Genomic DNA, 139,629 nt, shown 5'->3' with positions numbered 1-139,629 from the left:
CCTGGTTTGTACTTATCCAACGTGCTAATGTCCGGCTTCAAGCAGGTCCCTAATCGCTCAAAGGGGAATGCCACCACATGCTAAAACAACTATTCCCTGTGGCCTGTAGGGGGCATTCTTCTCTCCTGAGTCGTGTGGGTGTGTTTATTCGTTTATTTATTTGTTTATTTGGATCCCATTAGCTTTTGCAGAAGCATTAACTATTCCTGGGGTCAACAAAAAACACAAAACATGACAAGTAACAAAACACTGATACACTAATAGACAAGGACAGTCTCACAAATGTAAAATACACCTGCAATATATACAAACAATACAACAACAAAAACAATGTGTGTGTTACAGTGTGTCTCTTTGTGTGTGTGTCCACATCAGAGTATGTGAGCGGAGTTGAGTGGTTGGAAATCCTGTTCATTGCTCATGGAGCGGTGGTCGCGCTCTGCTCCGACGCGCCACATCCTTTCCAACTGCTCTGACCGCTCCCTGCTCACAGGAAAAAACTGCCGCTCCAAATTCGCTCCATTCATTAAAACCCACATTTAACCAACACCCATTTGATTTTGTGACTACTTGGACCTACCATTTGGTTTTGAGATATTGGAACCAAACCATATGATTTGAATGAAAAGTATTTGAATAAACATGAAAAGGTGAATGTAAGAAGCACATATCATTTCAAGTAGGCTACTTGTCATATTAAACAGCATAAATAGGTCAAGAACCAGACAGGGAGTCTAAGAAGGAGCAAAAATGTGTTATTTAGTGTAACACAACAGGCTGGAAGGGACATAAAGTGCTCAGCATTTAAACATTTCATTGTATCTCATCATTATAGTCTATATATAAATTGTGCATATAGGCTGTGACTTACTTAAAATGAAATACAAATTAAATGAAAAATGTGTTATTAGTGCAATTGAATTCATTTTTAGAATCATGAGTTTGGCCAGTCTGTGGCTTCAGGCTCACGCGATGGTGCCTGGAGAGCCGGTCAGCAGCAGAGAATATCCTCTCCACACTTGCAGTGCCACTGGGGATGGTAAACACCCTTTTGGCCAGGCTGGGCAGAGATGCAGAGTTGTTTTTTTTTACAATTTTCTATAGGTAGTCCTAAAGGTTTTTAGGCAAAATTACCCAATTTAAATGGAAAGCTCCATGAATGTGGGAGTTTCCACAACTGGGCCAAAATCTATTATGGCCTATTATATAGATAATAGAACAAAAATCAATGTAACGTTTAAGAGATTCGATTTTTTGTTCATAAATACTTTGCTACAATGACAACCTTAGTTATCTACCCACCTCGTTCCTTTCTTTTAGCATGTGCACGTAGTAAGTGCATCATCATGCTTTTGGGATACATGTATTTTCAGATTCCACAATGATTCCTTAGTTGTGGACACTACATCAGTTGTGGACACTTCAGTTGTGGAAACTACAAATTAGGCACACTGCTCCTCGCTCCGCTCCAGCTCCAGCTCCACTAACATACTCTAGTCCACATAGTCCCCACCATTCCATGAAATGTTTTTTAAATGTAATTTTGCTGTTTGCTTAAGTAATTGGAAATGGAAGGGAGTCCCATGCGAATATGGCTCTGTATAATACTGTGCATTGCCGGGAATTCGTTTTGGACTTGGGGACTGTAAGGAGAACCCTGGTGGCATGTCTTGTGGAGTATGTATGGGTGTCTGAGCTGAATTTAAAATTATTATGCAGACAATCTGAAATTGTCATCACAGTAATATTTCTCATGAAAACTAGAAGAAAAGCAGTTAATCTCTCATCAACCAGGAAAGACTGGCCTGCATGTTGTTGATGTTAGTTCTGTATGTGCAGTTAAAGGCAAGGCGCGCTCCTCTGTTCTGAGCCAGCTGCAGCTTTGCTAGGTCTTTCTTTGCAGCACTTGACCATATTACAGACAGTAATCAAAATGGGACAAGACCAGAGCCTTAACTAGTACAGTTGATTTTTATCTCATAAACGATGAGCATCTTTTTATAACAGACATACCCCTCCCCATCTTCATAACAACTTTGTCAATATGACTTGAACATGATGTAACGGCTTTCTTCCTGGGATGAAGGAGAGGAGGACCAAACTGCAGCGCGGCTAGTGTTCAACATGTTTAATAACAAAAAGACGATAACGTGAACACTATACAAAATACAAAATAACAAACGTGAAAACCGAGACAGTCCTATCTGGTGCAGAACACAAAGACAGGAAACAATCACCCACAAACAAACAGTGAAAACAGGCAACCTTAATATGGTTCCCAATCAGAGACAATGACAAACACCTGCCTCTGATTGAGAACCATATTAGGCCAAACAACAAACCCAACATAGAAACACAAAACATAGAATGCCCACCCAGCTCACGTCCTGACCAACTAAACAAAGACTAAACAAAGGAAATAAGGTCAGGAACGTGACACATGATAATTGACTATCCAATGTTATACCTAGTAGTTTAGCTTCCTCAGCTTGATCAATGGTCACACCCTATATACACAACTCCAGTTGAGGTTTAGGTCTTAGAGAATGTTTTGAACCAAATATAATGTTTTTAGTTGTAGATGTATTTAAGACCAGTTTATTATTAATCACCCTTTGTGATACTGACTGTATCTCCTTATTTAGAATCTCAGCTAGCTCACTGGCTTTGGGTGCTGACATGTAGAGTGTGGAATCATCCACATACATAGTCATTCTAGATTTGTGTAAGACCAGTGGCAATTCATTTTGTAAAAATTTTGAAAAGTAACTGTCCAAGGCAACTGCCATGAGGGACACCATACTGTACATGTCTGATGTTAGAGGTTATATTGAAGAACACTCTCTGGGTTCTATTGGATAAATAACACTCCAGCCATGTGATGGCAGGTGATGTAAAACCATAGCAAGTGAGTTTATTCAATAATGATGTATGATCAATAACATCAAAGGCTGCACTGAAATCTAACAATACAGCTCCAACTATCATCTTGTTATCCATTTGTTTTAACTCATCATCTGTCATCTGAGTCAGTGCAATACAAGTTGAGTGCCCTTCTCTACATGCATACTGAAAGTCAGTAGTTAACTTGTTCTCTGAAAATAGCATTGTATTTGGTCAAACATGGTTAGGCGGTTGATTAGGCTCGTTGATTAGGTTCGTCAACCATCAACCATCCTGACAAGAGATATCTTTAGACAGTGGAATTACTTTAGCTTCCTTCCACACCTGTGGACACATACTCCTTTAGGCTTTGGTTAAATATCTAGCAAATAGGGGTGTTAATACAGTCTGCTAGCATTCTCAATAATTTCCCATCGTGGTTGTCTATAACTGGTGGCTTATCATTATTGATGGATATAAATAGTTTCCCCACTTCTCCCACACTCTTGACCAAAATTCAAAAACAGCAATCCTTCTCTTTCATTATTAGATATTTTATACCAAAATATGATGGTTCACTGTTCAATGATGTCATTTCACTACTAGTGAAATAGTCATTGTAATGATTGGCAATATCGGAAGGTTTTGCTATAAATGACCCATCAACGTCAATGAAGGATGGAGATTAATTGGGTTTTCTGCCCATGATATCATTTAAGGTACTCCAAAGTATTTTTCTATTGTATTTTATGTAATTTATCTTGTTTTGGTAATATAATTTATTATTATTTTTGTTAAGATTAGTCACAACATTTCTCAATTTACAGTATGTCTATCAATCAGCTGAGCAGCCTGACTGTGTTTGAACCAAACCATTTTTTAATTCATCATCAATCCAGGGGGCTCCAACAGTTCTCAACAGTTAATTCCTTAACAGGTGCAAACTCCTCCAGTGCTGCATCTGGATTCACTTCCTCATACATCAGACCAACAAAAGAGTCCTGAGAAAACATTTTGTATGCTCTCTTATACATTACTTTAGAACCAACCTATGGCACTTTTGCTTCCCTTGTTATTGCCACAATGTTTTAGTCACTACAGCCAATGGGAACTGATATTGCTTTGTAGAAAAGCTCTGCAGCGTTAGTAAAGATTTGATCAATACAAGTGGATGTCACAGATCCAACACTATTGGTATGCACTCTAGTTGGTTGAGTGATAACCTGGGACATATTACAGACATGAATCACAGTTAGAAGCTTCTTCTTGAGAGGACTGCGAGTTGCTAACCAGTCAATGTTCAGGTCACCCAGAAAATAGACCTCTCTGTTAACATCACACACACTGTCAAGTATTGCACACATATTATCCAAATAGTGACTGTTCTTACTTGGTGGCCCATAGCAGCACCCCAACAGAAGAGGCTTTAGATGAGGCAGGTGAACTTGCAACCACAACACTTCAACATCATTTGACATGAGAATATTCTGTAAATGTTATATCCTTGTATTGCTAATGCTGTATCATCAAAGTAATTATCTGAGTTTCAGAGATGGACAGTATATGAATGTTATCCGATGTTAGCAAGTTATTGATTTCATTAACCTTATTTCTAAGGCTACATACAGCATATTAATATGGGCTATTCTTAGCCCTTTCCTGGGTAGCTTAACAGAGATAGGAATAATATGGAGAATTTTTTACATTTATAATGATAATAAATACATTGTTTAGCTAATAGAGTCAGTAAATCAGACACTTGTGATTGTCAATTACTGACCTGGGAGCTTGGTTCTCTCGCTCCTACCAGGCTTTTGGGAGTGTGTGTGTGTGTGTCTGTGGACGTGTTTAACTATTCTGGTCGGGACCAGAATCCCTCACAAGAATACTAAACAAACAAAAATTTGACCAACTGGGGACATTTTGTTGGTCCCCACAAGGTCAAATGCTATTTCTAGAGGGTTTAGTGTTAAGGTTAGAATTAGTTTTACAGTTACAGTACCACTCAAAAGTTTGGACACACCTACTCATTCCAGGGATTTTCTTTATTTTTACTATTTTCTTCATTGTAGAATAAAAGTGAAGACATCAAAACTATGAAATATCACATATGGAATCATGTAGGAATCAAAAAATTGTTCAACAAATCAAAATATATGTTATATTTCAGATTCTTCAAAGTAGTCACCTGGAATGGATTTCAATTAAAACTTCTTTGGGACTGGGGGGCAGTATTGAGTAGCTTGGATAATAAGGTGCCCAGAGTAAACTGCCTGCTACTCAGGCCCAGAAGCTAGAATATGCATATAATTAGTAGATTTGGATAGAAAACACTCTGAAGTTTCTAAAACTGTTTGAATGATGTCTGTGAGTATAACATAACTCATATGGCAGGCGAAAACCTGAGAAAAAATCAAACCAGGAAGTGGGAAATCTGAGGTTTGTAGTTTTTCAAGTCATTGCCTATCGAATATACAGTGTCTATGGGGTCATATTGCACTTCCTAAGGCTTCCACTAGATGTCAACAGTCTTTAGAGCAGAACCTTGTTTCAGGCTTCTACTGTGAAGGGGGAGAGAATAAGAGCTGTTTCAATCAGGTGTCTGGCAGAATGCCATGAGCTCAGTCAGGCGTGCGCCCGTGAGAGGTAGCCGCATTCCTTTTCCTTTCTAAAGACAAAGGAATTGTCCGGTTGAAATATTATTCAAGATTTATGTTAAAAACATCCTAAAGATTGATTCTGTACATCGTTTGACATTTTTCTATGAACTGTAATGTAACTTTTTTGACTTTTCGTCTGAACTAAGCGATCGCGCATTCAGCATTTGGATTACTGGGCTAAACGCGCGAACAAAAAGGAGGTATTTGGACATAAATGATGGAATTTATCGAACAAAACAAACATTTATTGTTGAACTGGGATTCCTGGGAGTGCATTCCGATGAAGATCATCAAAGGTAAATTAATATTTATAACGCTATTTCTGAGTTTTGTGACACCTCTCCTTCTTTGGAAAAAGGCTGTATGTTTTTCTGTGACTTGGCACTGACCAAACATAATCACAAGTTGTGCTTTCGCCGTAAAGCCTTTTTGAAATCTGACACAGCGGTTGCATTAAGGAGAAGTTTATCTATAATTCCATGCATAACACTTGTATCTTTTATCAATGTTTATTATGAGTATTTCTGTAATTTGATGTGGCTCTCTGCACTTTCACCGGATGTTTGTTTGAGACAATGCATTTCTGAACATAAAACACCAATTTCAAATGAGGTTTTTGGACATAAAGATTAACTTTATCGAACAAAACACACATTTGTGTAACCTGAAGTCCTGTGAGTGCCATCTGATGAAGATCATCAAAGGTTAGTGATTCATTTAATCGCTATTTCTGACATTTGTGAGCCCTCTCCTTGGCTGGAAAATGGCTGTATGGTTTTCTGTGACTAGGTGCTAACCTAACAATCGTTTGGGGTGCTTTCGCCGTAAAGCCTATTTGAAATTGGACACTGTGACTGGATTTACAAGAAGTTTATCTTTAAAATGGTGTATAATACTTGTATGTTTGAGGAATTTTAATTATGGGATTTCTGATGTTTTGAATTTGGCGCCCTGCAATTTCACTGGCTGTTGGCGAGGTGGGACGCTATATCCCAGAGAGGTTTTAACAGGAGTGCTTTGTTAAAAGTTAATTTGTGGAATTTCTTTCCTTCTTAATGCGTTTGAGACAATCAGTTGTGTTGTGACAAGGTAGGGGTGGTATACAGAAGATAGTTCTATTTGGTAAAAGACCAAGTCCATATTATGTGAAAAACAGCTCAAATAAGCAAAGAGAAACAACAGTCTATCATTATTTTTTTAACTAGGCAAGTCAGTTAAGAAAAAAATATTATTTACAATGACGGCCTAGGAACAGTGGGTTAACTGCCTTGCTCAGGAGCAGAATGACAGATTTTTACCTTGTCAGCTCGGGGATTCGATATAGCAACCTTTCGGTTACTGGCCCAACGCTCTAACCACTAGGCTACCTGCTGCCCCAATTACTTTAAGACATGAAGGTCAGTCAATCTGGAAAATTTCAAGAACTTTAAAGTTTCTTCAAGTGCAGTCGCAAAAACCATCAAGCACAATGATGAAACTGGCTCTCATGAGGACCGCCACAGGAAAGGAAGAGCCAGAGTTACCTCTGTTGCAGAGGAAAAGTTCATTAGAATTACCAGACTCAGAAATTGCAGCCCAAATAAATGCTTCACAGAGTTCAAGTAACATACACATCTCAACATCAACTGTTCAGTGGAGACTGCGTGATGCAGGCCTTCATGGTTGAATTGCTGCAAAGGACACCAATTACTACTAAAGGACACCAATAAGAAGAGACTTGCTTGGGCCAAGAACCACGAGCAATGGACATTAGACCGGTGGAAATTTGTCCTTTGGTCTGATGAGTTCAAATTTGAGATTTGTGATTCTAATTGCCGTGTCTTTGTGAGACTCAGAGTAGGTGAACGGGTGATCTTCGCCTGTGTGGTTCCCACTGTGAAGCATGGAGGTGCTTTGCTGGTGACACTATCAGTGATAAGGCACACTTAACCACCTACCACAGCATTCTGCAGCGATACGCCGTCCCATCTGGTTTGCAGTTAAATTTGTATTTATTTATTTAACCTTCATTTAACTAGGCAAGTCAGTTAAGAACAAATTCTTATTTACAATGACAGCCTACCAGGGAACAGCGGGTTAACTGCCTTGTTCAGGGGCAGAACAACAGATTTTTACATTTGTATCACAAACCATTTTGTTTTAAATCATGAGGAAAATTGACCTATACATTAGTGATGGGGAGGAAATCTATATAGTTACATATCGGATATTTTTTTTAGCGATATATCGTATCGTTTTGACAATATCGCAATATTATTTTTGCACTAGTTGGCTGTACCTGCAACAAAACGCCACTATTTTTCCTTCATAGCTGGTTCTATATCTTCTTTTTAAATAGGGAGCCCATTTGTTTTCAGCGCTTTTATTTCCATGTTTTCTCATGTCTCCCTCTTGTCCCTCTGCAGCAGACATACTGTATGGTGAGCAAGGTTTTGACCATGGAATTGCAATAAAATTGCAATATTGAATCGCTATACATATAGAATCGTGAGAATAGCAATACATATCGTATCAGCACCTAAGCTTTGTGATAATATCGTATTGTGAGGTCCCTGGCAATTCCCAGCCCTGCTATACATGCCTCCTGTCAGACCCTATAATATGTGACCTGTACATGATACAGACAACAGCTTGGTGTCATTATACTCCTTATAGTGTACTCTAACATATGGAGTATGTCTAGATTCTGAAATATACATTTTCACATTGATTTATTCAACATTCAAAATGTGAATATCTCAAACTCCCGCTGGTGTAGAACCGCCCTATAGTGCCACTGTGCCACATAGACAAGAGAATGTGATGCCAGTTGTCATACTCCTATCCAGAATAGATCAAAAGGAAAAATAACCCTGTGTGTTTGGTTGTTTTCAGTGCCAGTAAAGGCAATATTCTGCTTTCAATACTCCCTTTCTCTCTCTCCCTCCCCCTCTGCCATTATCTGCGGTGTATAAACTTGGGTCCAACAATTTCATGGTTTGGCCCAAAAAGATAGGTACACTCCCCCCACTGTTATTATAAAGTAGCAGAGGACACCGTCTGATTGTGTACATGAATATGTGTGTGTGTGTGTGTGTGCAAACACTGCGTACGTGTTTGCATGTGTGTGTATACTTTTTGTAGACATTCTTCCATGATAACTCCTGGAGCAACGCACATGTTCCACCCTGTTCATTCATCCTCTGAAATTACACAGTTCAGGACTTTGTCAGGTCCTTATTCTCAGTATTGTCAGATTTAGGAAACACGTGTAGGTATAGATACAGTATATAGATCATCCGAGGATCTCATTTGAAGAGACTGACAGATCCTAGTGATCTTATTGAAGAGATCTTTTTTTTATAATGTCGACTGGGCTATTTGCATAGTACTCAATTCTATAGTGTTTTACGCCAACATTTTATATATCACAATCTATTGCATCGTGTATCATATGACCATAAAATGGCATAAATGAAGATGACAGGTTCTTGGACATAGAAAGAACAAAACTGTCTGCGGTGTTTGACCATTACTCCCATACTGGAGAATAGAGGGAGAAAACCCCCAAGGAATTTTCCACAAAACACAGATCAATCCTTTCTGTTGGCATGAACACTTGACCCTCTGCTTTTGAACTCAGCCTGTTCTGTTCTCCTGGATTTAACATACAGCTTGGTGTGCCCATCTTGTTCTCCATATGTCCATGAGTTATTTATGAAGCTTTGGATCAAAGTTGTGGCAACTTTGTTCTTCTCCTCGCTATGTATTTGAAACATGTGCACGACACACACACGCACGCACGCACATTCCAGGCCCACATAGCTTCTCTTGGTGGAGTGAAGATCTTGACTTTGGGTCACTTCAACATATTTGCATTGAAGTGATTTTATGGTAGAGCCAGGAGAGTGAGTGTGTTTTCTTTGTTCTGTCAAAACACACACACACTGCAGGACTATTTTATTTGTTCTGTCTAAATGTTTATGTTACCTCGGCCAGATTGACAAACGCTGCACAATACGTGTGTGTGCACGTGCATACATACATGTGTGTCCTGATTACTGGAGATTGATATAAATCTGAATTGCATGATAAACCAGCTTTCGGCTGGATCAGTGACATGGACTCCATAGTCTGACTCTAAAGGGCCTTCATCTCTCTCTCTCTGTGTGTGTGTGTGTGTGTGTGTGTGTGTGTGTGTGTGTGTGTGTGTGTGTGTGTGTGTGTGTGTGTGTGTGTGTGTGTGAGAGAGAGAGAGAGAGAGAGAGAGAGAGAGAGAGAGAGAGAGAGAGAGAGAGAGAGAGAGAGAGAGAGAGAGAGAGAGAGAGCTCGGGACAACTGCGCACCAAATGCCCCTCTCTTCCACAACCAAAACATTTCATTGATTCAGTCGAAGCGTAAAATACATAATCAAATCCATCAATCTTAAAACTGAACGCTAAATTCAGTTCCTCTACGTCCTTTTTTAAGATCATATGCACTTGCCTCCTATGAGACACGACATGTTTCAGCAACGGAGATTTGCATCCAAAAAGAACCTTCTTTATTGTAGATACGATTTGACCATGACGCGCTAACTCTCGCTCCAGCACTTCATCTCTAACAAAAGGTGGCACGTTAGAAAGTATCACTTTTTTCGCCGGATTCATAAGCGGAAATACCTGCGTCTGTGTTTCCCGCAACACCACACCCGTCTCGACTATTTTATTCACCTTTTCAATAGAATCTAAGAATATCACTACAGCGCTATTCATCCTTGAGGCTGATTTGATGCTATCATACCCAATGATAGCACCCACCGCAAGACTACATTCTTCTACTGAACAGCCAGCAGAGAGAGAGAGAGAGAGAGAGAGAGAGAGAGAGAGAGAGAGAGAGAGAGAGAGAGAGAGAGAGAGAGAGAGAGAGAGAGAGAGAGAGAGAGAGAGAGAGAGAGAGAGATCTCCCTGAATATCTCATAAATCTCCCTGAATATTTTGGTTGTGTTTTCTTCATCAGTTGGAGAGTAAACTGAAGAGCAGCACTGGGGATGTTTGGTTCAAACTCTCCCTACTATGAGCGACAGAGTCAAGATTTACATGTATGCCTCGAATAAAGACAACTACAGTATGTGTGTTTTATTGCCCACCCATTATCCTATAACACCGTGACCCTACACACACACATGGATATTCTGATCTCCTAATGCTGCCATCCAAGCAGGGTTCAGGGATAGATACTGATTCGATAAGGAGCTGTGATAGAACCGGTTCCCCTCTCTCCACTGGGATTCTCTGCCTCTAATCCTATTATGCCGTCCCTAGGAGGGGTGCGTCACTTGAGTGGGTTGAGTCACTGACGTGATCAGTCACTGACCCCCCTTGGGTTGTGCCGTGGCGAAGATCTTTGTGGGTTATACTCGGCCTTGTCTCAGGATGGTAAGTTGGTGGTTGAAGTTATCCCTCTAGTGGTGTGGGGGCTGTGCTTTGGCAAAGTGGTTGGTGTTATATCCTTCCTGTTTGGCCCTGTCCGGGAGTATCATCGGATGGGGCCACAGTGTCTCCCCTCCTGTCTCAGCCTCCAGTATTTATGCTGCAGTAGTTTATGTGTCGGGGGGCTAGGGTCAGTTAGTTATATCTGGAGTACTTCTCCTGTCTTTTCCGGTGTCCTGTGTGAATTTAAGTATGCTCTCTCTAATTCTCTCTTTCTCTCTCTCTCGGAGGACCTGAGCCCTAGGACCATGCCTCAGTACTACCTGGCATAATCACTCCTTGCTGTTCCCAGTCCACCTGGCAGTGCTGCTGCTCCAGTTTCAACTGTTCTGCCTGCGGCTATGGAACCCTGACCTGTTCACCGGACGTGCTACCTGTCCCAGACCTGCTGTTTTCAACTCTCTAGAGACAGCAGGAGCGGTAGAGATACTCTCAATGATCGGCTATGAAAAGCCAACTGACATTTACTCCTGAGGTGCTGACTTGCTGCACCCTCGACAACTACTGTGATTATTATTATTTGACCATGCTGGTCATTTATGAACATTTGAACATCTTGGCCATGTTCTGTTATAATCTCCACCCGGCACAGCCAGAAGAGGACTGGCCACCCCTCATAGCCTGGTTCCTCTCTAGGTTTCTTCCTAGGTTTTGGCCTTTCATGGGAGTTTTTCCTAGCCACCGTGCTTCTACACCTGCATTGCTTGCTGTTTGTGGTTTTAGGCTGGGTTTCTGTACAGCACTTTGAGATATCAGCTGATGTAAGAAGGGCTATACACATTGATTTGATTTGATTTGATAGCACACTGTTTTCCAAACATCAGGGCTGTATTTATTACGGAAATCGTTTACCGTTTAAGAACCCAACGTAAGCAAACAGAACAAAATGAGAGTTTCTATAGTACAAATTCAGGTAGGTATAGAGGGACAGATGTAGAGGTGTAAAGGGACAGATGTATGGAGGGACAGATGTATAGAGGGACAGATGTATAGGGGTATTGAGGGATAGGGGTATAGAGGGACAGAGGTATAGAGTTATAGAGATATAGATGTATAGAGGGACATATGTATAGAGGGTTAGAGGGACAGATGCATAGGTGTATAGAGGGATAGAGGGACAGATGTATAGAAGGACATATATATATAGAGGGATAGAGAAACAGATGTATAGAGGGACAGATATATAGAAGTATAGAGGGACAGATGTATAGAGGGACAGATGTATAGAGGGACAGATGTATACAGGGACAGATGTATACAGGGACAGAGTTATAGAGGGACAGATATATAGAGGGACAGATGCATAGAGGGATAGAGAAACAGAGGTATAGAGACACAGAGGTATAGAGGACCAGAGGTATTGAGGTGTAGAGGTACAGAGGTGTAGATGTACAGAGGTGTAGAGGGACAGATGTATAGAGGGACAGATGTATAGAGGGACAGAGAAACAGATGTATAGAGGAACAGAGGTATAGTGGTATAGAGAAACAGATGTATAGAGGGACAGATATATAGAGGGACATATGTATACAGGGACAGATATATAGAGGGCTAGAGGGACAGAGTTATAGAGAGACAGATATATAGAGGGGCAGAGGGGCAGATGTGTAGAGGAACAGATTTATAGAGGGATAGATCTATAGGGGTATAGAGGGACAGATATATAGAGGGACAGATGTAAAGAGGTGTAGAGGGACAGATGTGTAGAGGTATAGATTTATAGAAGGATAGATCTATAGGGGTATAGAGGGACATATGTATAGAGGGACAGATGTGTAGATGTATAGAGGGACAGAGGGATAGAGGGACAGATGTATAGAGGGATAGGTATACAGGGAAATATCTATAGGGGTATAGAGGTACAGAGGTATAGAGGAACAGAGGGACAGATGTGTAGAGGTATAGAGGGACAGATGTGTAGAGGTATGGAGGGACAGATGTGTAGAGGGACAGATGTGTAGCGGTATAGAGGGACAGATGTGTAGGAGTATAGAGGGACAGATGTGTAGAGGGACAGATGTATAGAGGGACAGAGGTGTAGAGGGACAGAGGTGTAGAGGGACAGAGGTGTAGGAGTATAGAGGGACAGATGTGTAGAGGGACAGATGTATAGAGGGACAGAGGTGTAGAGGGACAGAGGTATAGAGGGACAGAGGTGTAGAGGGACAGAGGTGTAGAGGTAGAGGGACAGATGTGTAGATGTATGGAGGGACAGATGTGTAGATGTATAGAGGGACAGATGTGTAGATGTATAGAGGGACAGATGTGTAGAGGGACATATGTGTAGATGTATGGAGGGACAGATGTGTAGATGTATAGAGGGACAGATGTGTAGATGTATAGAGGGACAGATGTGTAGATGTATAGAGGGACAGATGTGTAGAGGTATAGAGGGACAGATGTGTAGAGGTGTAGAGGGACTGTAGAGGTATAGAGGGACAGAGGTATAGAGGGCTAGAGGGACAGATGTATAGAGGGACAGATGTGTAGAGGTGTAGAGGGACAGATGTGTAGAGGGACAGATGTGTAGAGGTGTAGAGGGACAGATGTGTCGATGTATAGAGGGACAGATGTGTAGAGGTGTAGAGGGACAGATGTGTAGAGGTGTAGAGGGACAGATGTGTAGAGGGACAGATGTGTAGAGGTGTAGAGGGACAGATGTGTCGATGTATAGAGGGACAGATGTGTAAATGTAGAGAGACAGATGTGTAGAGGGACAGATGTGTAGAGGTGTAGAGGGACAGATGTGTAGAGGGACAGCTGTGTAGAGGTATAGAGGGACAGAGGTATAGAGGGCTAGAGGGACAGATGTGTAGAGGGACAGATGTGTAGAGGGACAGCTGTGTAGAGGTGTATAGGGACAGCTGTGTAGAGGGACAGCTGTGTATAGGGACAGCTGTGTAGAGGTATAGAGGGACAGATGTGTAGAGGTATAGAGGGACAGATGTGTAGAGGTATAGAGGGACAGATGTGTAGAGGTATAGAGGGACAGATGTGTAGAGGGACAGATGTGTAGAGGTGTAGAGGGACCGATGTGTAAATCTATAGAGGAACAGATGTGTAGAAGGACAGCTGTGTAGAGGTATAGAGGGACAGATGTGTAGAGGGACAGCTGTGTAGAGGGACAGCTGTGTAGAGGGACAGATGTGTAGAGGGACAGATGTGTAGATGTGTAGAGGGACAGATGTATAGAGGGACAGATGTGCAGATGTGTAGAGGGACAGATGTCTAGAGGTGTAGAGGGACAGATGTGTAGAGGTATAGATGTGTAGAGATATAGATGTGTAGATGTGTAGAGGTATAGATGTGTAGAGGTATAGATGTGTAGATGTGTAGAGGTGTAGATGTGTAGAGGTATAGATGTGTAGATGTGTAGAGGTATAGAGGTATAGATGTGTAGAGGTATAGATGTGTAGAGGTATAGAGGTATAGATGTGTAGAGGTATAGATGTGTAGAGGTATAGATGTGTAGATGTGTAGAGGTATAGATGTGTAGATGTGTAGAGGGACATATGTGTAGATCAAATCAAATGTATTTATATAGATGTGTAGAGGGACAGCTGTGTAGATGTGTAGAGAGACAGCGTGTAGATGTGTAGAGGTATAGAGTTATAGATGTGTAGAGGGACAGATGTGTAGATCAAATCAAATGAAATGTATTTATATAGATGTGTAGAGGGACAGTGTGTAGATGTGTAGAGGTATAGATGTGTAGAGCTGTAGATGTGTAGAGGGACAGATATGTAGAGGTGTAGAGGGACAAATGTGTAGATGTGTAGATGTATAGATGTGTAGAGGTATAGATGTGTAGATGTGTAGAGGTATAGATGTGTAGAGGTATAGATGTGTAGATGTGTAGAGGTATAGATGTGTAGATGTGTAGATGTGTAGAGGTATAGATGTGTAGATGTCTAGAGGTGTAGAGGGACAGATGTGTAGAGGTATAGATGTATAGATGTGTAGAGGTATAGATGTGTAGAGGTATAGATGTGTAGATGTGTAGAGGTATAGATGTGTAGATGTGTAGAGGTATAGATGTGTAGAGGTATAGATGTGTAGATGTGTAGAGGTATAGATGTGTAGATGTGTAGAGGTATAGATGTGTAGATGTGTAGAGGTATAGATGTGTAGACGTATAGATGTGTAGATGTGTAGAGGGACAGATGTGTAGATCAAATCAAATTTATTTATATAGATGTGTAGAGGGACAGCTGTGTAGATGTGTAGAGAGACAGCGTGTAGATGTGTAGAGGTATAGATGTGTAGAGGGACAGATCAAATCAAATCAAATGTATTTATATAGATGTGTAGAGGGACAGCGTGTAGATGTGTAGAGGTATAGATGTGTAGAGCTGTAGATGTGTAGAGGGACAGATATGTAGAGGTGTAGAGGGACAAATGTGTAGATGTGTAGATGTATAGATGTGTAGAGGTATAGATGTGTAGATGTGTAGAGGTATAGATGTGTAGATGTGTAGAGGGACAGATTGTCTTTTTTTTCTTTATTTAAACTAGTCAGTTCAGAACAAATTCTTATTTACAATGACGGCCTACCGGTGAACAGTGGGTTAACTGCCTTGTTCAGGGACAGAATGACAGATTTTAACCTTGTCAGCTCGGGGATTCGATGCAGCAACCTTTCAGTTACTTGCCCAACGCTCTAACCACTAGGTTACCAGCCGTCTTTCACTCGTAATGTAACATGCGTGACACTGCATTGGCCCGTAGGGACATTCCCAAGTCAAATCAGTGTGTGTGTGTGTGTGTGTGTGTGTGTGTGTGTGTGTGTGTGTGTGTGTGTGTGTGTGTGTGTGTGTGTGTGTGTGTGTGTGTGTGTGTGTGTGTGTGTGTGTGTGTGTGTGTGTGTGTGTGTGTGTGAGAGAATGTCTCACATGATGGGTGCCTTTGTTCACACTCAGTTCTGAGAGAGGGCAGGGAAACAGCTTGTAGAAAGGGGTGTAGAATAAAACCATTTAAAAAAATCATCCTTCACAGTGTTGAAGAGTATTGCAGTTCACCAGAACTAAGTCAAATATATAATTGTAATATATATGCTGGCTCAGTATATCTGCAGGCTCTGGTTTAGTACAGTCCTTATCAGACAGTTGACTGTAGTGATACAGTAGATTCAATTATGTCTGATTCTAGAGGTCTTAAAAATACAATTTAAACGTAAATCTTTTTATTTTGTAACATTTTTGGGAAAATATAAACCACACAACCTTTGACAGGCACATCATCACAACCATACACTCACAGGACAGCTACTGTATGTACAGGATCTACAACTATACCAATACAGGGCTCCATACTCAATAACACACCATCAGATCCCTTAAAAACCACAAGGCATATGGAGAGAAACTTCAAATATATCCTCTCCCTCTCATCCGACTCCCCAATAAGCGGCGAAAGCCCTTTTGGCTTGTCATGATCGCTATTAAAGCATAATAAAATCAATCAGTTTTTACAATTGGGTGGCAGTCCACAAAGCTACAGAATACGAAAATGATCATATTTGAGACAAACACTGAACTGTTTTGGAAACACATTTAGAAAATAAAGCCAAAAAGTTATTGCGAGAACTTTAGGAATGTGCTGCCGTTTATGATTTATTCACATGAAGTCCAACCCAATTAGATCAGTAGTTGAATGAGAAACAGCTGAACGCCTACCAAACACAGAACACACATTCAAACATGCTATAGCTAACTATCCAGCTAAAATCACATACAAAGCTAAATGGTAACAATCATAGGAGGTTGGTGGCACCTTAATTGGAGAGGACGGGCTCGTGGTAAGGGCTGGAGAAGATTTGTTGGAATGGTATCAAATACATCAAACACATGGATCTAGGTGTTTGATGCCATTCCATTTGCTCCGTTCCGGCCATTATTATGAGCCGTCCTCCCCTCAGCAGCCTCCACTGGTAACAATATCAAACAGTGTAAAAGCAATTTAACAAAGGTATAAAAATGAATTAACTCTAAAGTATATGGGATATGTTCAGATATTATACTGTATAACTAACAACGTTTTTACAACCTACTTGCAATGTTCATATAATGTTCCGGATGTCTCAAATCAGGCATTTGCACTATGACGCCTCATTGGGTTTGGCTTATGTCATGTATCTTATGAACATTCATATAGAGGTTCTAATCAGGAACAGCCACACCCGGCAATGTCATTTCTCTACAATATGATCACACTATGTTGTGCCATTCATTATCAATAATACTGACATTTGATTGTCTAAACATCCATCCACTCCTCCTTCCCCCAATTATCCTCTTTTCCATCAACCCTCTCCCAGCTACACATCCCAGACCATTCACTTTCATAGGCAACACTCAAAGTGTACTTGAGTACTTCACCCTCCAGTCAGAGGAGACTTTACTGAATTAGGGCACTTATTTTCTCCAAGTGGTTTAAAACTACATCAACTATACCTGAATAAGGGCACTTCATATAACCTTGTCATAATGGTTTAAGTCAGAATCAGGTTATATGACTGATCTTCAATTAGTCCTTTAAGGTAGATCATAGGTTACTTCGTTGAGTACTTCTCTGCACTGCGCAGGGCCCCTCTCATGCTGAAGTGTACTTGTTAGTAGCGCGTGAGTTGCTCTGGTCGGAGGCCCGGTCTGAGACTTTGAGCTTCATACAGGACTGTTTCTCATCCATCAACATCTCAGCTGGCAGACACCAGCAACACAGACATGACTAGAGCGAGAGAGCGAGAGAGCGAGAGAGCGAGAGAGCGAGAGAGAGAGAGAGCGAGAGCGAGAGCGAGAGAGAGAGAGAACATTAGTTATTTGGACATTTAACACCATTTGGCACGCTGTTAGATGCAGTATGTGTATGTGCCCGTGCGTGGGTGGGTGGGTGGGTGGGTGCACACATATGTCTTACCCTGAAGCAGATCTTGAAACGCTTGCTGACCATGTAGAGAGCGATGGGGTTGATGCAGGAGTTAAGAGACGCCATGTTGATCCCGATGTAGTCCAGAACCAGGAAGAAACTGGAGAAACACACCGTCCTATTTCATCTCTCTCCTTTTTACAATATTACGGTCAATGTAGCGAGGGTGGGGCACATAGACATCTTAAGGAAAACAGTTTGAAGTGTGTGAGAGTATGTGGTCCTCACCTGAGCAGTTCACAGCGGTTAGGGTCTTTCTCATCATAGATGGTGAGCTTGAGGATACGGCTGAGATGGAGAGGCAACCAGCACAGGGCAAACACCAACACCAGGCAGAACACTGTCTTAGCCACCTCACGCCTCTACACACACAGAGACAGGGAGAGGAATCAACCAACCAATCAATCTAGCTACAGTGCCCTTCATAAATATAGGGACATTACAATATATTTTTTTAAGCTTTATTTAACTAGGCAAGTCAGTTAAGAACAAATTGTTATTTACAATGACGGCCTACGAACAGTGGGTTAACTGCTTGTTCAGGGGCAGAACGACAGATGTTTACCTTGTCAGGTCGGGGATTTGATCTAGCAACCTTTCAGTTACTGGCCCAACACTCTAACCACTAGGCTACCTGCCAACCCTAAATATTAAAGATGAAATAAAGGCTGGAGAGAGAGGTTACCTGTTTGAGATGGTCACTCAGGGCGATCTGGACTCCGTTCTTCTTCCTCAGCATCTCACAAGTCATCAGGGTGTAGAAGACGGCGGTAACGGCCAGAGGCAGGCAGAAATACACACTGAACAGCCACCAGTCCTTAGCTGACTTATAGAACTGGAAGGACACAAAGAAAATACACATACATATAGGACACACCACATAATGCACCAACTCATTGACCTTGTGGTTAAAGTGTCCACCCTGAGATTTGAAGGTTGGGAGTTCGATCCCCGGCCGAGTTGTACCAAAGACTGTAAAAATGGGACCCGACGCGTCTCTGATTGGGGGTAAGGCCCTGCGATAGACTAGCGTCCTGTCCAGGGGGTTTACTTGTACATCAAGCTGCCTCACGCTACAGAAACAGGAGATAGACTAGCGTCCTGTCCAGGGGGTGTACTTGTACATCAAGCTGCCTCACGCTACAGAAACAGGAGATAGAATAGCGTCCTTTCCAGGGGGCGTACTTGTACATCAAGCTGCCTCACGCTACAGAAACAGGAGATAGGCTCCTGCTCCTATGAGCCATTCCAGCTCGCATACACCAAGGCTCACGCAAGGATACATACACCAGATAAATGGACACTCCGTTTAAAGGGATACTCCGGGATTTTGGCATTGAGGCCTTTATCTACTTCACCAGAGTCAGGTGAACTCGTGGATACCATTTTTACGTCTCTATGAAGGAAGTCAGAGGTAGTTTTGTGAGACAATGTTATCTGACATTAGCACAATGACTGGAAATGAGTTAGCAATTGCGCTAGCGCTACTTAGCAACTTCCTTCAAACTGCATGCAGAGACATAAAAATAGTATCCACGAGTTCATCTGACTCTGAGGAAGTAGATAAAGGGCCTCATTGGCAAAATCCCGAAGTATCTCTTTAAGTGTATTGCAATTCACAATGCAAAAAACCCATCAGAAAGATCCACGGACAGTAGAGGAAATATGACTCTGACTGGTCCTATTGCCTTGGGAGTTAGTTGGGAGCCAAACCCTAATGCTGAAGTATGAGGGAGTGAAGAAGAATGAGGAGAAGTAACCTCAAGCAGACCTCAAGGGTCTCTCTAACTCAGAGTTCAGTCTTGGTAAAACGTCAACTAGCACTCCATCTAAAACCTCTCTGGGACGACAACTACACAAGTTCAAGCTATCATCTATCGGTCACTCTGAGACACACACACCGCACAAACACACACACACCACACACACAGATGTACTCGAACCTGTGAAAACACACAAACACACTAAAACTACCTTATCCAGACAAACAGGGGCCTCATAAATCATATGATTTATCTTTTCCAGAGTGACCACTAGGGGAGAGTCAGCACACAGCTGCAGCTTTCCCACATCAGACCCCAGCCAGGGACACTCCATATAGTCTAGTGTGTGTGTGTGTGTGTGTGTGTGTGTGTGTGTGTGTGTGTGTGTGTGTGTGTGTGTGTGTGTGTGTGTGTGTGTGTGTGTGTGTGTGTGTGTACATACCCTCATAAAGTCTGAATTCTGCATGGGGTGTAGTAGACAGATGCGGAGGTGCTCTCCTTTGTAGTCCATGGCGATCATGTCGAAGGCTATAGCTTCAGGGACAGCCAGCAGGATGGACAGCAGCCAGATGAGTGCGATCTCTATAGCCGTCCACTTGGGAACACCGATCCCCTTGATACGGTTCCACGACGCTACTGCTCGGTACCTGGAAGAGGATGAGATGGGGAGGAACATTATGGGGATATCCTCTGTGTGTGTGTGTGTGTGTGTGTGTGTGTGTGTGTGTGTGTGTGTGTGTGTGTGTGTGTGTGTGTGTGTGTGTGTGTGTGTGTACCTGTCGATGCTCAGAGCACACAGGCTCAGCACAGTAATGCCCACTGAAGCTTTCTGGACAAAAGGCACCAGTTTACACAGAGCCACACCAAATGGCCAGTCCTCCGCTAGGAGCTAGGGGAAGAGGGATAAAGAGTTCAGGGTTATTCACACAGGAATGATCGGAGTTTGGAGGAACGTGATTAAAATGCTATCGTGTCATTTCTACTTGGTATATACTAGGTAAGTAGGATAGCATAACCCGGAATTTCACTCTATACACATTTCAACTAATCTACTTAATGATATGGACTAAAAGAACACCCATGGCAAATGATAAGCAGTCATGAGTAAAATATGAGAATCTATATAGGCTGAACCCTGGCTAACCTGTATTGGGGTTTATGGTTTTCATGCCTGCTTATGAGGCCTATTGGAATCACATGTGGAGGTAAACACCAAACTGACCATAGATCAGCATGTGGAGGCAATCTCACCCTACTGTATTGGAATCACATGTGGAGGTAAACACCAAACTGACCATAGATCAGCATGTGGAGGCAATCTCACCCTACTGTATTGGAATCACATGTGGTCTTATCTCCATAGAACACAGGTAGATTCTTCTGGTATGCAGTTAATCATTTAAACATGTTTGGCTTCCCATAACGCCAATATCTATAATACTCTCTCTCTCTGTTTTCCTGTCTGTATGTGTATCTATCTCTCTCACACACGTTCTCTCTCTCTCTCTCACACACACACACACACACACACACACACAAACAGGCCTCTAATAGTCCAAATATACAGAATATTCAAGCATAACAGAGAGAGAAAGTCATGTGGAATGTGTTATGGCTCAGACAAAGGAAAACGTGCTGCAGAGACGGTGCTACTGTAATACAATGTGGTCTGAGAAGAAAGTATTTGGCTTGCAGACCAGTGTCTGAGCTTGATATGATTCTGGCCTGCCTGGAGGGATTTTTTTTTAAATATCAAAACAAGTTTAATGGGGACAGAGAATATATTTTTGGCCCAGTATTCCAGTACAGCCTGTTTCTCAGCTTGTAAACTACCCCATAACTACCTCTGTGTGTGCGCTCCCGCAGCCTACATGTATGCCGAGCCTATGTTGGTGTGTGTTTGATTGTTCTCACCTTGTACACGTTAATGGGAATATCAATCACAATGTGCAGCAGGTCTCCCAGCGCCAGGCTGCCTATGAGAATATTGGGCCCGTTGCGCATGCACTTGTTCCGGTAAATGATTCTGAGTAGCGTGGAGTTCCCGATAATACCGACAACAAACACGAGACATGATACTACCGTGTTGATGTACTTAAATGTGTCTCTGATCTCGGTGGGTCCCGAGCACATCGGTGGTAAAGGTCGCATACGCCGAGCAGTGGAGACATTGGCGTTGAACCTGTCCTCTCTACCAGAGATGACTGGTTTCTGGGTGGCGGACGGATGGACGTCTGGGCGCGCGTCTTGCGAAACCGGTGTTCGGGTGGCTTGTCCGGTAACCACGAGTAGATGTCCCGCCAGGAGAACCAGTGGGAAACAGATGAACAAGGTCTTCGCCATAATCGACAGGAGTCCTGTCTGCTCATAAACACATGAAAACTTTAGGCTACAACATTTATAACGGACACTTTTTCCAATAGCCCATCAGTTAGAAAACCTGCTAGCTTAAAATATCCCCCCATGTGCAGCTAAATTCAATGTAAAGAGGCATGAGCAGGTGAATGTCAGTAAAACCCTTTTCTTACCTGCAAGGTGTAAATAAGATTCTCTAAGGATCCTTTGAGTAACACGTCAGAAAATGTTTGTTTTGATAGGCCTTCTCTCCCAGTTGAGAATTAAAGGTTTGAAAACAACTTCCCCAACTGTCATAGATTGGCATTAAGTGGTTCCATAAAAAAAACAGAAGATTATTATTCCAACTATGTCATGGGTATCTTGTCCAAACTGTCCTCATCACTTCTCTTCTCACGTCCGCATGAAGTTTGATACTGATCTTTGTCTGGTAAATGCTGGTTTATGTGTGCTCTGTGACTATTTTTTTTAAATCAAGTTTAATTGGTCAAATAGCTCCAAAAAGTTACAAATGAATCAAAATGTCCTTGGTCGGTGCTCCGGTTTGACTGAACAGCATTCTGTCCTTCTCTGGTCACGTTACCCTACTGGTTCCGCACGCTGACGGTGGTCTAACTTGAAATCCTCGAGCACTGTTATCCGTTACAGAGGTTACTGCCTCTGCTCGACCCCTCCCTTCTTCTGAGAGAGAGAGGGTGACAGAGAGCGAGAATGAATGAACAATGCAGTGAATATAATTGATTGTAAGCCAGCGGGATAGCTGATTAAAAGTTAATTATTGTTCAATAACGCGAGGGGGAGTAGAGAAGGGTGTTATGTTTATGACCGTGCAACATTGTACGCTATGACTGGGCTGTGTCTTGTCACCGTGGGACAGGAGTCAGGATCAGAGCGCTATAGACTTCAGACATTTTTTCAGGAATTCTTTCATCCAAGTGAACTGGATTTACCTGATTAGCGAGTTGTGGAGTTAAAAATCATGTATTGTTCGGCTTAACCATTGTTTGGGAGATAATAATCTATACAATTCTGTAGGATCTATATTCTATCCACACCTGCGGCTGTTTTCTAAGGACTGAATTGCTGGCTGCCAGAATACCGTTAGTACCAGTGATTGATCACCGTCCCAGAGGTAGAGAGACAGGGAGGGATGGAGGGAGAGAGAGGGAGAGCATGGCATGGATCCTGATCGTGGAAATTACTTCGAAGTAGTCTCCTGAGACCTCTTTTATAACCGTTGCTACATTTAATTGCGCCATTTCTGAAAAGACTACGCACGCACAGAAATATTGAGACGTATAATCTTGGCGCACGCCATACATACGCATGTTTCCCGTTATAAATCAGACCTGTTGTGAAATTGCTCTCCTGAAAAACGCCCGTCATTCACCTTATATGGTGACAATAACGCCCTTATTTTCTGTATTGGCCCTACTTAGAAGTATTGGAATTAGGCCAAGACAGTATCTAAGGAAATAGCAATGCATGGCGAACTTGGTCAAATGTCTTTGGAGGGGTTGGCAGAATGTTTTCTTTTGCAGTGACATTTGCTGTAGGCTATCTGACCGTGTCTGAAAGACAAAAACAATTGCACATTGTTGTAGACCTGTAAACAGATCGTTGGAATGTAATCATGTTTTGCAATGACTTTTTCTGAACCTAATATGCTGCACTGCCTGTGAATTCTGTAACATTGTCTACTCGAAAAAAAAAACTAAAAGCTAGTAGGCCTAGGCTACTTAGAGTGGTAACCTACACACTTCAATGCAAAATACCAACTGTGTTCACCTGTTAAATTGTAGTGTGTTATAAACTGCTCTCCCCTTTCAAATGCAAACAATTACAATTATAATAGGCTATCTAATAGGCACAGTGAAAAATGCACATGGTCAATTGTTGTATGGCTACACCATGGCCAGGAAAGGTGAGGAATTTAGTCTGCAATGGTTATGATATATGTAGTATGCATTAGGCCTATGTTGATAAATTAAATATTGTCTACTCGAGAAATTTGACATTACAGTATTCAGAGGTAGACCTAGCAGCCTACAAACATCAATGGGAAAGGTGAACCGACTGTTCTACCTTAAACTGCGCTTCAGATCGGATCAAATGGAGAAAAAATACTTAATCATAACGAAAAAAACTGGTGGCTAAATATAATAACAAGGTGCAATAATTTGCTGTTAGTGAGAAGAGCGAAAATTGATGTATTTATCTTTGCATTAGAGACATCTACAGTGCCTTCAGAAAGTATTCACATCCCTGGACTTTTCCCACATTTTGTGTTACAGTCTGAATTTAAAATGGATACAATTTAGAATTTTTTGTCACTTGCCTACACACAATACCACATAATGTCAACATGTTTACATATCTTGTCTTGTGTCAATAAGTATTCAACCCATTTGTTATGGCAAGCCTCAATAAGTTCATGAGTAAAAATGTGCTTAACAAGTCACATAATAAGTTGCATAGACTCACTGTGTGTAATAATAGTGTTTAACATGATTTTTGAATGACTACCTCATCTCTGTACCCATACATACAATTATCTGTAAGGTCCCTCAGTTGAGTAGTGCATTTCAAACAGATTCTACCACAAAGACATGGGAGGTTTTTCCAATGCCTTGCAAAGAAGGACACCTTATCACGGCTCAGGAAAAGACCTAGATGCAGACAGTTAAAATAATGGACGTTTATTATATAAACAGGGGGCATGCAAAGGACAGGTCAAGGGCAGGCAGGGGTCGGTAGTCCAGGACAGACAATAGGCTGTGAGACATAGTTTTAATCCTAGACACATGAAAAGTGAGGTGTATACGGAGGGTACGGGGCAACAGAAGTCTAACAGCAGAGGTGCTAAGAATCTTGGAGATGGGGAAAGGGCCGATAAAACGGGGGTAAAGTTTGCGGGACTCCACCCAGAGGGGCAGATCCCGAGTGGACAGCCATACCCTCTGCCTGAGACAAAACCAGGGAGCCGGGGTCCAGTGGCGGTCCGCTTGTCATCGATACCTGAAGATGGTCTTGAGAAGAGCCGACCGGGCTCTCTTCTGGTTATGGCGACAGCAGCGGACGAACATCTGGGCTGAGGGTATGTCGACCTTTTCCTCTTGCTCCGGGAAGAGCGGAGGCCGATATCCCAGGGAACACTCAAAAGGCTAGGGACCAGTGGCAGAGCAGGGGAGGGTGTTGCGGGCGTTCTCAACCCACACAAGTTGCTGGCTCCAGGTGGTGGGGTTGGCGGAGACAAGGCAGCGAAGAGTCGTCTCCAGGTCCTCATTGGCTCTCTCCGACTGGCTGTTAGACTGGGGGTGGAACCCGGAGAACAGGCTGGCCGACGACACAATGAGCGTGCAGAACACCTTCCAGAACCTGGACGAGAACTGAGGACCCCGGTCGGAGACCATGTCGACCGGGAGCCCATAGATCCGGAAGACGCGCTGCACCATGAGCTGGGCCGTCTCTATGGCAGAGGATAACTTGGGGAGAGGAATGAAATGGGTGGCTTTGGAAAACCGGTCCACTACTGTAAGGATGACAGTGTTGCCATCAGACGGGGGGAGACCAGTGACAAAGTCCAGGGATATGTGTAACCAGGGATTGTAAGGGAAAGGAAGTGGTTGAAGGAGGCCAGCCGGAGCTTGCCGAGGAGTCTTATTCTGCGCACAGATCGTGCAGGCGGTGACGAACGCAGAGACGTCAGGGACCATGGTAGGCAACCAAAAGCGTTGTCGCACAAAGGCCACGGTCCAACGGGAGCCCGAGTGGCCTGGAGGAGTGGGCCCACTCCAGGTCTGAGGGGTGGACAGCGTCAGGAACAAACATCTGATTATCTGCCCCACCCCCCGGGGTTCGGCTGGGAACGCTGCGCCTCACGGACCTGATTCTCTATTCCCCAGCTGAGTGCCGTCGCCAGACACGAGGTGGGAAGGATGGTCTCGGGGTCTGAGGGTGTTTCACGCCGGGCTATAGTTGCATGAAAGCACATCCGGCTTGACATTCTTGGATCCCAGGCAATAGGAGATGGTGAAAAGCAGGGCCCTCCTAGCCTGGTTGGAATTGAGAGGCTTGGCGGTGCGGAGATATTCCAGGTTGTTGTGATCTGTCCACACAATGAAAGGATGTTCCGCACCCTCCAACCAGTGCCTCCATTCCTCCAATGCGATCTTTACCGCTAGAAGCTCACGATTCCCCACATCGTAATTCCTCTCTGTGGCGTTAAGACGATGGGAGAAGGCGGCGCAGGGATGCAGCTTGAGGTCCAGGGCAGAACGCTGGGACAGGACAGTCCCCACTCTGACATCCGAAGCGTCGACCTCCACCACAAACTGACGGGACGGGTCATGATGAACTAATATGGGAGTTGTGGTGAAGCACCTGGGGACCACGTGAACAGAACCTTGGGAGAGGTGAGTGCAGACAGGGGGGAAGCCAGGGTGCTGTAACCCCGGATAAAGCGGAAAATCCCAGGAAGCGTTGCATCTTCACTCTAGACGTAGGTTGGGGCAAATCCACCACCGCTCTCACCTTTCTGGGATCCATCTGTACATTCCACGCAGCGATGATGTAACCAAGGAAGGGGATGGTGGATCGATGGAATTTGCACTTTTCCGCTTTCACAAAAAGCTGGTTCTCCAGGAGGCGCTGGAGGACCTGTCAGACATGGAGCATGTGTTCTTGGGCTGAGCGGGAGAAAACGAGGATGTCATCGAGGTAGATGAAGACGAACCGGTTCAACATGTCGCAGAGAACATTAACCAGGGCCTGGACCACAGCTGGAGCGTTGGTTAGACCAAATGGCATGACCTGATATTCGTAGTGACTGCTGGCCATGTTGAAGGCAGTCTTCCACTCATCCCCTTCCCATATCCACACCAGATGGTAGGCGTTCCGCAGGTCCAACTTGGAGAAAACAGTGGCCCCCTGGAATGGCTTGAAGGCCGAGGCGATGAATGGTAGCGGATAGCGGTTCTTAAGACCGTCATCATATATTGTTGCACAAGGTTACTACTAGGCTACTTTTGCCTACTTACAATGCAATACTTCAACCACTAGAAACTGTGCATACACATGGTTTGCGGGAGGATAAGCACGTTCTCACGTCAAGTTCCGGTTTTATAAATTATTTTGCGTGAAAACTGGCGCACCCATGTTTTGGGGCATATTTTGTGGGTACACAATGTTTATAAATAAGTCCCCAGCTCATGATCTGCTCTCTCTCACCTCTCTGCAAGAGACGCACACATCTTCTAGTAAGTCCCACCACAGGGTGTGTTTTTGTGTGTGTTCAGAGAAAATCAGACATGTTGTTATGCTGGTGAATGAGGACCCAAAAGCGACGTAATAGTAACAGAGTCTTTATTCCAGTATTAAACAAATAATGATTCTCCTGGATATTATCAATGGTAAATCCAAAACAGGAAACTGAAATCCTCTCGTCAATAGAGAGGAACGACTGGAGACGCGACCACAGACTGCAGGTCGCTTCAGGAAGGCACTGGCCGTAGCTGACATAGACACCTGCTCACACGCAGCATCTGAAGAAGGCAAAGAACACGACAGGGCGGAACAAGGACACAGGACAGCAAACATCAAACAAGAATCCGACAAGGACAGAAGCGGAAAACAGAGGGAGAAATAGGGACTCTAATCAGAGGGCAAAATAGGGGACAGGTGTGAAAGAGTAAATGAGGTCGTTAGGAGAATGAGAAACAGCTGGGAGCAGGAACGGAACGATAGAGAGAGAGAGCGGGAGAGGGAGAGAGGGAGGAGGAGAGAGAGAGAGAGAAAGAGGGAAAGAACCTAATAAGACCAGCAGAGGGAAGCACAGGGACAAGACATGATGATCAAAGACAAAACATGACAGTACCCCCCCACTCACCGAGCGCCTCCTGGCGCACTCGAGGAGGAACCCTGGCGGCAACGAAGGAAATCATCAATCAACGAACGGTCCAGCACGTCCCGAGATGGAACCCAACTCCTCTCCTCAGGACCGTAACCCTCCCAATCCACTAAGTACTGGTGACCACGTCCCCGAGAACGCATGTCCATGATCTTCCGTACCTTGTAAATAGGAGCGCCCTCGACAAGGACGGGGGGGGGGGAGGGAAGACGAACGGGAGCGCGAAGAAAAGGCTTGACACAAGAGACATGGAAGACAGGGTGGACGCGACGAAGATGTTGCGGAAGAAGCAGTCGCACAGCGACAGGATTGACGACCTGAGAGACACGGAACGGACCAATGAACCGCGGAGTCAACTTGCGAGAAGCTGTCGTAAGGGGAAGGTTACGAGTGGAAAGCCACACTCTCTGACCGCGACAATACCTAGGACTCTTAATCCTACGTTTATTGGCGGCTCTCACAGTCTGCGCCCTGTAACGGCAAAGTGCAGACCTGACCCTCCTCCAGGTGCGCTCACAACGTTGGACAAAAGCCTGAGCGGAGGGAACGCTGGACTCGGCGAGCTGGGACGAGAACAGAGGAGGCTGGTACCCAAGACTACTCTGAAACGGAGATAGACCGGTAGCAGACGAAGGAAGCGAGTTGTGAGCGTACTCAGCCCAGGGGAGCTGTTCTGCCCAAGACGCAGGGTTTCGAAACGAAAGGCTGCGTAATATGCGACCAATCGACTGATTGGCCCTTTCTGCTTGACCGTTAGACTGGGGATGAAACCCGGAAGAGAGACTGACGGAAGCACCAATCAAACGACAGAACTCCCTCCAAAACTGTGACGTGAATTGCGGACCTCTGTCTGAAACGGCGTCTAACGGGAGGCCATGAATTCTGAACACATTCTCAATGATGATTTGTGCCGTCTCCTTAGCGGAAGGAAGCTTAGCGAGGGGAATGAAATGTGCCGCCTTAGAGAACCTATCGATAACCGTAAGAATCACAGTCTTCCCCGCAGACGAAGGCAGACCGGTAATAAAGTCTAAGGCGATGTGAGACCATGGTCGAGAAGGAATGGGAAGCGGTCTGAGACGACCGGCAGGAGGAGAGTTACCTGACTTAGTCTGCGCGCAGTCCGAACAAGCAGCCACGAAACGACGCGTGTCCCGCTCCTGAGTAGGCCACCAAAACCGCTGGCGAATAGAAGCAAGCGTACCCCGAACGCCGGGGTGGCCAGCTAACTTGGCAGAGTGAGCCCACTGAAGAACAGCCAGACGAGTAGAGACAGGAACGAACAGAAGGTTACTAGGACAAGCGCGCAGCGACGCAGTGTGAGTGAGTGCTTGCTTTACCTGTCTCTCAATTCCCCAGACAGTCAACCCGACAACACGCCCTTCAGGGAGAATCCCCTCGGGGTCGGTAGAAGCCACAGAAGAACTAAAGAGACGGGATAAGGCATCAGGCTTGGTGTTCTTATTTCCCGGGCGATAGGAAATCACGAACTCGAAACGAGCGAAAAACAACGCCCAACGAGCTTGACGTGCATTAAGTCGTTTGGCAGAACGGATGTACTCAAGGTTCTTATGGTCAGTCCAAACGACAAAAGGGACGGTCGCCCCCTCCAACCACTGTCGCCATTCGCCTATGGCTAAGCGGATGGCGAGCAGTTCGCGGTTACCCACATCATAGTTGCGCTCCGATGGCGACAGGCGATGAGAAAAGTAAGCGCAAGGATGGACCTTATCGTCAGAATGGAAGCGCTGAGACAGAATGGCTCCCACGCCCACCTCTGAAGCGTCAACCTCGACAATGAATTGTTTAGTGACGTCAAGAGTAACAAGGATAGGGGCGGATGTAAAACGCTTCTTGAGGAGATCAAAAGCTCCCTGGGCGGAACCGGACCACTTAAAGCAAGTCTTGACAGAAGTCAGAGCTGTGAGAGGGGCAGCCACTTGACCGAAATTACGAATGAAACGCCGATAGAAATTAGCGAAACCGAGAAAGCGCTGCAACTCGACACGTGACTTAGGGACGGGCCAATCGTTGACAGCCTGGACCTTAGCGGGATCCATCTGAATGCCTTCAGCGGAAATAACAGAACCGAGAAATGTGACAGAGGAGACATGAAAGGCGCACTTCTCAGCCTTCACGTAGAGACAATTCTCTAAAAGGCGCTGGAGTACACGTCGAACGTGCTGAACATGAATCTCGAGTGACGGTGAAAAAATCAGGATATCGTCAAGGTAAACGAAAACAAAAATGTTCAGCATGTCTCTCAGTACATCATTAACTAATGCCTGAAAGACAGCTGGAGCATTAGCGAGACCGAACGGCAGAACCCGGTATTCAAAATGCCCTAACGGAGTGTTAAACGCCGTTTTCCACTCGTCCCCCTCTCTGATGCGTACGAGATGGTAAGCGTTACGAAGGTCCAACTTAGTAAAGCACCTGGCTCCCTGCAAAATCTCGAAGGCTGACGACATAAGGGGAAGCGGATAACGATTCTTAACCGTTATGTCATTCAGCCCTCGATAATCCACGCAGGGGCGCAGAGTACCGTCCTTCTTCTTAACAAAGAAAAATCCCGCTCCGGCGGGAGAGGAAGAAGGCACCACGGTACCGGCGTCGAGAGAAACAGACAGATAATCCTCGAGAGCCTTACGTTCGGGAGCCGACAGAGAGTATAGTCTACCCCGAGGGGGAGTGGTCCCCGGAAGGAGATCAATACAACAATCATACGACCGGTGAGGAGGAAGGGAGCTGGCTCTGGACCGACTGAAGACCGTGCGCAGATCATGATATTCCTCCGGCACTCCTGTCAAATCACCAGGTTCCTCCTGAGTAGAGGGGACAGAAGACACAGGAGGGATAGCAGACATTAAACACTTCACATGACAAGAAACGTTCCAGGATAGGATAGAATTACTAGACCAATTAATAGAAGGATTATGACATACTAGCCAGGGATGACCCAAAACAACAGGTGTAAAAGGTGAACGAAAAATCAAAAAGGAAATGGTCTCACTGTGGTTACCAGATACTGTGAGGGTTAAAGGTAGTGTCTCACATCTGATACTGGGGAGAAGACTACCATCTAAGGCGAACATGGGCGTGGGCTTCCCTAACTGTCTGAGAGGAATGTCATGTTTCCGAGCCCATGCTTCGTCCATAAAACAACCCTCAGCCCCAGAGTCTATCAAGGCACTGCAGGAAGCAGCCGAACCGGTCCAGCGTAGATGGACCGACAAGGTAGTACAGGATCTTGATGGAGAGACCTGAGTAGTAGCGCTCACCAGTAGCCCTCCGCTTACTGATGAGCTCTGGCTTTTACTGGACAAGACATGACAAAATGTCCAGCAGAACCGCAATAGAGGCAAAGGCGGTTGGTGATTCTCCGTTCCCTCTCCTTAGTCGAGATGCGAATACCTCCCAGCTGCATGGGCTCAGTCTCTGAGCCGGTGGGAGGAGATGGTTGAGATGCGGAGAGGGGAAACACCGTTAACGCGAGCTCTCTTCCACGAGCTCGGTGACGAAGATCTACCCGTCGTTCTATGCGGATGGCGAGTGCAATCAAAGAGTCCACGCTGGAAGGAACCTCCCGGGAGAGAATCTCATCCTTAACCTTAGCGTGGAGTCCCTCCAGAAAACGAGCGAGCAACGCCGGCTCGTTCCAGTCACTGGATGCAGCAAGAGTGCGAAACTCTATAGAGTAATCCGTTATGGATCGATCACCTTGACATAGGGAAGCCAGGGCCCTGGAAGCCTCCTTCCCAAAAACTGAACGATCAAAAACCCGTATCATCTCCTCTTTAAAGTTCTGATAATCGTTAGAACACTCAGCCCTTGCCTCCCAGATAGCTGTGCCCCACTCCCGAGCCCGACCAGTAAGGAGTGATATGACGAAAGCGATCCGAGCTCTCTCACTTGAGTACGTGTTGGGCTGGAGAGAGAACACAATATCACACTGGGTGAGAAAAGAGCGACACTCAGTGGGCTGCCCAGAGTAACATGGTGGGTTATTAACCCTAGGTTCCGGAGACTCGGAAGACCAGGAAGTAGCTGGTGGCACGAGACGAAGACTCTGAAACTGTCCAGAGAGATCGGAGACCTGAGCGGCCAGGGTCTCAACGGCATGACGAGCAGCAAACAATTCCTGCTCGTGTCTGCCGAGCATTGCTCCCTGGAACTCGACGGCAGTGTTGAGAGAATCCATAGTCGCTGGGTCCATCTTGGTCGGATTCTTCTGTTATGCTGGTGAATGAGGACCCAAAAGCGACGTAATAGTAACAGAGTCTTTATTCCAGTATTAAACAAATAATGATTCTCCTGGATATTATCAATGGTAAATCCAAAACAGGAAACTGAAATCCTCTCGTCAATAGAGAGGAACGACTGGAGACGCGACCACAGACTGCAGGTCGCTTCAGGAAGGCACTGGCCGTAGCTGACATAGACACCTGCTCACACGCAGCATCTGAAGAAGGCAAAGAACACGACAGGGCGGAACAAGGACACAGGACAGCAAACATCAAACAAGAATCCGACAAGGACAGAAGCGGAAAACAGAGGGAGAAATAGGGACTCTAATCAGAGGGCAAAATAGGGGACAGGTGTGAAAGAGTAAATGAGGTCGTTAGGAGAATGAGAAACAGCTGGGAGCAGGAACGGAACGATAGAGAGAGAGAGCGGGAGAGGGAGAGAGGGAGGAGGAGAGAGAGAGAGAGAAAGAGGGAAAGAACCTAATAAGACCAGCAGAGGGAAGCACAGGGACAAGACATGATGATCAAAGACAAAACATGACACATGTTCCTCTTCTCCCGTACCCTCCCCAGGCTTCACCATTCTACTTCTTATTTTCTATCACCCCTTATTAGAACAGATTGGAAGTTGGAGAATTCATAGGCAATATACTAGGGGCATGTAAGTATAGCGTTGGTTTATTTGTAATCATTTTTTAAAATAGACTTTTAGTTGACAACGTTTGCAGCCCTCTTGATTTTTGCCTTTAAAGAAATGTCCCAGTTGGCAAAATGACTGATACCTCTGCGTTAGGTCAGAGAGTGTTGTGAGCATGTTGTCTGTAACAAGTGATGATTCTTCATTTGAGGGATATTAATACAGTCTCAACTAGGACCCTTCCTTGGCATCCAACAGAGAGCCTGATCTTTAACCCCAATAGCTCTAAGCCATGTCCTCAATCCTGCTGAGTAAAGTCTGGTGTGACCCAGCCACCTAGCCCAAGGCCACACACGCATACACTCAGGGCTCAATACAGGACAGCTTGATGCCCCTTGTTGAAAGGGAGCAGAAGAAGCATCACTTGTTTCACTCAACACCCTCCTTTGTCTTCAGAGAGTTTTCCTGTATATCATTTGGTGCAGAAAGGGTAAAAATTAGTCTGAGTTACTGTAGGTTATGTTGAGGAAATAGGCAACAATCTCTCACAGTCTCAATGCAGAATCAGACGTTTGTTAATAAAAGTCACATTTCTAAGGTTAAGTCAAGGCATTCATTCCGAATGGTTAAGGTAAGGGTTAATGTTTGGGATAGGGTTAAACATTTTTTTTTAATGAGTGACCAGCACTGGGACTTAACACGTGACCCTTGGAGCCGAGCTTGTCTACTTGATGGTAATAGCACTCACCATGGCCCTTAGTGGCCGGTTTTGAAGTCATCTTCCAATGTCCTGCTTATTTGGACGGACGTGGAATTTCACAGTTGATCTTGAGCAACCTGGCTGAAATAGGAGAATATGTGACAACCCAATGAGCATGGGGCCCTTTTTTATCAAGGTTCCGCCGCCCCCCATAGTGACGAATAACATTGTTTTGATGTGTCTACGTGCGTGGCTACGCTACGTAGCTATGCTGGCATGATCATATCTTGTGCACCAGCTTGATAATGGCTAACGTTAGCTAGCTAACTGATAGCCAGCTAAGCTACATAACTGAGAAGCTAGCTAACTGTTAGCCAGCTAAGCTACATACCTGAGAAGCTAGCTAACTGTTAGCCAGCTAAGCTACATGCCTGAGAAGCTAGCTAACTGTTAGCCAGCTAAGCTACATAACTGAGAAGCTAGCTAACTGTTATGTATGATCCTTGAACAATGATAAACCAAATCGTATTCGTCACACGCGCCGAATTCAACAAGTGTAGACCTTACCGTGACATGCTTACTTACAAGCCCTTAACCAACAATGCAGAGTGAAAAAATAAAACAAGTCTACAAAAATAATCTATAAAAATACAGATAAACTAAAGTAACACAATAAAATAACAATAACGAGGCTATATACAGGGAGTACCGGTGCCGAGCCAATGTGAGGGGGTACAGGTTAGTTTAGGTAATTGAGGTAATATGTAATATGTAGGTAGGGGTAAAGCGACTATGCATAGATAACGGCGAGTAGCAGCAGCGTACAAAAGGGGGTCAATAAAATAGTCAGTGTAGCCATTTGATTGACTGTTTAGCAGTCTTATGGCTTGGGTGTAGAAGCTGTTAAGGAGCCTTTAGGACCTAGACTTGGCACTCCAGTATCGCTTGCAGTGCGGTAGCAGAGAGAACAGTCCATGATTTGGGTGGCTGGAGTCTTTGAACATGACACTGCCTGGTATAGAAGTCCTGCATGGCAGGAAGCTTGGCTCCAGTGATGTACTGGGCCATACGCACTACCCTCTGTAGCGCCTTGCAGTCGGATGCTGAGCAGTTACCATACCAACCGGTGATGCAACCAGTTAGGATTGTCTTGATGGTGCAGCTGTAGAACTTTTTGAGGATCTGGGGACCCATGCCAAATCTTTTCAGTCTCCTGAGGGGGAATAGGCGCTGTCGTGTTTTGGTGACCTGGCTTCCACGCTGTAAACAGGGTGAAGCGAACCCGTGCACATGCGCTGATACTGTGTGTAATTGTGTGAGAGGGAAGTCTTGCATCTCGCTCATCTCAATATCTGTGGCGTTGCTCGTGGCAACGTAATTTCATTGAGTCTACATCTAACTACTTTTAATAACTAAATACTTCCGCTAGCAATACAACGGTGTGTAGTCATGCAAGGCATTCTATCAACATCCACTGCTTGGGTGGTGCATTGCATTATGGGTAGCATAGTCTATGTTATTAACACATAACACGCTAACTAGCCTGTTTTTCTAGCTAGCCATATACTTAGGTTGTTGTTTATATAATTTATTTAAACTGGCTAACTTGCTATCCAAAATTAAAATGTGTTAACAAGCTAGTTAAAGTCTATACAATATAAAACGTGGTCGTTGTATCTTTCTCGTCCATGTCAATATAGCCACGTAGAGAAACATACAGTAGCTATTAAAACAACCTCATTCGTCACTAAAGGGGTGAAGGAACCTTGTTAACAAAGTACCCCATCTGAAAAGGGTAGGTATTGTACATCTCAAAAGCACCAATAGGGAGAGGGGTGGGGTCGTGGGGACGTACTTTTTTATACTCTTTTGATAAACTTCAACCTGCATTTCACCAGTCTCAAATTAAATGCAACAGTTTGATGCAAAGAGGTGGGTTGACGCACATGCAGATCGAGAGAGAGAAGGGTGAATAGGGACATTGGAGAATGGAGAGAGAGAAAGCGAGAGAATGGAGAGAGAGAAAGATACATTAGATTAAGAGGGGGGGATTAAGAGGGGGCAGGGTTTAGGTATGGCCAGAGGGTTAGAGGGTAGATCAGTGGTATTCAAAGTCGGGGTGGGGGTCGCCAAAATGTAAGGAAAAATGTACTTTTTGGGCGAGGGGGGGACAAAAAATTAAGAGTACAGATTATTGTATGGGACAATATACATTTTTAAAAAAGATCATTTCAAAAATAACATTTTATTGCGTAAATGTGTTTATTGATTTCTTTTCATTTAGAAAATATATGAAAATGTAATGAATTGAAGACTATTTGTTTATGTAAACATTTTAATTTACTGATTTAAGGTTGTGTCATTAGATTTGGGGTGGGTTAGTGAGAAATTCTTCAGGGAAAAAAATGGGGTCTCCAGGAACTCTGGCTGAAAAAATGGCTTCCCCGCTGAACAAGTTTGAATACCACTGGGGTAGATCATAGCAAAAGAGGATCATGTGGATATGATGAATGCTAGGCGTGAACAACCTCCTTTTGTTCTGTATCACAGAAAAATTCGCCCCTGAAGAAAAGAGAGTCTGTACTCTCCGCAGGTGCTGGAGTCTTTAGTCGTGAATTAATATGTAACTGTGAAACAGACCCAATCTTTATTCTCTTTCATAAATACCTGTGTTTGTGCGTGTGTGTAAATGTGTGTGTAGTCCCCCTCAGGCCTCTCTCTGTGGTGTGACTGCTGTGATAGTCTTTTAGCACTGGGATCCAGCTGACTGCAACACAATACAACACTGTGACAGAGAAAAAGATAGAGACATTTTAAGTGTCCGTTAGAAAGCTGTTGACCAGATTGATGGACAGCCTGCATGTTGTAACTCCAGTCAGTAAGGGTGGTTAGTTAGTGGTAAACGCTTGGAGCTTGAAGCAGAAACCCTGGGGGTTTCCCAGGCAATGAGTGTGAATGGCTGTTGTGTGTGAGGATAGGACACCTTAACCAGAAGATATGGAACGATACATTTTCCTGTACTGAGCGTTTCCCAAACAGTGTGTGTGTGTGTGTTTGTCCATCCTCCAGTAACTCCTCGTGATCCTATCAATGGAGTCTTCTGTATTCAAAGTTAAGAGACTCTGAGTGTCTATCCGTCTTCCTTACCCCCCTCCATTACCATCCCTTCTCTCTATCTCCAATCTCCAGACTGACTCACTCTTTTATCTCCCGACCACCATCCTCTCTATATATACTTTTTCCCTTCTTTCTTTTTTCAAATCCCTCCTTTTTCTTTTCTTTCATTCTATCAGTCAGTCCCTACCTCCTTTATTTCCCATCACACCTCTGAGATAAAACACCCCTATATATATATATATATATAATATATATATATATATACATACATACACACCCCTATTACAGGGGCTGAGTCACTGGCTTACTGGTGATCTTCCATGCCGTCCCTAGGAGGGGTGCGTCACTTGAGTGGGTTGAGTCACTGACGTGGTCTTCCTGTCTGGGTTGGCGCCCCCCCCTTGGGTTGTGCCGTGACTGAGATCTTTGTGGGCTATACCCGGCCTTGTCTCAGGATGGTAAGTTGGTGGTTGAAGATATCCCTAGTGGTGTGGGGGCTGTGCTTTGGCAAAGTGGGTGGGGTTATATCCTGCAAGTTTGGCCCTGTCCGGGGGTATCATCGGATGGGGCCACAGTATCTCCTGACCCCTCCTGTCTCAGCCTCCAGTATTTATGCTGCAGTAGTTTGTGTCGGGGGGCTAGGGTCAGTCTGTTATATCTGGAGTATTTCTCCTGTCTTATCCGGTGTCCTGTGTGAATTTAAGTATGCTCTCTCTAATTCTCTCTTTCTCGGAGGACCTGAGCCCTAAGACCATGCCTCAGGACAACCTGGCATGATGACTCCTTGCTGTCCCCAGTCCACCTGGCCGTGCTGCTGCTCCAGTTTCAACTGTTCTGCCTGTGGCTATGGAACCCTGACCTGTTCACCGGACGTGCTACCTGTCCCAGACCTGCTGTTTTCAACTCTCTAGAGACAGCAGGAGCGGTAGAGATACTCTCAATGATCGGCTATGAAAAGCCAACTGACACTTACTCCTGAGGTGCTGACTCGTTGCACTCTCGACAACTACTGTGATTATTATTATTTGACCATGCTGGTCATTTATGAACATTTTGGCCATGTTCTGTTATAATCTCCACCCGGCACAGCCAGAAGAGGACTGGCCACCCCTCATAGCCTGGTTCCTCTAGGTTTCTTCCTAGGTTTTGGCCTTTCTAGGGAGTTTTTCCTAGCCACCGTGCTTCTACACCTGCATTGCTTGCTGTTTGGGGTTTTAGGCTGGGTTTCTGTACAGCACTTCGAGATATTAGCTGATGTAAGAATGGCTTTATAAATACATTTGATATCATCTATAGTTCTAATCTTCTACTGATTTGAGTATTTAGTTGATGTGGGTACATTACATTCACACACGCTATTCACTGAGCTCTTCGGTTAATACTTAGTCATCATAAAGTGAATGCATTGAAGATCAATGAGAAGAAAATTACCAATGAGATTATTCAGGTTTCTGTGTTAGTGTTTGTTGGAATAGGAACTCTAGAACAATGGATGTGGATGGATAATTCATGAAGTTGTTCACTGGCTCCTGTGGGACATACACACATGCACATACACAACGTAGGCCCAGTGTGTTTAAGGCACTGAAAGAACGTTCTAGTGAGTGTGGTTTATCTGTAAATTCAGAGAGACGTCTGCTGGTGTACAGCTGTTATTCAGCCGTCGTCGTGGTCACCTCTTCTTTATATAGTTGAGGTGGGCATTAGGATATGTGTTGTCATTTGTATGTGTTGTCAAAGTCCACTTCACCACAACAGCATGTGCCCATCTGTTCCCTGGATATGGTTGATAACAGCGGAACAGATTAACGCGGCAAACACTCAATCATAGACTGTATCAAACCAAACCACTCCAAAAGTAATTACTACACTCATCATCCTTCCAGTGCAATACTTAATGCATGACAAGTTCCACATGGTAAACTACTAGTGTGTGTGTGTGTGTCCTGCACTAATTATTGGGTGTGCATGAGTGTGACGGTTACAGTGCCCAAGGTAACTCTGCTATTCAAGGTCTATGATCATCTGAGACAGGGGCCTGTCTAGCAGACACACGGTGTCAGAGACTACATAACTGAACCAGGCCGGCTTTATACATACATGTACATTTACAGTGGAAACAGTTGAGAAAACAAATACACTTCTATGGTGGGACGGCTAACTTAAATTTTCCCATGAAAATTGACGAGGAACTGACGTGGTAAGTTGCATGTTAATTGATTATTGAACTTTCAGCCTCACTAGAAAACGAGTAGATCTTCAAATCAGATAAAAGGTAACATGACCCTGACCCCACACACTGACCCTTCTATGGCTGCATCTTAACACGCCAAAGTGGACTACTATCCTTGTCCCCTCCTCTTTCATCAGCACTTATCTGAGAAGATGGTACGAGTGAAGGCAATAGGACAGAGGCCTATCAGGGGGCTTTGCTTTTCACCTGCTCTTCCTGCTATTTTACATCTGAGCAGAAGAGGGAACAGGGAGCCATCATGGCTGACATTTGCATTGTAACACAGATGAGCTACATTTTATCCCCGCTAAAAACCACTGAAGTTTCACAGGAGAAGGACTGTGTTTGTCATAATATTTTGGGGTTGGACACTTTAAATTTGCATAAATTCAGTTAACACACAACATTAAGACGAACCAACTAGCTGCAACACCAAATAATTAACATTACCACACACACACACACTGAGTGGACAAAACATTAGGAACACCTGCTCTTTCCATGACAGACTGAGCAGGTGAAAGCTAGGATCCCTTATTGATGTCATGTGTTAAATCCACTTCAATGGGTGAGGATGAAGGGGACGGGACAGGTTAAAGAAGGATTTTTAAGCCTTGAGACAACTGAAACATGGATTGTGTATGTGTGCCATTCAGAGGGTGAATGGGTAAGACAAAATACAAGTGTCTTTGAACAATGTATGGTAGTAGGTGCCAGGCGCACCAGTGAGCGTGTCAAGAACTGCAACGCTGCTGGGTTTTTCACGCTCAACAGTTTCCTGTGTGTATAAAGAATGGTCCACCACCCAAAGGACATCCAGCCAACTTGACAACTGTGGGAAGCATTGGAGTCAACATGGGCCAGCATCCCTGTGGAATGCTTTCGACACCTTGTAGAGTCCATGCCTGACAGAATGAGGCTGTTCTGAGGGCAAAACGGGGTGCAACTAAATATTAGGAAAGTGTTCACACACTCACACAGTGTGTTTCTGGTGAGTCCAGATGTATAAGTAATGACATTAGGAAGCAGCAGTGCAGCGGTCTGACTCTTGTTCTCCAACTTCACACTCTCTCTCTTCCACTATCTCCTCGACCCCTCCCCCCCATGCATTACCAATCTCTGTGCATTAAATCTTCATTCCTGCCCTAACCTACAAAACTACAGAGTTATGCCTCTTCCCTCCTCTCGGCTCTCTTTTATTTTGGCAGTAGACACAGATGAATGTGTTGTTTTGACAGTACTGTATACAGCCTGTGTCTGAGCGACAAGCGGCCATCTTGGAGAAGTTATGGAACCTAATATGGAGGACAGCGAAAGGCCACAGTGTCTGCTGCCGACTCTCGACCTCGGTCTCATTCTTACACATTGATACACAGATAACAGAGAAACCGAGGGGCAGTGGGATAGGGGAGGATAGGAAAATAAGAGAAAGGAGAGAAAAAGAGGGGAGCGCGAGAGAGATGGATACGCTGAATTTGGTTATTGAATTTGATACACTTTTTATAAAGTGTTCTATAAGAAACAGAGGGCAAATAGTTAAGTCGGCCCACTAATAATGAATTTGCCCTCTGGCTGTCTGTCTGATCTAACTCAAAGCCTTGCATCCCCTTGTCTCTTTCTCCAAGCTTTTATTTTTCACTGTGGTCATTTCACAGTATCCCTGGGGTCGTGTGTATTGGCCCTTTGTCCTGTCAAACACTGACCCATGCTATTACTGGAAGGCTAAATATAGAAACTCACATATTGAATACTTTATTAGGGTTCACAGTGGAGCAATACAATACTAAGGACCCAAATGATCAAAGGTCATACAGATGCCTGAACTTATGAACACACACACACACTACTGTACAATGAATGCCTGAGGCAGAGGTTTCTGGGTCTTAATCGAAGCAGCCTTCCAAATATGGGTGTCTTACACACATTCAACACATACATGTTGTCTGCAGAATGTCTGCATTTGGCACCATGAAAGAACACACACACAGCAGATCGCCTGTTCTAATTGAGGTTTAACGACTCGTTAATGGCTGTATGGTAGGGGGGTCAGCTGGGTAAACTCTGAGGTCACATTGTATGAGACTGGGTCCCCATAACACAGTTAACACTGCTATTTACAGAACTAGGCTATTAGTTATCTAATGTGTGGGTGGATATGTACTGAGCTGTGTGTGAGCGTGTATGTGTTGAATGAATGACCACAGTGTTAAAAGCACTGTAACCAGCAGCTGCATTTAGAGCCCCAGTGACACTACAATGAGAGAGTCACATCTTTTGTTCAAAGGTATTTAAAGGGTCATTATTTTATGTCTAAAAAAAGGTTGCTAATGATTTCGTCCCAGTAAATGAACTGCAGGCAAATAGTTTTGTTCCCACGTGGGCCACTTGTACAAAGGGAAACACACACAAACCCACGCTGTGAGAGTATGTATGTGCGTGTAACCAGGTCGAGAGAGATAGATCATGTAGGTTATGTTATAAAATGTGTCTCCTGCTCTTTCCCTCCTCCCACCCTCTTCTCACCTCTTGTACAACTCTAACAGTATTGTGTAGCTGTGGAGAATATGAAGTGATACAGAGTCTCATGCCTTCATGTGATACTAATCTTGTGACAAAGGTGAAAGTGGATTACTCAGACTCTTCTTCACTTTCCATTTGTGATGGATTCGTTTAGCATTCCACATGCGGTACTGGTGGGAAACAGCGGGTCAGCTAACCCAGGTCCTCTGTGTGTGTGTGTGTGTCTGTTTATTTTCGCTGCATGGAGACCAATTGTCCACTTCTAAAAAAAATTGTGAGGATGTATTGAATTGAGTAAATGTAATATATGTGAGGAGTTGAGGCTGCATCTTCCATCACATGCTCAGTCCCCACCCCCGTCTCGCTCTCTGCCCACATCACCAGTCTACTCTGATCTCCTCTGACGACACATTTACAACCATGTTTGAGAGCACTGCTGAAATGACCTTACTGTGTGACTCCCTCTCCTCTCTCGTTCTCTCCATCGCTACAGTGAGGTTTCCCAGCATCCTGTGCTCCTGAAGGAAAGCTGATGGGATCACAGCTGGACACCAGAAATCCTGCACTTTTCTAGTGTGTGTATATGTCCCAGGGCAGGTAATTTTAAAATCAGGCATCAGTGGCAAACTGATAGCTATATTTTCTAAATATTTATTCCTTATCTGGAGCAGCAATACAGGATGTAAGCTGTGACAGAGGTTTAGAGAAAGCGAGAAGGAAAAAGGTTTTAGGGACTTATTTAGTGGGGACCAACCCCACACATAGGACACAGCTACAAAGCCAGAGCTCCATCTAGTGTTCCTTCTAGGTAATTACACTGACCTCCTCAATCACCGACCAGACTATAGACATCAACTGTGTGATCTGAGCCATGGCACCAATGCAACCGACCCGGTATTGAACCCGGGTCATCCACGCTCTTTCAGACCTGGTTAGTCCACAAAGCGAAACAAATTACTTAGAACTGATGATGTATGTGTTAGCGTTTTACAAGCTTATCCACATGATCCTCTGTCCCGTGTCCCATGCTCTACTACTTAAACGATGAAATGTAGGTCATGAATGCTGTTGATTTGAGGGTTTCGTGTTTGTTTGGCTCATGGGTGGCGGAGTGTAAGGTTTAGATCCTCTCTGGTGAAACCGTCAGATAAATTAACTAGCAGGCTGTTAGCGCACTTACGGGTGGAACCCTCAAACATGAGGCACTTCCTCGAATACATCATGAAAGCATTGTGTGTGTGTGTATCAACTCTCTCAAAAACATCTAAATCAAATAACATTGAGGAATGAAACCCAAAAGCCCAGAATCTGTAAATATGCTAATTGACTGATTAGATTATAGGCTACAGGCCATGATTAAGCATTCCTAAATTAAGTTAGCCTAAATGAGTCAATCTTTTGGCAACTGTTCTAGAGAACTGTATTTTTGTTGAATGTACTCATCGTGTTAATGTACTCAATGAATTATTCACAAAAAGCAAGTATATCAGAGGCCATATGGCATAGTAAAGTATATTGAGAGATTAAGGGGAGGGTAGATTAAGAGTCACAAAACAGGGGCAGTAGTTTGGACTGAAACCTGTGCTCAGCGCCAGAGGCCCACAGGGCCTGGTTCCATTTCTGGCTAGAGTTCCTCACATCTCATCTCCTCCTGTTCTTCTCCCAAAGGGCTACATTCCAAACCAAACATTTTCTGCCTATCCTCTGCCCACGACACCCCTGGTAGATCTGAATTCTGACAGATGCACTACAGAAGGTAACAATAGGCGATGATCCCATAATAGTGAATGGAGCTTCTACCATGTCTTTCTGTACTTTCATGATTTAAAAAAATGTTCTTGTATTTCTGAAAATATATTTAAGGGGTGGGTCAGCTTAATATTGCGGAAAGAATGTTGCTTCCATCAATGTAATTGTCTGCACCATTTCCAATCCCCCATATATTTTTTGGGGTAAATATATATATCCATATACCTATATAGATACTTTTTTAAAGAATATACCTTTATTATTCCCCGCAAACCCTACCACCCCCCCTCCCCCAATTGGAATAAACAATAACACTTTGGCTTCTACCTTCAGTTTATACATCTTATACACATTTTACAATAGTTGTTTTGTTTATTTTTAGTCCTTCGTCCATTTCTGATGTTCATCCATTCTATTTGTAACTGTGCCATTTCACATTTCTGACCTACAGTGGGGAGAACAAGTATTTGATACACTGCCGATTTTGCAGGTTTTCCTACTTACAAAGCATGTAGAGGTCTGTCATTTTTATCATAGGTACACTTCAACTGTGAGAGACGGAATCTAAAACAAAAATCCAGAAAATCACATTGTATGATTTTTAAGTAATTAATTTGCATTTTATTGCATGACATAAGTATTTGATCACCTACCAACCAGTAAGAATTCCGGCTCTCACAGACCTGTTAGTTTTTCTTTAAGAAGCCCTCCTGTTCTCCACTCATTACCTGTATTAACTGCACCTGTTTGAACTCGTTACCTGTATAAAAGACACCTGTCCACACACTCAATCAAACAGACTCCAACCTCTCCACAATGGCCAAGACCAGAGAGCTGTGTAAGGACATCAGGGATAAATTGTAGACCTGTACAAGGCTGGGATGGGCTACAGGACAATAGCCAAGCAGCTTGGTTAGAAGGCAACAACTTTTGGCACAATTATTAGAAAATGGAAGAAGTTCAAGATGACGGTCAATCACCCTCGGTCTGGGGCTCCATGCAAGATCTCACCTCGTGGGGCATCAATGATCATGAGGAATGTGAGGGATCAGCCCAGAACTACACGGCAGGACCTGGTCAATGACCTGAAGAGAGCTGGGACCACAGTCTCAAAGAAAACCATTAGTAACACACTACGCCGTCATGGATTAAAATCCTGCAGCGCACGCAAGGTCCCCCTGCTCAAGCCAGCGCATGTCCAGGCCCGTCTGAAGTTTGCCAATGACCATCTGGATGATCCAGAGGAGGAATGGGAGAAGGTCATGTGGTCTGATGAGACAAAAATAGAGCTTTTTGCTCTAAACTCCACTCGCCGTGTTTGGAGGAATAGAAGGATGAGTACAACCCCAAGAACACCATCCCAACCGTGAAGCATGGAGGTGGAAACATCATTCTTTGGGGATGCTTTTCTGCAAAGGGGACAGGACGACTGCACCGTATTGAGGGGAGGATGGATGGGGCCATGTATCGCGAGATCTTGACCAACAACCTCCTTCCCTCAGTAAGAGCATTGAAGATGGGTCGTGGCTGGGTCTTCCAGCATGACAACGACCCGAAACACACAGCCAGGGCAACTAAGGAGTGGCTCCGTAAGAAGCATCTCAAGGTCCTGGAGTGGCCTAGCCAGTCTCCAGACCTGAACCCAATAGAAAATCTTTGGAGGGAGCCGAAAGTCCGTATTGCCCAGCGACAGCCCCGAAACCTGAAGGATCTGGAGAAGGTCTGTATGGAGGAGTGGGCCAAAATCCCTGCTGCAGTGTGTGCAAACCTGGTCAAGAACTACAGGAAACGTATGATCTCTGTAATTGCAAACTAAGGTTTCTGTACCAAATATTCAGTTCTGCTTTTCTGATGTATCAAATACTTATGTCATGCAATAAAATGCAAATTAATTACTTAAAAATCATACAATGTGATTTTCTGGATTTTTGTTTTAGATTCCTTCTCTCACAGTTGAAGTGTACCTATGATAAAAATTACAGACCTCTACATGCTTTGTAAGTAGGAAAACCTGCAAAATTGTCAGTGTATCAAATACTTGTTCTCCCCACTGTATATACATTTTACAGAACCCGTATGTTTTACATTGTTATTAGTCCCACCCTTCAGCTAGATTCAACCCCTCAACACCATCCATTTTGGATTTCTATTTGCCATATATTTTTCAACTGCGCTGTAATGCTTGACAAAAGTACTGAACCTTTCTATTCTCAGTTTCTACAGATTGTAAATTAAGAATAAACATTTTTGCTATAATAATTATATTATTGATTGACTATGACTTTTCAAATTACCCAGCATTGCCATCTGCAGCGTTAGTTCTAAGTACATGTTGCAACTCTTCAGCCATTCCTGGACCTGTTAACAAAAACAAGCTACATATGGACAACACCAAAATAAATGATCTAATGACTGCCTCCTCACAGCAAAATCTGCAGAGCTGGGAAGATTGTATCCCCCACACACATATATAACATTCTATTGGTTGCAATAATTTTGTATAGTAATTTAGATGGAAAAATGTGAAGTTTTGAATCCGGCGTTGGTTTGCGTATCAATTCATAAACCATGGAATGGGTACATCGAAAATCTCTTCCCAACTATTTTGCAATTTATATGACACAGCTGTCAGTTTTTTGGTCCTTAAATGAAGTTGGTATAGGTTTCTATTCATCACACTTTTCTTTAACCATTTATGGTCTTTAATGCAGGGCTGACAAAAGTAAGAAACTTGTTTCCCCTTCTACTTGCCTCTTCCATTTTTGTGGTAATGCTGCAATTAGTTGGTTGTAATTTTGGGTAGAGCAGACATTTCCATATGTCTGTGTTAGCTGCATGTATGACATAACTCCACCAGTCCTATTTATGATATCATTCACTAAAATTATACCTTAAAAAAAATAAAGAATCTTAGAAAAATAAGTATTTTTTTGAATCAATTAGTATATTTGAGTTTAACCACAATATTTGTTGTATTATTTGTTCTGTCTTTTCAGGTGGATTAAACTGAAATTGCAACCAACTTTCTAAGATTAAAAAAAGAAGAGGATATTTGAGATTTCAGGGTTGGTATATGTTTGAGATTATTTGAACTGCAACGCTGCTGGGTTTTTCACGCTCAACAGTTTCCTGTGTGTATCAAGAATGGTCCACCACCCAAAGGACATCCAGCCAACTTGACAACTGTGGGAAGCATTGGAGTCAACATGTGCCAGCATCCCTGTGGAATGCTTTCGACACCTTGTAGAGTCCATGCCTGACAAAATGAGGCTGTTCTGAGGGCAAAACGGGGTGCAACTAAATATATATATATATATACACACATACACACACACACTTTAAAAATCCTGTTTCTTATTTTCCATAATTAGCTATTAATATTTGTAGTAATGTAGGCAATTTATGCAAAGGATTTTACCTCTCACCAGTCTCGCCATTACCAAAATTACATGATTGCAAGCAATTATATTATTGTCCTTTCATTATTGGGTGAGCAAATCAAGGAGACTTTGGAATGCAGCCCAGAACCTAATTCCTCTAACACATACAGATCCCTCCAACACAATAAGCCAACCCCTGTACCCCAGGAGCAAAAAGGGAATGAATACTACCCACAATGCACCATGGTGATTGGAACCACCCATGGCCATTGGCTCTTGGAGAAGCCCTGTGTGTGTGTGTGTGTGGTAAGCTTTGAGTTATGCATTTGGACTGTTCTTGGTTAGATTGCCTCCATATGTCAGATAGTTTGCTACACTGTGAAATTACTGAAAACACCAGCATTTTTTTTTTTAAAGAAGTAAAGCTTTGCATACCAAATTATAAGAGTAAAAATACACCCTCATGGCTCAGATTCAGAAGTTAGAATAACAGCCATCTATACACATCTAATGAGTCCATCCCATGGTGTCTCTGTCAATAAAATAACGCATTCATACACAGTCAGGGTTCATGGCAATCTCTCCCCAGCAGTCCCATCTCTTCAAACACTGGTGAGAAACTGGGATATTTATCCACTGAAATAAAGAACAATTAGATCAGAGCCTTTGAATTATTCATGAATCATTGTGAGTGAGTGAGAGAGTGAGATGTTATTTTAAAACAAGGCGGTGCTAGATTTAGGGTCCTGAGTGTAAAAATGTGTCTGCAATAGAGAGCTTATGCATAGACATGGTACACAGCGGCACCCTGTGGACGAATGTGTAACTGTCTAGTGGGACTTCCATGTAGGAAATTACAGGTATGACAAATCCATAGCTGATATGAAAGAATAGGACAGCAAGCAATATTGCCTTGATAGTCCAAGGACTCGATTCTATACTGATCATGGACGTTCAGCGCTATTGAAATGTAAAGGCCATGTTCCCCTGGTCACGGAAAGTGCATTCAGTGAATGCTTCATATGTCGTTTCAAATCGTAAACTAACTTCATATTTCAATCCCGCTATAGCACTGAACTTCTGCAAAACGGATTGAATCGAGCCATAAACTGAATTTTCACCATATGATTTCACATGTTCCTAGAGACTAGGTGTCAATACAGGATTGGTCAATAGACTGGGACGGAGTCTATATGCTCATTACATTCCTGGTCAGATCACAAGTTCACGGTCGTTTTCATTAGCGCACCCAAGAAGCCAACATTTTTGGAATGGAAAAACAAGCGTTTCTTAACGTCAGGTAGTCCATCCCCCTTTTGTCCCGTTTGCTTTCGTTTCATCCTAGTGAATAGACTGGTCATTACTCCCAGTTGAAGTAAAACATGAGACCAGTCAGAAGTTTGTATTCCTTGCTTTAAATCAGGATAACATAACTATTTACAGGGCTATGACAGTGACACATTGGAATTAAGGCTTTGGGGGCTATAAACAAACCATATACAAGAACCATATTGTCACATGAACACACTACACACAAATAATTAGCAAGCTCACCTCCAAACGATCTAACTGATAACAGACTGATAAATGGTGAAGAACAAAGTAGAAGAAGTGAAGGGTAATAGAGGATTAACAGTTACAGAACAAATGTACATGTCAGCTGTCTTGGGATCATAAAATGGCAAGTCAACAACACCAGCACACAGAACGGCATTGGTAGTCAGGTGCAATGGCTAAACATACAACAGCTACCTCTCTTGACATTCACTTCCCTGTTACTGCATAGGCCGGGTCAGACTACAGGCAGGTCTCTCTGGAAGTTTAATAGATGTCCTGTAAATTAAAGGTTAAATTGGACACCTCGACCTGAACAGGGATAGAATATGGAGTCTCTGCTGCTGTGACATAGTAAGAACTGGGGCTCCGCGTGTGTGTCAGAGATAGGGGTCCTGAAATGACGTAAGGGGCAGCTTGCCAATCAGGCTGTCCAGAGTGTATTTATAATACGAACCCAGAATAGTCCGTACACACCGTCCCCATTAACTGTGTGTAGGTCATTCATACACTGTGCCAGGTCACCCTGAAATGAAGAAAGTTTGTTCTAAGGGTGCCCACATGACTGAGTGAGTCCATACACTAAGACAATTCACCCTGGCACTAATAACCTATGTGCCCTTGTGTGTGTGTGTGTGAGAGAGTTAGTGGTCACCTGACCTCTGATCTTTAATCTGGTTATATAACTAGCCCCATTAAAAGTCCTACCAACCCAGTTCTGTAATTAGAGAATACTCTGACATAAAATCCAAACCCACAGCCAACCATCGTAACAAATATAAGCTTTCCAGTGGCTGTACAGACATCTAGGGTTTCAGAAAGTGGCCAGTCCTTGAGTAAATGGCATCATATGCTGCCCACTAGTGATTGGCAGATAACTTTCTACAGAAAGTTTAGCAGTCTTTTCCACAGCTTCTTTTGGCAGTTCCTCTGGCAACCAGAGAACGCACACCAACGCATCTGAAATCCATACAATCTGAGGTAAGTAGTGACTGCTGTTAACATTATTTGAGATCCTGTACATCAGGGGATACTCACGTACTATTTTAGAAGGTTCGGTCATACAAATTTCCTAGGTAGCAAAGGTCCGGAAAAATAGGAATTTATCAACGTAGTAACAAACCCCCCACCTCACAACCCACATTTTTCCATGTCTTGTGTTTATATGATACCAGCGGTTGAGGCTCGACTGAGTTCCAAAACATAATAATAAATACATAATTTAGGGCCATAGTTTCAAAATTATGGTCTTCGCATCACCTTGCTTTCTGATGGTGCAATTGACCTCAACTTTCACTTCCTCTTTCCCAGCCAACCAGAGCTCCATCAAGAAAGCAGCCAAACAGAAAGGAGAAATGAGTCTGAGGGGCGTGGTCGACACCACCCAGACAAGTGGGAGGCTAGACAGGATACGTCCACCCCTCTTAGTCCATTCCTTCCCCTCTCTGGCTGAGTTCTTTCCTCTTCTCCACAGTGCTACATTTCCTTCTCTCCATCAGACCTCCATCTTCTTCAGCTGTTCGTAGGTAACAAAGAACTAAGGAGAAATTAAGGACAAGGCACAGAAAGAGAGAAAAATAAAATAAAAACATCCTTCTCCGTGCAGGAGCTTTGCTAGGAACATAATGCATCCCAAACACACCACATCCACTCCACCCTGTAGACTTCCATTCTTGTTCCTAGCTCACCTCAGTGATCCCCTGGTTACCGGTTCCTAGCTCCCTTCTGTGATCCCCTGGTTACTAGCTCCCTTCTGTGATCCCCTGGTTACTAGCTCCCTTCTGTGATCCCCTGGTTACCGGTTCCTAGCTCCCTTCTGTGATCCCCTGGTTACCGGTTCCTAGCTCCCTTCTGTGATCCCCTGGTTACCGGTTCCTAGCTCCCTTCTGTGATCCCCTGGTTACCTCAATGTAATAATCCCATTACATGGCTGAGGTTTAGTTACAGCTGCTACCTCTTCCCAATCTATAGGCCCCCTCTCCTAAAGGGCGGTTATACTTGTTCTAACGCCATATCTGTAGATAATTAAATGTAACAAGTGTCGCTGGTCAAAACATTTAATTTATACTCTGATGGAATGTCTGTAGACCGTCGGTTCCCTTGTTGCATAGACATGACAAAAGTTGCAACATCCGTTGTGGTTACTGGGCTGCTACAGCAACAAGACCAAATCCACCTGTGACAAGACGGTGCATGAGTTGTAAAATTCTCAGATGACAATTTACTTTTATTCCGTGACTCACAACCGTAAGCGATTTTAAATAGTAAATAATGTTGTGGTGGATAACAAAGACATTTTTTTTTATTTTTTTTAAATAATAAAAGTAGGCTATTTGGAGCACCAGGCTGCTGATGTCATGCAGAGGCTGTCATTTTGGGTTTATACTTGTTCATGATGTCACTGCGACATCTGTCTACAGACCAACTGTAAACCAGCCTTATCATGCCACAGGGAACAGATTTCTCTCCCCCTATTGTTCTCCCTCAAATCTTCTTTCCCTTTCCCTCTCCCTTAATGCACAAAAGGGACCCGGCCACTCTGCAAATTTAAACCCTTCCCGTTTATTTCTCCCCCCCCAGCCCCTTCTTCCTCCCCTTCCCCCTCTCCTTACCCTCCATCTTCCTCACCACCATTCTCGCTCCCAGATCCCTCTGTTACCCTAGGTGAAACTGGGTTGCTATTACAGCAGCTGTAATTTGTGTGCAACTGCATTACATAATTGTGTTAGCTGGCATTAGATTCACCCTCTTGCGCCATTGGAATGTCCAAACTAAGGTTGGGATCAATTCCATCAAAATTCCAGTCAATTTAGAATTCCCAAATTGACTGGAATTTTGATGGAATTGATCCCATTCCTATAAAGAAATTCCATGACCAACTCTACAGATGGATATTAAACTGGAATTGACCTCGACTCTGGTGCAAACCGTCAGTGGTAGATAAACATACACAAATGAAAACAAACACACACTTCTGTGAGTAGGTGAAAGGATACGATGATGTTCCATGGGCCGAGACGGAGCCAGTTGGGGAAAAAGCCTTTGTAGAGTGCCATGAAGCCCTCAGACCGTGACGTCTAAAGAGACAAAACGTTACACACACACACAAAGCCCTGTACCCATCATTGCCCCGCATCTATGGGCTGTATTCATAATGCCGATTCTGTTGCAAAACGCTTCTTAAACAAAACGGAGAGGGACCTACCTGAATTTCTCCAATATATATTCTGTTTTGTAGGTGTTTGGCCTAATGATTACACCCCTGGTTCATGTGGTGTGTGCTCGTCAGGGTTTCCGTCAGGAAAATTGTCTTTCAGCATTTTCATTTACCGGACATTTGAGAAATACCAACATTAGCGGAGTAACGAACAGCAAAATCACTAGTCTATGTCAATCTACTATCCCCCATAGTAGAAAAGTTCACCTATTGTATTGGTCAGCATGTTGTTCTGTGCGAGAAATAAATAGCCTATTACAAAACAGACTCTGGGACAGTTATGGGACAATAGATCCCAAACTTTACAACCAGTAGGCCTAGGTTACACAAAAAATAAATCAATTCAAAAGCAATGAGACTGATGCAACAGATCAGAACTATTAGCTTAACATTTTGATATAATGTGAAGAAATAATAATTTAAGCACAGCAATGCGCACAAATCAGTAGCCTACGCGCGAATGCTGGTTCCATAATGCAATTAGCAGAGAAACCCATGTGCCAAAAGCGCACCGCACATGCGAGTGGTTTCATGTGAAAGAGCTTAAAATATCTTTAGAAATAGGGGAGATGTAAAGATGCAACTAGCATGGGTTGCTAATATGACTAGGAATGAAGTTTGGCTATTTGACAATAAAATAAAGTTGATTTGAAAACCAATAGAACATGAGAGAAATAGGCTGGTTTCAATGGCATATGGAAGTCTTTATAAAATTATTTTGGCTAGGCAAGACAGGCCTCATAATAAATAAGATACAAACTAACGAAAATAGACATGAACCCAGAGCTCTATGCAACAAGATATGTTGCTGTTCATCCAGGAATTTTGGGAGCACGGTGCGAATAGAAGGAAAATCTCCCAGATAATAACTGTTGTAATAAGGCTTCGCTGTACCATTGAGTGCCGTAGAGAAAAAGTGAGTGCAGATTCGATAGCGTAATGGCTGCACCATTACTACAGTGAAAATGGCTTGCTTCTAGCCCAACCAGGTCAAATGATCTGATCCATATTACCAGAGCAACATTTATCTTTCTATAGCAGATCACATTTCCCATTCATAAACCATGTTTTGGGCCTTTATAAAACTATTTGCGGGCCGTTAACATTACTTTAAAAAGTGTAAACAAATGGTTACATCATTGGCTAGCTAGCTACCAACCTAGTAACTTTACCTGCATATCCAAACATTTGGGGACACAGAAAGGAAAAGGGATAGCTTCTTCAGGAGATCAATCATAGCATTGAATGAACGCACATCGTCATCACAAACCTGACGTTTTTAAAGAGATAGAGTACAATTTTCTATGTAATGCATCTCATTAGGGAAATAGGTTTTTATATTGTGTAAAAACACTAATATTCCACAATTGACGTTCTAATTTCAATGACATGGAGTCATATCACATCTTAGCTTTTACAATAAATGAATGTCTATACAATGTTACATATTAGTTTCTAGTGCACAACATGTGCCTCAAAAGTAGACAGTCAGAATTCATATATATGCCCAATAAAATCTCAATATTTTATTAACTTTAAGTTGGGCGCACTGAAAAATGTACATTTAGAGTTCTATACGCACCAATTTAATTCCACTAAAATAGGCAGATTAACCTATAGACCGTTTTTTTTATTTAACTAGGCAAGTCAGTTAATAACAAATTCTTATTTACAATGACGGCCTACCCCTCCCCTAACCCGGACGACACTGGGCCAATTGTGTGCCGCCCTATTGGGACTCCCGTCCACGGCCAGTTGTGAGACAGCCCGGGATCGAACCAGGGCCTGTAGTGATGCCTCTAGCACTGAGATGCAGTGCCTTAGAACGCTGCAATAAGCATGACCATTCAAATGTATTTCCATCGACTGATATTTCCAGTCTAAAAGCATTAGTTTGTAATGGGATCCCCCCCTTCTCCTTGACAATTAGTCGGCGCTAATTTATTTGATCTTTGTGCCAAAAAGCCAGCCATAACCGGCTAACAGAAACCCTGGTGTGCCTACCTACCTGAAGTAAGCAGTCCAGTGTTCCCTGGTAGGTGACAGCTCCGCATGTCTGGTTCATCATGCGTGTGCGGACCACGTCTATGGGATTAGAGGCCAGAGCCCCCGCCAGACCACACGCAAAACTGGACCTGGGAACCAGAGGGAAAGGGTCAGAAGTTCCCTAGTCTTACGCAGCCATATGTTGCTCTCTTGTGGAGAGTTAACGGCGTCGTGGGTGAGCATTGATGATGTCACTCACAAGAAGTGTGTGTAAATGTTGTCACCCATGTGACAATCCAGAATCAGGTGTTTCTTAGCGAGGTCATAGGCAGGAAGCTCCACCCCCACTACGATGGCTGCTCTCTGCGCTGTCAGAGACACACCCTGAGAGAGCGAGAGAGAGTGAGGGGGGTTAAAAGTGTGTGTGTGTGTGTGTGTGTGTGTGTGTGTGTGTGTGTGTGTGTGTGTGTGTGTGTGTCCATATGCCTACCTTCCACAGCCCCCTGGTTCCTTCCTGTTGGTAGATGTTGATGAAGTTCCCCACCATGCTTCCCTGGATCACACTGCCCTGAGCCTGCATACGGATCTGGGAAAACCAGGAAGGAAAAACTGTTAGGATAAAAGTCAACTCAAATTAACAGAAAACCAGTATGCAGATGACAGGAGAGACTAGTGAAAGCGTTATCAGCACTGGATGACAATGTAACATGGCCTTAGGCGATCTGCCACAAAGAGTTAAGCTTAGGGGGGGAAACACTGCTGAGGTGTGTGTGTAGAGCCACAATGTTCAGGTGCCAAGGGTTCACCAGCTGTCCCCATCTGCATTCTGACCCACTGTTCTGCATTCTGGCCTACTTAAAGCCTTGCCAATGCTCTTAAGACCAAACAAACGATAACAATAACATACAGGCTGGCTGTATGTGTTGAATGCAGATCAGTCTCATCCAACTTAAAGGGAAATATAAACCTGCCTGCATAGCTGGTTGAGTGGTGTGTGTGTGTCCAGAGGGCTATTTAAGTGTGTGAATAGAGCTAAGCACTTGACCAACGAACCCCCCCCCCCCCCCCGACACAGCGCAAAAGGGAACACACTACCTTTGAAAACACACTGTTCTAACTTTCAGCCAACCCAATTAAATCCTAAAGACACACATACACTCACATAAATCATATTCACTTGGCATAGTAATGATATGGCTATTTCTGGTGGGCAGGAGTCTAGAAATATCACAGTTAGTGGCATCTCAGTGACCCCCCCTCCCATACACACTTCAACCCCCACCCCCCAGACACACCCCTGTACCCATAGAATTAATGTAGGAACCTTATTTAGAAACTACAAGTACTTTCACCCCCTCACACACCCGCCCATCCATTAATATGGATCTGACCCTTTTTTCATTTTCCGCTTAAAATGGACATACCCAAATCTAACTGCCTGTAGCCCAGGACCTGAAGGATATGCATATTCTTGATATCGTTTGAAAGAAAACACTTTGAAGTTTGTGGAAATGTTAAATGAATGTAGGAGAATATAACACATTAGATCTGTTAAAATATATATATTTTTTTAAACATTAGTTTTTTTTTGTACCATCATCTTTGAAACGCAAGAGAAAGTATTTGTACAAGTACTTGGGAGTATGGCTAGACGGTACACTGTCCTTCTCTCAGCACATATCAAAGCTGCAGGCTAAAGTTAATTCTAGACATGGTTTCCTCTATCGTAATCGCTCCTCTTTCATCCCAGCTGCCAAACTAACCCTGATTCAGATGACCATCCTACCCATGATAGAATACGAAGACATAATTTATAGATTGGCAGGTAAGGGTGCTCTCGAGCGGCTAGATGTTCTTTACCATTTGGCCATCAGATTTGCCACCAATGCTCCTTAATGGACACATCACTGCACTCTATACTACTCTGCAAAACTGGTCATCTCTGTATACCTGTCGCAAGACCCACTGGTTGATGCTTATTTATAAAACCCTCTTAGGCCTCACTCCACCTATCTGAGATATCTACTGCAGCCCTCATCCTCCACATACAACACCCATTCTGCCAGTCACATTCTGTTTAAGGTCTCCAAAGCACACACATCCCTGGGTCGCTCCTCTTTTCAGTTCGCTGCAGCTAGCAACGAACGTGCTGCAACAAAGACTCAAACTGGACAGTTTTATCTCAATCTCTTCATTCAAAGACTCAATAATGGACACTCTTATTGACAGTTGTGGCTGCTTTGTGTCATGTACTGTTGTCTCTACCTGCTTGCGGTTGTCTGTGCCCAATAATGTTTGTACCATGTTTTGTGCTGCTACCATGTTGTGTTGCTACCATGCTGTGTTGTTGTCTTAGGTCTCTATGTAGTGTTGTGTTGTCTCTTGTCGTGATGTGTGTTTTGTACTATAATTTATATAAAAGAAAATAATAATAATAATCCCAGCCCCCATCCCCACAGGAGGCCTTTTGGTAGGCCGTCCTTGTAAATAAGAATTTGTTCTTAACTGACTTTCCTAGTAAAAAAATAAAATAAAGTATTATTCCAGCCCAGGCACAATTTAGATTTTGGCCACTAGATGGCAGCGCGCAAATGTTTTGACTGATCCAATGAACCATTGCATAACTGTTCAAAATGTTGTATCAAGACTGCCCAAATGTGCCTAATTGGTTTATTAATACATTTAAGTTCATAACTGTGCACCCTCAAACAATAGAATGGTATTATTTCACTAATTCCTACTGTAAATTGGACAGTGCCGTTAGATTAACAAGAATTTAAGCTTTCTGCCCATATCAGATATGCCCCGATATTTTTTTAGTTACTTACAACCCCATGCTAATCACATTAGCCTATGTTAGCTCAACCATCCTGCGGGAGGGGGAAACACCGATCCCATATTAATGTATAAAACCCCTAGCATTCAGGCTGAGCTGGATTAGGCAGGCCCAGAAAGAATCACTGCTTATGCTCTGAGACAAAGAAACAGAGCCAAAATGCTGTATTTTGTTCAGATCAACCCTGCCGGTTTCTGTTGGCTTCTAATACCCAAGAAACTACTGACAACGTTTACAAATGTGTGTGTCTCATTACCTTCAGCACGTCCGTGGGGTTGGCGATGGACGAGGAGATGACTCCAGACAGAACACCACACAGCACGTTGGTCAACAACGTCTCATCTGAGAAAGAGAGGAGAAATTAAATTCAGGCTAGTCTTTGTACATTGAATTATAGTTCCTCTAAGTCTCACCCACACACTACCTCTATGACGTGTGTGTGTCCATGTTACAATAGCGTATAATGGAGATATTATTCTCAGCAGAAACTGGGTCAGACACATTAACTTGACTTACAACCTTCACTCAGCATGGGGTAGGTACGCACATAGCATGTTCTGGGCCTAGCACATAAGGAGCTTTGCTGTCCTGTGGAATATATGGCCCAGAAGGCATCTCATAGCGCCTACATAGTCTTCTTTTCTCTTACCTAGTCTTAGGGCTGGGTGATATATCAAATGAATTCGATTTATTAAAATGTATGTTTTTGCGCGTTATTCCAAATGCCTGTATAGCAGAATCAAGTAACTTTTCTGAACGTTTATGTCTGCTTGTTCTCATGTTGTATGTTTAATCTCGTCTCCTTCGCGCCTTCTGTGCACCTTCCCATTTACACCAGAGATCTGTATAGAATGACGAGATGCACATCTCCGCCCTAACAATGGGAGTCGTTGTCCCAAAGACAGGAGAGGCAGTTGAAAAAAAACGTAGGTCCAAAATAAGCCCATATTAAGACATCGGCCTCTTCCTCTGTTTACACACACTAAGCCCCTCCCCATGTCTCTCACGCCAACAAAGTTGAGAGATCACATCTTCCTCTGACAAGTGGTTTCAACTCGCTATTTAGTTCAACAGAAAAAAAATGGTCAAATGGACACCAAAACATATTAATAAAATAATGTCTCAGGGGAGAAGGTGACTTTTCTAAAGATATCCTTTTCAAATGTCTCAAATTACGCGCAGAGCAGAACCTACTGAAACGCGAGTACCAATGAACATTGATTCTGGAAAATGTATTTCCAGTTTGTCACTCACGACATTGCGGTACCACTAGCAGCAATTTAGCCAAAGACTTAAACTAGCTGTCTAGTCTGTGTTTTATAAATGTGCAATAAGCATAAAACACAATTATTATTTATATGGCAACTCGTCCTTCTGAGAAATAAGATGGGCCACGATTTCAACATCTGAACAAAGTGGACAGGCGAACATGCTTTTCAAAGAACGGTGTGTTCATAACAATTCAACTGTTCAACCTTGTTAGTTAGCAAATAGATCCAAGTTGGCTAAACTTGAATACAGTATAAAGATTAGCTGGCTAATCACTAGCACGTGGCCTTGAGAGATTGATGAGATGTGTTAATTTTCTATAGCCTAATACAAGAAGGTAGTTATTATTAGTGGATATCCATTATGCCTGGGTTCTAGTTACATTTAACAAAAAAGGGCATTTTCATAGACTTGAAAGCCAGATCAGTGATTAGTGCCCCTTCCCCCAAAATGGAGGTTAAAGTGTTTTTATAAAATAATTAGCGGTTCTTATGGTTGTGTAAGGCTTATATTTATCCTAATTCACACGCCCAGGATTCATTAGATTATTGCTGTTTGAAATGCAGTTTGTACTTTAATTGTACAACACACATATATATTATATATATATATACACATGGCTACATTGAAGAATCTAAAATATATTTTGATTTGTTGAACACTTATTTGGTTACTGCATGATTCCATGTGTTATTTCATAGTTTTGATGTCTTCACTATTATTCTACAATGTAGAAAATAGTTAAAATAAAGAAACACCCTTGAATGAGCAGGTGTGTCCAAACTTTTGACTAGTACTACATGTTAAGTTTCCCTATATTTCTGTTGTTAGTGAGCCTGCGCAGGAATCTCACTTTGATGGACCTGGCCTGAGCGTAAAGGCAATGATGTACTGTGGTAGTAAACGTTGTTAAACTGGAACCTAGCCGTTGTGTCATTTTGAGTTAACACTGTGTGTGAGAGATATAGATATATCCAAGTCAGTGTTCATTGCAATGCACACACACCCTACAGACAGATTTAGAACACATGTAACAAGGTGAACAAATAGCTATGAGATCTAAAACCCTGATGTGTGTGCGTTGTTCTCATACCTTCTGGCCTGTCCACCAGTAGGCTTTTGAAGCTCTGGTATGTGCCAATCTTTATGGTCCCATAGGATGCCTGGCGCAACATTGCAGGGGCGAGACTGCAACACAGAAACACACAACGCGTGAGTATGACGTAAATAAAACAGGCTTAACAGTTACAATCAAAGGAGGACTTCCACTTATTGCTGCAGTTTTCAAACTAGGGGTCGTGACCCCATGTGGTGTCTCCTAATATGAAAATGGGGTCAAGGGAAAATTAAAATCCTGAAAAAAATAAACAGTACAAGTCAAAAGTTTGGACACACCCACTCATTCCAGTGGAATAATAGTGAAGACATCAAAACTATGAAATAACATATGGAATCATGTAGTAACCAAAAAAAAAGTGTTAATCAAATAAAGATATATTTTATATTTGAGATTCTTCAAAGTAGCCACCCTTTGCCTTGATGACAGCTTTGCACACATGGCATTCTCTCAACTAGCTTCACCTGGAATGCTTTTCCAATAGTCTTGAAGGAGTTCACACATATGCTGAGCAGTTATATTTGAAGAATATAAAATGATTTTTGATTGAACTTTTCTGGTAACTACATGATTCCATACATGCTTTTCCTTCACTCTGCGGTCTGACTCATCCCAAACCATCTCAATTGTGTTTATGTCCAGTGATTGTGGAGGCCAGGTCATCTTGATGCAACGGCACAGGGGATGTTCAGTTTGCTGCGTGGCTATATTGACTTGAAACCAATTCCATTGGATCGAATGGTGGAGGCTTTTTGCACAGATGGGGCTCCATCTATGGCGGGATGGCCTCTGCACTCTAGTTATGAATGTGTTTCTCTCTGCCATATGGACGCATTGTATGATACACCGAGAGCAACTGGCGGCAAAAGAGCTGAGCACAGAACTCAGAGCTATACTGCAGCAGGTAACTAAGACTGTAAACTACATCAAACCACATTCCCTGCACACACGCCTGTTCACAAAACTAAGTGGAGATATGGAATCAGAGCAGGACAATGTTCTATTTCACTCTGAGGCGATGTATTTGAAATATTTTCTCACATTCAGAGAGGAACTGTTCACAATGAATGTAAAAAAATAAATGTTAAAGTTGACTTTCTGTGTAATGAAAATAAATTTGTCTTGCATATGTAACATACATACTTGGGAAACTGAACGTAAGCACGCAGGGGAAATACAAAAACATTCTACAGATGAGTGACCGAATCAGTGGATTCAGAGGATAGAGTTCTTCATGGAGAGTCTTTCAAAGGCGAACCATGCCCCCTTCCCTCAGCTGTGCATGTTTCAAACAGAAAACAGCATCAGTAAGTGTCACACACACACACACACGTGATGACTGCTCACCTCCAACGCTTAGAAGAACACTTTGGGACCTACTTCCCAATCCGTTTCATTTTTATCCTGGATCTGTTGATTGAGCTGTCATGTTACCAAATGCATTCACAGGTCACTAAGGAGGACTTTTGGTTCTGACTCAAAGGGAATACCAAAGATCTTTAGAACTAAACCAAGATAAACCACAGCCCGTCATTTCAAATGGGAACAAATTAGTCATAGTGAACAAAACAAGCAAGGAGGTAGGCAGTGCCAGCACGAGCTAGCGCAATCCTATTGGCACATTCATTTGCATATTTCCTTTAGGGAACGCCTCCTCTGAAGTGCACAATAACTCAATATACATTTGCACTCCTAAACACAATAAAAAAACAACTTTGGCAGAAAGTGGTCTACAAAAATTTGGCCACTATGTCTGTAAAATATTATAGTTTGGGAACAAAAAAATTGTATTGATAGCAAATGTTTCACCGATGAGAAATGTAGCAGAATGTGGGCCAAAATCCATGTTGTTCATATTTGGAAGTGAGTGGAAACACCATGCAGCTGCTTCACATTTATACAACCAGTGAAATGTCTGCCTCATTGTTCCATCTGTGGAAATATGTTGCCATCTCCCTCTGAGCATTAATGCTGCATTTAAGAAAACTGGGAACCTGTAAAAAATTTGCTCCAACTGGGAAAAATCTTTTGACCGGTCATCCAACTTGGAATTCCAACTCGGGAACCTTTCTAGAGCTCTGACTTTCCGACCTGAAAGGTCACGGTCGTCCTGATTTCACCTCATATTTTCCCCCCAGCATCATCAGTGCTATTGTCTTCTTTAAAATAGTGATTCAGGTTGGATGTGGCAGCTAGGATGAGGTATGCACTGTCGACCAAATCCCCCGACTTTGAGAAGCTCCCTCAACATGCATCAAGCACACCCATCTCATTAGTGATGGTGAGATAAAACAGACTAATTTGCAATTGACAGTCATAGTCCCAGATTCAAACTATGTGATGGTGAGTTGAGAAAACAAATCAGAAATAGTGTTAGAATGTTTAATTGACTGCCATAGCACCAAATAAAAAAGTAAACATTGGCTGTTAATTACAATTTTTTTCACATGGTTGGGGTCATGAGAATTTCCAGATATCAAAATGGGGTCGTGGGCCAAAAAAGTTTAGGAACGCCTAATTTATTAGAAACGTCGCTGGCATGTATAGCAACACACTGATGATCAAATAGCTCGGTATTTATTGAGTAGCCGTTTGATGGAGACAAATACTTTACGAAGAACAAATTGCAATGGTGAATCTGAATTGAACATGCATTTTATTCTTGAACTAGGCTTAATCTGTGCTAATTTTGTCCAAAACGCAGAAAAGGACTTCAATAAAAATGGAACCATCATCATAAAACTGGTCAATACTCACCCTGAATAAAGTGCACTTATTCCCTCCTCTCTGCATATTCTGCCGATGGCGTGCAACATTCCCCGGTATCGAATCTCTCTGTACTTGCTGTCGCCCACTTGGCCTTGAACTTGCAGCCGCGTCTTGGTCAAATCTATAGGAAATGTACCTACACAACCGATAGAAAGACATCAATTGAGAAATAATGACAGTAAATTAATGTTAGTCCACCTCACACACCTATGTGTAGTAAAATTTAAAAACGTAATAAATAAAAACTCACCGCATTCTGCAGTGACGGATGCCAGACCGCCAAAAACGAACGGTTTCCAGTTCAAGTTGGACATTTGGATACACGATGTAGTTATTCCGTTATACAGAAAGTATATGGTGTGTGGTGGTTGCAATATCACACTATTAGCGACAGCCGGAGAGTATAACGAATAAACCGGTAAAAAGGTTGCTGTCGCACACTTATTCAGTATCCCCCTCTCTCTTTTCAGTCGTGTAGCACATTGCGTCGCCACTCCCACCTGCTCTTTCTATATCCCCTCCCACAGCTGTTGCCATAGCAGCAGTGGATCAGGGTTGCGCGCGCCGCCACGATCACAGTTTGCTCACTGATCCAGATACAGTTTTAGTTGTTGTTGTTGCCGCTTTAAGGCTAATATCCTGCAATTCTACGCATTTTGCCATGAGGCAGAGAGAAAACGTGTTTGGGTATGATGGAGTTTGGGCCTGCCTGGTGACATCACCAGGTGGAAAATGAATTAATAGACCAATAAGAAAGTTCAACTAGATCCTACACTTACTAAATGAACAGTTGATAAGGCTGTGATAAACACTCATCTTACATTTAAGTAGCTAAAAGCAACACAAGAAAGATATAATAATAAAAGGCATATAGTGTTTGTTTTATCCTCTCTTTTTTTAGGACAGAGTGACTGGCTCCCCCTACTGCTAGCAACAGGATTTAAGGTGCTGCCTAAAAAAGTTGTGCATGCACAGCCCTCACTCCATTAGAGCAGAGTTTCACCAAACTCGGTCCAGGCACCCCTCCCCATGATTCAAATAATCAAAGCTTGATGATGAGTTGGTTATACCTACATGTACCCTACGGTCACAAGATGCAGGCCTCCTAACTGTCCCTAGAATTTCTAAGCAAATAGCTGGAGGCAGTGCTTTCTCCTATAGAGCTCAATTTTTATGGACTGGTCTGCCTACCCATGTGAAAGACGCAGACTCGGTCTCAACCTTTAAGTCTTTATTGAAGACTCATCTCTTCAGTAGGTCCTATGCTTGAGTGTAGTCTGGCCCAGGAGTGTGAAGGTGAACGGACAGGCACTGGAGCAACGAACCGCCCTTGCTGTCTCTGCCTGGCCGGTTCCCCTCTCTCCACTGGGATTCTCTGCCTCTAACCCTATTACAGGGGCCGAGTCACTGGCTTACTGGTGCTCTTCCATGCCGTCCCTAGGATCACTGATGTGATCTTCCTGTCTGAGTTGGCGCCCCCCCCTTGGGTTGTGCCGTGGCAGAGATCTTTGTGGGCTATACTCGGCCTTGTCTCAGGATGGTAAGTTGGTGGTTGAAGTTATCCCTCTAGTGGTGTGGGGGCTGTGCTTGGGAAAGTGGGTGGGGTACCACAGGGTTCAATTCTCGGGCCGACTCTTTTCTCTGTATATATCAATGATGTCTCTCTTGCTGCGGGCGATTCCCTGATCCACCTCTACGCAGACGACACCATTCTGTATACGTCTGGCCTTTCCTTGGACACTGTGCTAACTAACCTCCAAACGAGCTTCAATGCCATACAACACTCCTTCCGTGACCTCCAACTGCTCTTAAACGCTAGTAAAACCAAATGCATGCTTTTCAACCGTTCACTGCCCGCACCCGCCCGCCCGACTAGCATCACCACCCTGGACGGTTCCGACCTAGAATATGTGGACAACTATAAATACCTAGGTGTCTGGTTAGACTGTAAACTCTCCTTCCAGACTCATATTAAACATCTCCAATCCAAAATCAAATCTAGAATCGGCTTCCTATTTCGCAACAAAGCCTCCTTCACTCACGCCGCCAAACTTACCCTAGTAAAACTGACTATCCTACCGATCCTCGACTTCGGCGATGTCATCTACAAAATAGCTTCAATACTCTACTCAGCAAACTGGATGCAGTCTATCACAGTGCCATCCGTTTTGTTACCAAATCACCTTATACCACCCACCACTGCGACCTGTATGCTCTAGTCGGCTGGCCCTCGCTACATATTCGTCGCCAGACCCACTGGCTCCAGGTCATCTATAAGTCTATGCTAGGTAAAGCTCCGCCTTATCTCAGCTCACTGGTCACGATAACAACACCCACCCGTAGCACACGTTCCAGCAGGTATATCTCACTGATCATCCCCAAAGCCAACACCTCATTTGGCCACCTTTCCTTCCAGTTCTCTGCTGCCAGTGACTGGAACGAATTGCAAAAATCGCTGAAGTTGGAGACTTTTATTTCCCTCACCAACTTTAAACATCAGCTATCTGAGCAGCTAACCGATCGCTGCAGCTGTACATAGTCCATCTGTAAATAGCCCACCCAGTCTACCTACCTCATTCCCATACTGTTTTTATTTACTTTTCTGCTCTTTTGCACACCAGTAGCTCTACTTGCACATCATCTGCTCATTTATCACTCCAATGTTAATCAGCAAAATTGTAATTATTCGCTCCTATGGCCTATATATTGCCTACCTCCTCATGCCTTTTGCACACCATATATATATAGACTTTATTTTTTTCTACTGTGTCATTGACTTGCTTATTGTGTTATTGGCTTGTTTATTGTTTATTCCATGTGTAACTCTATGTTGTTGTCTGTGTCACACTGCTTTGCTTTATCTTGGCCAGGTCGCAGTTGTAAATAGCCTACCTGGTTAAATAAAGGTGAAATAAAATATCCTGCCTGTTTTGCCCTGTCCAGGGGTATCGTCGGATGGGGCCAGTGTCTCCCGACACCTCCTGTCTCAGCCTCCAGTATTTATGCTGCAGTTTTCTTTTTCTCTCTCTCCAATTTCAATTAAATTTACTTTATTGACATGGCAAGTTCATTATTACTTACATTGTTAAAGTATACATATCGAAAAAATAAAAAAATATATTTATATATAAATAAATAAATGGTGGGACCAACAGCAATAATAATAGTAGTAGTGGACATGGGATTACCATTAACAACAACTACAACAACAATATTAATCAGAACAACAATACATTAAAGCAATGGTAGTAGACCAGTGTCAACATGACTGAGAAGACACATGACATGGTATGAAAGACAAAACAAAACGGGAAATATTATCGACATTACTTTGCACTTTTCACTGGCTGTCCCTCAGGTTGGCTTTTCACCCAATAAATATTCGATTTTTTTCTTCATCTTTTATAGTTTCAAATTCTTTGGATTTAATTATAATTTTGGGAAATAAATATTCTCTTAGGTCTGAGTATTTGTCACAGTGTAATTGGAAATGCAGCTCTGTCCCTACCTCTCCCCTGGAGCAGAGTAAGCAGAGCCTGTCCTCTCTCTCTAACTGCACTGACCGCCACTGGAGTTCACCTGCTAGTCGGAACTAGGAAACTTGGATATATCCAACTTGCGTAATTGTTGAACGTGTTCCAACTAACACGTGAATGCAGCATCAATACAATAGTATGTATTTAGGGGAAATTGTCAAATTTTCAACACAGATGGACATTTTTACCAGAAAAAAGATAAGGACTCTCACCATCTGAGCAAAGGGGAGACATTTGCTCTTGCAGGTTCTTTCTTCTCTTTCCCTCTCCTCCTTTACTCTTGCAGGATTTCTGTGAATAAAACATACCAAACAATGTAGCCTTAATGCTGTCCGCCTGTTACATTACATTTGGACAGCTGATCAGAGTAAAATAAAGGTCTTCACCTTCTTATCTTTCTTTGCATCTCCTGTTTTCAAGAGTCCTGCCTCAACAGCCTCCTCCTTTATCTTCTTGGTTTGAGAACGAAAGCAGCAAGAAACAAAACAGATATGAGTCACTGTCTCGGCTAGCTCAACCGTCCCGCCGGGGACCCACCGATCCTGAAGAAGATGGGACGGTTGAGCTAGCCGAGACAGTGACTCATATATATATATATATATATATATATATATGAGTCAATGTCTCACAATAAAACACATTCCCAATAACTACAGTGCCTTGTGAAAGTCATGCACACCACAAGTGCCTTGCGAAAGTCATGTACAGATCTACACAATCAACTCCACATTTTCAAAGGGAAAGAAAATTATAGACCAAAAAAAGAACATGTCTTGATTGCATATTTCTTCTCACCCCAGAATTAATATTTGGTGGAAGCACCTTTGTCTCCTGCTCCCTCCCTCCGGAGCTCAACCTCACCGGTTTACTAACCACCAGCTCTGGCAACTATGATTACGCACACCTGCTCCCCATCATTATGCACACCTGGTCATCATTATCTCCGCGCTTACTCACCCTTTATTTAGCCCTCAGTTGACATCAGTCATTAGATAGTATTGTTTTCTCTCACGTTCTGTACGCTTCTCATGTTTGTTCATCTGCATCTATTCATTATTAAACTTACCTTCTGCACCTGCTTCCTGACTCCCGGCGTATTACGTTACAACCTTTGGCAGCCATTACAGCTATGAATCTTGTTGAATAAGATTCTACCAACTTATCCATTGTTTTTGTTAAAATTGGTCAAGCTCTGTAAATTAAGTGGGGAATAACTGATGGACAGCAATATTCAAACCTTGTCTCTGATCAGTCAGGACTGAGACTGTACCACTCAGGAACACTCAACACCTCTTGGAAAGCCATTTTTGTGTCTCTTTGGCATCCATTATTTTGTAAATGTCCAGCTGAAAAATAAAACTTTATCCCAGGGTTAGGTTTTCAGAAGACTGTGGCAGGTTTTCCTCTAACTGTTTACCTGGAAATTGGTCCTTTCATATTTCTTTTGATCCTTACAAACTCCCAGTTCCTGTTGGTGACAAGCATACCCATAACATGATGCTGCCAACACAATACTTTAAAATATGTGTGTTGCATTGGATTTCATCCAAACCAAATTTTTTATTTAGGCCAAAAAAGTACATTTCTTTGCAGTGTTGTCTTGCAGTATTACTTAACAGCATTGTTGCAAACAGAATATAATGATTTGGAGTGGATCTTTTAGCACAGGCTTCCTTTTTTTCACTTTGAATTACAGGCCAGTAATGTGGAGATAACGCAATGTTGATGATCCTTTTGTATATCTATGTCTCTGTGCACGTTCCCTGTCTTGGCTAACCGACTATCTAGCCACAGACAAATCCCACTGGGCACACACTGTTTGAATCAATGTTTACACGTAATTTCAATAAAATTACGTTGAACGAACTACTAGATGGTGCTAGAACAAAAATAAATCATAATGAAGTTTGCCTGAAAATAATCTCGCGCTCTCATTGAGGTGCGTGGGCTGAGTCTGAGATTAGAGTGTCATAAAAGAGACCGATAATTTAATGATATTAATTCCATGAAGTACAGTAGGCACACACGGAAGTTCCATTCACTGGGTTGAGTTCCATTTGGCTTCCAATGCTCAAACACTTGAGATACTGTATAATACTGTCTTCTACATTTGCCAACATTTCAATGTGTTAGTTTATATCTGGATGAGGAGAGCTAAAATGTCTTCATGTCACTCACTATGTCACTCCTGTATTCAAATTAAACTCAAGTTTATGAGAATCATTGTCAAAATGTCAAGGCCTATGTGTGGTATAAACCATCATTATATTAAGCAATAAGGCCCGAGGAGGTGTGGTATATGGCCAATATACCATTGCTAAACGATGTTCTTATTCCCGACGCAGCGCAGAGTGCCTGGATACAGCCCTTAGCTGTGGTATATTGGCCATATACCACAAACCCCTGAGGTAGCTTTTGCTAAACTGGTTACAAATGTAGTTAGAACAGTAAAAATAAATGTTTTGTCATACCGTGGTATACGGTCTCATATACCACGCCTTTCAGCTAATCAGCATTCAGGGCTCAAACCGCCCAGTTTATAATAGCAAATAAACCATTTATTACAAAAAGCTGTAATCATATCATGACGAAACATTACTTCGTACATGATCTAATATGGTTAATGTAATGTGCAGTTGTGGGTCTAGTTATGAAACCAATCAAATAGGTATTTTGATTAGTTGGCACTGGCACCAAAATTGGACACAATAGCCATTGTTGGCACCATCTTTAGGGTGAGAAATCATTAAATATGTACCCCTGCAGGTGTCAGTATGGCCATGCAGTTCAGTGGTCTACAGGCGTAGTGTGGACTGACCCCATCTACTAGCTACAGCCAGGAAGAAAGATAACGGGACAACCACAGAGTTCGGTACAGCCAGCCAAGCAATCAATCCAAGCAGCACAAGGGGATTTGTAGAAGCGACGTTTGGAGCAAACTTCAATCTCAATGGAGTGAAATCTATATTAAAATAGATAGGATGCTATTTGAAAATGTTCTATAGAAAGAAAAAGGAATTAAATAAAACTTCAGTTTCAAAGAAGAGTCTTGGGGGAAACTTTGGGTCACACAACTCATCAGTAAGTAACGTTAACTCGCTAGCTAAACTAGCCTAGCTTTATGAAGACTATTTGCATCTCAGTCCTGGGTAGTTTGCTGAGTTTGCGCGTTTTAATAATTTCGTAATTTATATCACTGCTTGTAAAGCCCCGCGAGTTTGCGTTGGTATATACATAATTTAGCTACTAGCTAAATCTACTTGAAGTTGCATCAGGCATTGGTAGTGTAGGATAAAATAGAACGAATGTCCCTGAGGGGGAAACTGTCTTACGTTACATGTGTATAGCTTGCTAATGCCAACTTTAAGGGATTTCTGTTTTGCAATGCCGCCAGGTGTGGGCGTGGCTTCCAGTCTGACACACCTGTCACCTGGCAATGATAAGTCAACTTGTCAGTGTTTGGGAATTTTCCAGTGTTGGTCATCCTCATTGAATCATCTTTCTCTTTCTGTGTTTTTCCCATATGCTTTTGCATTGTGACTCGTGGCCTTTCAAATTGTTTTAGAGGCACAGGTTTCTCAACAACAGTTGTCTTCATCATCAGCATCATCATCCTCTAGTCGTAACATCTGTGTCATCACTCATCACCACCATTCTAATTCTTCCCCAACTCTTTCCTCTCCTTCCTCTCTTTCTACCTACCCGGCTCTCACTCTCCCATTCCCCACCCTACCTCCCCCTTGTCCTCTGGTGTGTCTCAACACCAGCTATCTGTCCTCCAGGAACAACCCACTAGAGATGGTGGCTTGGATGTCCCCCTCCCTTTCCCTGCATCCCTCCAGGACCCCCAGGCTCCTCCCTGCCCCACTACCACCTGTCTGCTGCACCCCAGGCTGGCCACGGCCGCCAGCCCTCCCCCTGTCCTTGGAGCCTGCCTTAGACGGCCCACAGCCCTGAGTCGACATGCCAGTGCGGCTGGCTTCCCCCTACAGGCGGCTGGAGCCTGGGCCTTCAGTAAGACCCAGGGGAAAGGAGCGAGCCTTACCTCCAGCCCCACCACAGAGGCCTCGGAGGTGGGCATCGAAGTGGAGGACATCCCCGCTTTGCTCCGGGACGTGGCTTGCTTCGCTGAGGCTGTGGAGAAACTGAAAGAAATGGTGCTGGGGGAAGGTGAGCGAGGCATTATAATGGCCAGGAGTTTTTGACCAGTAAAAATTCAAATTTTTAGCCTATAACTAGAGTTCTGAGTTTTCTTAGTCAGGTCATATGGAAAGGAAAAAACCCTGGCCCTTAGTTATGTTGTAACATTGTGTGTGTCCCAGCCAGGGTGTGTGTGTGTGTGTGTGTATGCCTTGCGAAACTGAGGAAGGAAGAGGGAGTATGTCACACAAGGTACGCAGCACTATAGTATTTGTCTGGTGTGTAAACACAGCTCACAGGCTTTCCTATAACCCAGAACCCTTACATTACGAGGACCAGGGGTCGATTTGGAATTTAGCAAGCCGGGTCGTTCCACCTATTCGGTGCCTTTTCAGATGTGTAACTTGGTGCATTTTTTTTTTCCGATTTCACCTAATTCTAAAATTCTGTCATAAAGAGCAAATGTTCAACTTAATAAAAATAAAAATCCCATCTCAAAAAAGTACTATAGTAAGTGCCAAATAAAGTAACAGGGTTCACGATTTCATCTTAAATCAGCCATAAATCTCCATGTGACAGGGGAAATAGAAGCTTGTTGTGTACAACAGGGAGGGGCAATTGAATGCAAGCTTAAAACATTTCTAGCCTGTCTATCTATGGGTAACATGGTTGACCTGTTATGCTCGACCCACTCAGTTTTGCACCACAAAACACCAGAAAATATCCCAAAATAGTAAAACCAGCTCATTTGCTTTTAAACTATGCTTTGACTATTAGATGTTGAATGTTTATTTTTGAAAACATTATTTAAAAAGGAATAGTTTCACTAAATTAAAATGAGAGTTCAGTTCACGTAACAGGGTTGACCTTAAAATGAGGAACGTTTTTCACATTAATCACATTAAATAAATAAAAATCTTCAGAAATGCCTTTGTCAAAGCAACAAAAATAACTAGGGATTTACAATGATGGTGAAAACTTGGAGACATTTTGTAGTTAAGTGGTATAAATATTCCTGGAAGTCACAGAGGGTCACAGAGGGTCACAGAGGGACACAGAGGGTCACAGAGGGACACAGAGGGTCACAGAGGGTCACATAGGGACACAGAGGGTCACAGAGGGTCACAGAGGGACACAGAGGGTCACAGAGGGACACAGAGGGTCACAGAGGGTCACAGAGGGACACAGAGGGTCACAGAGGGACACAGAGGGTCACAGAGGGACACAGAGGGTCACAGAGGGTCACAGAGGGACAAAATGCTGAATTTTGGCACTTTAGCAAGTCTTTATTCCAGCGGAGGCTGCTGCGAAGAGGACCGCTCATTGTCATTTTTATTTAATTTTTATTTATTTTACCTTTGTTTAACCAGGTAGGCAAGTTGAGAACAAGTTCTCATTTACAACTGCGACCTGGCCAAGATAAAGCAAAGCAGTTCGACACATACAACAACACAGAGTTACACATGGAGTAAAACAAACATACAGTCAATAATATGGTACAAAAACAAGTCTATATACAATGTGAGCAAATTAGGTGAGATAAGGGAGGTAAAGGCAATAAAAAGGCCACTGTGGCGAAGTAAATACAATATAGCAATTAAAAACACTGGAATTGTAGATTTGCAGCAGGTGAATGTGCAAAGTAGAAATACTGGGGTGCAAGGGAGCAAAATAAATAAATAAATACAGTAGGGGATGAGGTAATTGTTTGGGCTATTTATAAATGGGCTATGTACAGGTGCAGTGATCTGTGAGCTGCTCTGACAGCTGGTGCTTAAAGCTGGTGAGGGAGATAAGTGTTTCCAGTTTCAGAGATGTTTGTAGTTCGTTCCAGTCATTGGCAGCAGAGAACTGGAAGGAGAGGCGGCCAAAGGAGGAATTGGCCCTGGGGGTGACCAGTGAAATACACCTGCTGGAGCGCGTGCTATGGGTGGGTGCTGCTATGGTGACCAGCGAGCTGAGATAAGGCGGGACTTTACCTAGCAGGGTCTTGTAGATGACCTGGAACCAGTGGGTTTGGCGACGAGTATGAAGCGAGGGCCAGCCAACAGGGAGCGTACAGGTCGCAGTGGTGGGTAGTATATGGGCCTTTGGTGACAAAACGGATGGCACTGTGATAGACTGCATCCAATTTGTTGAGTAGGGTGTTGGAGGCTATTTTGTAAATGACATTGCCAAAGTCAGTTTTACGAGGGTATGTTTGGCAGCATGAGTGAAGGATGCATTGTTGCGAAATAGGAAGCCAATTCTAGATTTAACTTTGGATTTGAGATGTTTAATATGAGTCTGGAAGGAGAGTTTACAGTCTAACCAGACACCTAGGTATTTGTAGTTGTCCACATATTCTAAGTCAGAACCGTCCAGAGTAGTGGGACACAGAGGGTCACAGAGGGACACAGAGGGTCACAGAGGGACACAGAGGGTCACAGAGGGTCACAGAGGGACAAAATGCTGAATTTTGGCACTTTAGCAAGTCTTTATTCCAGCGGAGGCTGCTGCGAAGAGGACCGCTCATTGTCATTTTTATTTAATTTTTATTTATTTTACCTTATACTTCCGGCGCCGGAAAGAGATGGCTGCCTCGCTTCGTGTCCCTTGGAAAATATGCAGTATTTTGTTTTTTTACGTGTTATTTCTTACATCGGTACCCCGGGTAATCTTAGGTTTCATTACATACAGTCGGGAGGAACTACTGAATATACGATTAACGTCAACTCATCATCGTTCCTACCAGGAATATGACTTTCCCGAAACGGATCCAGTGTCTTGCCTTCCACACAATACAATGGATCTGATCCCAGCCGGCGACCCTGTGCGACGCCGAAAAAGGGGAAAACGTGGCGGTCTCGTGGTCAGGCTTCGGAGACGGGCACATCGCGCTCCACTCCCTAGCATACTACTCGCCAATGTCCAGTCTCTTGACAATAAGGTTGATGAAATCCGAGCACGGGTAGCATTCCAGAGAGACATCAGGGATTGCAACGTGCTCTGCTTCACGGAAACATGGCTAACTCAAGGGACGCTAACGGAGTCGGTGCAGCCAGCTGGTTTCTCCATGCATCGCGCCGACAGAAACAAACATCTTTCCGGTAAGAAGAGGGGCGGGGGGGTATGCCTTATGATTAACGAGAAGTGGTGTGATCATCATAACAACACACAAGAACTCAAGTCGTTCTGTTCACCTGATCTAGAACTCCTCACAATCAAATGTCGACCGCATTATCTACCAAGGGAATTCTCGTCAATCATAATCACAGCCGTATACATTCCCCCACAAGCAGACACATCGATGGCCCTGAACGAACTTTATCTGACTCTTTGTAAACTGGAAACCACACACCCTGAGGCTGCATTCATCGTAGCTGGGGATTTTAACAAGGCTAATCTAAAAACAAAACTCCCTAAATTCTATCAGCATATCGATTGTGCTACCAGGGCTGGAAAAACACTAGACCATTGTTACACTAATTTCCGCGACGCTTATAAGGCCCTCCCCCGCCCCCCTTTCGGAAAAGCTGACCACGACTCCATTTTGTTGATTCCAGCCTACAAACAAAAACTCAAACAACAAGCTCCCGCGCTCAGGTCTGTTCAACGCTGGTCCGACCAATCTGAATCCACGCTTCAAGACTGCTTCGATCACGCAGATTGGAATATGTTCCGCATCGCGTCCAACAACAATATTGACGAATATGCTGATTCGGTGAGCGAGTTCATTAGGAAGTGCATTGACGATGTCGTACCCACAGCAACGATAAAAACATTCCCAAACCAGAAACCGTGGATTGACGGCAGCATTCGCGTGAAACTGAAAGCGCGAACCACTGCTTTTAACCAGGGCAAGGTGACCGGAAGCATGACCGAATACAAACAGTGTAGCTATTCTCTCCGCAAGGCAATCAAACAGGCCAAGTCTCAGTACAGAGACAAAATCGAGTCGAAATTCAACAGCTCAGACACAAGAGGTATGTGGCAGGGTCTACAGTCAATCACGGATTACAAAAAGAAAACCAGCCCCGTCGAGGACCAGGATGTCTTGCTCCCAGACAGGCTAAACAACTTTTTTGCCCGCTTTGAGGACAATACAGTGCCACTGACACGGCCCCCTACCAAAACCTGCGGGCTCTCCTTCACTGCAGCCGAGGTGAGTAAAACATTTAAACGTGTTAACCCTCGCAAGGCTGCAGGCCCAGACGGCATTCCCAGCCGCGTCCTCAGAGCATGCGCAGACCAGCTGGCTGGTGTGTTTACGGACATATTCAATCAATCCTTATCCCAGTCTGCTGTTCCCACATGCTTCAAGAGGGCCACCATTGTTCCTGTTCCCAAGAAAGCTAAGGTAACTGAGCTAAACGACTACCGCCCCGTAGCACTCACTTCCGTCATCATGAAGTGCTTTGAGAGACTAGTCAAGGACCATATCACCTCCACCCTACCGGACACCCTAGACCCACTCCAATTTGCTTACCGACCCAATAGGTCCACAGACGACGCAATCGCAACCACACTGCACACTGCCCTAACCCATCTGGACAAGAGGAATACCCATGTGAGAATGCTGTTCATCGATTACAGCTCAGCATTTAACACCATAGTACCCTCCAAACTCGTCATCAAGCTCGAGACCCTGGGTCTCGACCCCGCCCTGTGCAACTGGGTCCTGGACTTCCTGACGGGCCGCCCCCAGGTGGTGAGGGTAGGTAACAACATCTCCACCCCGCTGATCCTCAACACTGGGGCCCCACAAGGGTGCGTTCTGAGCCCTCTCCTGTACTCCCTGTTCACCCACGACTGCGTGGCCATGCACGCCTCCAACTCAATCATCAAGTTTGCGGATGACACTACAGTGGTAGGCTTGATCACCAACAACGACGAGACGGCCTACAGGGAGGAGGTGAGGGCCCTCGGAGTGTGGTGTCAGGAAAATAACCTCATACTCAACGTCAACAAAACAAAGGAGATGATTGTGGACTTCAGGAAACAGCAGAGGGAGCACCCCCCTATCCACATCGACGGGTCAGTAGTGGAGAAGGTGGAAAGTTTTAAGTTCCTCGGTGTACACATCACGGACAAACTGAACTGGTCCACCCACACAGACAGCGTTGTGAAGAAGGCGCAGCAGCGCCTCTTCAACCTCAGGAGGCTGAAGAAATTCGGCTTGTCACCAAAAGCACTCACAAACTTCTACAGATGCACAATCGAGAGCATCCTGTCGGGCTGTATCACCGCCTGGTACGGCAACTGCTCCGCCCACAACCGTAAGGCTCTCCAGAGGGTAGTGAGGTCTGCAGAACGCATCACCAGGGGCAAACTACCTGCCCTCCAGGACACCTACACCACCCGATGTCACAGGAAGGCCATAAAGATCATCAAGGACAACAACCACCCAAGCCACTGCCTGTTCACCCCGCTATCATCCAGAAGGCGAGGTCAGTACAGGTGCATCAAAGCAGGGACCGAGAGACTGAAAAACAGCTTCTATCTCAAGGCCATCAGACTGTTAAACAGCCACCACTAACATTTAGCGGCCGCTGCCAACATACTGACTCAACTCCAGCCACTTTAAAAATGGGAATTGATGGAAATTATGTAAAAATGTACCACTAGCCACTTTAAGCAATGCCACTTAATACAATGTTTACATACCCTACATTACCCATCTCATATGTATATATACTGTACTCTATATCATCTACTGCATCTTGCCATCTTTATGCAATACATGTACCACTAGCCACTTTAAACTATGTCACTTTATGTTTACATACCCTACAGTACTCATCTCATATGTATATACCGTACTCTATACCATCTACTGCATCTGCCATGCCGTTCTGTACCACCACTCATCCATATATCTTTATGTACATATTCTTTATCCCTTTACACTTGTGTGTGTGTGTAAGGTAGTAGTGTGGAATTGTTAGGTTAGATTACTGTTGGTTATTACTGCATTGTCGGAACTAGAAGCACAAGCATTTCGCTACACTCGCATTAACATCTGCTAACCATGTGTATGTGACTAATAAAATTTGATTTGATTTGATTTGATATTTAGTGATGCTGGGCGGGCGGGCAGGTGTAGGCAGCGATCAGTTGAAGAGCATGCATTTAGTTTTACTTGTATTTAAGAGCAGTTGGAGGCTACGGAAGGAGAGTTGTATGGCATTGAAGCTCGTCTGGAGGGTAGTTAACACAGTGTCCAAAGAAGGGCCAGACGTATACAGAATGGTGTCGTCTGCGTAGAGGTGGATCAGAGAATAACCAGCAGCAAGAGCGACATCACAACAGGCCCTCCGATTTGACACACTGAACTCTATCGGAAAAGTAGTTGGTGAACCAGGCGAGGCAATCATTTGAGAAACCGAGGCTGTTGAGTCTGCTGATGAGGATGTGGTGATTGACAGAGTCGAAAGCCCAGGTCAATGAATATGGCTGCACAGTATTGTTTCTTATCGATGGCGGTTAAGATATCGTTTAGGACCTTGAGCGTGGCTCAGGTGCACCCATGACCAGCTCTGAAACCAGATTGCATAGTGGAGAAGGTATGAGGGGATTCGAAATGGTCGGTAATCTGTTTGTTAACTTGGCTTTCGATGACCTTAGAAAGGCAGGGTAGGATAGATATAGGTCTGTAGCAGTTTGGGTCAAGAGTGTAATGGCTGGAATAGAGTGTAATGGCCGGTATGGAGTGAATGGAATGGTATCAAACAGATGAAAACCATGTGTTTGATATCATTCCATTCACTCTATTCCGGCCATTACTATGAGTCGTCCTCCACTGCTTTATTCATATAAACATTTGACTTATTAATTTCTCCATGTGGTCTATATGAAAGGACACTTCATTGAATATAACAGGCTTTTAACATTCAATATTGGTGCACAATTTCTACTTAAAAATATCAAAGGGATGCAAAAGGCACTCATTTCTTGGAACGAACCAGCTAAGCCATGTCAGGGTGACTTCACTTCCTGTCCAGGCAGCTATTTTCATCGCAACTTCCTGTTCTCCAGTCTCCAAGTAGGGCGAGGAGATAAGGGAGAAAGAGAGAGAATGAAGGGAGGAGAGAGAGAGAGACTTTTCTTAGTGGGTATGTGTGTTATTACAATGTGACAACAGAGGTAGGAGTGTTAAAATCAACCACAGAACAAGAGCCAACTGATGGTACACTCACAAAGAGTTAGGCCCCTAAATAATTAGGGGTCTAAGCAGTAGTACACAGTACATTTTTCTTAAAACATTGACGTTTCAGCCCCAAACTGCATTTTGACTACATTTGAACGTTGGTTCACGTGCTGTCCGTGTCCACCACCACTTCCTACATCAAGAGTGGCAGTGTGACAGACAACAGCCCTACAGTTCCTGATTTTCACACTTTAGTCGTCTAAGGCCCAACTGAGAAACAACACACAAAAAAGGAGAAGTAGAACAGTAGCTGTGTTTCAATGACTGCTACTGGTGCTGGTTCTCTTTTTCCCCAGTAAACAGTGCTTCATTACATGGCCTCTTGCTTGATTCATTATATGTGTGTTTATACTTGTACTGTGCTGTGTGTGTATACTGCCTGTTTATGTACTATTATAAACTGGGTGGTTCGAGCCCTAAATGCTGATTGGTTGACAGCCATGGTATATCAGACCGTATACCACGGGTATGACAAACATTTATTTTTACTGCTCAAATTAAATTGGTAACCAGTTTATAATAGCAATACGGCACCCCGGGAGGATGACCACATGGAGAAATTAATAAATCAGATTTTTATATGAATAAAGCAGTGGCCAATATACCACGGCTAAGGGCTGTTTCCAGGCACCCCCTGCGATGCGTCGTGCTTAAGAACAGCCCTTAGCCGGGGTATATTGGCGATATACCACACCCCCTAGTGCCTTATTGCTTAAATAACCTACATTTTCTATAACATATTGTTCCTTTGTGTGTGTGTGTGTGTGTGTGTGTGTGTGTGTGTGTGTGTGTGTGTGTGTGTGTGTGTGTGTGTGTGTGTGTGTGTGTGTGTGTGTGTGTGTGTGTTGTGTGTGTGTGTGGTGTGTGTGTGTCAGGGTTGGGGTGAATTCGAATTGGCCTCAACCTACAGGAAGCAAAATAGGAATTGAATGAAGTAGAATTTAATTCAAACCAATTCAACTAAGAAGTGAAACATGAAAGTTTCATTCATTTGACAAATCTTTTATCATAAGGATATGCCATTTTTTAATGGAATGAATACACATATTCCCGAGTGCTGCAGTGGTCTAAGGCACTGCATCTCAGTGCTAGAGGCGTCACTACAGACACCCTGGTTCAAATCCAGGCTGTATCACAACCGGCTGTGATTGGGAGTCCCACAATTGGCCCAGCATCGTCCGGGTTTGGCTGGTGTAGGCCGTCATTGTAAATAAGAATTTGTTCTTAATTGACTTCCCTAGTTAAATAAAAAAATCTATTTAAATATTAGTTTGATTATAATTTAGATGTAAAACAGTATTTTTCTTTGTCATGAGATGTTAGATTGTTCCCTTCCATACTGCCGTGTTTGATCTAATGCATTCTGGAAAATGTTTGTTCTGATATTTAACAAAAAATCGAATTCAATCCAAATTCTGCGGTGTGTACGTGCGTGAGCATATACAAGGTTAAAATAGTACATTTTTAAAGTTGTGTTTTAAAGTTGAACTTTATCACTCGTATGGTTGCCTCACTGCGCTGCTGTTACAATTGTGAATGTCACCTCAAACCAGTTTTTCATGCTTATTTCTTTATGTTTAGTTTCAGTTTTAGTTCTAGACCTATAAATAACATAGCTGTCTGTCTCTGTCTCAGACAGGCAGATAGATAACCTCTCAGACAGGCAGCTGGACCGTCGTGACCTGGCCCAGGAGTGTTTGGGAGAGGTGTTGCGTGTGTTGAGGCAGGTGATCGGTGCCTACCCCCTCCTCAACACTGTAGAGACCCTCACTGCTGCCGGAACACTCATCTCCAAGGTCAAAGGTCAGAGCTCTACTGTTAGAACTGGACACCTGTTGGAATGTGTGTGGATCAAGGTGTGGGTGGTCTGTGTACTGAGAGTGTAGTGAGATCAAATGTGTGTATTTGTGTGTCCAGGGTTTAGTTACAAGGACAGCAGTGACATGGGTAAGCAGGACTTTGAGAAAGCCATCGAGACCATGGCTGTGGCTTTCAGTAGCAGGTAAGTGTGTGTGTGTGTGTGTGTGTGTGTTTCGCTTTACTATCCCTAGGATCTACATTGATAAGGTTTTTCCCATTCTCCCCCCTCTCTCCCTATTTTACACCCCTTTCCTTCTCTCCCCCTCAGTGTGTCGGAACTTCTGATGGGAGAAGTGGACAGCAGCACCCTCCTGTCTTTACCGCTAACAGAGAGGAGCAGGGTGAGTGTGTGTGTGTGTGTGTGTAAAAAACAAACAATGTTTTCTTTGATCGTAAAGGATGGCTCAGTCTAAGCATTTGTGTGACCTCGGAGATGGTGTGTGTGTGCAGTCTATGGAGAACCTGTATGGCTTAGACTCAGCCCAGGCCAAAGACTGTCAAGGGAGGAGTGACCAGCAGGACTGCTGCAGTAAGTACAAAATGACATGTCCTTGATGTCTAAGCATTCTGTTTCCCATTCCAATCATGTCATACTCATACATTCTCATATGAATGTGTGTGTGTGTGTGTGTGTGTGTGTGTGTGTGTGTGTGTGTGTGTGTGTGTGTGTGTGTGTGTGTGTGTGTGTGTGTGTGTGTGTGTGTGTGTGTGTGTGTGTGTGTGTGTGTGTGTGTGTGTGTCAGTGCTGAGTGGAGAACAGGTTGACCTCCTACTGCAGTGCAGTGAGGGAGGAGTGGACTCCGCTCTCTCCTATGCCAAGGCTGTGTCCAGATACCTGAAGGACGTTATCAGCTATGTGGAGAAAAGGACTGTTCTGGGTGGGTTGATCACTTTGACTTATCTAATTATTCTGTCTCTTTTACTCTTCTATCTGTGTCCATCAGCAGTTGTTCTCGGCCTCTTAGGGCTTCAACTACATTACATACACCTGTCCAGTATCTAGGGGCAGAAATGGAATTGGGCCAAACTTTTTGTTGTCCATTTCAATTTCTGCTTTTTTAGTTTTCTGCTAACAAGGCAGTGTGTGAGTTTCTGTGTCTGTGTGTTCCAGAGATGGAGTTTGCCAAGGGTCTTCAGAGGCTATGTCAGTCCTGTAAGCAGAGCATTGCACAGGTAATGGGAGAACACACACACATACGGACAAACGTGCACATAAACACATAAAACTCTCCTCTCTCTTTCTCTCTCTTGCTCTCAGCCCCAGATGCCATTCTTCTCCATCTACTCTCTGGCTCTGGAGCAGGACTTGGAGCAGAGTGTGGGAGTGCAGCAAACCACTGGCTCCATACACACTGTTCTACAGGTAGATACAGTATCACACACACACACACCACAGGAGGTTGAGGGCACCTTCATTGGGGACGACGATTGTGTTAATGACTGGAGCGGAATCATTGGAATGGTATCAAATACATTAAAACACATTGTTTCCAGGTGCCTTTCCATCCGCTCCGTTCCAGCCAGTATTACCCTCAGCAGCCTGTGACACACACACACACACACACACACACACACACACACACACACACACACACACACACACACACACACACACACACACACACACACACACACACACACACACACACACACACACACACACACACACACACACACACACACACACACACACACCTACAAGGATTATTACAAGTGAAATAATGTCTATCTCAACCCCTCTCTGGCCCAGCCTCTGATGCAGTGTAAACAGGAGCATGAGAGGAGACGCAGAGAGCTCGGGGAGCAGTGGCAGAGGGCCCAGAGGAAACAGGTAAAGTCACTCCTATGTCTTGTCCATGTTGCCTTGACATGTTAATGCTGCGCACGTGTTATCATGTCTCACTCTTATGTCATGTATGAGAAAGACGTTGATATTCCATATTTCAGTGAGAGTAGATGGTTTACCAATCGCTCTGTCAAAAGTCAAACGCCTCGGTGTCACTCTGGACCGCTCCCTCTATTTCGAACCCCACATAAAAACCATCACCAGGATGACATCACCTCTGCAATATCTCCAGGCTCCGCCCCTCGCTATCACACTCCAGCAAGGAAACTCTCATCCATGCCCTGGTCACTTCCCGTTTGAACTATTGCAACACTCTCCTCGCTGGTATCCCCACCAAACTCACCAACAGACTTCAACTGGTCCAGAACTCTGCTGCCAGAATCCTCACCAGCACCAGATCAACTGAACACATCACACCAATCCTCATCAATCTACACTGGCTCCCTGTGTAATCCTTTATTAACTTAAAGACAGTCCTCCTCACCTACAAAGCCCTCCACAACCTGGCACCCACCTACCTCTCTGACCTTCTCTCAGTCTATGCTTCTTCACGCTCCCTCCGCTCCTCCTCTACTGGTCTCCTTGTCACCCCCTCATTCTGCCTCTCCACCATGGGTGCCCGGGCCTTCAGCTGCTGGAATGAGATCCCCCCCCACACATACAACATGCAGATACAATCATCTCATTCAAAAACCTCCTTAAAACACACCTCTTCAAGGATGCCTATAACCTATAGCCTGTGTTCTATGATTCTCTGTCCTACCCTCCATTCTGTGCATTCTCACTATACCTATGTATCCCTATGTGCCCCCCAACCCACACCCTTACCCAAAACTCTAAGCCTAAACCCTTACCCTAAACCATTACCCTAAACCAGGACCGTATCCTATTTCCAACCCTACCCCCTAAACCCTTACCTAAACCAGGTTTGTATCCTCTACCCAACCCTACCCCCTAAACCCTTACCTAAACCAGGTTCGTATTCTCTACCCAACCCTAGCCTAAACCCTTACCTAAACCAGGTCTGTATCCTATTTCCAACCCTACCCCCTAAACCCTTACCTAAACCAGGTCTGTATCCTATTTCCAACCCTACCCCCTAAACCCTTACCTAAACCAGGTTTGTATCCTCTACCCAACCCTACCCCCTAAACCCTTACCTAAACCAGGTTTGTATCCTCTACCCAACCCTACCCCCTAAACCCTTACCTAAACCAGGTCTGTATCCTATTTCCAACCCTACCCCCTAAACCCTTACCTAAATCAGGTTTGTATCCTCTACCCAACCCTACCCCCTAAACCCTTACCTAAACCAGGTTTGTATCCTCTACCCAACCCTACCCCCTAAACCCTTACCTAAACCAAGTTTGTATCCTCTACCCAACCCTACCCCCTAAACCCTTACCTAAACCAAGTTTGTATCCTCTACCCAACCCTACCCCCTAAACCCTTACCTAAACCAAGTTTGTATCCTCTACCCAACCCTACCCCCTAAACCCTTACCTAAATCAGGTTTGTATCCTCTACCCAACCCTACCCCCTAAACCCTTACCTAAACCAGGTTTGTATCCTCTACCCAACCCTACCCCCTAAACCCTTACCTAAACCAGGTTTGTATCCTCTACCCAACCCTACCCCCTAAACCCCTACCTAAACCAGGTTTGTATCCTCTACCCAACCCTACCCCCTAAACCCTTACCTAAACCAAGTTTGTATCCTCTACCTAACCCTACCCCCTAAACCCTTACCTAAACCAGGTTTGTATCCTCTACCCAACCCTACCCCCTAAACCCTTACCTAAACCAGGTTTGTATCCTCTACCCAACCCTACCCCCTAAACCCTTACCTAAACCAGGTCCGTATCCTATTTCCAACCCTACCCCCTAAACCCTTACCTAAACCAGGTTTGTATCCTCTACCCAACCCTACCCCCTAAACCCTTACCTAAACCAGGTCCGTATCCTATTTCCAACCCTACCCCCTAAACCCTTACCTAAACCAGGTTCGTATTCTCTACCAAACCCTACCCCCTAAACCCTTACCTAAACCAAGTTTGTATCCTCTACCCAACCCTACCCCCTAGACCCTTACCTAAACCAGGTTTGTATCCTCTACCCAACCCTACCCCCTAAACCCTTACCTAAACCAGGTCCGTATCCTATTTCCAACCCTACCCCCTAAACCCCTACCTAAATCAGGTTTGTATCCTCTACCCAACCCTACCCCCTAAACCCTTACCTAAACCAGGTCCGTATCCTATTTTCAACCCTACCCCCTAAACCCCAACACTTCCATCCTCTTTTATCTGTCCTATTTCATCTGGTCCTTTGATAAAATGTTTACTTTGATTGATGCAATTGGTTTTATGTACTACACTTGCTTTTAATGGCTACTTGTAATGTAAGATATCCTTGATTACCTTGAAAGGTATCCACCAAATAAAATGTATTATTATTATTTCATGTGTTTGTGTGTGTGTTTGTCTATTCCTAGACTGATGCTGAGAGTAGCATGCGTAAAGCTCGAGGCTCGTACGTGATTCGCTGTGAGGAATATGACAAGGCCAGGGGTCGGGCAGAGGAGGAGCTACAAGGGGGAGCAGGCGGGCTTAAAGCTCTGGACCGGAAGAAGCGATTGGAGGAGGAGGCCAGAACCAAGGTCAGCTGACTAGTCTGATAGGGGCAGAGAGCGCGTCTCGAATTTAGCTTGCCTTGCATGCCAGATGGACTAAGTTTTCACTTTTCAGACCTTTTTATAGATCCTGAAGTGCCAACTCTGCCAACTCAGTTATGCCAGGCGAGCAAAATGTATCGCACCTAATGGCTGGTCCTTGTGTGTCTCTACAGGCTGAAGAGGCAGAGGCTGTGTATCGTGCATGTATATCCGAGGCGGAGGCGCGGCACCAGGAGAGAGAGCAGACTAAGGGCAGCACTCTCAGACAGATCCATGATGTCATCAGACACACAGACCACACCCTCAGATCTGTAAGTCAACTCACGCCTCTGTCAGGGAAGTAAAATCCCCCCTGCAGGTGGATTGCACTGACCAATCAAACGTCATAATCATGACTACATCCACCTTTAGGTTTGATTATGTTTATGAAGTCTGTTCACGAGAGATCTTGGGACAGACGAAATGTGTTTATGGAAATTGTAGTTTGTCTCCATCGAATTGCTTATTCCTGGGTGTTGTAGTTCTTTACAACATGTCTCCCTCCCCAGTGCACAGTGTCGTACTATCAGCTGCTGCACATGCAGACAGCAGCGCTGCCAGTCCACTACCAGACTCTGTGTGAGAGCACCAAGCTCTACGAGCCGGGACAACAGTACGCCGCTCACGCAAGACATCTACACAAGAGCCCAGAGGATGCCAGACATCTACACAAGAGCCCAGAGGATGCCAGACATCTCTACACGAGCACAGAGGATGCCAGACATCTGTCGAACCCAGAGCCTGAAGCTCACTACCACTTCGAGCCCTACTCATCAAACCAGTGGGTTCACACTTGAAATCGTTTACAGTTGACCTTTCAGTGATTCATAATGTTGTCGAGATCGGAAAATAGCAGGTGCAGAGAAACGTTTTGTAAGTGGCGTTAGCCTTCAAAGGGTCAGAACAGGCCAGTTAGTTGGCTACCAACTACTGTGATTTTCAGGAGGAAGCAATGTCATTTTCTCCTTCCCTCATCAGTCTGTCTGGACGCACCCGCCACAACAGCTCTAACACGGATGTACCAATCAGCACGGAGACCACACCTCCCACGGACGCACCAATCAGCACGGAGACCACACCTACCACAGACGAGGAGGGTGGTGCTGAGGATGGAGTCACACAGAGATGTGGTGAGTCCTGATTGACTCGTGTAAGGGGTCATCCACTTCTCTAATGGTCTAAGAAGAAGGGTAGCACACTTTTCTAACCACAGATGTGATTTATAGGAACCACGAACCAAGATTAGAAGTTTTCAGTATGGTGCTTCATTTGAAAGCTCATTGGTGGTATTTGTCCTTATTGAAGGGCAAGGTCAGCAATCACACAAGTCCTGGCCGTCAACGATGAAGGACTCGGACTGTCTTGGAGGAGTCTATGGTCTGGAGTCCTCCAGCACTGGTACCTCCTGATGTAGAAACTAGAATGTCAACCTCCAGCACAGCTACCATAGAGCCTCAGCAATTTCTAGATTACAGAAAAGGGTCCAGCGATGTATCATTCAGAATATTCAATGATATATAATAGTGTGTGTTTCAGGGCACGTACCTAAAGCCAATGAAGAACTGGAGGAACATGATGGAAACGTCACCTCGTTTGAACAGGGTAACAAACACTGTCCTCCTCAAGTCTCCGTTTGTCTGAACTCTGTCTAAATCGAGATCCACACAGAGGGAGAATTGCATGAATAGTTCAGGTTAGGATACGACCCTCTCTTTCTCATTCTGAACTTTCTCTTCTCTCTTGTTTGTCTTTTCTCTTGCTGTGTGTTCCGGGACAGAGCCAGAGATGGCCGTTCCCACTGGTCCCTTCCGGAATGTGGGAATGTCCAAGGCAGCAAAGACCCACAGACTCCGCAAGCTCCGCACACCTGCCAAATGCAGAGAGTGTAACAGCTATGTGTACTTCCAGGGTGCAGAGTGTGAGGAGGTGAGTCACACACACACACCCTAGGAGGTACAGTAGAATGTGTAATATGTCTACTCTGTTTACTGACTGTAAAGTTACTATATTATTTGCTTGTCTTCCCTCCTGCAGTGTTATCTGGCATGCCATAGGCATTGCTTGGAGAGCCTGGCTATCCAGTGTGGCCATAAGAAGCTACAAGGTCGCCTGTCGCTATTTGGCAGGGACTTCACGCAGGGGCTGGGAGACCCCGATGGTGTGCCTCTGGTCATCAGGAAGTGCATCACAGAGATAGAGAGCAGGGCTCTTAGGATGAAGGTGCTTTTACACTTACACACAGAGTAGTACACACACACACATTGAAAGAATGACTTGACATATAAACTGTGTGTGTGTGTGTGTATAGGGTATCTATCGTGTGAATGGGGTGAAGACTCGTGTGGAGAAGCTGTGCCAGGCCTTTGAGAATGGGAAAGAGCTGGTGGAACTGTCCCAAGCCTTTCCTCATGATATCAGCAACATGCTCAAACTTTACCTCAGACAGGTAACATACTGTTACATACATACACTCACAAAATACTCTCCCTCCACTTCTAGACTCACTATCCCTCCTTCACTCTGCATCCCACTCCCTCCCCTCACCCTCTGTCCCCTCCCTCTCTTCCTCTCCACCCCCCTCACTCTTTGCCCTCCTCCTTCCTCTCCACCCCTCACTCTGCCCTCCTCTTCCTCTGCACCCCCTCACTCTCTGTCCTCCTTCCTCTCCACCCCTCACTCTGTCCTCTTCCTCTCCACCCCTCACTCTGTCCTCCTCTTCCTCTCCACCCCCTCACTCTCTGTCCTCCTTCCTCTCCACCCCCTCACTCTCTGTCCTCTTCCTCTCCACCCCCACTCTCTGTCCTCTTCCTCTCCACCCCTCACTGTCCTCTTCCTCTCCACCCCTCACTGTCCTCTTCCTCTCCACCCCTCACTCTGTCCTCCTCTTCCTCTCCCCCCCTCACTCTCTGTCCTCTTCCTCTCCACCCCCTCACTCTCTGTCCTCTTCCTCTCCACCCCTCACTCTGTCCTCCTTCTTCTCCACCCCCTCACTCTGCCCTCCTCTTCACCCCCTCACTCTCTGTCCTCTTCCTCTCCACCCCCTCACTCTGTCCTCCTTCCCCTACCCCCTCACTCTCTGTCCTCTTCCTCTCCACCCCCTCGCTCTCTGTCCTCTTCCTCTCTACACCCTCACTCTCTGTCCTCTTCCTCTCCACCCCTCACTCTTTCCTCCTCTTCACCTCCTCTCTCTGCCCTCCTCTTTCTCTCCATCCTCTCACTCTGTCCTCTTCCTCTCCACCCCTCACTCTGTCCTCTTCCTCTCCACCCCCTCACTCTGTCCTCCTCTTCCTCTCCACCCCCTCACTCTGTCCTCCTCGTCCTCTCCTCCCCCACTCTGTCCTCCTCTTCCTCTCCACCCCCTCACTCTGTCCTCTTCCTCTCCACCCTCTCTCTGTCCTCTTCTTCCTCTCCACCCCCTCACTCTCTGTCCCCTTCTCTTCATCTCCACCCCCCTCGCTTTCCCTTCTTCCCTCTCCAGCTGCCAGAGCCTATCTTTCCCTTCCATCTCTATCCATCTCTGATGGGGCTGGCCAAGGAGAGCCTGCGTTCTGCGTCTCCTAGCCCAGATGGAGGTGAGGTGGCTGGGGCAGCAGTGCTGGCAGACCTGGGGGCTGAGACTCCTCTGGAGGTCCTGACTCTGGTCCACAGCCTGAGGGAGCTAATGCTAACGGAGCTGCCGCAGGCTAATACAGCCACACTGCGCTATATTGCACAGCATCTGTGCAGGTGAGGTGACCATGAGTAAGGCACACACACATAAAATGTGATTTTAACACGGGACATTAATCCTAACGTTTGATGAAGAACAAATAGCTCATCGTGGCCATTTCTCCTTTCTTACTCTTTCCTTCCTCCCTCTTATTTCTTCACTTTTCTCCTGTCTCAGGGTGTCTGAGTGTGAGCAGGAGAACAAGATGAGTCCCAGTAACCTTGGCATTGTGTTTGGCCCCACCCTGATGCGTCCCCGTCCCTCCGGGGCCACCGTGGCCCTGTCCTCCCTGGTAGACTACCCCCACCAGGCCCGCATCGTAGAGACTCTCATAGTCTTCTACAGCACCCTCTTCCATGACGGCTCCCCAGTTTCCCCCTTAGCCCTAAGCCAGGTGAGTGAGCGACTGTGGGTGTAGGGTGTCATAGTGAAACAGTGTGCTGGTTCTGCTCTAGAAACAAGTGATGTGAGGAAAATACAATTATGGGCCTCGAGAGGGTGGAAGAGCGGTAGCAACCACACAAATAGAAGAGAAGGACGCATTTAAAAATATATAAATATACATTTTTTTTTATTGAACAAGGCAAGTCAGTTAAGAACAAATTCTTATTTACAATGACGGGCTACACCGGGCCAATTGTGCACCGCCCTATGGGACTCCCAATCACAGCCAGTTGTGATACAGACTGGATTCGAACCAGGGTGTCTGTAGTGATGCCTCCAGCACTGAGATGCAGTGCCTTAGACCGCTGCGCCACTCGGGCATACACACATGCACACAATTGTTTATCACATTCAACCATTTCTGCTGTGTGTTTCTCCTAGGACGGTGGGGGGGAGGAGGGGAGAGACAAGACAGAATCACAACACGACGGGGGTGAGACGCCAGACAACCACACTGAGAGACCAGTGGAATCAGACTGAGGAGGAACCCTCAGCCGCAGCACCCACTGATCCTCTCTGGACCTGAACACTTCAACAAAGAACTTCTGGAAAAAATGGAATTCAGTTTTTCAAATGAAAAAGTACTTTAGTGAATTCTACAAATTGGAATTCATTTGGGAAATTGTAGTTGAAATGAAAGTGGTGCCAACTTACTGTTTATATGCGTTGACTACTGATGAAAACGTTAGTACACTGAGTGGATAGCAGAATATCATATTGCTGTTGTGTGAACGTGTTAATTTCATTGCATGACTTGAGGTATGATTTTCTAAACCAGTTTTGCCAAAATGCTGCACAAAGCTATTTGTATTGTTTTAATTACCTGGTGCGTTACCAGGAAGGAATGTGAGATTCAGTGTTGTTGTGCCTGCAGTTTCCTCTTTCTGTATTCTCTCTGTATACCCCTTGTATGGTGTATTCATATGGTATGTCTATACTCCAGCCTACCATCTGCCTGTGTACTCACGCCACTGCATCAGCACTGCTGCTGGTTGGTGTGCTAGTCATTGAGAGATGATATGTTTATATTGTTACAGTTCTAACATGATCTGTTGTATATCCTCGGTGACATAAAATTCAACAGTCAAGCGCTACGCAAATGTTTGACTCCCAATGATTGTTGCTGAGATTTGACTGTTTTGCAACACAGTAACTGCAGTCACGGTAATAATGAACACAAATGTTCAGTGTGCATTCAACTTCAATCAGTTATGTGGGACATTTTTTCGAATGTGAAAAGACCTTGCCTTGCTCTTCGACATTAAAAACAGTTGGATTTATTTCTTCTGAAATAAATCATTTGCCCGTTCATATTCAAAATGCTCATATTTAAAAAATCCAACAAATGCAGAGGTTATCACCTCAAGCACATTCATAAAAACTAGTAGTGCCAGAAGGTAAGCAAGTCAACCTATTCACAAAAGTTATTGGGAGACAAAGTGATGAGAGCATGTTCTTTCTTCTTCATATGGAACATCTTCAGTCATTCCCTGTCCGCAAACATCAGATCTCATTCTCCTTCTGGTCCATAATAGAGCAGGTGTGTGTTTACTGCATCTCATTCTCCTTCTGGTCCATAATAGAGCTGGTGTGTGTTTACTGCATCTCATTCTCCTTCTGGTCCATAATAGAGCTGGTGTGTGTTTACTGCATCTCATTCTCCTTCTGGTCCATAATAGAGCAGGTGTGTGTTTACTGCATCTCATTCTCCTTCTGGTCCATAATAGAGCTGGTGTGTGTTTACTGCATCTCATTCTCCTTCTGGTCCATAATAGAGCTGGTGTGTGTTTACTGCATCTCATACTCCTTCTGGTCCATTATAGAGCTGGTGTGTGTTTACTGCATCTCATACTCCTTCTGGTCCATTATAGAGCTGGTGTGTGTTTACTGCATCTCATACTCCTTCTGGTCCATAATAGAGCTGGTGTGTGTTTACTGCATCTCATTCTCCTTCTGGACCATAATAGAGCAGGTGTGTGTTTACTGCATCTCATTCTCCTTCTGGTCCATAATAGAGCTGGTGTGTGTTTACTGCATCTCATTCTCCTTCTGGTCCATAATAGAGCAGGTGTGTGTTTACTGCATCTCATTCTCCTTCTGGTCCATAATAGCGCTGGTGTGTGTTTACTGCATCTCATTCTCCTTCTGGTCCATAATAGAGCAGGTGTGTGTTTACTGCATCTCATTCTCCTTCTGGTCCATAATAGAGCTGGTGTGTGTTTACTGCATCTCATTCTCCTTCTGGTCCATAATAGAGCTGGTGTGTGTTTACTGCATCTCATTCTCCTTCTGGACCATAATAGAGCAGGTGTGTGTTTACTGCATCTCATTCTCCTTCTGGTCCATAATAGAGCTGGTGTGTGTTTACTGCATCTCATTCTCCTTCTGGTCCATAATAGAGCTGGTGTGTGTTTACTGCATCTCATTCTCCTTCTGGTCCATAATAGAGCAGGTGTGTGTTTACTGCATCTCATTCTCCTTCTGGTCCATAATAGAGCTGGTGTGTGTTTACTGCATCTCATTCTCCTTCTGGTCCATAATAGAGCTGGTGTGTGTTTACTGCATCTCATTCTCCTTCTGGTCCATAATAGAGCTGGTGTGTGTTTACTGCATCTCATTCTCCTTCTGGTCCATAATAGAGCTGGTGTGTGTTTACTGCATCTCATTCTCCTTCTGGACCATAATAGAGCAGGTGTGTGTTTACTGCATCTCATTCTCCTTCTGGTCCATAATAGAGCTGGTGTGTGTTTACTGCATCTCATTCTCCTTCTGGTCCATAATAGAGCTGGTGTGTGTTTACTGCATCTCATTCTCCTTCTGGTCCATAATAGAGCTGGTGTGTGTTTACTGCATCTCATTCTCCTTCTGGTCCATAATAGAGCTGGTGTGTGTTTACTGCATCTCATTCTCCTTCTGGTCCATAATAGAGCTGGTGTGTGTTTACTGCATCTCATTCTCCTTCTGGACCATAATAGAGCAGGTGTGTGTTTACTGCATCTCATTCTCCTTCTGGTCCATAATAGAGCTGGTGTGTGTTTACTGCATCTCATTCTCCTTCTGGACCATAATAGAGCAGGTGTGTGTTTACTGCATCTCATTCTCCTTCTGGTCCATAATAGAGCTGGTGTGTGTTTACTGCATCTCATTCTCCTTCTGGACCATTATAGAGCTGGTGTGTGTTTACTGCATCTCATTCTCCTTCTGGTCCATAATAGAGCTGGTGTGTGTTTACTGCATCTCATTCTCCTTCTGGACCATTCTAGAGCTGGTGTGTGTTTACTGCATCTCATTCTCCTTCTGGTCCATAATAGAGCTGGTGTGTGTTTACTGCATCTCATTCTCCTTCTGGACCATTATAGAGCTGGTGTGTGTTTACTGCATCTCATTCTCCTTCTGGACCATTATAGAGCTGGTGTGTGTTTACTGCATCTCATTCTCCTTCTGGTCCATAATAGAGCTGGTGTGTGTTTACTGCATCTCATTCTCCTTCTGGTCCATAATAGAGCTGGTGTGTGTTTACTGCATCTCATTCTCCTTCTGGACCATAATAGAGCTGGTGTGTGTTTACTGCATCTCATTCTCCTTCTGGACCATTATAGAGCTGGTGTGTGTTTACTGCATCTCATTCTCCTTCTGGTCCATAATAGAGCAGGTGTGTGTTTACTGCATCTCATTCTCCTTCTGGACCATTATAGAGCTGGTGTGTGTTTACTGCATCTCATTCTCCTTCTGGACCATAATAGAGCAGGTGTGTGTTTACTGCATCTCATTCTCCTTCTGGTCCATAATAGAGCTGGTGTGTGTTTACTGCATCTCATTCTCCTTCTGGACCATTATAGAGCTGGTGTGTGTTTAAAGCATCTCATTCTCCTTCTGGTCCATAATAGAGCTGGTGTGTGTTTACAGCATCTCATTCTCCTTCTGGTCCATAATAGAGCTGGTGTGTGTTTACTGCATCTCATTCTCCTTCTGGACCATAATAGAGCAGGTGTGTGTTTACTGCATCTCATTCTCCTTCTGGTCCATAATAGAGCTGGTGTGTGTTTACTGCATCTCATACTCCTTCTGGTCCATAATAGAGCTGGTGTGTGTTTACTGCATCTCATACTCCTTCTGGTCCATTATAGAGCTGGTGTGTGTTTACTGCATCTCATACTCCTTCTGGTCCATAATAGAGCTGGTGTGTGTTTACTGCATCTCATACTCCTTCTGGTCCATAATAGAGCTGGTGTGTGTTTACTGCATCTCATTCTCCTTCTGGTCCATAATAGAGCTGGTGTGTGTTTACTGCATCTCATACTCCTTCTGGTCCATTATAGAGCTGGTGTGTGTTTACTGCATCTCATACTCCTTCTGGTCCATAATAGAGCTGGTGTGTGTTTACTGCATCTCATTCTCCTTCTGGACCATAATAGAGCTGGTGTACGTTTACTGCATCTCATACTCATTCTGGTCCATTATAGACCATAATAGAGCAGGTGTGCGTTTACTGCACCAGTCTGTAGGTGATGTATCTACCGGCAGTCTCACTAGGTCTGATGATCTTCACTACCTGTTAGAACAGACAGGCCAGCAGGTCAACACAGGAGTAAACTAAAATTGCACATAAAACGCCTCAGTCATTTGTTTGTGTGTGTGTGTGTGTGTGTGTGTGTGTGTGTGTGTGTGTGTGTGTGTGTGTGTGTGTGTGTGTGTGTGTGTGTGTGTGTGTCACACCTGTCCTCTTTTCAGTCCAAAGTATCTGGCCACAGGGTCTCCTGCTTGAATCCTGGGTAGCTGGCTCTCCTTCAGTTTACTGACACGTCAATCAAGGAATCACTATGGCAACATCATACATGTTCATGAATTATGTATGTATGTATGTATGTATTAGTGTGGAACATGGTAACAAAAAATATGTATTGTGTAATGCATGGTTTAGAAATAATTCTGCATTTAGTGCTAAAAAGATACTATCGAAGCAGCAACTCTGACAGTTCTTCTTTTGTCATCACTATGTGCTCAGGAACCAGCTAAAAAGAAAGGAAATAAAAGACTCAAATCAAAGAGCATATAATTACAGAAAATATTTTGTTTATGTAGTATAAAGACATTGGGCTTGTTTGAACGCATCAGTTTCATGCATTCAGAGACCATCGTTGATCAGTGCTGATCACCATCTTTCAATGTGTTGCATTTTGGGTATAGAAATTGTCGGACTTGTCTACATGTCGACTGCATGAACTTTACAAAAACCACATGATCAAAGGTCACGCAGTTTTTTAAATACAGTCTTCAGTTTCTCCACACCAACTGCCAGTGGTGTAAAGTACTTAAGTAAAAAATAATTTAGAAAGTACTACTTAAGTCGTTTTTTGGGATCTGTGTACTTTTCTATATATATTTTTGACAACTTTTACTTCACAAAATTCCTGAAGAAAACAATGTACTTTTTACTCATACATTTTTCCTGACGCCCAAAAGTACCCATTACATTTTGAATGCTTAGCAAGACAGGAAAATGGTCAAATTCACACACTTAACAAGAGAACATCCCTGGTCATCCCTACTGCCTCTGATCTGGCAGACTCACTAAACAAATGCTTCGCTTATAAATTATGTCCGAGTGTTGGAGTGGGCCCCTGCCTATCCATAAATTAACAAAAACAAGAAAATTGTGCCGTCTGGTTTAATTTAAGCAATTTGAAATGATTTATACTTAAGTATATTTTTGCAATTACATTTACTTTTGACACTAAGTATATTTAAAACCAGATACTTAGATTTTTACTCAAATAGTATTTTACTGGGTGACTTTCACGTTTACTTGAGTCATTTTCTATTAAAAGGTATCTTTACTTTTACTCAAGTATGACAATTAGGTACTTTTTACACCACTGCCAACTGCACCCTGTCTTCAGCCATCGACTGCATTGTGGGAGGCACTATTGTCAACCAATCATTCGGGTGTTTTTCCCTGACTAACGCGAATATGACCAAAGATATGACTGAAACAAGAACCAACTACAACGGATTGGCTACAAATAAATGTAAATCTTTGAGACCCCTCTTTCACAAATGTATTGTATGTTTTGAGTTTGTGAGTGTGTGATATGGGCATTCTGAAGGAAAAGTTTTAAAAAGAACGCCAGCTATGTTGACACTGCCATGTTGACATGAGCCTTGTTAGAAAACACTGACTTTCAGTTGTCGCAGATGTACCTCCCCCAACCGCAATCATCGACTTCCATCTGTTCTCATCTTCTTTTTGTAAGCAAACTCGAACATGCTCAAAGTACCCTTTAGGCAAGATACTGTGTGTGCAGGTTATACAGTTTGCAGCCAAATAATTGACACGCTTGCACTTTTGTTAAAAAATTCCTAATTTCCTCTAAAAGAAGAGTTTAAATTTGAAGAAAACGTTCATCTCCACACCTTGTTATTGGATTTTCAAAATTGCAGAATCAATTTTATTTTTCATTTAGAAAATAAAACACAAATAGCATGGACAACATTATTGGCACCCTGAAGTTAGTACTTGTTTGCACAGCCCTTGACCAAGATAACTGCTGACAAATGCTTCTTGTAGCCATCAATTAACCATTCCTGGGTTCTTTTGATGTGTGGTTTCTCTTTGAATGCTTCGTTTGGTCGTGGGGAAGCCCCCACTACTGAAGGAGACACGAAAGCCTGATTGAACTTCACAAAAAATACACCTAAACAAGCCTAAATCCTGGGCGAAATGTTCTGTGGACAAATTAAACAAACTTAGAGCCCTTTGGCAATACAGATCAGAGCTCTGTTTACTGTCATCCAAATGAAGCATTCAATGAAAATAACACCCTCCCAACAATCAACCATGGGGAGGTTTGATAATGCTGTGGGGTTTCTTTGCTGCCTCTGGTACTGGGGGCCTTGAACATGCGCAAGGCATCGTGAAATAAGCAGATTATTAGGTCAAAAAGCACAGGGATAGTTCAAGAAGAAACACTGGACAGTTCTGAATCACATCCAAAACCAGCAGTTGCTGGAGAGCATCCCTCAAATATAGAAGAATAAGAGCAGTTAGCCAAATTGCCTGTAGAAAGGTGTAGCAAGCTTATTGATGGCTACATTATCTTGGCCAAAGGCTGTGCAACAAAGTATTAGCTCCGGGGTGCCAGTAATTTTGTCCATACCATTTAATCTTAATTAAAATTGTAAACTTATGTTTACAAAAATAAAATCCTTCTGCATTGCTGAAAATCCAATAAGGTGTGGAGACAAAGTTTTTCAATTTCATCTATTTTTTTGGGGCAAGAAACAGGGAATTATTTAAGAAAGGTGGACGTGTACCAATATATTTGGCTGCAACAGCAACTCTAAACGAGCGCACATACCTCATGCTCTGTGATGTTGATGAGGAGCTCCTGTTGTAGAAACTGCTCTAGGATGTATTTGGGTGCCATGTCCACCAGCGACTGAAAAGAAAGAAACAAGGGAGTCATAACTGTCCCCTGGATAGGGACGAGTGATCAGTATAGGACAGGGCCACTCGAAAAGTAACATCTCTGTTAAAATACTATGAAAAAATATATATTTTATTATTCTGCTCCATGGAGTATTCTGATGTGAATTAGCAAGTGTTAGCTGTAGTGTAATTATGGCTGTGACCTACAGTGTATTCGGAAACCATTCAGACCGCTTCACATTTCCCACATTTTGTTACAGCCTTATTCTAAAATGGATTAAATAGTTTTTTCCCTCATCAATCTACACACAACACCCCATAATGACACAGCAAAAACAAGTTTAGACATTTTTGCAAATAAACCCCGGAAATATCACATTTAAATAAGCATTCAGACCCTTTACTCAGTACTTTGTTGAAGCACCTTTGGCAGCGATTACAGCCTCAATTCTTCTTGGATATGACACTACAAGCTTGGCACACCTGTATTTGGGACGTTTCTCCCCTTCTTCTCTACAGATCCTCTCAAGCTCTGTCAGGTTGGATGGGGAGAGTTGCTGCACAGCTATTTACAGGTCTCTCCAGATACGTTTTATCAGGTTCAAGTCCAGGCTCTGGCTGGGTCACTCAAGGACATTCAAAGACTTGTCCCTAAATCATTCCTGCATTGTCTTGGCTGTGTGCTTAGGGTCGTTGTCCTGTTGGAAGGTGAACCTTCACCCCAGTCTAAGGCCCTGAGAGCTCTGGAACAGGTTTTCATCAAGGATCTCTGTACTTTGCTCCGTTCATCTTCCCCTCGATCCCAGTCCCTGCCGCTGAAAAACATCCCCACAGCATGATGCTGCCACCACCATGCTCCACCGTAGAGATGGTACCAGGTTTCCTCCAAACGTGACACTTGGCATTCAGGCCAAACAGTTCAATCTTGGTTTCATCAGACCAGAGAATCTTGTTTCTTGCGGTTTGAGTCCTTTAGGTGTCCAAGCCGGCTGTCATGTGGCTTTCACTGAGGCGTGGCTTCCCTCTGTCAACTGTGGGACCTCATACAGACAGGTGTGTGCCTTTCCTAATCATGTCCAATCAATATAATTTACCACAGGTGGACTCCAATCAAGTTGTAGAAACATCAAGGATGATCAATGCAAACAGGATGCACCGGAGCTCAATTTAGAGTCTCATAGCAAAGGGTCTGAATACTTATGTAAATAAGGTATCTGTTTATGTTTTTAATCATTTTGAAAAAATAAAAAACAATTTGCGCTTTGCCATTATGTAGATTGATGAGGGAAAATGTGTATTTAATCCATTTTAGTATAAGGCTGTAACGTAACAAAATGTGAAAAAGTCTGAATGCACTGTGTATGACTGTATAATACAAGTGATTACTCCGAGCAGGAAGGAAGGCTAAAGAGCAACAGAGAAGCTAATTGGCTCAGTCCTGCCCCACCTGTTTGGCGGAAGGCGTCATCCCCATCTGGACCACGATGCAGGCACGTGTGATATTCTCCTCCTGCATGCGCTGGCAGTACATCTTTATAGTCTTGATTCCCACCTTGGGCTCCTCTTTGGACAAAGAGATTTGTTGATTGATGTGCAACAATTGTAGCGAAGTAAAGGTCCAGACAACTGATGCTCACAGACCAAAAGTTATTTTCCGAAAATAGCTAGTGACACCTTGGAAATGCGTGCATGCTGCTGTGGCAGTCAGGTCTGTTTGTCTTCTAGTTACCTGGAAAGAAGACGAACATCTGGTCGGTCGGGTCATCGTTGTGGGCGACCAGCACAGTGAGATCTGTCCGCCGCAGGCGCCCTTCACTCGGCTTGTCCCCAAACTGGCTCTTGAACTCGTCCAGAGTCTGGTCCAACTCATCCTGCGTCACAAGGTAGCCTCTGTCGTGGCACAACTATGTGAAAGGGGAAAAACAAATAAGTGGAGTTAGCTTGCTACCGGTAGCTGAAGAATCAATTACAGAAGACAGACGGAAGACAGAAGCAACCACCTGTGCAAATTAGCTATCTAATGCTATGAACACCTGTAACTAAAGAAGGACGTGTGAAAACGTATTGTAACGGACAGTAAGTGCATTTGTGAAACTATTTTGATGCGATATGAAAGTAGAGGGTTTCTGGAACCGTACCGCAATTGAGAATCGATTCAATTTTAGATAGAGTATTTGCCTGTTTTGGCTGCCAGAGCCTGTCTGCCTCTGAACATATAAAAAGGTCCTTGGACCTGGCTCACCTAAAGAAAAATATTTAATTTTAAATTGTATTTTTAGGACCTCTAGAATCAGACGTTATTTAATCTACTGTATCACTCACTATATATCTACCTATATTCAGTGCCTTTGGAAAAGTATTGAGACTCCTTGACTTTTTTCACATTTTGTTACATTACAGCCTTATTTTAAAATGGATGAAATAAAACAAAATCCTTAGCAATCTACACACAATACCCTACAATGACAAAGTGAAAACAGGTTTTTTGCAAATGTATAAAAAAATGTAAAACAGAAATGCCTAATTTACATAAGTATTCAGACCTTTTGCTATGAGTCTTGAAATTGAGCTCAAGTACATCCTGTTTCCATTGATCATCCATGAGATGTTTCTACAACTTGGGAGTCCAACTGTGGTAAATGTAATTGATTGGACATGATTTGGAAAGGCACACACCTGTCTAAATAAGGTCCCACAGTTGACAGTGCATGTCACAGCAAAAACCAAGACATGAAGTAGAAGGAATTCTCCGTAGAGCTCAGAGACAGGATTGTGTCGAGGCATAGATCTGTGGAAGGGTACCAAAGAATGTCTACAGCATTGAAGGTCCCCAAGAACACAGTGGCCTCCATTATTCTTAAATGGAAGAAGTTTGGAACCACCAAGACTCTTCCTAGAGCTGGCCGCCTGGCCAAACTGAGCAATCGGGGGAGAAGGGCCTTGGTCAGGGAGGTGACCAAGAACTCGACGGTCACTCTGATAGAGCTCCAGAGTTCTTATGTGGAGATGGGAGAACCTTCCAGAAGGACAACCATCTCTGCAGCACTTCATCAGTCAGGCCTTTATGGTGGAGTGTCCAGATGGAAGCCACACCTCAGTAAAATGCACATGACAGCCCGCTTGGAGTTTAGCAAAAATGTACCTAAAGACTCTCAGACCATGAGAAACAAGATTCTCTGGTCTGATGAAACCAAGATTGAACTCTTTGGCCTGAATGCAAAGTGTCACAACTGGAGGAAACCTGGCACCATCCCTACGGTGAATCATGTTGTGGGGATGTTTTCAGCGGAGGGGATTGGGAGACTAGTCAGGATCGAGGTAAAGATGAACGGAGCAAACTACAGAGAGATCCTTGATGAAAACCTGCACTAGAGCTCTCTGAACCTCTAACTGGGTCGAAGGTTCACCTTCCAACAGAACAACCCGAAGGACACAGCCAAGACAACGCAGTAGTGACTTCGGGACAAGTCTGAATGTACTTGAGTGGCCCACCCAGAGCCCGGATTTGAACCCGATCGAACATCTCTGGAGAGACCTGAAAATAGGATGCGCCTTAACGTTCCCCATCCAACCTGACAAAGCTTGAGAGGATCTGCAGAGAAGAATGGCAGAAACTCCCCAAAAGCCAAGTTTGTAGCGTCATAACCAAGAAGACGTTACATACTTTTGTGTGTCTGTGTGTGTATGTATGTATGTATGTATGTATGTATGTATGAAATCGAGCACACAGCCATGCAATCTCCATGGACAAACACTGGCAGTAGAATTGCCTAACTGAAGAGCTCAGTGACTCAACGTGGCACCGTCATAGGATGCCACCTTTCCAACAAGTCAGTTCGTAAAATGTCTGCCCTGCTATAGCTGCCCCGGTTAACTCTAAGTGCTGTTATTGTGATGTGAAAACGTCTAGGAGCAACAACGGCTCAACCGTGAAGTGGAAGGCCACACAAGCTCACAGAACGGGACCGCCGAGTGCTGAAGCGCATAACAACTGCAACACTCACTACCAAGCTCCAACCTGCCTCTGGAAGGAACGTCATCACAATAACTGTTCGTCGGGTGCTTATGAAATGGGTTTCCATGACCGAGCAGCCGAATGTAACGGATGTGAAATGGCTAGCTAGTTAGCAGTGGTGCGCGCTAATAGCGTTTCAATCGGTTACGTCACTCGCTTTGAGGCCTTGAAGTAGTGGTTCCCCTTGCTCTGCAAGGGCCGCGGCCTTTGTGGAGCGATGGGTAACGACGCTTCGTGGGTGACTGTTGTTGATGTGTGCAGAGGGTCCCTGGTTCGCACCCGGGTCGGGGCGAGGGGACGCCATAAAGTTATACTGTTACATTGATGCTGTTGACCCGGATCACTGGTTGCTGCGGAAAAGGAGGAGGTCGAAGGGGGGGTGAGTGTAACGGATGTGAAATAGTTAGCAGTGGTGCGCGCTAATAGCGTTTCAATCGGTTACGTCACTCGCTTTGAGGCCTTGAAGTAGTGGTTCCTCTTGCCCTGCAAGGGCCGCGGCTTTTGTGGAGCGATGGGTAACGATGCTTCGTGGGTGACTGTTGTTGATGTGTGCAGATGGTCCCTGGTTCATGCCCCGGTCGAGGGGACGGACGTAAAGTTAAACTGTTACATGAACACAAGCCTAAGATCACCATGTGCAATGCCAAGTGTCAGCTGGAGTAGTGTAAAGCTCACCGTTATAGGACTCTGGAGCAGAGGAAAGCGTTTTCTGGCAGTCCGACGGACAAATCTGGGTTTGGGGGATGCCAGGAGTACGCTACCTGCCCCAATGCATAGTGTCAACTGTAAAGTTTGGTGGAGGAGGAATAATGGTCTACGGCTGTTTTCCATGATTCTGGCTAGGCCCCTTAGTTCCACTGAAGGGAAATCTTAACACTACAGCACACCTTTGGGATTAAATGGAACGCCAACTGCGAGCCAGGCCAAATCGCCCAACATCAATGCCCAACCTCACTAATGCACTTGTAGCTGAATGGAAGCAAGTCCCCGCAGCAATGTTCCAACATCTAGTGGAAAGCCTTCCCAGAAGAGTATAGGCTGTTATATAAGCAACGGCCAATAGAAGCAGGTACCCACGTGCCATCTCCTCACTGGTTATACCCACGTGGGTGACTGAAAGATGAACGAGGTCAGTGGCGGGAATGCACCTAATTGCGCCATCGTGCATAAATGTATTCTGTCCCCCCACACCAAACTCGATCACTACACACAGGTTAAAATATCAAAACAAACTCTGAACCAATTATATTAACCTGGGGACAGATCGAACAGCATTAAACATTTATGGCAATTTAGCTAGCTGGTTTACACTTGCTAGCTAATTTGTCCTATTTAGCTAGCTTGCTGTTGCTAGCTAATTTGTCCTGGGATATAAACATTGAGTTGTTATTTTACCTGAAATGCACAAGGTCCTCTACTCCGCCAATTATTCCACACATAAAACGGTCAAATGAATCGTTTCTAGTCATCTCTCCTCCTTCCAGGCTTTTTCTTCTCTTGACTTTATATTGCGATTGGCAACTTTGATAAATTAGGTGCATTCCCGCCACTGACCCCGTTCGTCTTTCAGTCACCCACGTGGGTATAACCAATGAGGAGATGGCACGTGGGTACCTGCTTCTATAAACCAATGAGGAGATGGGAGAGGCAGGACTTGCAGCGCGATTTGCGTCAGAAATATAACTGACTTCTATTTTAGCCCTTGGCAAGGCAGACGCTTGTTGACACCGACAAGCAGTGGGTGCAATAATTGAATAATATAGATTTCTACATTTATTTTGTGACGCGAGCGGTGTAGTCAGCCTGTTAGAATTCCATTTAGCCTAAATGGCATCAAAAAATGTATCCCTTTTTATTTTACCACTACAATCTGTTCTTAGGACGAAACTGAAAAATAACAACTTGTGTAGAAAGTAAACATCCGCACCTCAATGGTGCCAAGTGTGCTTATGTCTGCATAACAGGAAGTAGGAAAAAATGGCAACTTCTGACTAGTTCTGGTCTAGCGTTTGATGATAACGAGATACACTGCCCAGCCTTACATAATCAGAAAGAGGAGATTCTCATGATTAAAATTGTGTCCAATTTAAAAATAAATCTAAAATATACACATTTCGAGATTTTAGGCAAAATAGACAGACATACCTATATTTCCCTATAGTAAACAATGGGACGACCTCAGAGTAACATGAGTCATTTTTAGTTTACATTTGAACTATAAACAACGTGAGCAGGTATTCATTGCCAACTGTAGCGAAGTTGTTATTGTGACATAGTACAACAAAATCGGATTAGAACGTTCGGAAGGCGAGTTCAGCCTACCTTGGGTACTCGAGAACAAATTGTAAACCGAGTGCCTGGGATGAAGTATTCTCAATTTTACAATTTACCTGCATGATTGTTTTGCGGATTTTCCACAGTCTGTAGGTCTCCTCCTCGTCATCCATAATGTATTCTTTATGTTAGCTATTTTCCAACCTTTTCCACCCATGAGAAACAAATCTTCACTCACGTTTTCCCGAAATCACAACTTTCCTTCCGCACCTCATAATCACGTGTTTAGGAGGTCTTCTTTTGTTTTTGTCTACAATTTTGCCTGCCATATTGATATTTGAACAATTCGTTTTTAAACGATTAGCTACATAAACAGTTTCATAATTTAATATGTAATTAAATAAGTCATATTTCAAATTAAAATAGTGTATATTTCAAATGTGTAACGTTGAAGATTATTTCATCGCAGTAAAAACAGGCATTCATTTTTTACTGTGCATGCACCGTCGGATGCACTGAGCTATGGGTCTAATGTCGTAAACAAGATTTTCACGGACAGATCTGTGAAGAGAGCCACTGTTTTTGGTCTAGCTAATGTTTGCAAAACAACAAAATGCAAACGCTCCGGGAGGAAAAGGGTAAACTATCCATATATTGCAATTCATTGTATAGGTGACCTGTTGTAGTGTGCATTGCTGCTACAATTTCAAGCTAGCTAGCCAACCACCATCTTTGCCAGTAGTCTCGAGGAAAGGGCTATAATAAAAGATGGTTTGTTTAGTGGCTACACGGACTTTTCTGACGTGCAAACCGATATTTAATCTCAGAATTTGTAAAACATTTGGTTAATGTCAGGGTTAATGGTTTGGTTAAGTTAAGTTAAGGGTCATTTTTCGATTTGGCTAGTCTTGCACGTCAGAAATGTCCGTAATGTATAGCCCTTCCCCCAGTCCCTCAACCTGAGGTTGAAGCTGGGCCCAGGGGCGTATTCATTACGCCTTTTCTGTTGAAAAACGTTTCTTAAGCAGACGCAAACTGGATGAAACGTGATGGACCTTCCTGAATTCGTCCATTAGAAACTCTCGTTTTAGTTGCAAATTGTTTCGTTTTGCAACTGTTTGTACTAATGATTACACCCCTGGCTTGAGCCTGGGGACGAGGTTAAACCACAGCCATTTTGTAAAATATCTATAGCCAGATAGAATATCCTGCATTCGAAGTCAATAATATAAATAATTACAAATGTTGTGCAACTCAGACAGTAGTATTTTTTTGTGTAATATGTGTAGAGTTTAGTGTAATTTGTGTAGCCTAGTGTAATGTGTGTAGCTATATAGCAGGGGTGCTCAAACTTTTGGGTTTGGTGGGCCAAAGTATAATCTGTCTGGTGGGCCCAACAAATATACATTGTTGATTTAGAAAAAAGAATAGGTAAACAATAGCTTTTTTGAAAACAATTGTAGAATTACACTTCAAACAATCAAATTGCAGCCATATAACTTGACACCTAACACATTCTGATTACCAGTATTAAATATTTTACCGTTGTGTCATAGAAACTGCAACCAAGTTTCTATGTTAGTAAGGTTAAAAACGTGAATATGTGCAGGGGGCCTTAAGTGAGATTCAGGATGGTTCCTGAATTATTATTTTTTAATCATTAACTGCATTGCCTTGCTTTTCTGGTTGGCTGGATGCAAGTTTCACAATCCAATTATTTCAAATTTACAGGAGTGCAAATTTCACCATGGCACGGGCGATACATTGGCACATGAGAATTATTAGAATATGGCAAATATTATAATATTTGAGCATTTTATCCATGATTGCTTTCGTGGCCTACCTCAGACATAAAACAGACAGTGCCTTGCTTTTGTGGCCTACCTCAGACATAAAACAGACAGTGCCTTGCTTTTGTGGCCTACCTCAGACATAAAACAGACAGTGCCTTGCTTTCGTGGCCTACCTCAGACATAAAACAGACAGTGCCTTCAGAAAGTATTCATTCCCCTTGGTTCTTGATTTATTTCTCACATTGTTGTTACAACCTAAATTCAAAATGTATGAAATAGTTTTATTCTCACCCATCTACACACTACCCCATAATGACAAAGTGAAAACATGTTTTTAGAAATTGTTGCAAATGTATAGAAAATAAATTTGTATGCACACCGCTTTGCTATGACACTCCAAATTGAGCTCTATTGCATCCAATTTCCTTGATAATCCTTGAGATGTCACTACTAGGCTTGAATGGCTGGATCCCGGTTACTGAGATTTACCGCCAAAAACCACTCCCCTTTCCCAGGAGAAATAACTGCAAAAAAATGGTAAATCATAATAAATTATTTATATGGCCATCATAACGTGAAATGGAACAGTTAAATTATATGCATTGTTTAAATCTGGCTCTCTACGTCCTGTCTGCTTGATGAATCATCAACGCACAGGGTGGGGACAGACATCTCAGTATGGAGCACAGTTCACAATGCATGTAGACCTATCATCTCATCATGGTAACTTTTTGGCGTATCACAGGTAGGCGTACATTTGCTGCCTATGATACAGTAATATAAAGAACGAATGCATGTCTAATTTACACATCTACATTTGGCTTTTGGGGGGTCACCTTATTTTTTTAATTGTAAAGATTATTTTATTGCAGCTGCAGAGTTTTAAAACAGCCTATCACTCGAAAATCGGTTTAAATCAGTGCACGCGCGACCATACTCTCGCAGTCTTTCTCTCCATCAATTCCATTCAAAATAGTTAAACCAGTCCAAGATTTATATCAGGCCTATATAAATGTAAATGTAGATGTCCTAGCCTACCTCTTTCATGTAATTAAATAAATGCAGTATTAGCCTTATATTTAGCTAATGAATGATGGGTGATGCATAATAATCTTTGTACGTATAGCCTCTATCTCTTGCGCAATATGCATGCTCCGCTGGCCTCTCCCTAAAAAATACTCCTTAACTCTTGGAGTCCCATGCAGGAAAAGCTAGACTAGAACAGTTTGCTGGACTTTATTTTCTTTAGCATTTCTTATGCCAATGGAATATTTCAAGCTTATCTTTAAAAAAAAAAAGGTTATTTCAGAATATTCAGGTGTGTTAGCTGGCAAACTCATTGATTCGGCTTTGTATATAACTCACTGGAGAGTAGAGTGAACAAGAGCAAAAAGGGTTGGGACATATATGAAGTATGCCCCCCCCCCCCAAGTTATAGTAACTAGCTTGTTTTTTCATTTAAATGTTTCATTTTCTCTTCTAGGTCCTCCTCTTCCTCTGTCGTCTATGCGTCTTTTTATTCCTCCACTGCGCCTGGTGTGTGCAGCTCTGTGGCAGGTTGTAGAGCGGAGAGACATCATGGACTATGGGCTGCTGGAGGAGTTCGCCACCAGCGTGTTGGAAATAGTCCCTGAACTGATGACTTACAGAGAGAGGGTCCAACTCCTCATGGGACTGAGAGCACGGGTGAGTGGGGGTGACAGGAGGGAAAGGAGTTGCTGCTAGGCACAGATCTAGGATCAGTGTACCCTCCTGAAATGTGAACAATTTATGGAAGGAAAACATAGGGCTGTGATGGTCATGGAATTTTGAATGCAGGTTATTTGTCAGCCAAAGGACCTCCGTCAACATTATAACCGTTCGAATAGCAAAAAACTGCAATTTCTCTCCTCCGCTCCTGACACTGCGCCTAGGACTCAAATCAGAAATGTGATATTCTGTCTTTACTGTTTAGCCAAGCAGTATAACACTAACCCACCTTGCGAGTTATTTGCCGAACTAGAGCCTACAGTGCATTCGGGAAGTATTCAGAGTAGTGATGCACCGATATGACATTTTTGGCTGATACCACTATCCGATATTTTCCTTGACAAAAAAAACGATACTGATGTTTACAGTTTTAGCGGCCTTTTTAAGCATTCTAGTATAGTTAACACACACATGGACGCAGCGGTCTAAGGCATTGCATCTCAGTGCAAGAGGCGGCACTACAGTCCCTGGTTCGAATCCAGGCTGTATTGCATCCGGCCGTGATTGGGAGTCTAATAGGGCGGCGCACAATTGGTCCAGTGTCATCCGGCTTTGGCCGAGATTGGCCTTCATTGTAAATAAGAATTTGTTCTTAACTGACTTGTCTGTAACCTTCATTTAACTAGACACCACACTGACCAAAAAGTTATTTTGTTGGCATTTACATTTGTCCCCATTACCAGTATAACATAATCAAAACCTATTTCTTTTACTTACTTGCGGTGCTGTTTCGTTGTTCAGTCGTTTCATTCTCAACCAGGATTTCTATGGAACGCCGTTTTGGTCTTTGCATGTCAAAAAAGATGCTATTTAACACTATTTGTCGTGTCAAATAAGCTTGTTGACCAATCAGGACCTGAATATGACTGAACGTCACACAATAATTTAACGCGTTGATACATTTTTTATGTAGGTATTACACATTGATTACACTCACTCGTATTTCATATGTCACAACGATTCATCGATACGTATGCTATGATGCTGGTAAAGTTGTCTCGCGCACCTACAGTGCTGGTCATTAAAAAAAAGCTAGCTAGCTCATGGATGCAAACAATGTTCTTCCCCAAAAACATAGCAAAACGACATCATCTGTTTCAGTAGCTATAGTTAGCTTCACCATTAATAAAATAAGAACTGTCTTATAAATTAGGGTTATTTTTAGATGACTACACGAAGCTATATAGTTAGCTTGGCCTTTTGAAGGCCAACCGCAAAGTTCACTATTGTGGCTAGCTTCACATAGATGGATCTGACCACCATTAATAAAATAAGAACTGTCTTGTAAATTAGGGTTATTTTAGATGACGACACGTAGCTATATAGTTACTATATTAGGGTTATTTTAGATGACGACTCGTAGCTATATAGTTACTATATTAGGGTTATTTTAGATGACGACACGTAGCTATATAGTTACTATATTAGGGTTATTTTAGATGACGACACGTAGCTATATAGTTACTATATTAGGGTTATTTTAGATGACGACACGTAGCTATATAGTTACTATATTAGGGTTATTTTAGATGACGACACGTAGCTATATAGTAACTATATAACTACGTGTCGTCATCTAAAATAACCCTAATATAGTTACTATATAGCTACGTGTCGTCATCTAAAATAACCCTAATTTACAAGACAGTTCTTAGGGTTAAGAAATTAGGGTTAAGTGCCTTGCTCAAGGTAGGGCTGGGCGATATGGACAAAATATCATATCACGTTATTTAAACAATGTTTTACGGTATGATGGTATTTGACGATATTTTATATTTTTTAATAATACAAGTAGTGAGTAGTGCATAACTCTAGGGTGGCAACACAGACCCATTGAAATCCCTTAAAGTATATCTCTATTCTGATTGTTTTATACTGTTCAATTCAACCCCAAAATAATTTCAGCATTTTCATACATTTCTGCATTTACTCCACTCATTTGAGATAATATCCATACTGCCACATAGGGCTACACGATATGGGCAAACAATCTAGATTTTTTAACCAAATGTTTGACTTGCGATTTAGAGCAAAACACTTGGGTGAGCTGTTGGAATCATGGAAATAGAATGATTATTCTAATTCTATAGTGAAAATATAATAGTGGGCACTTTGAGTACAATGTTGCCATGGCAATGAATTAAAATGCCAGGGAGGGGGTATTGTGACAGGGTAGGAACCAAAGTATTGTTAAGTGTTTCCTAGGGGACCCTATAGTCTTTGGCTACATTTAATGTTTTCTCTTCGCTACTTCATGTAGCAAATATATTCATGCTTTACGTATTCCTCTTTGATTTAGAAGATACTGTTGCACAAACAACATGCTGATTTAGGTCTTCACCATAGCTGTTATTATCAGGCTGCATTGCTAATTACGTTACCTGTAACTCAGTACATTTTATTAGCTAGCTAGCCAGCTAACTAGAGATTAGCATTAACAAGATGTTAACCAAACTTGCTAAGAAAAGACAAACTAGCTGTTGAGCCATTTTGCAGATGTAATAAACACAAACAAATAGTTGAATTATAGAACGCTAGTGGATTTATATTAAGAAGCAAAGTGAAAACAGCATCGTTGTCATCAACATTGTTGCATGTGCTGCGTTGACCATGTGCTGCAGACTGAACGCAAGTGTCTCGGGGTCGAGAAACTATAAATGCGCTCCTTGAGTGACAGGGGGCGGGGCAAAGTTTGTGTGGAAAGTGGCATGGAGAGAGAGCGAGAGAGATGACTCAAGTAACGAAGTAAACTATAAAAATGGATGTTACACACGGCGTATCACATTTAACAAGCCAAACATTCAAATACCGTTATAGAAGGTAAAGTAAAAACCCAAACCAGTCTGTGCATCAATACCGGTATATATGGTATACCACCCAGCCCTAGCTCCAGGGCACATCGACAGATTTTTATTCTGGTCAGCTAGGGGATTCAAACCAGCAACCTTTCTGTTACAAAAACACTCAGATAAAACTCCACCTTATGGGACAGCGAGGACTGTGAAAAGACACACACAGGCACAGGCATACACACACATACACATGGATTGTATATATGTGGTAGTAGAGTAGTGGCCTGAGGCCACACAATTAATGTGTTGTGAAAAGTGTTATGTCATGTAATATTTTTTATTGTATATAATTTCCTTAATGTTGCTGGACCCCAGGAAGAGCAGCTAATGGGGATCCTTAATAAATAAAAATACTGCCCCCTCCCCCACTTTTAACCAGTAGGCTTTCTGCCCTATCTGTTCCACAACACTAAATTCTAAAACTGGCTATTTTTGTGTCCTCTCGTCTTTCCTTATATCGGCTGTTAGATGTGAACCATGCTTACTTTTATTTTACTATATTTAGGTAAAGTTTGTCCACTTCAAAATGAAGTTGATAAAAAAATATGTTTTTATTAAAACGCTTATGATAGTTATTTTATTTACATGACGCCTTCATCCGTAATAGTCGGTTACACGATTATACAATTACTGTGCCAGCACTAGGAAAATGCGAGATTTACATTAGATAAGTGCAACCTCATCCTACTTAAACATTGAACTCAACAATCACACATACCTGCTGCCATTGTTGATAAATTGTAATTTGATTGACAGCTGGTTCTGGAGTTGTGTCGCTGTGATGATGAGCTGTGTCGTCCTGATACTGTCCAGCCACACCTGAACAGGATAAGGAGCTGTGTCTCCAATCAGAAGGGAGAGGTGAGGACTGCTCTGAGAAGGAACATTGATTCTAATAGCTCTGTTGGTAGTAGTGTGGTCCTTGAAACATGGTGCTTATAATGTGGGTTTTATTTCCACATTTGCCTCAAAAGACTTAAGTATGTAAGTCAGTAAGTATATTTGCAAAATGTCTATATTCAGTAGATCAACAGTGTATAGGAAGTCTTGTTAGCCTATGGTTAGTTTTATTTACCCACTGTGCATTATTGCTGCAGGTTTCAGATCCAAAGGTGGAAGCATCAGAGGCCAGCTTCATGAAGCTGATTGAAACCCTACTGGAGCAGCCAGAGGAGAGGGAACTCTTCTTTCAGGTCAGTGTCATAACATGCTGGGGAAAAGTGACATGATTGCATTTCACTCCTTCCGTGTCCAACCTGGTGCGAGAATCATAATGAGTGAGCTGTTCATTTCAACGGAACCCATTTTTTAGCCATAGATTGCAAACCAACAACCGTATTTCCAGGCTTATGTTATTCACTATTTCTGTATGTATGTACAGTGCCTTCGGAAATTATTAATACCCCTTGACCTATTCCACATTTTGTTGTTATAGCCTGAATTCAAAATGTATTAAATAGTTGTTTTTTTCCTCACCCATCTACACACAATGCCACATAATGACAAAGTGAAAACATGTTTTTAGAAATGTTTGTACATTTATTGAAAATGTATTGAAAATTAAACTACATACATATCTCATTTACATAAGTATTCATAACCCCTGAGTGAATACTTTGTAGAAGCACCTTTGGCATTGATTATAGCTGTGAGTGTTTCTGGGTAAATCTCTACCCAGTGGGCATAAAATGTAATAAAGACATCTTTTACTGGTTGAAATCTAGTCTGGACGTCATAACCAGATCACAACCAGATTAAGATGTCTTCTACATTACGTCTTTTTGACGTCATGAAAAATATTTCTGACAGTCTCTATGGTCCTATAGCTATCAGAGATTGTACCTACTTTAGAGAATATCCGATACTATAAATGCTTTTGCTTTTACTAAAGGCTATGTTTTTCGTAGTTGCAGTCCACCCAATTGAAAAGTGCACATTCACTTCCTTAACATTTGTTCTAGGCTACCAGCATGTAAGATAAACAATGCACAATATGACAGGATACCCTTAAAAAATGGCACTGCTGTTAAAATGCAGTAAAACTGCGGAACAATGAAATAATGGTTGTTTAATTAATGATATCTGGTAGCTTGCTGTGTGTGTTGGCTTTCTAATGGTAATCTCTTGTCTGTGTTAACTAATTGTACTGTTTATTGTGCTGCACATTTTCTTCGCTTCCACTGAATGCTGTTTTCATGTTCTATTATGACTAACAAATAGGTCTTTTATTTCTATATCCTCAAAAAAAATTCAAGCAATAATTGGTCCAAAATGATTGCACCTGAATTTGACCCAGATAATATGACTATAATATTTTTCCTTAAAGCTTTTAAACAATTAACATAATGTGTGCTGTAATTGCATTTTAATTTCAGTAGCTAAATTAGGAGGTAGGCATATCAGTTCCAGCTAAAACTTGGATTGGAATCTGTGCTTCGTGCACAGCAATAGATCTCAGCGCAGCCTACTCGAGCACATAGGTCAACATTCCATGTTAGTTGGGACAGCTCGCCCAGTAGGCTACACAACAACACAGTTGGAAAACAACAACAGTTTCTTGAAATTTAAACTAAAAAACTAACAGATTTGCCTGCTGTGGTAGTCCCTGTTCTCCTACATTCTTGTTTTACTTTTGTAATTGAAGCAGTGGTTTGTTGGGGAGAAGAACATCAAGGAAAGATTTGCTAGCTAGCTAAATTAGATGGCTAATTTTAGCTAACTAGCTGTCTAACGTTAGCTGTCTGGCTAATCTCCATGGACATGGTAAGTTTTCATTTTACCTTTTGTAGGCGTTGGGTCTAGCTAGCTAACATTTTGATATACGTTTAGTTAATGACAGTAAATGTGTGTGTTCTCTCTGCGTGTGTGCGTGAGAGATGATGATCACAATAACATTTGAAAACATTGTCATGTCAATATTGTCATGCTAGCTATGAGTGTGTGTTCTGTGAGAGAGAGAGAGGGGGAAGAGATGATGATTATGACCACAATACCTTAAAGAAAAGATTGTCAACATTGTGAGAGAGAGATGGTACATGAATACACATATCGTAAACATTTATTGTGTGTGAGACGGTAAGCTAGCCTAATTCTTGAAATGTGTACATATGGATGTTTAGACTTTCTTGAGATATTTTTGTGTACATTTCATTTGACAATATGATACATTTTGCCTGTCCTGCTCCTCCTCAACACTCATTCTAACATTATACCTCTCAACTGCCTTTTTCAATTCTTGGTTCTCTTATTTTTGCAGGAAACTCTAGCTTGGATGGAAGGTTGGAGGAGGGAACAAAGGGAATGAGTATAGAAGTTATCCAGTCTGCTGACTAAGAAATGCAAATAGACAGCAAAACATAGATGGAGAGAGAGAGCCTGTCTCCAGGATTGCTGAGGTGCAACATAGTCAATGCACTTGCTAGGCTATGTCTAACTTTGTGAAGACCTTGGGTAATGGCTAATCATGATTTGTCTTTACAGTTCCTGAAACATGTCAATGACCTGATGCATGGCCTCTACAGCAATGCCTGGCCACACACTCAATTACCAGTGACCTATTCTGCCACATCCCAGGTAAAGGAGAGATCAGAACCACTCCTCTTTAAATCAATAGTAATTGACAGTAAGTTGTTTGCAAAATGTTTGTTTCTTCGGTTTGATACTCTGATCTTCAGTGTGTTTTGATTCCTACCAACCAACTTTGTAAAGGTTAGGTTTGTACTAGCTATGCTGATGATCATTAACTTTTTTCATTGCATCAGGTCTCACTGAGACTGGATTTCCCAAGAGACATGCTATTCAGCTGCCCGATCTTACACTCTTAGAAAAAAGGGTGGTATCTAGAACCTTAAAGGGTTCATCGGCCGTATGAGAACCCTTTGAAGAACCCTTTTTGGTTCCAAGTAGACCCCTTTGGTTCCAGGTAGATGTATTTTGGGTTTCATGTAGAACCCTTTCCACAGAGAGTTATACATGGAACCCAAAGGGGTTCTACATGGAACCAAAAAGGGTTATCCTATGGGGACAGCCAAAGAACCCTTTTGGAACCCTTTTTTTCTCCGAGTGTTGTGTAAGTAGATACAATTGAAGTAGCAATAATATACATTTTGTAAAGCAAATCAAATCCTATTTTAACTCACCTTTTTTTTCAGGTGCACAATCCATGAGTCCTGATTCAACACAAACTCACACGTGTGCAGTTGCAGAGAAGAGGAAGAGATTTGGAATTACACCCATTTCTAACAATGTTTGTTGCAAGAATGATATGACACACACAACTTTTGAACAAAATAATATTTTATTGGTTTCTATTGCCTCATACACATACTTACATTGTTGTATTTAGCTTTCTTTGTTTAAGACTAGCAAACTGTCCTCAATTGGGGGAACCTCTGTCCGGAACAATGTCCACAGGATTTTGTTTGAATATTACAACACGAATTCGGATTAAGCAAAACTTTACTATTTAGAGATGAGTTAAAAATGGTAATTATCCAACTACTGTCTAATTTTGATATCCTCTTTCTTAAAAATGTTTCAGATTGTTCACCAATGAATTAATGTCTCACTTCAATATGAGGGGACAGAAGAGCAAACATGCCTTGGCCTTACTTTTAGTAGATTCTGACTGTTAAAGATATTTTACTGTGCGTTACTGTTCTGTCGTGTCCTGCATGCCCACATTATGCCAATCATTCATTTATTTTCTTCTCTTTCTATGCATACAGTAAGTGTCCGAAAACTCACGAGGTTAATGTGTTGCAGGCCCTCTGGAAAGTCTTAAAATATGCCTGTGACCGCCGTGGTGGAGGAGGAGGCAAAGTATGTACAGTACCAGTCAAAAGTTTGGAAACACCTACTCATTCAAGGGTTTTTATTTGTTTGTACTATTTTCTACATTGTAGAATAATAGTGAAGACATCAAAACTATGAAATAACACATGGAATCATGTAGTAATCAAAAAAGTGTTACGCAAATCAAAGTATATTTAATATTTTAGATTCTTCAAAGTAGCCACCTGTTGCCTTGATGACAGCTTTGCATGCTCTTGGCATTCTCTCAACCAGCTTCACCTGGAATGCTTTTCCAACAGTCTTGGAGTTCCCACATATTCTGAGCAGTTGTTGGCTGCTTTTTCTTCATTCTGCGGTCCAACTCATCCCAAATGGTCTCAATTGGGTTGAGGTTGGGTGATTTGTTGAGGCCAGGTCATCTGATGCAGATTTCCCTTCACTTTCCTTCTTGGTCAAATAGCCCTTACATAGCCTGGAGGTGTGTTGAGTCATTGTCCTGTTGAAAAAACAAATGATTGTTCCACTAAGCACAAACCAGATGGGATGGTGTATCGCTGCAGAATGCTGTGGTAGCCATGCTGGTTAAGTGTGCCTTGAATTCTAAATAAATCACTGACAGTGTCACCAGCAAAGCACCCCCACACCATCGCACCTCCTCCGTGCTTCACAGTGGGAACCACACCTTTGGAGATCATCCGTTCACCTACTCTGTGTATCACAAAGACACGGCGGTTGGAACCAAAAATTTCACATTTGGACTCATCAGACCAAAGGACAGATTTCACCTGTCTAATCTCCATTGCTTGTGTTTCTTGTCCCAAGCAAGTCTCTTCTTCTTATTGGTGTCCTTTAGCAGTGGTTTCTTTGCAGCAATTTGACCATGAAGGCCTGATTCACACAGTTTCCTCTGAACAGTTGATGTTGAGATGTGTCTGTTACTTGAATTCTGTGAAGCATTTATTTGGGCTGCAATTCCTGAGGCTGGTAACTTTAATGAGCTTATCCTCTGCAGCAGAGGTAACTCTGGGTCTTCCTTTCCTGTGGCGGTCCTCATGAGAGCCAGTGTTCATCATAGAGCTTGATGGTTTTTGCGACTGCGCTTGAAGAAACTTTCAAAGTTCTTGACATTTTCCTATTTAACTGACCTTCATGTCTTAAAGTAATGATGGACTGTCATTTCTCTTTGCTTATTTGAGCTGTTCTTGACATAATATTGACTTGGTCTTTTTCCATGTATGGCTATCTTTTGTATACCACCACTACCTTGTCACAACACAACTGATTGGCTCAAACGCGTTAAGAATGAAAGAAATTCCACAAATGAACTTTTAACAAGACACACCTGTTATTTGATATGCATTCCGGTGATTACCTCATGAACCTGGTTGAGAGAATGCCAAGAGTGTGCAAAGCTGTCAAGGCAAAGTGTTGCTACTTTGAAGAATCTCAAATATATATTTTGATTTGTTTAACAGTTTTTTGTTTACTATATGATTCCATATGTGTTATTTCATAGTTTTGATGTCTTCACTATTCACTATTATTCTACAATGTAGAAAATCAGAAAAAGCCTGGAATGAGTAGGTGTGTCCCAAAATTTTGACAGGTACTGTAGATGAGCAAGTTGCTATTTTTTGAAGACATCTCTAAGCTGTAACTGTCACAAAATGTTTCAACTAGTACCAAGGAAATACTTTTAGCCAGCTGAGTCCACAAAGTTTATTCAGTGATATCCTTTTCTAGTTTGCTATTAAAATCTCATTATTGATTAAGGTGTAATGTGCTGAATGTCTTTACTGCAGATCTGATCCATCACATGACTCTTCAACATCGCCTTCTGTGCTCAGAGATCCTTGATGAGTATCTACCCCATCACACCACTCTTATTAATCATTAATCAAATAAAACAATGGGCCTTTATATACTCTGTGTCCCAGTCTTTCTATGCATTTAATGTCTGTGAGTGAATTATGAAACAATTACTGGAAATTGTGATGTAGATTTGTTTTTGCCATTGCTTGATCTATTTTAAATGTAAGAATATGTTGCAGATTAAATGTAATTGGTGACTATGGAAACAAATATAAATGTATTGAGCAATGTTTTCAATATCCAACTTTATCCTCTGCAATACTTTTTACAGTACACTCTTAGCACATTTTTTTCTATATTGAACCTAAAAAGGTTATTCAGCAGTTCCCATAGGAGAACCCTTTGAAGAACCCTTTTTGGTTTCAGGTAGAACCCTTTTCGGTTCTATGTAGGACCATTTCCACAGGGGGTTCTACATGAACACAAAACGGGTTCTATGTAGAACCAAAAAGGCTTCTCCCTAGAACCAAGAAGGGTTCTCCTATGGGGACAGCTGAAGAACTCTTTTTTTGTCCTAAGAGTGTATGTAATAAACTGTAATCATAACCTGGTAATGACCACCTGACGATGTCTTAACTATGACCACCAGTAGGCTACATCATATAGCAGCACATAATAGTGGTCAGAATTATGACCAACTGGTCGTATGGTGGTAAGAAAAATACATCATATTCTGGTCAGTAAAAAGACATAACAAAACGTTCTATTTCAACCGTTTTGCGACCAGAATAATACGTCATAAGACGTCTTTTCAACCAGGTTTTGCCCACTGGTTAAGAGCTTTCCACACCTGGATTGTGCAACATTTTGTTAATTATTTTTTATTTAAAAAATTAACATTCTTCAAGCTCTGTCAAATTGGTCGTTGATCATTGCTTGACAACCAATTTCAGGTCTTGCCATAGATTTTCAAGTAGATTTAAGTCAAAACTGTAACTCGGCCACTCTCTCAATATTCACTGTCTTCTTGTTAAGCAACTCCAGTGTAGATTTGTGTTTTAGGTTATTATTCGGCTGAAAGGTGAATTAATCTCTTAGTGTCTGGTGGAAGGCAGACTGAACCAGGTTTTCCTCTAGGATTTTGCCTGTGCTTATCTCCATTCCGTTTCTTTTTTATTCTGAAAAACTCCATAGTCCTTAACGTTTACAAGCATACCCATAACACCACCTATGCTTGAAAATACAGAGAGTGGTACTCGGTAATGTGTTGTATTGGATTTGCCCCAAACGTAACACTTTGTTTTCAGGACAAAAAGTGAATTACTTAGCCAATTTTTTACAGTATTACAGTGGTATTACATTCCTTTAAAAGTTGCAGCGTGCTGCGGCGCAGCTTGCATGTTGCCACAGAATTCTATGGCACGTTATTTATGTGTGAACCACTGGTACCATTAATGCTAGTTAGTGCTAGTTTGACCACCATCTTTGAGAAGCATTTGATAGCCTTCAATAATGACTGTAATAGAGAATGCAGGCACGCGGGAGACCGGGGTTCAATTCCCTGACGGAGAGGAAGGAGTATGCTGTCCTTGTAAATAAGAATTTGTTCTTAACTGATTCAATATGTGCTATTTCGTAGTTGTGATGTCTTCACTATTCTACAATATAGAAAATAATAAAAATAAAGAAAAACCCTGGAATGAGTAGGTGTGTCCAAACTTTTGACTGGTACTTGCTTAATTAATTTGATTAATATTATGGTGTTTCTATTCCAAGAAAAATGAAAAACCCTCTGGGTTTCCGTTATAGCGCTGTACAACGTGACGGTCGGGAGTACAGTACTGGGCTATTTAGCTAAAGAATCCCTGTGTCGTGTGGGCAGGGCAGGCGGGAGACTGGGGTTCAATTCCCAGACGTGGAGGAAGGAGTAGGCTGTCCTTGTAAATAAAAATTTGTACTTAACTGACTTGCCTAGTTAAATAAAGGTTACACTAAGAGCATAACATTTCTACACCTTAATTTTCTAATTCTAGTCTAACCAATACCCAAACTGAGATTAAGTGAAAATAAAAATCTCATTTTATTTATGAAGACCATGCTTGTCTCAGAGTAGCGTGAAACGGTGCTAAATCCCATTGCTTCTAAATTCAACATGCTCTTTAAATAAGACCTACACCACGTTTAACAGCACATTACTCAACACTAGTGAGACTCATGTCGCCTACGGTAGGCCTACAGTATATCTAAAAATGTGACGTGACTCTCCGCCAATAATTACATATAGAGGATTGGAGGATTCTAAATTAAAACAAAAGGTTGTGCTACATATACGGCTACTCAGTGGCTATTCTGAAAGTAGTTTGAGGGTCATAGGTCATAAGACTAAGGAGCTGTTGAAATTTGAATCTATCAAAAATTCTCGTAAAATCTCATGAGATGCAAATAGACAAACAAAAGGGTGTCCAATGTGTAGGCCTACTGAGTGTACATTATGAACCTTGTTTGAGGTGTGTGGGTCACATGACCAAGACGCTATTGAATTTCACAAATTAAAATAAATAATTTAAAATAGTGTGAGATGTAAACCAACTAAAAGCTAGAACCAGTTTTGAACGTTTTAGGAGTAATGGTTAAAGAGCTATTGAAATTTGAAAAATGTGATGTGTCACTATGTTGAAGGATTCTAAATTAAAACCAAAAGCCACCTCATGGGTCTCCCAGTGGTGGCCGGCACAGGTATCGAACCTACATCTGTAGCAATGCATTTTGCACTGCAGGAGCCCCCATCCACAAAGTATCAAAATACAGAGAGGTGTTGGTAAAGGTATATTGTCCTGCTAATAGCCCATAATGGGCTATTATAATACTGTACATGGTGTCCAGGTCAGGATAACCAAAACATTTCTATATTAAAGACTATCAGAAAGAATGTTGGTAGATATTTATTTTGATCCAAAGCCATGAATGAGTGAGTCACTCAGCTTCATGTAGGTGCTGGCTATATGACTTGATAATATATAATGATATTTTGGATGTTATTTTGTTTTCAAAAAAACAAAAGAGAGCAATTGTAATCTGAATAAATCCCAAAATAATATTTGTAAAGGCCAAAACATTTATTTCTGTTTTTAGAGGGAGAGAAACACTGGGCCAATTGTGCGCGCCCATAAAGGCCAAAATATAGCCCTGCTAATATCCATAATGGAGCTGTACAACGTGACTGTGTATTTGAAGGAGTATTTTCCAGTAAGCAACAATTTGTTTACCTTCATTAGACAACTTTTTTCCAGTATTTCTGTAATTCACTGATATTTATTCCCATAGTAATTCGTTATGGATCCAAAGCTAAATAAACATCACCATTTTGAAAGAGTATTTTTATCATTATTTTATTAACGAAAGCATAAAGATGTTGTTGAAGAAATACTGTACTGCTGTTTTGAGTTAGAAATGTAACACTTCAGAGTACTTAAGCATTGAATACATTGTAGGTAGGGGGATGTTCACACCTACAGTAGCCGGGCTACAAAGAGTCTATTGTCCTGCTAATCGGGCTACAAGTGTTTGAAAACCTGTTTTCAAAATGTCACCAGCTGTTCATCACTACTGTAAATAAAAACACAGCATCTTGTTTACATCTTGTTTACATTCTTTATTGTAACCACAATGTCACAAATCATTTGTATCTACCTTTCCAATTACATTTAGAGTTTGGGATTAATTCTATTAATATTATGGTGTTTCTATTCCAAGTAAAATAAAAAACCCTCTGGGTTTCCGTCAGGATGGAATGGAAAATATGGAGCTGTACAACGTGGTGATCGGGAGTACAGCACTGGGCTATTTAGCTAAAGAATCCAGTGTCCTGCGGAGACCAGCGTTCAATTCCCCGACAGGGAGGAAGGAGTAAACTGTCCTTTGTAAATAAGAATTTGTTCTTAACTGACTTGCCTAGTTAAATAAAGGTTACACTAAGAGCATAACATTTCTACACCCTCATTTTCTAATTCTAGTCTAACCAATACCAAAACGGAGATTCGGTGAAAATAAAAATCTCATTGATTTATCAAGACCAGTCCCCATGCTTGTCTCAGAGCCGCACGAAACTGTGCTAAAATAGTTGTAGGCTATTGCTTTTAACTTCAATATGCTTTTAAATACAGTGGGGAGAACAAGTATTTGATACACTGCCGATTTTGCAGGTTTTCCTACTTACAAAGCATGTAGAGGTCTGTAATTTTTATCATAGGTACACTTCAACTGTGAGAGACGGAATCTAAAACAAAAATCCAGAAAATCACATTGTATGATTTTTAAGTAATTAATTTGCATTTTATTGCATGACATAAGTATTTGAACACCTACCAACCAGTAAGAATTCTGGCTCTCACAGACCTGTTAGTTTTTCTTTAAGAAGCCCTCCTGTTCTCCACTCATTACCTGTATTAACTGCACATGTTTGAACTCGTTACCTGTATAAAAGACACCTGTCCACACACTCAATCAAACAGACTCCAACCTCTCCACAATGGCCAAGACCAGAGAGCTGTGTAAGGACATCAGGGATAAAATTGTAGACCTGCACAAGGCTGGGATGGGCTACAGGACAATAGGCAAGCAGCTTGGTGAGAAGGCAACAACTGTTGGCGCAATTATTAGAAAATGGAAGAAGTTCAAGATGACGGTCAATCACCCTCGGTCTGGGGCTCCATGCAAGATATCACCTCGTGGGGCATCAATGATCATGAGGAAGGTGAGGGATCAGCCCAGAACTACACGGCAGGACCTGGTCAATGACCTGAAGAGAGCTGGGACCACAGTCTCAAAGAAAACCATTAGTAACACACTACGCCGTCATGGATTAAAATCCTGCAGCGCACGCAAGGTCCCCCTGCTCAAGCCAGCGCATGTCCAGGCCCGTCTGAAGTTTGCCAATGACCATCTGGATGATCCAGAGGAGGAATGGGAGAAGGTCATGTGGTCTGATGAGACAAAAATATAACTTTTTGGTCTAAACTCCACTCGCTGTGTTTGGAGGAAGAAGAAGGATGAGTACAACCCCAAGAACCCATCCCAAACGTGAAGCATGGAGGTGGAAACATCATTCTTTGGGGCTGCTTTTCTGCAAAGGGTACAGGACGACTGCACCGTATTGAGGGGAGGATGGATGGGGCCATGTATCGCGAGATCTTGGCCAACAACCTCCTTCCCTCAGTAAGAGCATTGAAGATGGGTCGTGGCTGGGTCTTCCAGCATGACAACGACCCGAAACACACAGCCAGGGCAACTAAGGAGTGGCTCCGTAAGAAGCATCTCAAGGTCCTGGAGTGGTCTAGCCAGTCTCCAGACCTGAATCCAATAGAAAATCTTTGGAGGGAGCTGAAATTCCGTATTGCCCAGCGACAGCCCCGAAACCTGAAGGATCTGGAGAAGGTCTGTATGGAGGAGTGGGCCAAAATCCCTGCTGCAGTGTGTGCAAACCTGGTCAAGAACTACAGGAAACGTATGATCTCTGTAATTGCAAACAAAGGTTTCTGTACCAAATATTAAGTTCTGCTTTTCTGATGTATCAAATACTTATGTCATGCAATAAAATGCAAAGGAATTACTTAAAAATCATACAATGTGATTTTCTGGATTTTTGTTTTAGATTCCGTCTCTCACAGTTGAAGTGTACCTATGATAAAAATTACAGACCTCTACATGCTTTGTAAGTAGGAAAACCTGCAAAATCGGCAGTGTATCAAATACTTGTTCTCCCCACTGTAAATAAGACCTACACCACTTTTAACAGCACATTACTCAACACTAGTGAGACTCATGTCGGCTACGGTAGGCCTACAGTATATCGAAAAACATGACATGACTCTCCGCCAATAATTACATATGGAGGATATTTCTGTAATTCAGTGATATTTATTCCCATAGTAATTCGTTATGGATCCATAACCAAATAAACATCGGCATTTTGAAAAGGTATTATTCATTTTTTTTTATTATGAAAGCATAAAGATGCCATTGTTAGTTACATTGTTTTAGTTTGAACGTGCAGACTGGCACTAAGAACAGAACAGCGGGAACGTTTCCCGAGTCAGCACCATTATGAGTGCAATTCCCTTAAATATTTTGGAGATGATTTTGTTTTCAAATAACGTAAAAAAGAGAGAAAAAGGCCATTCTTGAACATTGGGTGAGACATTGTTACTCATTTACATTCTTTATTGTAACCACGAAGCCAGTTTGTTATTTAGAATGATTTATTTCTGTTTTAGAGGGAGAAAAACCAAAAACCTACAGTCATCTCATGGGTCTCCCAGTCGAGGACGGCATGGGTAACGAACCAGCATCTGTAGCAACACGGCTTGCACTGCTGTGCAGTGTCTTAGACCGTTGCGCCACTTAGGCGCTGTACAACATGATTGGTCGGGAGTGGCATACAGTACTACAGTAAGAGCAAAATAATCCTAACAAAATAAAATATTAAAAACCTTAGTGTAACAACAGTTTTAATAAGTAATACTGAAGTCATGCACAATTATCAGTTTCTATTTAGGTTCATGTCAGTTAGAGACACAATAGGACCCAAAAGCATACTCAGTGCTCTAACTCCCCCTTGCGCTGGTCTGGAGCAATGAAGTGGTGGCGCAGCGTACCGTACTAAACCACAAATTACCTCTAAATCCCGCGGCATAAGCTCACAACTTTTAAAGGAGGAACCACTGTACTTTAGTGCCTTGTTACAACAGGATGCATGTTTTGAATATTTTTTACATTTACATTTACATTTAAGTCATTTAGCAGACGCTCTTATCCAGAGCGACTTACAAATTGGAAAGTTCATACATATTCATCCTGGTCCCCCCGTGGGGAATGAACCCACAACCCTGGCGTTGCAAGCGCCATGCTCTACCAACTGAGCCATTCACTCTTCTTTTCACTCTGTCAATTAGGTTAGTATTGTGGAGTAACTACAATGTTGTTGATCCATCCTCAGTTTTCTCTTATCACAGCCATTAAAGTCTGTAACTGTTTTAACGTCACTATTGGCCTCATGGTGAAATCCCTGAGTGTTTCCTCCCTTTCCGGCAACTTAGTTAGGAAGGACGCCTGTATCTTTGTAGTGACTGGGTGTATTGATACATCATCCAAAGTGTAATTAATAACTTCACCATGCTCAAAGAGATATTCAATGTTTGCTTTTTATTTTTACTCATCTACCAATAGGTGCCATCTTTGTGAGGCATTGGAAAACCTCCCTGGTCTTTGTTTGAATCTATATTTGAAATTCACTGGTCGACTGAGGGGCCTTACAGATAATTGTATGTGTGGTAGTCATAATACAATCATGTTAATCACTATTACTGCACACAGAGTGAGTCCATGCAACTTATTATGTGACTTGTTAAGCACATTTTTACTCATTTAGGCTTGCCATAACAATGTGGTTGACTACTTATTGATGCAAGACATTTAAGCTTTTAATTTTTAAGTCATATCTACAAATTTTAAAACAAGTTGCACTTTGGCATTATGAGGTATTATGTGTAGGCCAGTGACAATTTTTTTCTCTCCATTTAATCCATTTAAAATGAATCCTGTAACACAACAAAATGTGGGAAAAGTAATGGGGTGTGAATACTTTCTGAAGGCACTGTATGTACTTTCTACTGTCATCTGCTTGTCCTGTCTATCAGAATGTTTTCCCAGAGGAGTATGGCCCCAAGTATGACTCAACACTGCAGATTCTTGTGTGGGAGTTCCTGTCCAGACTGGAGAAACTGATTCCTGCTCCAAACCTTAAGCAGGTATTATTGTACTGTACATCATCTGAGGTATGAAATAGGGATGGCCATTTGAAAGAATGTCCATGTTCGAGTACTCTCATATTAAATTTTTTATGAGTTCTCAAGTACTCTCATGTCAGTGTGAAACGGGGCTGAATGCAAAATAAAGTTTACGGTATGCTGTTGGTTGCTGTAAATTCTGCTTGTTCTGATAAGGAAATGAAACACATTTTCACTGCACTTGACACACTCCACAAAGAATTGACACTTCTTAGAGTTTGTAATTTTGTCAGTGCTTATACGTTTAACCTTTTTAATAGTAGAATTTGTAAATTTTTTGTATTTGTATTTAATTATTAGCAATCAAATACACTCCTTGGATTAGTACTAGTGCCCATCCCTAGTATGAATTCGGCTCTCCAGTAAGAATGTGTCCCAAAGTGCCTCTCATTCCACACAAAACCTTGAAACACCATATTGTTATGGAATAGGTTGGATAGGTTAGGTCTTAGATGCATGATTAGACACTACCACTTCAGCAATATTAGCAGGCAAGTTAATTGGTTTTGTAACAATTGTTAATTTCTCCATCTCTTAGACTGCATCTTGGCTCAGCCTTGCCCCTGCTCTCTTAGAGGAGTGTGTGCAGTCTGTGGCTCACCCTGAGCCATTACAGGCACTCCTCCATCACCATAAAAATGGACATCACTTAGACACCAATGGTGGGTGGGGTGCAGGATTTGGAAATCATTTACTTTTCTGAATTTATTTTCTTTGTTAAAAAAAAATACTTCTGTCCTAATATTTCAATATTTTCCGGGAGAACTTAGGAAATGCTGGAAATGTAGTTAAGTTATTCCTGATGTTAACCTGTGACGGTCTCTCCTTTTCTAGCTCTAAGGTCCACTGGTGGTGACTACATCCTCTCTTCACTGTCTTTCCCTTCCTCTGTGAAGGAAGAAATTGCCTCTTGCCAAGCAGGCCCAGAGAGACAGTCCTATCCCACCATAAAGGGATATCAAAGCCCTTTCCCATCTGATGAACCAGAGATGAGCTGGGACTGCAGAATGGCAGATCGTAAGGTCTGGACTGTAAAGCCACCAGCCTGTTCTGCTTCTGTGGAGGTCGAGGTCAAGACTATAGAGGACGCCACTGAGATAACCGTTAAACGCAAGACAATCAACAAAGAGATGATAAAAGAAACCAGGAGAGATAAAGCTGTTCTCTGCCCTCAGACTCGCAGCGGGCTGAAAACCAGCCGCTTGACTGCTTCCTGTCTGCGCCGTCAACCCGTACTGCGGTTGAACAGGCTTGACATTAGCAATATGCCGTTACCCAAGTCCTTGCTAACACTGATTCTAAGGAGAGGGAGACTGCAGGCTGAGACAAGACGCCCAGGACCGAAAGGAATTGACAGAAAGAAAAAACGGAGAAGAGGTCGTGGTATTACAAATGAGAAGATTGAAACGCACACACTTGACATAAGCGATATGCCGCTACCCAAGTCCCCGCTAACACTGACCCTAAAGAGAGGGGTACTGCTGGATGATCCGACGAGTTCCCAAGTCCAGAAAAAAAGAGGTAGAAAAAAAGGAGAGAAAATAGGACCTGGTATCACAAGATTAAAGATTGAGAAGATTGGAGCACACACGCTTGACATAAGCGATGTGCCATTACCCAAGCCCTCGCTAAAACTGGTTATAAGGAGAGGGAAACTGCAGGCTGAAGCAACAGGTTCTCAAGGGAAAAAAACAAGGGGCAGAAAGAAAAAATGGAGAAGACGATGTGGTGTCAAAAATGAGAGTGTGAAAAGAGAGCGGTCACCTGAAACTGAGTGAGTGTCCACTGTGGAACAGAGGTATTCAAATCCAGGCCTCAAGGTCTGCAGTGCTGCTGGTTTTCTTTTCTCCCAGGTTGTAAATGTATTTATTAATATCATTGATTGTTCAGAGAATACACTCACCTGGTGTACAGAGGACTGAATCAGTCCCTGATTCGAGGGGTATTGGAGAAAAGTTTATAACCATCAGTGGTGCAGACCTCAGTCCAGATTTGAAGTAGTAGCGGTTACTAGTAGTGGCTAGGACCTTGGCAGTGAACTTACCCATTTGAAAACTGACTTTCATTTTGGTCTCTTCTCAGGGAAGAAGCTGAACCATCAGATAATGAACTTTGGACCAGTGTTAATACAGGGGTCACTCTCAATGAAAAGACCCCTGTCGATGAATCTGGTAAGAAAAGTTCCTTAGTGAGTGTAGAGCAGCGAACGTCAAGCTCCTTAGATATGCAAAACTCCTGAATAAAGAATAAGAAATTAGAAATGACAGCCTTAAAGATGCAGAAGAACGTGGTTACTAGACCAAAATGGTCAAGATATTCTGCAGTAAACACTTTCCCTGCATCTATTAGGCTGCAGTACCTCGTTCTTTATTTGAAGAAAGTTCCATATCTCTTCACTGCACTGTATTGAGATTTGTTCAAATGTGGTCTAGTCTGTTTTTATCAAGCACCGGATCTGTCTTACCTGTCTATGTGTTAATGTCTATGTGGATGTCTTGCTCACTTCTCTCTTTTCAACACTAGGTGGAGACCATCCTTCTCATTTCCCATCATCTCATAAGAGGGAGGAGGAACAGCCCATACAGACCTTTCACACAAAGGAGCACAGTGGTCATATGGCCGAAGGGCAGAACAGAGAAGAAGTCTCAGAGGTTGTACCTCAGGACTCACTAACTCCTGAGCCATACAACACCTCTCACAAAATTAATTCAGAGGAGCACAGTGGTCAGATGGCCGAAGGGCAGAACAGGGAAGAACCCTCAGAGATTGTACCTCAGGACTCACCAACTCCTGAGCCATACAACACCTCTCACAAAATTAATTCAGAGGAGCACAGTGGTCATATGGCCGAAGGGCAGAACAGAGAAGAAGTCTCAGAGGTTGTACCTCAGGACTCACTAACTCCTGAGCCATCCAACACCGCTCACAAAATTAATTCAGAGGAGCTCAGTGGTCAGATGGCCAAAGGGCAGAACAGGGAAGAACCCTCAGAGATTGTACCTCAGGACTCACCAACTCCTGAGCCATCCAACACCGCTCACAAAATTAATTCAGAGGAGCACAGTGGTCAGATGGCCAAAGGGCAGAACAGGGAAGAACCCTCAGAGATTGTACCTCAGGACTCACCAACTCCTGAGCCATCCAACACCGCTCACAAAATTAATTCAGAGGAGCACAGTGGTCAGATGGCCAAAGGGCAGAACAGGGAAGAACCCTCAGAGATTGTACCTCAGGACTCACCAACTCCTGAGCCATCCAACACCTCTCAGAAAATTAATTCAGAGGAGCACAGTGGTCATATGTTCGAAGGGCAGAAGAGAGACGAACTTCCAGAGATGGTACCTCAGGACTCACCAACTCCTGAGCCATACAACACCTCTCACAAAATTAATTCAGAGGAGCACAGTGGTCAGATGGCCAAAGGGCAGAACAGGGAAGAACCCTCAGAGATTGTACCTCAGGACTCACCAACTCCTGAGCCATCCAACACCTCTCAGAAAATTAATTCAGAGGAGCACAGTGGTCATATGTTCGAAGGGCAGAAGAGAGACGAACTTCCAGAGATTGTATCTCAGGACTCACTAACTCCTGAGCCATACAACACCTCTCACAAAATTAATTTAGAGGAGCACAGTGGTCAGATGGCCAAAGGGCAGAACAGGGAAGAACCCTCAGAGATTGTACCTCAGGACTCACCAACTCCTGAGCCATCCAACACCTCTCAGAAAATTAATTCAGAGGAGCACAGTGGTCATATGTTCGAAGGGCAGAAGAGAGACGAACTTCCAGAGATGGTACCTCAGGACTCACCAACTCCTGAGCCATACAACACCTCTCACAAAATTAATTCAGAGGAGCACAGTGGTCATATGGCCGAAGGGCAGAACAGAGAAGAAGTCTCAGAGGTTGTACCTCAGGACTCACTAACTCCTGAGCCATCCAACACCTCTCACAAAATTCATTCCGATGAGCACAGTGGTCAGATGGCCGAAGGGCAGAAGAGAGAAGAAGTCTCTGAGATTGTACCTCAGGACTCATTAAGTCCGGAACCATCCAACACCTCTCACAAAAGCTTTCACTTACAGGAGCACAGTGGTCAAATGGCCAAAGGGCAGAACATAGAAAAACCTTTAGAGAGTGTACCTAAGGAGTTACTAACTGAGATTGTACTTCAGCACTCGTTAACTCCTGAGCCATCCAACAGCTCGCACAAAAGAAGCCAGCGCGTCAAGGCATGCTCTTTCTGTGGCAAGACTTTCACTGACACACTGGGCTTGACAAGACACATGCGATCTCACATTGAGCAGAGGTCACACCAATGCACCCAATGTGGGCAAGACTATGATTCCAGTGAGGACTTAGAGGAACACTGGAAGAGAAGCTGTGAGGAGAAGATAAAAAAAGACATTGGTAAGGACAATGGTGGGGAAACTGTCCAGCTAAAAACGCATCTGAAAAGAGACAAAAAGCCTGATCTGAAAGCAGACAAAAAATCTGATCTGAAAGGACACACAAAAGACCGCCCCATAAAGTGCCATGTGTGTGGGAAAGTAACTACTCGTATGTTGGGTTTGCGAAGACACCTTCTACTTCACTTCAACAATGGAGCATACAAGTGCCCTGTGTGTCCAACGACTTTTATAACAAATGCTGATTTGAGATCGCACCTGAGATTGAAAAGATCTTGTCGGGAAAAATGTTCTGATGAAGTAATTAATACCAAGGTCCATCTCCAATCCAACCCTGGTGAGTACAAGTGTCCTTACTGTGGGGACACTTTCCAGCTACCACATGATCTGAAAGGACACACAAAAGACTGTTCCAGAAAGTGCCATGTGTGTGGGAAAACAACTTTGAAGCCATGCGGCATGCGAAGGCACATGTTAAGACACAACAACAATGGCCCCTACAAGTGCCCGGTGTGTCCAAGGACTTTTATATCCCGTACTGATTTGAAGATGCACCTGAAAAAAAATAAGCAATGTAGGGAGAAATGTTCTGATGTCATGGTGAAGGAATTACTGTCATCAGTAGATGGTAGATGTGGGAAAAATGATACAGGAGTCATGACAAGCTGCCAACAACCAAGCTCCAGCAACACAGGTGGGCCTTCAAAGAATATTGAAGAGTTCTTTGAACAGTTCTCTTATGACTTTCAGCAATCCGATAACAGCATGAGTAGTGATGTGAACCTGAATAGCCTCAATGAAAACTACAGTCAGGAGATCAGTCAATACCAACCCATGAAGGACGTTGACCCATTGAAGGACAAAAAGTCTGTGGATGATTCATTGGAAAATGAGATGCCCAATGACAAAGAACCAAACTCAACCATTGGCTTAACAGGGAAGCAGGTGTCCCAGACTGACCCAAAGCCTCTCCAGGATTCTCAACCAGAGACGAGCGGAGAAGTGAAGAACGAGATACAGGTGATACCGGTTTCGACAATAGATATGACAATACTAAAGGCCCTGCAATTTGAGGTGTTAAGGAAATAGAGGGCTCTAGACTCATTTTCCCCTGATGGCACTGGTGCCACTAACTTCTTCAGTTGGTGGCACCAGCTGTGATTTGGTGGCACCCCCAAAAAGGGTTATCACATAGACCTGGGCGATATGGAAAAAAATCCATAATGCGGTAAATTGCGTGAATTGGTGCGATAACAATAAATAGAACGATAAGTTTAAAACCATGTATTTTTTCTTTAAACTACTTCTACTACTAGTTTGATGGTTTTAGCATAAATTATTCCATATTAGCAAACTTATTTGAATAAAAATAAATGTCATTTATGAAGTTAGTCATTCACAATGCTTTATCAAGAAGTGTAATAGACTACTGAGATGGTATTCAATAAATAAGTTGTTACATCTAACATGTCCAAGCAGGAATGCATGATTCAAAATATTTTGATATCCAATCTAATCCAGTGATTGTCATGAATTTTGGGTAGACAATTAGGCTATTTGTGTTATATTTTACTGTCAAAATAGGGCTTTAGGCACTGCAGAGCTTGAGGCGTCACTATAGATATGGGTTCAATCCTGGGCAGTTTCGCAGCTGTCCGGAACCGGGAGACCCATGAGGCGATTCACAATTGGCCCAGAGTTGTCCAGGTTAGGGGAAGGTTTGGCCGGCCCGGGATGTCCTCGTCCTCATCTCACTCCAGCGTTACTCCTGTGGCGGGCCGGGCTCATGCACGCTGACACGGTTGCCAGTTGTACAGTGTTTCCTCTGACACATTGGTGCGGCTGGCTTCCGGGTTAAGCGAGCAGTGTGTCAAGAAGCAGTGTGACATGGCAGGGTCGTGTTTCAGAGAACGCACGGCTCTCAACATTCGCCTCTCCCGAGTCCGTACGGGAGTTGCGGCGATGGGACAAGAGTGTAACTTCCAATTGGATATCACGAAATTGGGGAGGAAAAAGGGCTTTAGAATTTTCATATTTCTTTGTTCAATAGAGATGAATTTGCATTCATCATCTTCATGTACACTAATTTTATATATAGCTTAGGCCTAATTCAATTTGCACTAATTGTTGGTACTAATTCACCACCTGAGGAAGTGGAAACACAAAATGCATTAGATAGATAGATCACATTAGCTAGAACTCTAAATATAACACCTACTGCTAGTAGCCATGTATTAACCTGGGCCCCTATTCACAAAGTGTCTCAGAATAGGAGTGCTGCTCTCAAATCAGATCATAATAAATAAGACCTGATCCTGGATCAGCACTCCTTCTTTGAGAAGCTTTTGAATCTAGGGCCCTGATTGGAAGGCAAATTGAGCACCAACATGTTGCTGTAACGGAGTGTGTTTAATCCCACCAACATGTACACAACACTTGGCACTGAAGTCAACTGTACTGACAGACAGAGCTTGTGACACAGTGGGAAACGGTTCACTTAAGATCTTGGTGAGGATGATTTCACCACATGGTGACTACTAGTTCTAGCCTGCTAGTTTCACATCCACTACACTCACCCCCTAGTAGTCTGCTACAGTAGTCTGTGATCCGGGTTACGGACCATTGTAACAGAGTGAGTTCTGTCCCCACCTGGGACACAAACTCTGGGGGTTGCCTCTGGACCGGACTAAGAGACATTCCTTTTATTTATTTATTATATATATATGTCAAAATTGAACTACTATATATTTTATCCCCATTTTCTCCCTATATATCATTAATTATCCACTTTTATGACACTATAATATCATTTTGTCACTGTGGATAAAAGCATCTATACCATCTGGTGTTATCTACATGTTGATCCACCTTGATTTCAAGTTTGCAGAAGTGTGATACATTTAAGTTAATTCAAGAAAATAAATGAAAAGGCAAGGCTTTAAGTCAGAGTGTGCATTTTTATGACCATAATATATATTTTATACAGAGCGGGAAACTGCAGGCTGAGGCCACGGGTTCCAACGGACAGAAAAGAAGAGGCAGAAAGAGAAAACAGAAAAGAGGACGTGGTGTCAAAAATGAGAAGAGCGAAGCAAAGGGTGTGAAGAGAGAGCGGTCACCTGAAACTGAGTGAGTGTCAGCTGTGGAACAGAGGTATTCAAATCCAGGTAGAAAATTAATTGACCAAGGAATACACTCACCTAGTGTACAGAGGATTGAATCTGTCCCTGATTTGAGAGGTTATTGGGGGAAGGGTGGAAAACAGCAGTGGTGCAGACCTCGAGGCCCAGATTTGAATGCCCCTATTGTAGTGGCTAGGACCTTGGAAGTGAACTTACCCATTGAAAATCATAACTGACTTTATATTTGTCTGTCCTCAGGGAAGATGCCGAACCATCAGATAATAAACTTTGGACCACTGTCATTAAAAGGACCACTGTCTGTGATTCTGGTAAGGAGTGTTCCTTAGCGTGTAGAACGGTGAACATGAGCTCTTTATTCAAAACTACTGAATAAACAAACTACAAATGACAGCCTTAAAGATGCAGAGAAATTGGTTACTAGTGTTATGTTCTAATTTTCAGAGTAAATAACTCACAGACACTAGAGAAGCTTAACCAAGTTTAATTCTTCCCAAAGGGAAGCAGCTGTAATTCAGACACAGACATGGCTTCCCCAGTGGTAGTATTCATACCCCACTTTGGGTGGAGTCTCCTTATCGCTAAACAGTGCATCATTATTGCTGAGCAGGGAGCTGAGGTATATGAGCCTTCAACGGTTTCTCCCGTTATTAGTACTGCCACATGCAATCGTGTTCCCTGCACTCAGCCCCTCCCAAGCTTCATTATTGCACCCCTCATGTCTCTTTTGTAACTAATGTACCTATACTTCTGAGTTTAACCATGTTCAAATTTTCACCCAGAATCCAACACGAGACCTAGGCGTCCATGCTATTCTGCTGTCAGAATAACCAAGTGCTTATGTGTATCATCCTTTGAGTTCAGTGAACACTTTCACTCTATCTTTTAGGCTGCAGTACCTTGACTTTGAGTTTGTCGATAATATGTGGATGTCTTGCTCACTTTTCTCTTTTCAACACTAGGTGGTGTCTCAGAGAGTGTACCTCAGGACTCACTAACTCCTGAGCCATCCAACACCTCTCACAAAAGAAGTCAACGAATCAAAGCATGCTCTTTCTGTCGCAAGACTTTCACTGAAACACTGGGCTTGACAAGACACATGCGATCTCACATTGAGCAGAGGTCACACCAATGCACCCTGTGTGGGCAAGACTTTGAATTCAGTGAGGACTTCGAGGAACACCAGAAGAGTAGCTGTGAGGAGAAGAAGAGTGGTGATGACTACTGTGGGGAAACTGTCCAGCAAAAAAAATATCTGAAAAAAAACCCTGATCTGAAAAGAGACAAAAAGCCTGATCTGAAAGGAGACAAAAAAGCTCATCTGAATAGAGTCAAAAAAGCTAATCTGAAAAGAGACAAAAAATCGGATCTGAAAGGACACACAAAAGACGGCTCCATAAAGTGCCATGTGTGTGGGAAAGTAACTACTCGTATTGTAAGTTTGCAAAGGCACCTTCTACTTCACTTCAACAATGGAGCATACAAGTGCCCTGTGTGTCCAAAGACTTTTATATTAAATTGTGATTTGAGATCGCACCTGAGATTGAAAAGATCTTGTGGGAAGAAATGTTCTGATAAAGTAATTACAACCAGGCTCCACCTCAAATCCAACCCTGGGGATTACAAGTGTCCTTACTGTGGGGACACTTTCCAGCTACCACGTGATCTGAAAGGACACACAAAAGACTGTTCCAGAAAGTGCTATGTGTGTGGGAAAATAAGTTCTCGAATATTGGAAATGCGAAGGCACATGTTAAAACACAACAACAATGGCCCCATCAAGTGCCCGATGTGTCCAAAGACTTTTATATACCAGACTGATTTGAAGAAGCACCTGAAAACAAAAAAACTTTGTTGGGAGAAATGTTCTGATGTGATGGTGAAGGACAATGCTGATTTGAAATTGCCCCGAAGATTGAAAAGGTCTTATAGGAAGACTTTTTCTGATGACGTAATTACAACCAAGATCCACCTCAAATCCAACCCTGGGGATTACAAGTGTCCTTACTGTGGGGACACTTTCCAGCTACCACGTGATCTGAAAGGACACACAAAAGACTGTTCCAGAAAGTGCAATGTGTGTGGGAAAACAACTTCAACGGCACGCGGCATGCGAAGGCACATGTTAAGACACAACAACAATGGCACCTACAAGTGCCCGGTGTGTCCAAGGACTTTTATATACCATCCTGATTTGAAGAAGCACCTGAAACTGAAAAAACGTTGTAGAGCGAAATGTTCTGATGTGATGATGAAAGAAATACTGTCTTCAGGAGATGGTAGATGTCGGAAAATGTTCAATGAAACAGCAGTCATGACAAACAGCCAACAACCAAGCTCCAGCAACACAGGTGGGCCTTCGAAGAGAATTGAAGAGCTCTCTCATGACTCGCAGCAATCCGATAACAGCATGAGTAGTGATATGAACCTTAATAGCCTTGAAGAAGACCACAGTGACAAGATCAGTCAATACCAACCCATTAAGGACGTTGACATAAGTAGCCTCCATGAAGACTACAGTGATGAGATCAGTCAATACCAACCCATGAAGGACGTTGACCAATCCAACCCTGGTGAGTACAAGTGTCCTTTCTGTGGGGACACTTTCCAGCTCCCAGATGATCTGAAAAGACACACAAAAGACTGTTCCAGAAAGTGCCATGTGTGTGGGAAAATATCCTCAAAGGCATGTGACATGCGAAGGCACATGTTAAAACATGACAACAATGGCCCCATCAAGTGCCCGGTGTGTCCAAAGACGTTTATATTCCATACCGATTTGAAAACACACCTGAAAACAAAAAAACTTTGTAGGGAGAAATGTTCTGATGTGATGGCAAAAGAATTACTGTCTTCAGTAGATGGTAGATGGAAAAATGGAAAAAAATGGAAAAATGTCAACGAAACAGGAGTCATTACAAGTTGCGATCAACCAAGTTCCAGCAACACAGGTGGGCCTTCGAAGGGCGGGCCTGTGTTGGGTTTGAAGAGCTTTGAAGAGTTCTTTGAAGAGCTCTCTAATGACTCTGATATCAGCATGAATAGTGACGTGAACATGAATAGCCTCGATGAAGACTACAGTCAGGAGATCAGTCAATACCAACCCATGAAGGATGTTGACCTGAATAGCCTCGATGAAGACTACAGTCAGGAGATCAGTCAATACCAACCCATTAAGGATGTTGACCTGAATCGCCTCTATGAAGACTACAGTCAGGAGATCAGTCAATACCAACCCATTAAGGATGTTGACCTGAATCGCCTCTATGAAGACTACAGTCAGGAGATCAGTAAATACCAACCTATTAAGGATGTTGACCTGAATCGCCTCTATGAAGACTACAGTCAGGAGATCAGTAAATACCAACCTATTAAGGACGTTGACCAATCCAAACCCGGTGAGTACAATTGTCCTTACTGTTGGAAGACTTTCCAGCTCCTACGTGATCTGAAAGGACACAAAAAAGACTGTTCCAAGGAGTGCCATGTGTGTGGGAAAACAACTTCGACGGCATGCGGCATGCGTAGGCACATGTTAAAACACTACAATGGCCCCATCAAGTGCCCGGTGTGTCCAACGACTTTTGTATACCATACTGATTTGAAGAAGCACCTGAAAACAAAAAAACTATGTAGGGAGAAATGTTCTGGTGTGATGGCGAAGGAATTACTGTCTTCAGTAGATGATAGATGTAAGAAAAATGTTAATGAAACAGGAGTCATGGCAAGTTGTGAACAACCAAGCTCCAGCGACACAGGCGGGCCTTCAAATAGCATTGAAGAGTTCTCACATGATTTGCAGCAATCCGATAACAGCATGAGTAGTGATGTGAACCTGAATAGCCTCCATGAAGACAACAGTCAGGAGATCAGTCAAAACCAAGCCATTAAGGACATTGTCCAATCCAACCCTGGTGAGTACAAGTGTCCTTACTGTGGGGACACTTTCCAGCTACCTCATGATCTGAAAGGACACAGTAAAGACTGTTCCAGAAAGTGCCATGTGTGTGGGAAAATATCCTCGAAGGCATGCGACATGCGAAGGCACATGTTAAAACACTACAACAATGGCCCCATCAAGTGCCTGGTGTGTCCAAAGACATTTATATTCCATACTGATTTGAAGACGCACCTAAAAACGAAAAAACTTTGTAGGGAAAAATGTTCTGATGTGATGGCGGAGGAATTACTGTCTTCGGTAGATGGTAGATGTAGGAAAAATGTGAATGATACAGGAATCATGACAAGGCTCCAACAACCAAGCTCCAGCAACACAGGCGGGCCTTCGAAGAGCGGGCCTGTGTTGGGTTTGAAGAGCTTTGAAGAGTTCTTTGAAGAGCTCTCTAATGACTCCGATATCAGCATGAGTAGTGATGTGAATCTGAATAGCCTCCATGAAAACTACAGTCAGGAGATCAGTCAATACCAACCCATGAAGGATGTTGACTTGAGTATCCTCCATGAAGACTACAGTCAGGAGATCAGTCAATACCACCCCATGAAGGATACTGACCTGAATAGCCTACATGAAGACTACAGTCAGGAGATCGGTCACTACCAACCCATGAAGGATGTTGACCTGAATAGCCTCCATGAAGTCTATAGTGATGATATCAGTCAATACCAACCTGTTAAGGACATTGACCCAAAGGAGGACAGAAGGTCTGTAAATGATTCAGGGGTAAATGAGATGCCCAATGACAAAGAACCAAACTCAACCAACGGCCCAAGGCCTCTCCAGGACTCAATCTGAGCCGAACAGAGAAGCTAAGAACGAGATACAGGTGATACCGGTGTCAACAATACATACAACAAAACTAAAAGCCCTGCAATTTGAGGTTTTAAGAAAATGATGAAGAGCAACAACTTCCTTATATGTATTTTTTTTTTGTAGGAGGTGTTATGAATTAGGTTAGGTATTTAGATAGATAGATAGATAGATAGATAGATAGATAGAGAGATTCCCACTAGTAATTACCAGTTGGAGGGGCATTCAAGTGGATCTTTCCCAGTCGTATGTTGGGATTTGCGAATTTGCGAGATGTTATGAACGCAGCATAACCCGAGTGAAAAGTCAGTTGTCTCAGGTGGCGGAGTCTCTCGATATTTTTGAGGTATCCCCAGTTTGTGAAGCTACTCATGTTCATAAGAGGCAAACCAGATGGGGAGAAGGATGATTTATGTGGAGACATAGAGGAAACATTCTTTGCCAAACTAGACAGTGGTTTCCAGGTAATGGTTTGTCATAGTGAGAAAGTTTATTCTTGTGTGTATCTAGGTGAGAACTTCTGGGCAGAGATATACAGTGCCGTGAAAAAGTATTTGTCCCCTTTCTAATTTTCTCTGCTTTTGCATTATTGTTATACTGAATTATCAGATCTTCAACCAAAATATAATATTAGATAAAGGGAACCTGAGTGAACAAATAACACAACAATTACATACTTATTTCATTTATTTCATGAACAAAGTTATGCAACACCCAATGCCCCTGTGTGAAAAAGTAATTGCCCCTTTACACTCAATAACAGGCTATGCCACCTTTAGCTGCGATGACTCAAACCAAATGCTTCCTGTAGTTGTTGATCAGTCTCATGTGGCTGTGGAGGAGTTTTTGCCCACTCTTCCATGCAGAACTGCTCTAACTCACCGACATTTGTGGGTTTTCAAGCATGAATTGCTCGTTTCAGGTCCTGCCACAACATTTCAATTGGGATTAGGTCGGGACTTTGACTAGGCTATTCCAAAACTTCAAATGTGTTGCTTTTTAGCCATTTTCATGTAGATTGTGTGTTTTGGATCATTGTCTTGCTACATCACCCAGCTGCGCTTCAGCTTCAGCTCATAGACGAATGGCCTGACATTCTCCTGAAGAATTCTATGATACAGAGCATAATTCTTGGTTCCTTCTATTAAGGGAAGTTATCCAGGTCCTGAGGCAGCAAAGCATCCCCAAACCATCACACTACCACCACCATGCTTGTCTGTTGGTGTGAGGTTCTTACTGTGGGAATGCAGTGTCTTGGTTTATGCCAGGCATAATGGGACCCATGTCATCCAAAAAGTTATAATTTTAAATAATCTGTCCATAGAACGTTCTTCCAAGAGTTGATGATCATCAAGGTGCTTTTTGACAAACTTGAGTGAACTTTTTGGACGACATGGATCCCATTATGCCTGGCGATAACCAAACACTGTATTCCAAAGTAAGAACCTCAAACCAACGGTCAAGCATGGTGCAGCGGAATCATGCAGCTAGACAATGATCCAAAACACACAATCAAGTCTACATGAAAATGTCTAAAAAGCAACACATTTGAAGTTTTGGAATGGCCTAAAGCATTTCTGCATGCAAGAGTGGGCCATAATTCCTCCACAGCGATGTGAAAGACTGATCAACAACTACAGGAAGCATTTGGTTGCAGTCATTGCAGCTAAAGTTGGCACAACCAGTTATTGAGTGTAAAGGGGCAATTACTTTTTCACACAGGGGAAATGGGTGTTGCATAATTTTGTTAATACATTATTATTATATTTAAATAAAAATGTTTAACTTAGGTTTCCTTTAATATTAGGTTTTGGTTGAAGATCTAACATTCAGTATAAAAAAATTGAGAAAATCAGAAAGGTGGCAAATACTTTTTCACGGCATGTGCCATCTGCACAGGATGAGGTTGATTAATGTGTCAATTTATGGAAGACGTTCTTTGTTATGTTGAGTGACACTGAGCAACTAGGTTCTCTAGGTGTTCTGAGAAAGCATTTGGTTCCCCGAGTGATCTGTTGGATTCAGAGTTTGTCAGTGATTATTTTGTTCCTTTAGCTGACATGTTAGTGAGGATCCGCTGGAAGACACGGTCTGGGTATTGCGGGATGACACGGCTGTGTCTTGTGACAAGAATAGGGTGCTTGAAGAATTGGGTTTGGAAAAGCCAGATCCACTACAGAGTCAGTTTTGTGAAGTTAAGTGTGAGGAGATGAAGATGTTGGTCAATGTTCACTTATCCCCGTTGGTGGTTGCTCCAGGTCTCTAATCACTGGACACCTATCAGATGGAGCTTGGTGCGTGTGATCATGGGCGCTGTGAATGGAGTTGGTCTCTCAGGGGGCGGAGTCTCAAGGAGAGTTTTGAGGTATCCCCAGTTTGTTAAGATACTCATGTTCAGAAGAGTGTTGATGGCAAACCAGATGGGGAGAAGGATGATTTGTGTGGGGACTCTGTGTCTCTGTCCCTCTCCCTCAAGTTTGAGATTTGCAGTCCCTTCCTCTACTGTGGTCTTTGTGTGTCAATAACAGGCAGCAGTAGGCGCAATGCATTGTGGTCATTGTAGCTAATTGCCACGTTTTCTGCGCTAAACTATGTTTAATTTTTGCCTGTTGAAAACGACAACTTCCTATGTCCCACAGTTTGTGCTTCTTGATTTGATTTCTTTCTAAAAATCAGGCTTTGAACTCACACAAAAAACAAACTAAATTTAATTCAAATAATTGAAAGCTAAATTAAACCGAAATGTAGGCTAATCACTCAGCACTAGTGTACATATTGGTCTCTTCAGTTAAGGAAGTTTTATGAAAAAAAAAAAAAAATGTATTACAAGTTTTGAAAAATTCAGGAAAATAGATTGTGGTGACTATGAGGTTTTTTCTTGTTGGGGGAGAACTTATAGAATAGGTTTGGTAGTTAAGTATGTAGGCTTAGGACCCCTAGACATAATGGGTCAGTAGGCGAGTCAATCGGTTTTATAACAATGTGTAGGAATAGGAACTCAAAAGTGTAGAAATATGGCGGTAGATCTCCTGAACCTGGGCCCCTATTCTCAGTGTTTTTGCCTTTCAGATAATAATAAATAAGATAAGAAGGAGCTGATCCTAGATCAGCACTCATACTCTGAAAATCTTTACAACCTTTATAATCTAGGACCCAGACTGGAAGGCAAATGGAGCACCAACATGTACACAATACTTGACACTGAAGTCAACTGTACTGACAGACAGAGCTTGTGACTCAGTGAGAAACGGTTCACTTAAGATCTTGGTGAGGATGACTTCACCACATGGTGACTACTAGTTCTAGCCTGCTAGTTTCACATCCACTACACTCACCCCCTAGTAGTCTGCTACAGTAGTCTGTGATCCGGGTTACGGACCATTGTAACAGAGTGAGTTCTGTCCCCACCTGGGACACAAACTCTGGGGGTTGCCTCTGGACCGGGCTAAGAGACATTCCTTTTTATTGTTCTTTACAAAAATGTGACAAACTATATCTCTTCTTTCCCCTTTCTCTCCCTCTCTTTATCCACTTTTTTAACACTTCTATAACACGTAACTATCATGTAATGTCACTGTATACTGTAAGTCACTTTGGATAAAAGCTATGGGTTGCCTATCGACCGAGCTGAAGTGAAATTTTTTTTTGTGCATGTTTTTATTTTTACTCAATGTCAAAATGTGGTAACTTCTATATTCTTTCTCCCTCTCTCTATATATCATTAATTACCCACTTTTATAACATTTTTATAATGCTTAAATGTCATGTCACTGTATACTGTAAGTCACTTTGGATAAAAGCATCTACGACGCTTTGTATTTACATGTTTATCCATCAGTTTTTTAAAGTTGACATTGGTGTGATACATTTCAATATATTAAAGAAGACAAATTAAAAGGCATGGCTGAGTCTGAGAGTGCATTTTTATGACTATAATATACTGAACAGAAATAAACCCAACATGGTCCCATGTTTCATGAGCTGAAATAAAAGGTCCCAGAAATATTCCATATGCACAAAAACCTTATTTCTCTCAAATGTTGTGCACAAATTATTTTACATCCCTGTTAGTGAGCAATTCTTCTTTGCCAAGATAATCCATCCACCTGACAGGTGTGGCCTATCAAGAAGCTGGTTTAAATAGCATGATAATTACACAGGTGCACCTTGTGCTGGGGATAATAAAAGGCCACTTTAAAATGTGCAGTTTTGTCACACACACAATGCCACAGAAGTTTTGAGGGAGCATGCAATTGGCGTGCTGACTGCAGGAATGTCCACCAGAGCTGTTTCCAGAGAATTTCATGTTAATTGCACACTCCCTCAATACTTAGTGGGGGACTGAGGAGTAATTCTGATTGGCTGGGCCTGGCTCCCAACTGCACCTCTGCCCAGTTGTGAAATCTATAGATTAGGGCATAATTTATTTATTTCAATTGACCGATTTCCTTCTATGAACTGTAAAATCTTTGAAATTGTTGCATGTTATATATATTTTTTGGTTCAGTATATACAGTTCCTTCGGAAAGTATTCAGACACATTGAGTTTATATTTTTTCAGTAATCTACAGACAATACCCCATAATGAAATTAGCTAAATAAAATTTTGCAAATTTATTTCAAATAAAAACAGAAATACCTTATTTACATAAGTATTCAGACTCTTTGCTATGAGAGTCGAAATTGAGCTCAGGTGCATCCTATTTCATTGATCATCCTTGAGATGTTTCTACAACTTGATTGGAGTCCGTCCACCTGTGGTAAATTCAATTGATTGGGCATGATTTGGAAAGGCACACAAATAAGGTCCCACAGTTGGCAGTGCATGTCAGTGAATAAACCAAGCCATGAGATTGAATGAATTGTCCGTAGAGCTCTGAGACAGGATGGTGTCGAGGCACAGATCTGGAGAAGGGTACCAAAAAAATGTCTGCAGCATTGAAGGTCCCCATGAACACAGTGGCCTCCATCATTCTTAAATGCAAGAAGTTTGTAACCATCAAGATTCTTAGAGCTGGCCACCCGACCAAACAGCAATCAGGGGACAAGGGCCTAGGCCAGGGAGGTGACCAAGAACCCAATAGTCACTCCGACATAACTCCAGAGTTCCTCTGTGAAGATGGGAGAACCTTCCAGAAGGACAACCATCTCTGCAGCATTCCACCAATCAGGTTCTCCATGGTAGTGGCCAGACGGAAGCAACTCCTCAGTAAAAGGCACATGACAGCCCGCTTGGAGTTTGCCAAAAGGCACCTAAAGGATTCAGACCATGAAAACAATGTGCTCTGGTCTGATGAAACCAAGATTGAACTCTTTGGCCTTAATGCCAAATGTCACGCCTGTAGGAAACCTGGCACCATCCCTACAGTGAAGCACGGTGGTGGCAGCATCATGCTGTGGTGATGTTTTTCAGCAGCAGGGACTGGGAGACTAGTCAGGATCGAGGGAAAGATGAACAGCGCAACGTGCAGAGGGATCCTCGATGAAAACCTCCTCCAAAGCACTCAGGACCTCAAGACTGGGGCGAAGGTTCACCTTCCAACAGGACAACAACCCTAAACACACAGCCAAGACAACACATGAGTGGCTTCGGGACAAGTCTCAATGTCCTTGAGTGGCCCAGCCAGAGCCCAGACTTGAACCCGATCTAACATCTCTGGAGAGACCTGAAAATAGTTGTGCAATGACGCTCCCCATCCAACCTGACAGAGCTTGAGAGGATCTGCTTGGAGACCATGCTTGTCACTTATGAACATTTTTGAACATCTTGGCATAGTTCTGTTATAATCTCCACCCGGCACAGCCAGAAGAGGACTGGCCACCCCTCATAGCCTGGTTCCTCTCTAGGTTTCTTCCTAGGTTTTGGCCTTTCTAGGGAGTTTTTCCTAGCCACCGTGCTTCTACACCTGCATTACTAGCTGTTTGGGGTTTTAGGCTGGGTGTCTGTACAGCACTTCGAGATATTAGCTGATGTACGAAGGGCTATATAAAATAAAATTGATTGATTGATTGATTGATCTGCAGAGAAGAATGGTAGAAA

At 43.0% G+C, this 139,629-nt stretch overlaps 5 protein-coding genes across 7 annotated transcripts; 2 read left to right on the top strand and 3 right to left on the bottom strand.

Annotated features, from left to right (window-relative positions):
• Positions 1-16,153: 16,153 nt before the first annotated feature.
• Positions 16,154-22,638, bottom strand: LOC139550382 (endothelin receptor type B-like). Its single transcript, XM_071361250.1, has 8 exons — positions 22,209-22,638; positions 21,595-22,041; positions 20,457-20,569; positions 20,123-20,327; positions 18,603-18,752; positions 18,146-18,279; positions 17,909-18,017; positions 16,154-17,719 (listed from the first exon to the last, which is right to left on the bottom strand). The coding sequence occupies exons 2-8, from the start codon at positions 22,021-22,023 to the stop codon at positions 17,585-17,587; spliced, it is 1,275 nt and encodes a 424-aa protein (XP_071217351.1). The 5' UTR covers positions 22,024-22,041; positions 22,209-22,638; the 3' UTR covers positions 16,154-17,584.
• Positions 22,639-47,921: 25,283 nt separating this feature from the next.
• LOC139550381 (kidney mitochondrial carrier protein 1-like) lies at positions 47,922-61,773 on the bottom strand. Its single transcript, XM_071361249.1, has 9 exons — positions 61,525-61,773; positions 61,263-61,410; positions 58,482-58,576; positions 56,376-56,461; positions 53,774-53,869; positions 53,543-53,667; positions 53,306-53,432; positions 51,077-51,157; positions 47,922-49,617 (listed from the first exon to the last, which is right to left on the bottom strand). Exons 1-9 carry the CDS (start codon positions 61,586-61,588, stop codon positions 49,576-49,578), a joined length of 864 nt encoding a protein of 287 aa, XP_071217350.1. The 5' UTR covers positions 61,589-61,773; the 3' UTR covers positions 47,922-49,575.
• Positions 61,774-67,669: 5,896 nt separating this feature from the next.
• Positions 67,670-87,804, top strand: LOC139550380 (rho GTPase-activating protein 45-like). Of its 3 annotated transcripts, none has more exons than XM_071361247.1 (22): positions 67,670-67,891; positions 68,578-68,980; positions 77,775-77,942; positions 78,057-78,141; positions 78,268-78,340; positions 78,450-78,528; positions 78,743-78,877; positions 79,111-79,172; positions 79,258-79,362; positions 79,750-79,830; positions 82,339-82,503; positions 82,692-82,829; positions 83,067-83,338; positions 83,536-83,687; positions 83,863-83,955; positions 84,094-84,159; positions 84,335-84,483; positions 84,592-84,777; positions 84,866-85,003; positions 86,036-86,283; positions 86,444-86,660; positions 87,092-87,804. In XM_071361247.1, exons 1-22 carry the CDS (start codon positions 67,805-67,807, stop codon positions 87,188-87,190), a joined length of 3,201 nt encoding a protein of 1,066 aa, XP_071217348.1. In that variant the 5' UTR covers positions 67,670-67,804; the 3' UTR covers positions 87,191-87,804. The 3 variants fall into 3 exon arrangements, with proteins under 3 accessions (XP_071217348.1, XP_071217347.1, XP_071217349.1); XM_071361246.1 differs by having other exon boundaries at positions 84,082-84,159; XM_071361248.1 differs by lacking the exon at positions 83,863-83,955.
• Positions 87,805-89,589: 1,785 nt separating this feature from the next.
• On the bottom strand, positions 89,590-100,739 carry LOC139550438 (DNA-directed RNA polymerases I, II, and III subunit RPABC1-like). The gene is made up of 7 exons (XM_071361342.1): positions 100,545-100,739; positions 95,869-96,043; positions 95,587-95,702; positions 94,069-94,149; positions 91,664-91,722; positions 91,427-91,505; positions 89,590-91,262 (listed from the first exon to the last, which is right to left on the bottom strand). The coding sequence occupies exons 1-7, from the start codon at positions 100,599-100,601 to the stop codon at positions 91,197-91,199; spliced, it is 633 nt and encodes a 210-aa protein (XP_071217443.1). The 5' UTR covers positions 100,602-100,739; the 3' UTR covers positions 89,590-91,196.
• A 172-nt stretch (positions 100,740-100,911) lies between these two features.
• LOC139550436 (uncharacterized) lies at positions 100,912-137,490 on the top strand. Its single transcript, XM_071361341.1, has 12 exons — positions 100,912-101,066; positions 103,705-103,907; positions 107,579-107,683; positions 107,920-108,015; positions 121,123-121,233; positions 121,811-121,934; positions 122,107-123,046; positions 123,355-123,443; positions 123,796-126,701; positions 128,668-128,810; positions 129,062-129,132; positions 129,784-137,490. Exons 1-12 carry the CDS (start codon positions 101,042-101,044, stop codon positions 133,572-133,574), a joined length of 8,604 nt encoding a protein of 2,867 aa, XP_071217442.1. The 5' UTR covers positions 100,912-101,041; the 3' UTR covers positions 133,575-137,490.
• The last annotated feature ends 2,139 nt before the right edge of the window (positions 137,491-139,629 follow it).

This window comes from Salvelinus alpinus, chromosome 23 (genome assembly GCF_045679555.1).
Source record: "Salvelinus alpinus chromosome 23, SLU_Salpinus.1, whole genome shotgun sequence".
Lineage (NCBI taxonomy): Eukaryota > Metazoa > Chordata > Actinopteri > Salmoniformes > Salmonidae > Salvelinus > Salvelinus alpinus.
The sequence above is the reverse complement of the archived record's forward strand: the minus strand, read 5'-3'. Positions and strand labels throughout refer to the sequence as shown.

Coding starts and splice junctions, on each gene's coding strand:
- LOC139550382 (XM_071361250.1), bottom strand. CDS start 22,023: ATGGCGAAGACCTTGTTCATCTGTTTCCCACTGGTTCTCCTGGCGGGA. Junction 20,570..21,594: donor TTCCCATTAACGTGTACAAG/GTGAGAACAATC, acceptor CTCTTCCCCTAG/CTCCTAGCGGAGGACTGGCC. Junction 20,328..20,456: donor TGTGCTCTGAGCATCGACAG/GTACACACACAC, acceptor ATCCTCTTCCAG/GTACCGAGCAGTAGCGTCGT.
- LOC139550381 (XM_071361249.1), bottom strand. CDS start 61,588: ATGTCCAACTTGAACTGGAAACCGTTCGTTTTTGGCGGTCTGGCATCC. Junction 53,433..53,542: donor AACATTTACACACACTTCTT/GTGAGTGACATC, acceptor TCTGGTTCCCAG/GTCCAGTTTTGCGTGTGGTC. Junction 51,158..53,305: donor CACTGGACTGCTTACTTCAG/GTAGGTAGGCAC, acceptor TTGTCTCTTTAG/ACGTCACGGTCTGAGGGCTT.
- LOC139550380 (XM_071361246.1), top strand. CDS start 67,805: ATGTTCTATAGAAAGAAAAAGGAATTAAATAAAACTTCAGTTTCAAAG. Junction 78,341..78,449: donor CGCTAACAGAGAGGAGCAGG/GTGAGTGTGTGT, acceptor GTGTGTGTGCAG/TCTATGGAGAACCTGTATGG. Junction 84,160..84,334: donor CGTCACCTCGTTTGAACAGG/GTAACAAACACT, acceptor GTTCCGGGACAG/AGCCAGAGATGGCCGTTCCC.
- LOC139550438 (XM_071361342.1), bottom strand. CDS start 100,601: ATGGATGACGAGGAGGAGACCTACAGACTGTGGAAAATCCGCAAAACA. Junction 91,506..91,663: donor TCAGAGTTGCTGCTTCGATA/GTATCTTTTTAG, acceptor TTGACGTGTCAG/TAAACTGAAGGAGAGCCAGC. Junction 91,263..91,426: donor TTGGACTGAAAAGAGGACAG/GTGTGACACACA, acceptor CTGTTCTAACAG/GTAGTGAAGATCATCAGACC.
- LOC139550436 (XM_071361341.1), top strand. CDS start 101,042: ATGCAAACGCTCCGGGAGGAAAAGG. Junction 126,702..128,667: donor AAGTGAAGAACGAGATACAG/GTGATACCGGTT, acceptor TATTTTATACAG/AGCGGGAAACTGCAGGCTGA. Junction 128,811..129,061: donor GAGCGGTCACCTGAAACTGA/GTGAGTGTCAGC, acceptor GTCTGTCCTCAG/GGAAGATGCCGAACCATCAG.